At 39.2% G+C, this 111614-nt stretch overlaps 2 protein-coding genes across 5 annotated transcripts; one reads left to right on the forward strand and one right to left on the reverse strand.

Moving 5' to 3' along the window:
* Positions 1-8772: 8772 nt before the first annotated feature.
* On the reverse strand, positions 8773-98300 carry Map3k7cl (MAP3K7 C-terminal like). 4 transcript variants are annotated; one of them, XM_048345937.1, is made up of 6 exons: positions 98227-98284; positions 79403-79623; positions 46628-46736; positions 32238-32299; positions 20487-20602; positions 8773-9837 (listed from the first exon to the last, which is right to left on the reverse strand). In XM_048345937.1, the coding sequence occupies exons 3-6, from the start codon at positions 46695-46697 to the stop codon at positions 9657-9659; spliced, it is 429 nt and encodes a 142-aa protein (XP_048201894.1). In that variant the 5' UTR covers positions 46698-46736; positions 79403-79623; positions 98227-98284; the 3' UTR covers positions 8773-9656. The 4 variants fall into 4 exon arrangements, with proteins under 4 accessions (XP_048201894.1, XP_048201893.1, XP_048201892.1 ...); XM_048345936.1 differs by lacking the exon at positions 98227-98284 and adding an exon at positions 87998-88070; XM_048345935.1 differs by lacking the exon at positions 79403-79623 and having other exon boundaries at positions 98227-98300.
* Positions 98301-98500: 200 nt separating this feature from the next.
* Positions 98501-110213, forward strand: Cct8 (chaperonin containing TCP1 subunit 8). The gene is made up of 15 exons (XM_048346350.1): positions 98501-98635; positions 99345-99435; positions 100138-100217; positions 101981-102130; positions 102547-102727; positions 102820-102881; positions 103747-103884; positions 104829-105007; positions 105556-105622; positions 105695-105782; positions 105867-105982; positions 106714-106785; positions 106864-107028; positions 108108-108227; positions 110005-110213. The coding sequence occupies exons 1-15, from the start codon at positions 98576-98578 to the stop codon at positions 110080-110082; spliced, it is 1647 nt and encodes a 548-aa protein (XP_048202307.1). The 5' UTR covers positions 98501-98575; the 3' UTR covers positions 110083-110213.
* Positions 110214-111614: the final 1401 nt, after the last annotated feature.

Genomic DNA, 111614 nt, shown 5'->3' on the forward strand with positions numbered 1-111614 from the left:
TCTTGGGGCAGTTTGCAAGGCATCCAGTGTACTTTTTGCTTCTTTGGTGATGCTTCCTTCTCTACCTGCTTAAAAATCTAGATGCTGCCATTTTGAACTCTGAGAGTGAGAGCCAGATGTCAATAATGACAGAGAAATTTCAGTCTCTGAAGATATTCTGTGACAAAACCTTCCTAGCCCAGAACCAGAACCACACCTCCCCATCTCTTACCTGAGAACAAAAGTAACCTTCCAACTCTTGTTTGTTTGTTTCTTGCCAGTCCTGGGGCTTGAACTCAGGGCCTGAGCACTGTCCCTATCTTCGTTTTGCTCAAGGCTAGCACTCTACCACTTGAGCCACAGCGCCACTTCTGGCTTTTTCTATATATGTGGTGCTGAGGAATCAAACAGAGGGCTTCATGTATACGAGGCGAGCACTTACCACTAGGCCATATCCCCAGCCAACCTTCCACCTCTTTAAAGCCACTGGACATTGATAATTGTAATCCTAATTATTGTAATTCCAATAATTTTAATAATTGTAATCATACCACTTTTAACTCCCCTTGCTCACAAAAGGGAATTACAGATTAGCAAACAAATGTGAAAAGAATACTATGGCTGAACAGAGAGAAAAAGTAAGAATTTGTACAACCCAACAAACTACAGTGAGAGGCAATCAAACTTTACATAGCAAAGACATGTCACTTCAAAAATAACTGTGAGAGTAAAGATGGAGGCCTTTAGGGGTTTTTTTCCCCTCTTTGAATAATCTTCAATTGTCCCTGCGTAGATGATAATTTATTTTTAATTGATTTTATATAATAAGCGAAGCAAAACTATTCAGAAAAACTGGAACCCTGTTACTAAATAGAATGTTATAATTCTGCAAATATTTATGGAGAGCTTTAAAACATGCTTACCGATGTAAATGTAGTCTTAAGGCAATATTACGAGATAATGATAAAAACTCATCTTGAGCTTGTTGACTGGAGGTAAATTTAACCTCGTTTCAATGGCGATCTATAGACAGAGTAGAACAAAGAGATATTGGGCTTATTTGTTGCTTGTGATGTTGTTTTTTAGAAGTGTGTGTGTATGTGTGTGTGTGTGTGTGTGCGTGTATAGTGTGTACATATGTGCTTGCTGGGTGCCAGTGGCTTTGTGCCTCTAGTCCTGGCTATGCAGGAGGCTGAGAACTGAGGATTGAGGTTCAAAGCCAGCCTGAGAATGCTAACTGGAAATAGACATGCTGCCATCTTCAACTCTGAGAATGAGAAGCAGATCTCGATAATTACAATCCATGAGATTCTTATCTCCTATTAACCAGCAAAAAGCCAGAACTGGCCAGGCACTGGTGGCTTATGCCTGCAATCCTAGCTATGCAGGCGGCTGAGATCTGAGGATTGGAGTTCAAACAAAGGCAGCCCAGCTAGAAAAGTCCCCGTGAGACTTTTATCTCTAATTAACCACTCAAAACCAGAAGTGGTGCTGTGGCTCAAGTAGTAGAGCACTAGCCTTGAGCACAAAGAGGTTCAGGGACAGCACCCAAGCCCTGAGTTTGAGCCCTACAACTGACAAACAAACAAACAAAAAAGAGCCAGAAATGGAAGCATGACTCAAATGGTAGCAGTCTAGTTGAGAGTGAAAAAGCCAAGTCAGCAAAGTTGTTGAGAATCAAACCCAGGGCACTGTACATGCTAGGCAAGCACTCCAGCCCAAACAACTGGTTTTTAAATAAAGCAACAAAAGATACTGGTATTGGCATTGGTAATGGTACAAGGCAGTATGAAATGCCAAGGGAAGACTTTCTTCATCTTTTCCCCTTTCTCATCTTTGTTTCTTTTTCTTTCTCTTTTTTTAGAAACACTTATTAACATTGTATTTATTTTTCTTGGCAGTACTGGAGGTGGAACTCAGGGCCCTGCACTTGCTAAGGAAGCTCTTTATCACTTGAGCCAGTAACATTTTAAACACCAGTGTTGATAAAAACGTGGTTTCAGAAATGCTTTACTATATGCTACCGCCAGATCACATAAGAAAGTGGAGAATGGGATGTCTTTACATGGATAAACTTGAAGAACGTTCTCTACATAGCCTCTGGCTAAGGTTACACACACATAAACACACACACACACACACACATTTTGAACCTTATAAAGACTGAGATGCATTTGTGGTAAATAGCACTTCACTCTCCAAACCTTCCCCCTAAATCTCAAACTCACACTCAGTCTTGCCAAGAAGTCCTACAGTGGGGCTTTTAGCACTTGCTAAAAATAAAGAGATCCTTTGTTTCCCGTTTCTGAGTCAGCTAGACATCAAGAACTACCAGCTAATAGTTTTAATATAAACTAACATTGTTCCTGTTATCATTAGTATCCTAAATTTCTGTATTTACATCAAAATTATGGGGACACAGTTTAGTGGTAAGGGCTAGCAAGCACTGTCAACATCCATCTCTCTCTAAAGAAAAGATGAGCACTTGATAAAATTCAGCAGTGATTTTTCCCACAGTGCTTAGGGACTTGCTGGTGCGTCTTGCTTCTTGCCTGGGATATGACCATCATGTTTGTGTGCTTTGTAAAGATTCCAATGATATCAAAGTATAAGAGTCAGCTTCAGAGCTGGGTGTGATGGTCCAAACCTACTATCCCAGCTACTCAGGAGGTGGAGGTCGGAGGACCCTTGTAGTACTCTACAAAGTCAAGTCCAAAAGGCACCTTTCCATTTTCCCATGCTTCGAGTCCACACACACCAAAGACAGAGACTTCACCAGAAATGACAAACCCTGAGCAGCTATGGAAAGCTAGCTGTTGTCAGAGTACTTAGACACAATCCCACTGACATGAGTAGCCAAACAAAAACAAAGGAAAAGAAACCACTTGAAATTACACATGATCGATCTCTCCTCTTTTTCTTTCCCATTGATCTTTAATCAATAAATGACAGTGTCTGCTGTGGAGATCACAGGGTCTGAGTCATATCCTTATTTACAGGAACGATGGGGGAGGGGTGGGGCTTGTCTGGGTCAGCATTGACTCCAGTTATGAGAAGTGAGCGGACAATGTAGGAGCTGGAGAGAAGAGTACTGTGCTACATAGAATTTTACCTCATCGGGCAATCGCTTTATCTTTTCCCTCAGGAGCACTCTGAGCAGAGAGAACAGCCACTGCCCAGACTTGTTCTGTGCCAGATAAAATAGGCTGCAATCCTTTGTAACTGTCTATTCTTCCTTTGGCTGTAGACAAACTTAATTCCTCATTTATATGCATGAACTCACTCTATTACCCTCACAAGGCTACTCTAAAACTCCATAACCAGCCAGGAAAAAAAAAAAAAGTTGCTTTTTGTTTTTGTTTTCAGAAAGCCCAACTCCTTAGGGAAAAATCCAGCTTGTGAAACTCAAGATGTCACCTTCTGGTCATTACCATTTCACTGGCAATCTACCTTCATAATAGTCACTCTTCCATCTGTCTGGCTTCAGAGCTACCTAAGAAGCGTATGTGTGAGCCGGGCACCAGGGGCTCACGCCTGTAATCCTAGCTACTTAGGAGGCTGAGATCTGGGGATTATAGTTCAAAAGTCAGCTAGGGCAGGAAAGTCTATAGACACTTTTGTCCAATAAACTACCAAAAAGCGAAAAAATGGAGCTGTGGCTCAAGTGATAGAGTGCCAGTCTTGAGCAAAAGAAGCTCAGAGACACTGCCCAAGCCCTGAGTTCAAGCCTCAAGACTGGCATTAAAGAAAAAAAAGAGGATGGGGCTCGGAATATGGCCTAGTGGCAAGAGTGCTTGCCTCCTACACATGAAGCTTTCGGTTCGATTCCACAGCACCACATATATGGAAAACGGCCAGAAGGGGAGCTGTGGCTCAGGTGGCAGAGTGCTAGCCTTGAGCAGGAAGAAGCCAGGGACAGTGCTCAGGCCCTGAGTCCAAGGCCCAGGACTGGCCAAAAAAAAAAAAGAAAAAAAGAGGAGCTGGGAATATGGCCTAGTGGCAAGAGTGCTTGCCTCGTATACCCGAAGCCCTGGGTTTGATTCCTCAGCATCAATATATAGATAAGGCCAGAAGTGGCGCTGTGGCTCAAGTGGCAGTGCTAGCCTTGAGGGAAAAAAAAAAAAGAAAGAAAGCAGCAGCAGCAGCAGCAGCAGCAGCAAGATTATTGGTCTCAATAAATTAATAGTGACAGCAAAGACAAGCTCAGTCAGTGTCTTTTTTGTTCTAGCAAGCTACTTCCTGCTACTGAGACTTTGTTCTTTCTGTAGGTAGACATATATACATCAAAAAGACTTTACAAGCCAGGGTCAAGCTTGTATTTTTAGCTACTTGAGAGGTAGAGATTGGGTGATCATAGTTTTGTTTTCTTAGTTTAATTTTTTATTTGTATAGTAATACAGTTTTAAATTTCTTTTTTGTCAAAATGGAGATGATTGTAGTTTAAGACCAAGCCAGGTGAAACAAACATTTTGGAGACTCCATCTTGGCCAATGACTGGACGTGACGATGTGTATCTATTATCCCAGCACATGGCTGGGTGTGCAAATAACTGTCCACCCAGCCACACTGAGAAACACAAATAGGAGGATCCCAGTGCAGACCAGTCCAGGCCAGCCCGGGCATACAACCCCATCCCGAATGCAACCAATGCAAAACAAGTGGCAAAACAGTTCAAATGACAGATAGCCTATCTGGCTGATGGGAAACCATAAATTCCTATTGAAGTATCACCATAAAATAAGCATAACAACCCAGTCATCTATTTATCTTCTTACCACCCACCTAAATATGTATTAGAAGCCTTTATGCCACTCTTAAGAACAACTTCCAGTGAGGCATCTTACAAAAGCTACCTCTGAAGACATGTCATCCTAGCAGCAAATATGTCATACCTGTAAAATGTGTGAAATCCTTTAACAGGGTCTCACTGCTTTTAGGATGAAGGCTACAATTCCTGAGGTAACAACACTCAAGTTGCTGCCTGATTCCTACAACGTCAAGTACCATCTTCTTCCTGCTCAGCCACACTAGCCTGCCGTCAAGCCTGGACTGCAGACTTTGCCCATCTTTTCACTCAATCGAGATCCCTCTCCTCTGCTGCCCTTCCTGGGTAACTCTTACTCATCACGTCTTATCTCATCAGTCACTATGGAGCCATGAGAGACTCCTCATCTCAGTCCGATTCATTTTTACTATGCATTCACAAATGAGCTATCGTTTTTTTTCCCTGTCGGCACACATCCCATGTATTTGTCATGTTTGTTATTTCTGCTCAATTAGCAATTCACCTCAAAACTAAGTGGCTTCACACAAGCAGCAGGTTGTGTCAAAGTCCCTGAGAATTGAGAGCCTGGAGGAGATTAAGAGAGGTGATTCTGGCTCAGTTTCCTGAGATTTCTCCCTAGATGTCAGCCATCCATCCCTCACCCTTCTGTAGTAGCCTTTGGGCTATGGTCAAGGCCTCAGATCCTTCCCTAAATGCCTCTCCCTTGCCCTGCTTCAGTCCTTCCCCAACATGGCTGCTGGATAACTCCATGGCAACCAATCCAAGAGAAAGCCAGTACTAAGGAAGCTTGAATGTCTCCTGCGTCCTAGCCCTATCAGTTCCATGTTTCTCTTCTCCTTGACTCAGAAACACATCTTTAACTCACACTTGAATGAAAGCAGGGAGGAGTTAGAGTCTACCTTTTGTAAGAATCTTTGCTTATATTTTGGAAATACTACTGTGGTTATGTAGGTAAATCTATCACCCTTCGTTGACTACAAGTTGCTTGGAAACAGGACTCCCGTTTCTACTGTGGCCCTGCCCTCTTTCAGGAACTCTATCAGTACATCACATTGAATTTGGATGGATAAATGAGTGAATGAATGAAAGTTTGAATCCCAGATAAAATAGAGAATGTTGTACAAATTATGTAACCTTGATTTCTGGTTTGGAGGAGTGAGGATAATTACAGCCACCCAGCAGGTTGGTATAAGAATTAAACAATATGCCCTAGGCATAGCACCTAGAATAATGTTACACAGAGGGGACCCATTAAATGTAAGTTTTCTTCATCTTCTGTGTTTAAATCACATATGCAATCCATGGCTGTAGGTCCTGGGTCTCCTAGGTATTTGCCAACCTTTCTGCCTGTGAGTCCATCTCAGTTGCCACCACTCCAAGACTTATGCTTTCCTTTCCATGAGCCTCTACCAATTCTGTGGGCCTCCATTTTCTATTCAGTATAATCGGTTCCATGCACTGCAACTAGATTAATCATCTTTACAGCTCTATGTCTTCTATTTTTGCACCCTTTGTTGCTGCTGCCCTGTCTGTGCTTGGCAAGACAAGACTTTTGAGCCTTGGGTTTGATTTCCAGGACCCTCTCAGTTCCTTACTTTGAAACCCAGGATGACTTAGAGAAATGTCTTCTGCCAATAGCAAGCCAGAGAGATGGCCGTGAGCCACAATCTCATCATTACACACAGTAAGTGACTACTCACAAGAAGACATGCTCCAGAGCATGGATGTAACCTTAGCTACATTTGCTTGTTTCCTAGCTCTAAAGCAAACTCCTTCACATTAATCCCAGCAGGATGTGTGTGGTTTTCTGTTCCATAGCCTTATAATTGTTGCTAATCGTGGGAATTTTATAACTATATTTAAAGATAGAAAATTTGTATGTGTGTGTGTGTGTGTGTGTGTGTGTGTGTGTGTGTGTGTGTGCGTGTGTGTGTGTCCCACTGGGGATCAAACTCAGTGTCTCATGCAGGTGAGGCAAGTACTCCACCACTGAGCTATACCCTTGACCCTGAAGACAATAAATTCTTAATGATCTGTTATATAGGCATTGTGCAGTGGTAAATAAAATTAGAGAATATTTTATGAGATGAGACTAATGAGGTAAAAAAAATCTACTCATATTTTTCTCTGACTTACCATAAATCAAATGTTATTTGTATGTCCTGATAGATAAAATTCTGCTTAAAAAATACTTGTATTCAGGGGAACGTTTGCTTTTGAGTGAGGAATGTGAATATTTTAGAAACAGAAATTCAGGCTAGGATGAGTAAAGATATGAAAAATATTCACTCAATATTATTCACTCAGCATAATACCATGCTATTCAAATATTTTCATCTGTTATTCTCATTTTGTCCAAACAAAGATTTCAGAGCTCTGCTCCTGTTCCCGAGTTTTATAAAGGGCCATAATTACTTAAATCCGAGAAATACAAGCAACCCTCTTTGAAGGTGCAGTAACCAAAGCTGAATCCTAGAGTTAGTAAGTTATTCTTTTCCCTGTCATTCCATTAACCATGGAATTGTACATATTACTGAGCAACATCTCCTTTATATTTATACCTCAGAGTGACTGAAAAAAAAAAGAAGCAGAATCTGGGTACTGGTAGCTCATGCCTATAATCCTAGCTACTCAGCAGGCCGAGATTTGAGGATTCACAGATCAAAGCCAACCTGAGCAGGAAAGTCCATGAGACTCATGTCTCCAAGAAAACCAGCTGTGGCTCAATGTGGTAGAGCACTAGCCTTGAGCTGAAGACAGGGACAGTGCCCAGGCCCAACAAAATAATAATAATAAGGTTTGGTCAACCTCCCAGGGATGTTTAACCTTTGGCCAAACATGAAACCTGGATAATAGGTTTTTACAACACTGAAATTTGAGGATTTGCAGAAAAGCTTCATTTTTACAGAGCCTCAAAATGTTTAAAGACCTCATAGACTATACCACATCAAGAAGGCCATGGTCCTACACTATGTTTCCATGGCAAGGCTTCACTGTCCCATGATTTGGTCTACCCCAGGGAGCATCAAACTACAAACTATTGATCTGCTGGGCAGGCTACTGGTGTGTTAGGAGAGACTGTCCTCTCTCCTGTAGGATGTGAACTGCATCCTTGGTGTGTACCCTCCAGATGCCAATGGCATCCCTCATCCTGGCCTGGTGACAAAAGAAAATGTGTCCAGATATTGTCCCCCCAGGGACAAAATCACTCCCAGTTGAGACTGACTACTCTCTTTTAAATCATCTTGTCATCATCATCATCATCATCATCATCACCAACATTTTGCTGGTCCTGAAGCTTGAACTCAGGACCTGGGCATTGTCCCTGGCTTCTTTTGCTCAAGGCTAGCACACTACCACCTGAGCCACAGCGCCACTTCTGGTTTCTTCTGGGTAGTTTATTGGAGATAAGAGTATCATGGGGACTTTCCTGCCAGGGCAGGCTTTGGGAACTGTGATCCTGAGATCTCAGCTTTCTGAGGAGCTAGGATTACAGACATGAGCTACCAGTACCTAGTCATCTTATTATTTAATGTATGCTTTGTGGGCAAGCAGCTCAATGCACAAATATATTATAATCAGTATTATAGTGGTATATGAGAAACCATACTGTGTGTGTGTGTGTGTGTGTGTGTGTGTGTGTGTGTGTGTGTGTGTCCACCCGTTCTGGGGCTTGAACTCATGGCCTGGGCTTTTTTTGCTCAAAACTAGCCCTTTATCATTTGAGTCATAGCTCCACTTCCAGCTTTTTGGTGGTTAACTGGAGATAAGAGTTACATGAGCTTTCCTGCCCATGCTGGCTCAGAACTGTGATCCTCAGATCTCAGCCTCCTTAGAAGCTAGGATGACAGGCATGAGCCACCGCACCCATCTCATATTCTTGCCAAGAACAGGAGCTTTGCTTTTTTTTTTTTTTAAACACCCACAGCAAACAAATTGTAAACAAAACTAGGCAGTCCCAACTTCCACCATCATAATGGTTAAAAAGGAGCAAGTTACAAACAAGGCAATTTTGATCCATGTTTAATGAAAAAGAAGTTACATGAATAGAAATGGACATAATATAACAAAGAGACCAATGTGGGTGAGAGACCAAAATGCTGAGTAACTAGAATGAGGGGAATATATATATATATGTATATATATATGTTCATTCAGAATTTACTATTAGTTATTCCTGATCTAAACCACATCAAAGTAATCTTCTAATTTCACTGCTGTTTACATGGGAACTCACCAAATAATGGTAGACACCATACCTTTCCATTTTACCTGTACCCCAAGAGTACACACACGACAAAGTAGAGATGTTTACCATGTGTTAACAGGGAGTAAAGAAACTACAGAATTTCCTGTGTTTTTATTGTGACAGAAAGTCAGCACAGGTGAATGAACTCTTGGCACAGCATGATTTCCACTAATATTTTCATGAGAGAGCTTTTATAGTATGCAACCATTTATTCTTAGGACAATCGATCATGGAAGGCTTACATGTGACTCTAGTGAACATAAATATATGCAGAGAAATAGCGATGGTTTGTATCTGAGAAGAACTGAAATGTCAAAGGCATGAAATTTATGCATGCACAGATGTGCAGCTACAGTGAGAATCTTACTGGTTTGTTTCATGGCTCATGATTCTTAGCGGGGGTTAGTCAATACTCTATTTTCTTTTTATCATTTTCTACCCTTAATGTATATTGTGATCACATCTTCCTAAAGAATATTATATATAATTATATGTTAATTCTTATTACATATAACTATATATGATCTTCTTCTAAACATTTTCTATGTGGGTAATACAGAGAAACAATAGGTTTACTGGCCATCCTTCCGGCCAGCACAGAGTAGGCACCACTGTCTTATGCTTACATTTAATCATTTCAAGTTAGGATGAGCCCTGCCTCTTCTGATATTGTATTCTAAGTTTTTCCAGTTGTTCCACACATTGGGACTGGGCCAACTTCAGTGTCCGGTTCTCCTCCGTCAGAGCCTCAAATTCCTGAACCAGCTGGGCAGCGTCCACCTTCTCTCTTTCTGCCTGGTCCAGCTTGGCGATGAGCTCCTTTCTGGAGGTACAGAAAGAGGCACAGAATTCAATGCAAATGAATCCGAGGATTCCGTTAACAGCACAATAGAAATGGAATATTTCATTTGGCTTTTTTTTAAAGCTTTAATCCATCTCCATGTGCTACCTACCAGTTCTATGCTTTTATTTCCTCAAATTTACAAGTTTTAGGTCCCTTTATTTTTTTCTAGCACATCTCCTACACACCCCAAATACTAAACATACATAAAATGCTCTATAAGTCCCAAACAGGATGTCTTAAGAGTATAGCAAGTACTTAAAGTTGGAAATCATTTAGAAAACAAGAAAATGCAGCCTATAAGGGTATATAAATTATGCTACTAGACTGTATTGTAGGGAAAATAACTAGTTCCCCCTTACTAAATCTTTGTCCTCCAGACTCAATGGTTACTAACTTCCTTTGATTCCTCTGAGTCTGATACAACTCAGCCCAGAGAAGTTCATTTGCACTTAAAAAAGAAACCTCTCTTTCTATATTCTTTCCCTCATATATGGTGTATACGTGTGCACATGTGAGGGAAGATGGGAAGGAAGCACAGAATGAGTGAAAAGCTGGTGAAAAAAAATACCATAGAGGGGCCCTACAGCTGCAATAGACACTGATGAAAGTGAACTAGGCAACTCAAGTGTGGTGGGGGAGTGAAGAAGTGAGAGAACAAGAGGGAACAGATGGTACTAAGCAAAAGGAAAGAATATACCTGATCTGGAAGAGATTGTTTTATTGTTAATGTTCATAGAATTCATATGCTTTGTAGATTAGGATGATGATGACCATCACTGGGAAGGTAAAACAGAGTACTGTGAAAAATATGTAATTACTTAATCTTAATAAAGGAAAATAAAACACTCTCTTGAAGATATTATTTATCTTATCCTACCTGTATATAATCGTCCTTGATAGCCATCAGGGATTTGTTGTAGAATCTCCACATGCAGCCCCCAAGAACCAAATCTGCTGATGCCCAAGTCCCTTACATAAAATCACATTGGATCTGCATATACCCACACACGTCTTCTTGCCTACATTAAGTCATCTCTAAATCACTTCTGATGCCGAATGCAAAGTATATGCTTGATAAATAGCTGCTATACTGTATAGTTTCGGAAATGATCAAAAACTGAAAGCACACCCTAACTGTACAGCATAGGGCCCGTGGTTGGTTGAATGCAGGGATATGAGCTCATGGAAGGGGAAGGGCTACTGTCAGGCAGCCCTAGATAGCAAGGCAGACTGAGGGGACTTAAACTCAGTTCTCAGCCATCGCTGTGAATGATTCACTGATGCAGACTTCCGTAAGCCTAACAAGGAGTGAACATGGTCCATGATTAGGTCTCATGAACCTAATAGCCCAAAGGATACCTGGTTATTCTAGGTGAACATTAACCTAAGTGAATTCTTTATTTCATATTTCTTTCTCCTCTGCAAGGTAAAGAACCATTCATTGGTAATTGTGCTTAGATATATAGTTTTCTGCATGAATTTCTTTAAGTTTTTGAAATTGGGGCTTGAACTCAAGGCAGGCTTCAGACTTGCTAGGCAAGTGCTCTACCACTTGAGCCACACTTCCCTCCACATTAACTTTTAGTTTTAGTTATGTTTCAGATATGTTCTCTCATACTTTTGCTTGATCTGACCATGGATGACAACCTTCCTACTTATGCCTCCTGTATAGCAAGGATTACAGGAGTGAGTCACTAGACGCAGCTTATTTGTTGAAGGTGCCCAGTCTTCCACATGAGTGTCCTAAAGGAAAAGTTCTCTCATGCTGGTGTTCACATTGGAAAATTATACTCCTACATAAGCAAAGATTCATTTGAGACTTCTGGAGTGAGTTAATATGTATTTAAAAGTTTATACCAATGTATCAAATCCATGATTTCAAAATCTTGTGCCATGGTAGATGTTAATTTTTCTATTGTCTTTAAGTAGTTGTACAAGTGAATTAACATTCAATCTATTAGTGTGGGAACTGGCACTGTGGCTCAAGTGGTTGAGCATTAGCCTTGAGCTGAAGAGCTCAAGGACAGCACCCAGGCCCAGAGTTCAAGCCCCAGGACCGACCAGAAAAAAGGGAGAAGTAGAAGAAAAATAAAAATCTCTCAGTGTGTAAGTACAATGTACCTCAATCGATCAATATCACCCCTTTCATCATTCTCCCCCATCCATCCTAACAGAAGATGCCAATTTTTAAAGAATATGTCTATGCATAGCTAACAGTGAAAAGTATTGAATAAACAGTAGTGCAGATACAGCATGTTGTATGGAAGTTCTACTCAAAGCTTGGGGCACAGTAATTCCAGTTTCAGACTCAAGACTCAGTCTGCTTGACTCCTCTGTTCGATCCTCAAAAGTTTCTGAGATTCTGTGAGTATATTCTCAGGGAATAGGGGATAAAGACTTGGTTAAAGCACTACAAACCCAACATTACTTGAAAGACATACAAGATGATTACCTTCATTATAATCATTCATCACTACTGTTGACCTCATGTCTAAATGCTTTTCTTCTTCCATCTTGTATTAATTAGACACTGACCTGATATTACTTAAGATAAAGAAAAAAAAACTACCCAGGTGCCATTGGGTAATGCCTGTAATCCTAGTTACTCGGCAGGCTGAGATCTGAGGATTGCGGTTCAAAGCCAGCCTGGGCAGGAAAGTCCGTGAGACCCTTAGCTCTGATTAACCACCAGAAAACCAGAAGTGGTGCTGTGGCTCAAAGTGGTAGAGTACTAGCTTTGAGTAAAAAAGCTCAGGGACAGCCCCCAGGCCCTAAGTTCAAGCCACATGACAGACCAAAAAGAAAAGAAAAGAATATATTCCTGACCTAGGTTGTACTGGAATATGTCCAAGGCTTCTAGGAACAAGGGAGAGTCTTAAATACAAACGCAACTGAAATATGCCATATGGATCAGTGTTGAACAGAAAAAGATTATTCATTTAAAAAAACTTTGAACCCAAACCATTTCTATATATACATACTCATTTGTAAATAACATAGGTGTTATATACACTGTAAGACACACATAAGGATAGAAAAATAAGAGTGGAGACCAAATTCTCAACCTAATGAGAAGTTAAGTGTATTCTCACAAATTTCTCACTGATTGCAAAAAATGTACAAGTGTGAACAAGGCTGGGTGCAGTAGTTAATGCCTATAATCCCATATGCTTAGAAGACAGATAAAGAAAAAATCCCATTTTAAGGACAGCCTGGGAAAAAAAGAGATAGATACAAGTCTCAACGAATGAGCTGCAGCACAATAGTGCGTACTGATATCCCAGCTACACAGGAGGCCATAGGCCAAAATCCTAGACCCTACCTGACTAAAGACAAAAAAGAAGAGGGGATGGAAGCATGATGCAAGTGGTAGAGCACTTGCCTAGTAAGTATATGACTCTAAGGTCAACCCCCAGTACTAGCAAAGAAGAGAACCTAGAAGGTCTCTTCCACCTAGTGACTGTCTCTACTGTTGCAACAAACAGACATTGTGTGCACTACAAAGGACTCAGTATTGTTTCTGTATAGCCTGCATCTAAGTAATGACCAGCACCATACCATCAAAACTGAGGGAGTTTCCACGTCCTCTGTCTTCACAAGTGTTAGGAAATGTTCCATGCATAAAGAAACGAACGAGAAATGACAACTAGGTGCAATGTGCAAATCTGGACTGGAAAAAATACCTTTGAAAGACATTAGTGGAAAACTGATACAATTTAAATATGAACTGTGAACTAGATAATAATAGAATCAGACCTAACATCCTTGATTTTAATTTGTTGTTTACCTTCTGGATCTTAATGATAGAACATCCCTGTTCTTCACAAGTACTCACTAAAGAATTTAGGAAATGAGAATAAAAATATTTTAAAATATAACATAGGGCAGTAGGTCATGATGGTGTGTGAATATTCGTATGTATATCTGTATCTTGATATTATCTGTCTACATATGTGTGTGTGTTTGTGTGTGTGGTGTGTCTGTGTGTGCTAAAGAAAGTAAACCCCAGCAAATTGCATGAAGGAGCTATGAGATTATAATGCTACTTTGATAACTTTTCTGTAAGCTTGAAACCATTAGGATACAGATCTCAGAGAGAGGATTAAAAAAACTAAGTCAAATAGTAATTTTAATGTTGACTTCCTATACCCAACAGATTGTTTTGTGCACCCAACATGATGTTCACTGGAGAAAACCAGGCCTTGGAAAGAAAGTGGCCCTTCAGGGACAGCTAAAAGGATAATCTAGTCATGGACCAACAAACACACAGTGCTCTTTGGTCTCTGATCTTAAGTCTTCTGTAATGTTGAGAATAGAATATTTTCCCCTTAAACATATGCCCAATGAAGAATGGAAGGGAAAGGTACTTTAGAAAAAGCTTACATTTTAAAGGAGAGGAAATAAAACTCAAAGTGCTCCACTAAATGAAAAACGTTTCACAGGGAATAAGAAAAGGGTAGCTATCAAAGCCTATCCTTCTGAATAAAAGTTTAGAGTTCTATGCCCTTAAGCATAGTTTAAAGCAGAAAACATTGATAATTAAATATTAATAGACTGGGCCCTGAAGGTTCATTCACACTTGTAATCCTAGCTACTCCAGAGGGTGAGATCTGGGCAAGAAAGTCCTAGAGACTCTTACTTCCAATTAATCACCAGAAAACCAGAAACGGAGCTGTTGTTGAAAGTGGTAGAACACTAGCCTTGAGTGAAAAAGCTTAGGGACAGTGCCCAGGCCCTGGGTTCAAGCCCTATGACAAAACAAATAAATAAATAAATAAGTTGCAAATCATCAATTTTGTAATTACAAGGAATGGTTCAGGTTGTCAATAATAATTTCTTTTTTACTAGACTCATGAAGACGCAACTGATGGGTTTCTAAATTAGTTTGATGTAATTGATAACAATTATACTGATAATCAATAAAAACTGCGATATGTCTGTTGTCTCCTATCTAGGACCTATTTATATAGACATATTTATGTTCATTCATTAGTGATTTATAATTAAACTGTGGCACGTCAAGCTTTAGAAACTATCTCACAGAAAGATGATGTAGAGACCAAATCAATACTTATAATTAGGACATAGACTTATCTTTGATTTCCTGGTTATCATTTCTGTTACTCCCTGCAATGTCATGTAATATAGGGAAAGAGAATGAGAATTACAGGAATCCTGGTGAAGTTGAGAATCTGCAAAATAGCTTTCTGAATAATATAGCTCATCAAGCCAGGTGCTGGTGGCTCAAGCTTATAACCTAGCTACTCAGGATGCTGAGATCTAAAGACTGCAGTTCAAAGCCAGCCCAGGCAGGAAAGTCTCGGAGATTCTATGTCCAGTTAACTGCCTAAAATAAGAAGCCAAAAATGGAGCTGTAGCTCAAGTGATAGAGTGCTATCCTTGAGCACAAAAGCTTAGTGACAGAGACCAGGCCCAAAGTTCAAACCCTTAAACTGGCCGAGCGCGCGCGCGCGCACACACACACACACACACACACACACACACACACACACACACACACACAAAGAACACATTGGCATTTCATATTGTCTAACATTTCTACTTATAGGTACAGACTGCAAGGACTTGAGAACATGTCCACACAAGTATTTTATAGGCACATTATTCAAAATAGCCCAGTGGCTCTTAAAAGGTTCCATCAAATGCATATCTATGCAAAGGGACAATTTTCATCAGTAAAGGGGAATGAAGTGCGGATGCGTGGGAAGTAATGAATGAATTTTGAGAACATTATGCTAAGTGAAGAAGCCAATCACAAAAGGTTACCTATTACATTATTCTATTCATGATAAAATCAGAAGCAAATCCATAAAGACAGAAAATAGATGGATATTTACTAATAGCCAGAAGTAGGAAACAATAGATAGGGACTACACAAGGGTTCATGTTTCTTTTAGGGGTGGTAAAAATGGTTTAAATTTGTGGTGATAGTTGCACAACTTGATGGACTATTGAAAAACAATGAATTGTCAAATCTTCCACCCCCAAATATATAACATTCTTTAATCTAACTTTTTTTTTTTTTTTTGGCCAGTCCTGGGCTTTGGACTCAGGGCCTGAGCACTGTCCCTGGCTTCTTCCTGCTCAAGGCTAGCACTCCGCCACTTGAGCCACAGCGCCGCTTCTGGCCGTTTTCTGTATATGTGGTGCTGGGGAATCGAACCTAGAGCCTCGTGTATCCGAGGCAGGAACTCTTGCCACCAGGCTATATCCCCAGCCCCTAATCTAACTTTTTTTTTTTTTTTTTTGGCCAGTCCTGGGCCTTGGACTCAGGGCCTAAGCACTGTCCCTGGCTTCTTCCCGCTCAAGGCTAGCACTCTGCCACTTGAGCCACAGCGCCGCTTCTGGCCGTTTTTCTGTATATGTGGTGCTGGGGAATCGAACCTAGGGCCTCGTGTATCCGAGGCAGGAACTCTTGCCACTAGGCTATATCCCCAGCCCCTAATCTAACTTTTTAAACGTCTCTTTGACTTATAATTTAAGTTCACCGTGTGAGCACCAGAGCACATAGGAAGCTTTAATAAGTAGATTCCACGAGCAGGTTGCCCCCTACTGGATGAGACAAAATATCTGCAACAAAGGAAACTACAGCTGGTTGTAATTTAATTGCATACTTTTAAGTTTTTTTCTGTCAAGCACATTAAGAGATTTTAAATTCTGTAAGATATCTCTATATCATTTCCATGAATTTCTATTATATACACAAAAAGCTGTATAAAGGCTTATAATATTTATTGTAAAAAGCACACTACAAAGGGATGACACTGTCCCAGAAATGTACTCATTACTTGACTTAAGTAACTGTAACCCCTCTGTACATCGCCTTTATAGTAGCAATTTAAAAGAATTTTAAAGCATGCTGCAATATATTCAGTTATGTGGAAATACATTCTTACATGCAAAAAGACCTAGAAAAAAAGAGAGTGGGTAAAAATGATAACGAAAGTTTGTTTTGTTGTACCGTGTTTTTGCAGTATTGGAATTTGAATTCAGGGTCTCATGCTTCTCAGCCCAGGAGTTCTTTAAAGATATCAGAATCCTTGGTAACGTTTAAAATCTTTTTCTATCACACACACACACACACACACACACACACACACACACACACACACCTTTCCTCCCACCTTACCCCTCCTTCTCCCCTTCATCTTTCGATAATCTCTTTCCCCTCTCGCTTTCTTTCTTTCCCCCCTTCTCCTTCTTCCTCTCTTCCCCTCTCTCTCACACTAAAAAGACAACAAATGTTTTAATAAAAGTAGGAACAAAACTTCTCTGCATCATTGGTCAAAAACCAGAAATGAATCTTTACATTGCATTTGCCCAATAGTGAGCTAATAATTTAGAAAACGTCTATCACTTTATCCAATCGACATGATTGCAAACAATAGTTAAACCAACTCTTCTCATCTCACTTCCGCAAATTCTCGCAAAGTTGATCCACAGAGACCTCCTCTGGAGATGAAAGAGAAGTTCAGTCTGGAGTTTGAATTTTAAGCTATGCTTGGACAACTCCAATTTAAAAAAAAAAGTCTCTTTTAAAACACTTTACTTAGCATCTTTCTTCGAATGTAGCATAATTATGCTAGCCAACCACCAGAGGCAACATAATCAGCCACACTTTTTGAAATGATGGGAACAAATTTTCCCCAGAATCATCAAAAAATGGAGAGCTAATTACTTGGGTCAAATCCATCTGGCCCAATTCATTTTGCTTGAAAACAAAGGCTGTTCAAGAAAAGTTCTGTTGCAAAATTAATTTCGGTTTCAGCAAAGTGTTAGTGTGGCTATTAACTCTCATGAGTTAAAATTTTATCGTTCAAGAGCATCCCTTTATTACAAATACTGACTATATACCAATTACAAATAAAATATGCACATACAAGATATTACTATAACCTACAACCGTCTAATCACCTCATTCATATTTGACCCTATCTAGAGCTTCACAATAGACGATCAGGATCTAAAGATAGGCTAAAAGATGTCTGTATCTGCAGGAACAATACAGTCATAAAGACAGGAAATAAACAGATAACTATTGACAATACGAACATACAAAATGTACCCTCAAAAATCTTTTGTTCAAGAAAAGTACCGAGGGGCTGGGAATGTGGCCTCTAGTGGTAGAGTGCTTTCCTAGCATGCATGAAGCCCTGGGTTCGACTCCTCAGTACCACATAAACAGAAAAAGCCGGAAGTGGCACTGTGGTTCAAGCTCGGGGACCGGGCTCAGGCCCTGAGCTCAAGCCCCAGACCTGGAAAAAAAAAAAAGGAAAAGTATTGAACCCTTGAGATCATGGTTATGGACTAAGCCTTCCTCAAGGAAGACTGCATGTTGGCAGGCATAAAGGAGACAAGCATATTTGTAGTGGACTATGTTATGAGCAAGAGCTCAGATGCAGGAGAATATTCCACCTGCCTTGAGAAAGCAGAATAGGCTAGAACATCTGCAGGTTGTGATGAGATTACAAGTTTGGGTTGTTTTTGGGTTTGTTTGTTTTTTTGCCAGTCTTGGGGCTTGAACTCAGGGCCTGAGCACTGTCCCTGGCTTCTTTTTGCTCAAGGCTAGCACTCTACCACTTGAGCCCCAGTGCTACTTCTGGCTTTTTCTACATATGTGGTGCTGAGGAATCGAACCCAGGGCTTCATGTATACGAGGCAAGCACTCTACCACTAGGCCATATTCCCAGCCACAAGATTAGGAGTTTTGTGGAGCTGCACAGGCATTCTCTATGGTAGATCTCGAAAGCCATGCCAAGATAAAGAAGCTCGACAGAGGGCTGGGGACATGGATCACTTGTCTGTCATGTATGTGGGAGCTATTCCTAGAATTTCACAAACCAAGACTTAAAGCGTATGTCCCAAATGGAAGAGCTGAGAAATGGACAAAAAGGAAGTTGGAAAATCCTTATGTAAAAGAAAGAATAAACAATCATAAAAGAGTTTGGCCCTCCATGCATGGTGACACACTTCTATAAGCCCAGTATAAGGATGAAAGAGTCAGACAAATCAAGAACTCAAGACAAGCAGGGGCTACATAATGAGTTCCAGGTCATCATAAGCTACAAAGCCAGACCTTGTCTCAAAACAAAACAAAAATCAGAATTTACCCTTTGTCCGTATCTAGCCAAGTGTTTAGAGAAAGAGTTCCGATAAATTTGGAGAGGAAATAGCTGAGTTCTGCAGGAACGCGCATGAGTATATGAGTACCTAGGTAGGGGCTAGACCAGTTCTCCATGGATCCGGAAGGCTGTATAAAGCTCTGCTAGTCTGCTATCTACTTCTTCCCAGAGGCTGATTTTGTTTTCTCTCATTTTAATAGTGTAGTAGTACCCATAAGTTATCACTGTTCTTAACATAAGCAAAAAAGACATGTTTCAAATACCACATAACAGGTGCTGGTTGCTCATGTCTGTAGTCCCAGCTACTCAGGAGGCTAAGATCTGAGAATCACAGAAGCCAGCCTGAGCAGGAAAATCTATGAGACTCATCTCCAATTAACCAGCAGAAAGCAAAAAGCAGAGGTATAACTCAAGCGGTACAGTGTTAGCTTTAAGCAAAAAAGCTAAGGTCCTGAATTCAAGCCCAAGTACTAGCGCACGCGCGTGCATGCACACACACGCTCTACCTAATGGACAAGACCTCGGGAATTGGATTGGGGGAGGGGACACACCTGCTCCAGCATGCTTTTAATGGTGATTGCTACTTACCAAGAGGTATAAACATTAATCAACAGATTTCCCTAGTAAATATGTAAGTAAAAACTGGCAAGTACTACGAAGGCAAGGTGTCTATCTGATGTTTCAGAAAAATAAAAAAAATTAAGGAGTGACTAGAGTAGATGTTAGCAGAATCTAGTACAATTAAAAAATGAGGATTCTTGGGGGCTGGGAATATGGCCTAGTGGCAAGAGTGCTTGCCTTGTATACATGAAGCCCTGGGTTCCATTCCCCAGCACCATACATATAGAAAATGGCCAGAAGTGGAGCTATGGCTCAAGTGGCAGAGTGCTAGACTTGAGCAAAAAGAAGCCAGGGACAGTGCTCAGGCCCTGAGTCCAAGCCCAGAACTGGCAAAAAATAAAATAAAATGAAAATGGGGATTCTGAAATGGAAAGTTATGAGTGACTAAAATTAGATCACTCTAATTAATAGAAGTATATAATTCTCCACAGCAAAACTAAACAATATAAAAGCTTTCAAGATAAGAACTCAAGACTATAAAATGTAGTTAGTCAGCCAATGCATTTACTTATTTCCAAAAATCTATCCCAGTGGCTCTTCGTGTAATGTGGGAACTTTACCATTTAAGCATTCATTAAAATCCACCCCAAGCCCTAAATGGCCTGACGCCTCTGGGTACATTCATAGGGAGCACAGCACAGCTCTGGTGGAACTGTGGCAATTTTTAATTTCTCTAACTAAAACCTCTTGTTCTTTTTTTTTAAAAAAACATTTTGAGTAGAAATCACAACTGCTGTTCTTGTTTATCTTTGAAAGAAGTAAAACAATCTCTAGCAGAGCCATTTGGATTGTTCCCATAATTCTCTCTCCTCCTGCCTACTCCAGATTTTGCCAGGAGAAGGGGCTCAGAGGGAACGCACTTACTTCCTCTCCTCCAGCAGGGCAATTTCTTTCTTGACTTCATGGTACTCCTCTGCGATCTGGCAGTGTTGCTTGAACACCTGCATGGATTCCACGGAGTCATGACAAGGTGGCAGCGGCTTCACAGACAACAGAAAGAAGGAATCAGTTGATTTCCTTGTATCAGGATTCATTACCAACATAGCACTCTGCCAGTATTCTTTAGGGGAAGATAACTCATTTTGTACAGCATGGTCATTCAGCATTTGTAGACTTTGGCTGATTCCATTGACAGGTGGACTGATGGCCCCTACATTCATCTAGTGACATCCATGGGTGTCTCAGAATGGAGCCAGAACCATTGCACATGAAACCGTTACCCATCAGTTACCTCTCATTTGTCAAAAGGATGATGAGTGTCCCAATGACACTACCATTCTCAGAAATGTCACCCTGCCCAGGGGAAGGGCAGTAGTGGGGAAGGATTTTAACTGCTACTTTCAATTACTCCTTGCTTTCAAGTCCACTGGCCCAGAGGTAAAATCTCAGAAGGAACCATGTGAGAAAGGCTCTCTTCTGAGACCTAAATCCAACCTGCCAAGACTTATGAAAGGACAGACCCAGGACAAAACTCTGCCTGTAACCATGAGGCTGAAGAGAGAGCAGGTCTATGTTTCTCCTTTAGCTGGAATACAACATGGCAAAAGTTTCGCCTCTAGAAATTAGTTTTTGATAACTCATTTTTAAAAAAAAATTAGTAGTGGGCTGGGGATATAGCCTAGTGGCAAGAGTGCCTGCCTCGGATACACGAGGCCCTAGGTTCGATTCCCCAGCACCACATATACAGAAAACGGCCAGAAGCGGCGCTGTGGCTCAAGTGGCAGAGTGCTAGCCTTGAGCGGGAAGAAATCAGGGACAGTGCTCAGGCCCTGAGTCCAAGGCCCAGGACTGGCCAAAAAAAAAAAAAATTAGTGCTATATATAGATCTATCTATCTATATAGTTGCATGATTTTGGTAATTCTTTGTCACCTTTTAATAGTTGTACAAAACAGTTTCAATTCAACACAGTCAATGTGTGGGCACACTGTATCTTGATTAGTGTCACCCATTGTGTCATTCTTCTCCTGTCCCATGCGTCCTGAGTTCACCATGCTCCCCTCGAGTTTCCTAGTTGCATTTCATGCATGTATTTTCTATATTATGACTATATTCTCGCCATGATTCTCTATTCATTCATCCCCTCCACCTCCTTAAAACCACCTGTTGAAAAAAATCAGTCAAACAGGGCATGTGTTCTCTCATTTGAGAAAGCTGGATCTAAAAAACACTGGGACATGAGAAATTATACAAGACTGTAGGCATTCTCACACAGTGAGGCCGAAGGAGGACTCTCTTAGGGGAGGAGCACAAAGGCGTACGTAATGCCTATGCGCTTCAGATCATATAAAACAATATTTATCAAAACGAACTCCAGGAAATGGGAAAAAAAGGGGGGGTTTCTTTCTTGGTTGCTCCTTTTGTTTTCATTTCATCTTGTTTGTCTATCTGTCTTTGGGAGGATAATGCCGGGGACACAGAAACGGAGGGACAAAGGGCGAACAAATGCAGTCTTGGTAATCGCTAGATACTATGTTGAAAACACAACTTGTGTGGGGGGATTGGGAGTGAGGGAAGGGGTGACACTGCCCCAAAATAAATGGACTCTGTAACCCCTCTGTAATCACCTTTATAATAACATTTCAAAAAGTATGTTCAAAATTCAAAAAAAAGGGGGCTGGGAATATGGCCTAGTGGCAAGAGTGCTTGCCTCGTATACATGAGGCCCTGGGTTTGATTCCCCAGCACCACATATACAGAAAATGGTCAGAAGTGGCGCTGTGGCTCAAGTGGCAGAGTACTAGCCTTGAGCTAAAAGAAACCAGAGACAGTACTCAGGCCCTGAGTTCAAGGCCCCAGGACTGGCAAAAAAAATAATAAAAAAATAAAAACAAAATTTAAAAAAATTAAATTAAATTCTCCCTGCGTTTAGAATTTTAATTTCTACATTAGCAATATGCAACTAAAAAGCCCTATTCTATGAACATTCTTTCCTTCCTTCCTTCCTTCATTCCTTCCTTCCTTCCCTTCTTTCTTTCCCTTTCTTTCTCATCTTTCTTTTTTTCTTGTTTTTGTCTTTTGGCCAGACCTGGAGCTTGAACTCAGGACCTGGGCACTGTCCCCAAACTTCTTTTGCTCAAGGCTAGCACTCTACCACTTGAGCCTCAGTACTACTTCCAGCATTTTCTGTCTATGTGGTACTGAGGAATCAAATCCAGGGCTTCATGCATGCTAGGCTAGCACTCTACTGCTAAGCCACCTTCCCAGCCCCTCTTTCTTTTCTTTTTTCTTTCTTTTTTGATACAGTCTCACTAAGTAGTCCAAATTAGCTTAAAACTTATGATATTTCTGCCTCCGCCTCTGTGTGCTATTACTGTAGTCAGGTGCCATCTGAGCAGTTAATTGCCTTTTAAGTGGTTTTTCAGCCACCTTTTTCAATTAGTTATGGAAAACTATGCATAATCTGAGAAACATGAATTCAGTCTTAAATAGATTCTCAGTCCACTCCTTCATTAATAGTCTGTATGCATAAGTGATGTATCTCACCAAGTCTTACTGTCACTAATTTTGTTCTAGCCAATTGAAAACTAATGAAGTTCTTACTATTTGTACCTCTTATATTCTTCAAGGACACAGATTTCTTTGGGTGTCATATTTAGCAATAGCACCCAAGATGTAATGGAAAGTCAGTATGTTTCACCATCTGAGTGATCAAATACATGACATTTTGCATTTATCATGCGTCATCTATGTAGAGATCTTCTAAAGGATATAAAACTCTGAATACCTGTGTGCAATTATTGAAATATTACTCTGGAACCCATTAGTATATACAATGAATGTATATTAATGAAAAACAAAATTTTAGTCAATAAAAAATCCTGAATAGATTAGGATTGAATTTGCCTTTTCGTGAAATGTCTGTAATGACCGAATTCATGTAAAAATCTAATAATAATCATATAATGTAACATCTTTTCCTACTATACATAAGCATATTCACAGTATAAACTCAGCAGATGGAGACCATTACCCCTTTTTATACAGAAACAACTTGAAAAGTAGTATACAGCTGTACTGCAATATAACTCATCCTAAGAGATGAAGCTGTTCTCAAAGGAATTCAGACTTCTGGGTCCTGTTGTCTGTGTCCCAGAAATCACCACCCATTCACCCATTTTCACCTGTTACACTGGCAAATTGCCAGGTATCACAGTCAGGGGAATGAAAACAATGTGCCCTGGGCTTCCCAGCCACACTGTTAAATCATCTGTGCCATGTTAAAGGATTTGCCTACTGGCAGCCATAAGCCTACACATCCTAGCCTGTCCTTTTGAATGCCACAGAGGCCATACTAAGTCCAAAACAAGAGTTCAGTATTGAACTTGCCACCTGAGTGTCTGAGCCACACATTCAGCACAGTTATGCCATTGCCCAAAGAATCTGAAACTCAATACCAAGAACTGGCATGCTAGAAAGGATATAGATGAGAAATGTCATGTAAAAGGCAGAAATGTCCTTTGGTGCTCCATTCAATTTCTTTAATTTTTAAAATTTTTATTTTATTTGCAAGGTGATGTACAGAGTGGTTATGGTTACATACATAAGGTAGTGAGTAGATTTCTTGTCAGACTTGTTACCACCTCCCTCATTTTTCTCCTACCTTCTGCCATTTAATTTTAAAAAGGGAAAATTAACAAAAATTTTAAGGACAATATTTTTCTCCTCCTCATTCTCACTTTTCAGTCCTTTTTCTTTTATGCCAATACTGGAGGCTTGAACTCAGGACCTCTGCATTTCACTAGCTTAGTTTCTTATTATCTTCTTCATACCACTATCAGATTTGTCTGCCCAGACTCACTTCGGATTTTGATCCTCAGATCTTGGCCTTTTCAGTAGCTAGGATTATAGGTGTCAGCAACTAAGACACAATTCTGTCCTTTTTATTAAGTGTGAATTTTCTCATGTGTTCCTTTTTTAATTGAATTGTCTTAGTTGAAGGGAACTTAGGCTATTATATGTAAGTAGTGTGCTCATTCTGTTAAGGATGAATGACAATATACTGGTAGTTTTTCAGGATGCTTTTATCAAGCTGATTGTGAAATCTATACATAGTAATATTTCCAAGATTTCCCACAAATAAGGAAGTAGGAGTTTAAAAAGAACAAGCCAAAAAAATACCCATTCTCAATGTTTCAGAGCGACAAGATGCTAGGTGTCATGTTAGCCTTTGGCTCCTAGGAGCTTTGTCTTTGAACTTGACATACAACTCAGTTCAGGGCCTCCCAATTTGCATGAGAACATGAAAGAAAAATATAGATTTCTCTTCTTTTAAGCAAAGAAAAGAGCTCCCATTGCACTACCCACTGTAATATTGTAAAATTATCTCACAGGCTGACAGAGACTGCAGGGTAGGAGACTGATAAGTTGTTTTCTGCAGAATGTTTCAATTTAGTAAGAGTATGAAATTCTAGGAACTGAACATGATATAATTAATGTGATACAATATGCTTAATGTGAATATATGTACTTAGTATGTGTATATGATATATTTAATGTGAATATACTGGACTATGTACACTTAGAAATGCTTAAGTTGGTAAATTTTACCTTGTATGCTTTGGGCTACAATAAAGGGTATTAATGTGTAAATAATTTTCTTATCAAACATTTCTATATAGCCGACCCCATCTTTGAGGCATTGCTACCAAGGCTCCCAATCTGAGGTTTGCCCCATTTCTACCCAACTTTTTTCTCTCCTAAATTTTTTCTCTTCTTTCTAATCTTTCACCTCTTTTTAATCCCAATCTTTTCACTGCTAATCCCCGATGTTGCTGGGGAAATCAAACTTTCCACAGGCCAGTGGGATTATGTCCTTAGAAGAAAGAGGATATCAAAGGGCCTAAGCCCAGGAAACTTGTCAAGTAAATTGTGTAAACATAAGGTTCTCATCCCAATAGGTACACCAGAGAACAAAAATATGAGGAAATTTAGGTTTTATACCTATTATAAAAAAAAAGTGCATAGCAATGAGCTATGTTGTATAAATATCTAAATAGTCTCATTGCTGTATAACATAGTGTGTGTGTGTGTGTGTGTGTGTGTGTGTGTGTTAGCTATAACATTTGGTCCTTGTTGACTTATTGATGGTGGTTCTCTTTTACATTCCTATGATCTCACCAAAAGAAAGAGCATCTGTGGCTAGCATGTTCACTGAATAAGGTAGTTCAAGTACTCTAAGTAGTTCACTCTCTATTATAGAGTGATAAGATTAAGTAATGTGACATTGACAACATTGCCACTTGTAAATTCATTGGTTGAGTGTGGACTTAGACCCTGTGCAACATATGTTCTGATTAAAACTTAAAAAGAAAAAAACATCCTTAAAAGAATGCTTGCACTGAGCAGATGGAAAACATCTATTAACTTTTTAATTTTCCTTTGGTGGCGGGGACCTATTAAGCTGTGTATAGGAAGTGTTTTCATCGTGGTATTTGCATACATGGACATAGTATACTGTGATCATATCACTCTTTCTGGATGTATTATACTGACATCATATCCACCCACTCTATTATTCTTTCTGGAATGAAAGTGACACTATTTCATTTTCCATTGCTTGATTTTTTATGATCTTTGTCAGAGAGATGTTCAGTTAGCAATGGCATAAAGGGTATGGGTAAGTGATGAATTAAGTGTTTATTTGTATTGCTTCTTTTTATATCAGGAGGAGAAAATTTGCTTCTTACTCTCTGTACAACCGAGCTATGTTTCCCACTCGAGGTGCCTACTCACACTACTCCCTTAAAGAAGGAAATACAGTATACCAAAGAGAGAAATCCATGGATGAACATCATAGAGCCGAAGATACTCCTAAGAATGGAGTACATACTTCCCTGGGATCCTAGAAACCGCTTGGCAGAGACGACTTTTTGTAATGACATCGGGTCTGTCCTACAACCCAATCTAACGAAGTTAAATTAAGACATTCTCCTAACAGCACCTCAGTCACTCCAACTTGATTTTTTCAGGACACCGATTGGGGTTTGGATGAGGACTGAGCCTTGGGTGGGGGTGGGGGGGGTCACTTCCCCTTCACCTCCTTTCCTCCACCCCAGCTGCTTCCCACGGCTGCCTGAGGATGGAACCCCAAAGGCTTTAAATTACACGGCAGTGCCAGGGAGCTGCCACTACCGCTGGTATCCAGCCCAAATCACGAGGACAGATTTAACTCGATGAAGTAAGAGCGAAACCGCAGGGTCCTCTTCCAAGAATGCAGCCCGAGCCACACCACACAACTGAGCCACCGGTTCACAGAGGACTTTGGAAAAGGCCTGGTGGGAAGGGAGGCTGCCAAGTAGCTCCCAGTACGGGGCAAAGCCGGCTTAAGCATTTCCGTTTTCTACTTGGCTCCTTCCAATACTACTGGCCTCATCCACTTAAAAAAAAAAAAAAAAAAGTAAGAATTTAATTTTCCTATCCCAGCTTCCCACACAGATGATATATTTAGGAAGCTGCACATTCTACAGTGGCTGAGCAGCCTGGGTATTTATTCCTTGATTCTCAGGGTGATCTGTTGGGTTGAGGAGAAGGGAGTGATATTCCATTTCAAGGCCTCTCAAAATGAACACACATAAGTCTCTTGAAACTTAGCAGGAAAAAAAAAAAACATAGTCCAGGCTACTTCTCACCATTAAAAACGTGATGATCTTAGAATTTTAAGTATTTTGGGAACTGACATTTCCAGAGTGTACTACACTGTAGTACTAGTAATTACTATTACTTACATTGCATAACTTACACATTATATTATCTTGAAGTGAAACAGATTTAAGTCCTTTCTGTTTGATGTAAGCAACATAAAAGAGTAAGATAATTCAAAACAAAAAAGTCTCACACTTTTACAACAATGTATACTCTAATGACCCCTGACTGGACTTCTCAAAAATAAAATAAAATAAAATAAAATGAAGATACTATTTCAAAGCCCCAATCTTTTCTGAGCAGTCACAGGAACAGTGACAGTTACGATAAATGTAAGATACTTTTCAACATGTGCATCAGAGGGAAAATGCCAGCCATTTCCTGTCCTGCCTATGAGCCTTTTCTAGTCATGGCTCTGAATGGCTAGTAAAGACTGTTGCAGCAGAACCACAGAAGGCTGGGGTTTCTTCCTCCTCCACCATTTGACTTAACAGAAACAAAGTAATATGCGGATGCAGGTCCCAAGAGAAGTTTCTGAAGAGACTGCTTGGATAACCAGATATTTAAGTGAAGCTCTGAAATTGTTTATTCATGGAGGTGACATCAGTCTCTGTCTTTGAAAAGGAAGTTCAGTGTGTACCATAGAGACATCTGCCACGGTCATCCCTGACCAGATGGAAGGACTTTAAGAGGGTGTGGAGCTATTGCTCAATTTAGTTTTTTAAAAAAAATTATGCTGATCTCCAAATATCTTGGCCTGATAAAAAGAATAGGGCATCAGAAGCTCAGTATCCCTAACTCAAAACTTGAAAATACTTCTTTTACTTCATGTCACACATACAAATGACTCCTTCTTAAATATTTCATTCAATCAACAAGTTCACCAAGGAAAAAAATGTACACGAACAATTGTTTACATTAGCAATTGTATGCCAAGCACTCTACCAGACCTGTACTCAATTAATTTCACAATGCGAGACAGAGATTGTTACCTCCACTCTGCAATTGAGAAAAGTAAGGATTAGAGTGAATAAAGAACATGCCTCAATTCCCAAAAGCCCTGGAGAACTGAGATCCAGATCCAGGCCAGTCTGTGCCAATGCCTGTGCTTCAGAACTGGGATTCCTATGAAGAGCTTTATCATGAATCACTTAGCATCTGGTTTCTGTAGTGTACCAGTTTTCAAGTTCAACTCACAACTTACTTGTTATCATGTCCTCTGCCTGATTTTAAAACCATGTTCCTCATTTCCAAACAATGAAGAGTGCATTATAGCATCACTTGAGTCAGAAACAGGTCAAACCACAGTTGCCAACGGATAGCAATAGCGTGAAGCTGTAAGCAGGTCCTAACCCAAACCCTGGAACTAGGAAAACTTTTCACCATCCTTCAGAACAGACAAAGAAAGGACAGTCGTTGCCTCTTTTGCAAACGGCAGGGAAGTGAGAGCTAAAGAAACACAAATAATTTTTCATTCATCCTTGCAGTAGGCCTCCTTTCTTTTCCTTATATCTTCTAAACGAGTTTTACACAAATGCTTCCCCTGATGGACACGGGGAGTTTAGAAACCTAGTCCTACAAAGGGAATCTGTGCAGAATAGCATCCATGTTCTGCCTGCCCTTGGCCAGGGGCAATGATAAGAAATGGTCACAGTAAAACACCTTCCTTGTCGTGAGGTCTCTTACCAAACATTTTGCACTGATAGAGACATCAAGAGAAATGTCTGTCACTGCTATTCTTGCCCAAGGCTTTTTATGGCTTCTGTTAAAATAGAAGCACCACAAATTACATGCTCAAACATGTTCACATTCTTGGCAAAGCAACTGAAAAATCTTGGGGGTCAAATTGGTGATAGAGTATCCACCAAATAGATATTTTATACCTTCACTTTATAAATTACCAAAGAATGTGTAATGAAGATCAGAAAGTCAGAGCACGTTTGGCAAGATGGTTTTGAACATTTGCACATCAGAAACAAACAAACAACCCAAATACTTATCAAAGGAACTTAAGCAGCCCATATATTCTACCAAAAAAAAAGAGCTATGAGAAGTAGGGGAAGAAAGAAAATTTATGGAACGAGGTAACAAACAGTACAAGAAATCTATCCAATGCCTAAGGTATGAAACTGTAACCTCCCTGTAATTCAGTTTGATAATAAAAAAAATAAAGAACGAAAGAAGGAAAGAAAATTTATGGAGACTAAATTCTGACTTCAAGTTTCTCATCTGGAAAGGAGAGAGCGAATACTTAACTTATGTGGTTACTGTAAAGAACAAATAAAATTATATTTAGGAAATCACCTCTTGCCTAAGAGGTATTCAGTAAGCCTTGGTGGAGTTTAAGCCTGAAAGTTTGCAGAGGACTAAGAGTAACCACTGGGTACCAGTGTTTTCCCTAAGCCAGTTTTTATTGCTGCAATAGAGGTAATCAAGAAACCAGTCGTCCTCAAATAGTGACAGCTACGGACACTTCAAATGTTTTGCAGACCACTGTTATTCTCCTGTAGTGGATTGAGATAGTTCGTTAAAACCTTCTAAGAACCAGTATGTGCAATGAAGGCCCCTGAGTCTGCCTATTAGGAAAGTGGGTTCCAAAATGGATGGTTCACATAAAGCATTTTCAATGCCTTTGAGACATTCTTCGTGTTGCAGAATGTGTTAAAACCTAGCCTGCGCTAAGCACAGAAGCAAGGATCTGCTTTCAGACACTGTCCTCCTTGGTCTTACTATCCTGTCTTTGATCAGTCCTTTGTACCCTGGAGTATACACTAAAGCTTACAGGCACCAACTAGAGACAAGGCAGCCCTCAGTATGTGCCTTGATAATCAATACATGTTCATAGCAAACTCAACCATGTTCTTCATATAGCAAACAAGTACTTGTTTAAATGTGTTCAACTGCAACTCTGATAACATTCTCTATGTTGGAAAGAGGTAAAGTAATATATTTGAAGAGGAGAAAAATTAAAACCCCTGAGCCAGAAACGCCTCTCTCAAATGCCTACCTCATTAAAAAATCAATGAAGATGGACTGGTCTCACAGGAGTAAAATAATTAAATAGATCTAATTCCTAATATATATCCAGTAGAATTAAAGCTGTAAAATTTAAATGGACCTAGCAATGTTTTCACTGAAAAATTATCTGGGCAATTGTCAGGGGTGCTGTGAATTTTGTGCCGAATGCTCCACAGGCCAGGGAAGACCAGTAAAGCTCCTAATTTTACGTGATTTTTTTTCCAATACAAAAAAGAAAGAGTAAAAAATATTATTCATAATTAGGGTAACAAGGACCTGCATATATTTTCTGTTTTGTTTTCGAACAGGCTTATTCCTTGTTTTTATCTGACTATGAGAGTAAAATTGCTTTGAGGGGCAACAACACAAAAAAGAGGAAAATGGTTACGGTGTGTATGTGTGTGTGTGTGTGTGTGTGTGTGTGTGTGTGTGTGTGTGTGTGTGTGTATGTGTGTGTGCTATTCCTGGGTCTTGATCTCAAGGCCTTTGTGCCATCCCTAAGCTTCTTGTGCTCAAGGCTAGTGCTCTACCAATTTGAGCCATAACACCAGCAGCTTTTTCTAAGTAGTTTATTGGAGATAGGAGTCTCTCACAGATTTTCGTGCCTGGGCTGGCTTTGAACCACAATCCTCAGATCTCAGCCTCCTGAGGAGCTAGATGACAGGTGTGAGCCACCAGGACGTGCCTTGGCTATTATTTTATAATCCCAGTCACACCAGCAACAGGTCATGGCATCCTCCCCCCACCCCCGCCCTCAAGCTGTAAGGACAGAACCAAAGCAAGCAATGTGGCAAATAGTGAGGGCAGCAAAAGAAAAGGCAGAGAAAGGGCCAGCTTGTTCAGGCAGGAAGGGGAACATGTTCAGATGTCAGCAATCAGGAGAGGTGAGTGGAAGACGCTGCCTCGAGAATGCGGGAAGGGGGAAATATAATGACTTCCTGTTGGAAGTTTGTGACAAAGCTCACAACTACCCCAGAAATGGGAGCACCTCCAAGATTCCAGGTCACACTTGGGTTGCTGTGGGTTGGTTTTAAGAGGTCACTCCATCAGTGAGACACCAGCTCTTCCAACTTTTCCCTCATTGCTTCCAGGTTATCACATTTCATTTTATTTTACTGGCAGCACTGGGCTTTGAACTCAGAGACTCACGTTTCCTAGACAGGCACTCTACCACTTGAGTCATGCCCTAAGTCCTTTTTTGTTTTGGTTATTTTTCAGGGCCAGATGATCTGGCCCTAATTGTAGAAGAAACCAGAAAAGAGCATACTCAAAACCAGAAAAGGCTACTGGGTATAAGACACAGTGTGAACATGCCTAACCTGAAAACCCAAACTCCAAAATGTTCCAAAAATCCAAAACTGAGTGTTGATGTGATATCACAATGAAAGATTCTCCACCTAGCCCTAGGATGGGTTCCAGTCAAAACACAGGTGCAATAAAATTTTTTACCTTCAGGTTATGTGATTAGGAGTATGTAAAACATACTCAACAGTTTTCCCAACAGTCAACCCAACCGTTTTCAGAAAGTTGAATGCACAGTAATTATCTGTCATTAGAATCTGTTAGAAGACAAAGGGCAGGCAAGCAGTGGAGGATGGAGGATGATTCCCAAGTCTTAGGAAAAAACACAAGAGCTTCTCTCTGTGGAATTAAATCATTATCCTAACCAAAGCCAAAATCACAAAAGGCTTGGAGACATCCAAAGCCAAGAAGAGCAGGGAGCAGTCTGTTTCCCAGACTCTAGAACTCATTCAAAGCGGGAACTATGTTACACCACAAGGCTGGAAGTCCTGGCGACACAGCCAGCTAACCAGAGGAAGCCAGGAGGACTTCAGCCTGACTTAGAAGTTGGAAATAGACAAAGTGCCCCCTCTTGGTGCCCATCTCAGTCTCCCCTGTTCAGCAACTCCCTGTGGTACTATAGAGAAATCAAAAGACTTTCGAGACCTCCTTACCTGCAGCTGCTGGTCTAATTCTGGAAAGACCAAAGGAATGGAGTCTTCAGGAGGTGGATCATCTAAAACAAGAAAATAATATAATAAATTAAAATATAATAACAAAAGGGTTTTGTTTGTCTCTTAAGAGCCTCTTTGCAGGGACCAGATTTGTACTCAGATGGTTAAGCTACCAGTGTATAGTAACTCATCCCTTCAGGTGGGGAAAGAAGGAATGTAGAAAAAGTTTAACTTATTTTCTATATACAAAAAGATGTGGCGTGCTTACATGGCCTGACCAAACTTATGGCAAAATATATACATATATAATTTATATCTACTAGATCTCTGACTAAGGGCTACTAAATATTTTCACATTGGCCAAAACCAAAAATTATGACATGCAGTAAAGTAGCAAGGTGTTAAGAAGGTAGTCATAATAAGCTCAATGGGGTAGAAGAACACACTAGTGGGGGGGGGGGGACAATATTAGTTCCTCTCTGAATGACTGCAAGTGTTGAGGCTTTGATGGTCTTACCTCCTGCTCTTACCAAAAACAACCACTAACGGGGAGTGTACCTCATTCCGAGTTCCATTGGGTAACAGGCAACAACCCAAACAGGATATTTCTTCCTGGTTTGCCAGGCAGCAGTCCCAACCTGAGGCAGAACCCACGCCTCTGTCGAAAGAGAGCCTGATACCCAAAAGCTGAATAGCAACCTTGTCCTCAGGGCCTGAATGTGGTTCTCAACAAGCACTTAGCTCTTGCTAAATCAAAAGATGAATTCTTGGAAGCAGAGGCATAACTCAAGTGGTAGAGCACTGGCCATGAGTGGAAAAAGCCAAACAAGAATGTGAGGCTTGAATTCAAGCCCCAGTACCAACACACACACACACACACACACACACACACACACACACACACACACACACGATGCATTCTCAGAAGCATCTGAGGAAACTTGACCAAAATTTGGGTGAGGATATCCAAGCCATCCCCATATCTCTTCAATGTAGGTGTTTGACATATAGATTGTTGACTAAGCCAAAGAGCAGTCCTTTTGAGGGTATCTCTCCAGGATGACTGGCTCAGAGGGACCTTTGTCTATTCATTTCCAACTTCTTCCTTAGTATGTAACTAGGAGAATACAACAAAACACACACTCTGAGAATAATTTAAAAGCAAAAGCCATTTTAAATTATAATAAAGCAAGGAGAGCTAATTGCTTTTATATTATCATGAACATAATTAAATTCACTGATAAAATGGTCCCATGGTATACACAGTCATCTTTCCTATCTGAGGGTGCTTGGTTCCAGGACCTCCTCCATGGATACCAAAATCTGAAGATACTCCAGTTCCTTATGTAAAATGGAGTATTTACATATAATGTAATCACAGTGCCCCCACCCCAGCTTTAAATCACCCCCAGGGGGCTTCCAATACCTACACAATGAAATTGCTAATGTAAGCTGTTGCACTGTATAGTTTATGGGGAAAATGAAAAGGAAATCTGCACAAGTTCAATATGGACAGTTTTTTTTAATGTTTTTCATATGGTTGAATCTGAAGATGCAGAACTCACAAATACGGAGGGCCAACTGTATCCTCTCCTATCCCACTGACAGCATAGTCGAAAATAAAATGTGGTACCCAAGGCATGCTGGGTTTCTAAGGATTTACATCTCTTTGAAGATAATCACCAGAGTGATTTAAACAAGGATGGTATTAACCTCTGCCAAACACCTCAAGGGGATTGTCACTTAATAACATTCACTATATTTTAGTCCAGAGTGTATAATAATACTCTCATCTAAAAGTGGCTTAAAATAATGGCAATAGGTCACCAAATTTGAATCCATTCTGGACCTGCACCTGTGCTTCCCAATGGATGCCTATAGGCTTGCTGACATTGCTTAATTGAACTTCACAGAAGGTTCATTTCAGGTCCTTTGAATGCTCTTTTCTGAGATAAAAGCAAAGAAAAAAATCCAGCCAGTGACTGTGACTTTTTAAAAACTATGCCATCACTTGCAAAGAACTGAACAAAAGGCAGAAATATCCACTGTCAGTATCAGGCCCATTACACAGTATGCCTTCATTGTAAGACTTATTACTGTATTTTGTTTTTTTTGTTTTTTGGGTTTTTTTTTTTTACCAGTCCTGGGCCTTGGACTCAGGGCCTGTGCACTGTGCCACTTCTGGACATTTTTTATATATGTGGTGCCGGGGAATCGAACCCAGGGCTTCATGTATACGAGGCAAGCACTCTTGCCACTAGGCCATATTCCCAGCCCCTATTACTGTATTTTGTAAAACTGGTGCATTTAGTTTACTTCAGTACAATTTCAAAAACCTAGACACCATGATTATTTTAGGCTCTTAGGGCCAAGGCCAGAAGAATTTGGCACAGGTAAACAGGAACATATTATAGTTTGGCAGCCCAACCCTAGTAATCATAGACGGGTAAGCACTTGTTGGAAGGAAAAACCACTTCCGTCAAGTGCCACACAGACAGGGCATTCTACAAGATACGAAGGGATGGAACTCAGTGCTTCCTGACACTTAATCCACCTGACCCTCTGTGGAGTCATTTGCCCACTGGTTTCCTATAGTAATGTAAATAGCAAACCCCTAGTATGACCCAGAATTAACAGGTTTAGATAGAAATCTCAGTCATTACTTATAGTCACAACATGTTGAGGAATATATATGGGATCATAATGATACTTTTCCAGATAAATGAAGGCTTAATTAGATTGGACTACTAGAAATAAAAGTTGACTGTAAGAGTTGAAATAAAAGTTGAATTGCTTGACATAAAAATAAACACATAATGAATCTTTTCTAGACAAGCAAAATGAAAATAAGACTGTTAACAAATGGATTAAACTGGATTAACCAAAACAGGAAATAGTGGTGGAAACCAGAAAACTAAAGACAGATGTAAGGAGACGAACCGAGTCTGAAAGCCAGTCCTGCAATGCCCTGCTTGCTGCCATCTGGTTTAGCTGGCAAACCTGCCTGCCAGAAATTTCAAGGCTTGCAAAGCTGCTCACAAATCTGCCTCATACTGACGTGTGGGGTGTTTGCTTTTAAATAGAGCTGCCTTCTTTGACTGATTTTAAAAATAGGCAAATATTCTAAAAGCAGAATGATGAATCACAGGATTGGGCTACAAGGAAAGAAGGAAAATGACTCAGGCAGACAAGTCGCACAGCTGTTCCAACAACATTTGGCCAAAATGTAAAACAGTTTGATGGTGGACTCTCTGAGACCAGTTTGGTTTGTGTTGACAATTGCAGAAGCATAAAGTAGACTGTATAGTGTCTAGGCCAAAGGCCCCTGGGCATATTTAGCTTTCTTATCTTACAAGAAAAAAGAGAACAGGGCTGAAAATATGGCCTAGTGGCAAGAGTGCTCGCCTCGTATACATGAAGCCCTGGGTTCGATTCCCCAGCACCACATATACAGAAAACGGCCAGAAGTGGTGCTGTGGCTCAAGTGGCAGAGTGCTAGCCTTGAGCAAAAAGCCAAGGACAGTGCTCAGGCCCTGAGTCCACACCCCAGGACTGGCAACAAAAACAAAACAAAACAAAACAAAAAAGAGAACAGTTTCTAAATACATATATAAGGAGAAAAATTCCAGTGCAAGTATATTTTTAGCAAAATTTATCGACTGCGTATTTTTATGTGTATGTGTGCTGGTGCGGGGTTTGACCTCAGGGCTTAAGCAATTGTCTCAGGTTTTTCACTCAAGGCTATCACTCTACCACTCGAGCTACAGCCCCTGTCTGGCTTTTTGTTTGTAAGTGGGAGATAAGAATCTCACAGATTTTCCAGCCTTAGCTGCCTTTGAACTATAGTACAATTCTCAGAACTTGGCCTCTGATTAGCTAGGATTACAGGCATGAGTACCTAGCTCCTGTTACATACTTTGCCATATACAAAAGAGAAACTCAGGGCTGTATGCTAAATTGGAAAAAAAATTATCATAATATAATGTATTAAGGCACTAATTTGTAAGACCTTCTCCCTTCCAAACTGGCACTATGGAATTAATGGGCTAAACAAGATACAAATCAAAGAAATTTCTTAAGGGATAACACATAAAGGAAACATTAAAGAGGACTTTTTTTTTTTTTTGGAGTAAGCAGATGTTCACTGCCTGTTTGGCAAACACAATATGAGTAAGCCAATGGTCCTTAAGATAGAACTCTGTTGTTGGTATCCCAACCATTATGACATACCATAGTACATTCTCTCATGGGCTCATCTTAGCATCTACTGAGCAGCTGTTGGATCACTTTTGTGACTATTCTGTGTTCAGATTCCCTTAAACTGTGTTTTCTGGTTCTCCACGAAGTAGATAAATGTGACACATTGGTCTGTAATCCAGAGCCTCTCTCTTATGTGCCAATGAGGTTTACAATATGTTATTTGAAAAGCTCAAATTATTAGCTGACGATATAAGGGGCTGAGTGGATATTTACTCCCCTCGAAGAACAAGACCCCAAGAAAAGGAGCCTCCCAACACTTCAAGGGTGTCCACGTGAAACTAAAGTATGTGACCATTCCCAGGACTCCTTCCCTTGTGCCACCCTAAGCTTCTTTACCTCCTGGCCCTTGGGCTCTACCATGGGTTTTTTGAACCTAGGTAAGTTTTCCCAAAATATTAGGAAGTATGTCTTAGAGCACCCAACTTTTTAATTTAGTTTATGAAGATGATTCAAAAACATTATGCGGGGGGCTGGGGATATGGCCTAGTGGCAAGAGTGCCTGCCTCATATACATGAGGCCCTGGGTTCGATTCCCCAGCACCACATATACAGAAAATAGCCAGAAGTGGCGCTGTGGCTCAGTGGCTGAGTGCTGGCCTTGAGCAAAAAGAAGCCAGGGACAGTGCTCAGGCCCAGAGTCCAAGCCCCAGGACTGGCCAAAAAAAAAAAAAAAACATTATGCGGGCTGGGAATATGGCCTAGTGGTAGAGTGCTTGCCTCACATACATGAAGCCCTGGCTCAATTCCTTAGCACCACATATATAGAAAAAGCCAGAAGTGGCGCTGTGGCTCAAGTGGCAGAGTACTAGCCTTGAGCAAAAAGAAGCCAAGGACAGTGCGCAGGCCCTGAGTTTAAGCTCCAGGACTGGCAAAATAATAATAATAATAATAAAATAAAAACATTATGCACCTTTAGCATGTCTTTATAACAGAGAGGACATTTTCACACCAAAACCATAGAAAAGTTAGAACAAAGGACTGTTGGTTAGATATGGTTGTGCCTACTTGTAATCCCAATGGTAAGGAGGCTGAAACAGGAAGATAGAGAGCTTGAGGCCAATCTGGGCTATAATAGTATGACTATGAGGCCAGCCTCAGTCTAAAAAAAAGGACTAAGTCTAACAAAAGGTAAAGTTTATTACATTAGATAAATTTACATTTATAGACTAAAGCAAACACATTCCTAAACAACTTTATTGACATATCTTTACTTTCTTTTTTCTAATATTGAGGCATACACTCAGAACCTAATGCTTTTGCTTAGCTTTTCCCCTCAAGGGTGGTATTCTACCACTTACTTCTGTTTTGGTTTGGTTTGGTTTGTGCTTGCTGGTTGATCAGTAAGAGTCTCTCGGGTTCTCTGACTGGGCTGACTTGAAACCTAGATCCTTAGATCTTAGCCTCTTGAGTACCTAGAAACACAGGCATGAGCTAGTAGCACCTGGTTCTTATTTTTTTTCTTTTTATAGAAGAAAAGTGAAAACTTTATCAAAGCTAGACTGGTTTACAGCCCAGCTCTTGAGAACCACTAAACACTATCTTGATAGGACTAGGGAATTATCTCCTGCTCACATTAGGCTCGCCATCACTGGGAAATTCTTATGAGAACAGCTTTAGTTCTTCCCACAGAGGAGCAGACCTCAGAAGGAGAGGTCACACTCTAACTTCCCAAGGCAATTCACACCCAGGCAGGAAGCAAGTTACTGGATCCTCTGAGTACACCTCTATCTCCTGCAACTGGAGCTGGCTGCGTGCACATGTGACCTACACCACCGTGCAGTCCTCTGCCAAGCTGAGCTCCAGGCTTGCTTTTAATGCTTCTGTCATGCCTTGAATAGTCTTAACGTTTGAATAAGGAGCTCTGCGTGATCATCTTTTGCCGTGTCCCAGAATGTATGCAGCAGGTCTTGCTACTGTATGTATCCTCTGGGTGCTACTAGGCTGGAAGCTGTCCAGAGGACCGCCAAGGACAAACTGACTCCAGAGGGAAGGAAGTTTGGTCAGTGATTTCATTGAAGCCCCTATAAAACCTTTCTTGGGAATCATTTTCCTATGCCTAATCATTTAAGGTACACCCCACAGAAAGAAAGCCCAGCAGGCCAGACCTGTAAGTGAATTTTAGTTTGACCATTTTTTAAAAACTGGTGAATGTGAACAACCACCATAATTTTTTGAGACTCAATTTTATCCTTTGCAAAATGGGTAGAGAGTTCAATTAGCCTTGGATATTTATTAATGATAAAGGCATACATATGTCAATCACGGAGCCTGAAGTGTAGTACCAGTAATAACAATAAATGTTTAATATAATTGAGCTTACTTTCCATTCACTATGAACCCACCCAAAGGTCTATGTACATACAAAATGTGTATGTATGTATATTGGTCGGGGTATTATTCTTCATTATCTTAATAATAAAAAAAAGAACGCATAGGCCAGCATCACTGACTACTTACCTCTACTACTAACAGTTAAGTTAGACTTCTGGATTTCTCTGATACAGTCATAACTTCAGGTTTTATGGATTTACTTTCTTCATCAAAATCTAAATTTGAATTTTTCCTTTATATCTTCATCAAGGCATTTTATGAAATGGTATTTTTTTAGAACATAAATATAGCAAATTTAACATAAAAGGTGTATATGTGGTTTCATTTCAGAGCTACATGAGCTATACTTTTATTTTGAGATATTCAGTAAGTGATAGAAAGCTGCCAGCATACATTCCTAATACATAAAAATAATTTTAATAAATTATTTCCAGAAACTTACATCCTGTTAGAGAATCACATGATTTTGAGTCATATTAAAACCTTTTTCAAACTTTGCTACCTGTTATTAAATATTAAAGATGTAGATTCATATAAAATACACTGGACTTTTTGGAGCCACAACCTTAAAGTGAAGGTACAAGGATGGATATGGAAGTGAATACAGATGGAGATGATGATAAAGATTTGTGATGATGTTTAACACATCATTAATCCTTTGTAGTTGACTAAATATTACGTAGCCTTGAACAGCACCTAAAATTACCAGGCAAACAATATCATACATCAGTACACTGATTAATGTTTTTCTACAAAGAGACAATTGGTTTAAGGGGAGATTTTTATGTGTCTTAGAAGCATTCACCTATTTATTATCATTGTAGTTAACATTTTGTGAATCCCACCTGTTTATCTTATGGTCATAATATTTTTACTTACTTGGTTTATTAACATATATATACATATATATAGTCCTCTAAAACATCTGCTTCAATCATACAGTTAAACCCTTTATTTTCATATATTCCACATCCATTCAACCAATCACTGATCTAAAATATTGAAGAAGGGGCTGGGAATATGCTCTAGTGGTAGAGTGCTTGCCTCGTACACATGAAGTCCTGGGTTTGATTCTTCAGCATCACATGTGTAGGAAAAGCCAGAAGTGGCATGGTGGCTCAAGTGGTAGAGTGCTACCCTTGAGCAAAGAGAAGACAGGGACAGTGCACGAGGCCTGAGTTCAAGCCCTAGGATTGGCAAAATATATATGAAAAAAATTGTGCCTGTACTAAACATGTAAAAGGCTATTTTCTTCATCATCCCTTAATATATAGCATGGTAATACTTAGATTGCATTAACATAATAACTCTGGAGCTGGCTCTAAAATTCTCCCATTATTTATTTATTACTGCTGGATACGAGGAAGGTTACTTAATCTCTCTTAGCCAATATTTGCCTATTTGTAAAAGTGGGTGTGATGCCATCCTCCTGTGGTGTTATTGTAGGTATTAAATTGAAGGGGTGGTAAAAGTACTTACCTGTCCAATAAGCATTTACTTCCTCTGTGGTTGTAGACAATAGTGTCCATCCAGAAAATTCCTACTGCATCTCAAAGAACCTTCATTGATAATAATGAACTCCAAGTGGCTAAAGGTATTGTATGTATTCTTATAGTTATTTAGCACAGAAGGTAACTTGAGCGAGTTCAAAATTACTGCCATCAACTCTAGTGCTTTACACTTTACCAAACTGTCTAATAAAAATTCTGGTGGGAACTTTATCTTTTGACTTTCTAGTGAATTAATACATCAAATATTTAAGCAACCAGCATAGCAAAATAAACAGATTAAAAAGGTAAACTTCAATGTTCATTTAGAGTTCAGGTGTGGATAAGGTTTTCTTTCTAGTCTTTCCAAAGAATAAGAATCTGGAGAGTCAGAAGAGGAGGAGACAGACAATACCAAAAGCAGGAAAGTTGAAGGAAGGGGAGAATGACAAGAGATAGTACACTGTATCATCATTTTGTCAAGAGCCAGTTTTACAGGTGAACACAATGACATGCACAGCATAACTAGCTTGTTAAATGAGACTCAAGGGTGGCTATTTCATATATTCCACAGAATTTTCACCATCACACAAAACACCATATTATTTGCAGAGCAAATAAAAAAGAAATCTATGGAATAGGTCCTAACTTAAAAAAAAAACAACTAAATATCATATGATTAACTTGCACCTAGATAAAAAAGTTTTGAATAGCTTGAAATAATTTTTTAATAGCAAAATGTTAAAAATCCAACAGCCTAGGCTGACACATGACTCTAAATTAAAACTGAAAGCTTGAAAGAAAGGAAAAGGCCAAAGAAGATATGGGGAAGGGAAAGTGGTTGAAAAGGAGGAAGGGAAGGAGAGAAGGAGGGAGGGAGCGAGGGAGGGGAAAGGTAGGGAAAGGAAGGGAAAGAGGGAGGGAGGGAGGGAGGAAGGGAGTGAAGGAAAGGACCAAACCCTAAATTTACATGAGAATGCTAAATTTTCATTTAGCTGAAGTTTTTTTTTTTTAATTCAAGCAATTAATAATGAAAGCTTGCTGGGTCCCAGTGGCTCATGCCTATAATCCTGGCTACTCTGAGGATTGCAGTTCAAAGTCAGCCCAGGCAGAAAAGTACATGAGACTCTTGTCTCCAATAACCACTCAGAAAAAGCTGGACATGGTTCTGTGGCTCAAGTGGTAGAGTACTAGCCTTCAGCACAAAGAGGCTCAGGGACAGTGCCAAGTCCCTGAGTTCAAGCCCCAGGACTGGCAAAATACTGATACTAATACTAATAATGAAATCTTAATGTGCACTAGAGAAGAAGGGCCAATGATTCCCATATTTGTTTTGTGTTCTGCCTATTTGTTATTGGGAAGCTAACTCAAAGAAGGACCACGTTTAGGATGCTAATTCTTTGGAATTCCAGTCTGGAAGTAATACTGATCATATTGAGCTAAAGCATAGCTGCCTCTAGGCAATATAAGTAGCTAAATATATGAAGTATATAAAGCTTCTTATGATAAGATAGGAAAGAAATTTGTATCTTAAATAATTATGCATATTTTTCTCCAAATCTGCTTCCTTTATTTGAGCCCAATGGAATCCATAGTCTATCTGAAGTCTTGCTCTTTGTTTTTCAGTGCACAATGACTAACACATTTTTTAGCAAAGCCAGACTATTTCTTTCAAATATCCCTTCTGTATTTGTATTCTGGAAGTCAGGTATGGTAGCATATCCCTATAATTTTTTTAAAAATGGAGGCTAGACGATGATTAGTATAAAGTATCACTACTCAGTATTCTCTATTCAGTCATTCCAGTCTTTGGGGAAGTTACAGAAACTCTGCTCCAGCTTCTATTTTCTCAATGCTAGCATTACAGATATGTACTATCATGTCTGGCTCATTCCATTCTCAAATCTAGGCTCCTTATCACTTTGTTTCTGCACCATTATAAAAAGTCTCCCCCACCAAGTATGGTGGCACAGACCCATAATCACCGAGTATGGTGGCACAGACCCGTCATCGCAGCACTCAGGAGGCAAATGGAGGAGAATGGAAAGGTTGAGGCCATCCTGGGCTACTTAATGAGACCCTAACTTAAAGATTTTCAAAGCTCTATTACTTCTGATTAAGTGTAAATTCTTTTGATTGACTTTTAGATTGGGTGAGTAAAACAGGAAGAAAAATAATGAAAAGATGTGTATCCCTTTCTTTTGTAACTAGTATTCCAAAATAACACCTTTCTGTAACCTTATTACATTTAAACCTATTTGATTATCACCTCTTCCAAGAAGCTGTTGCCAATTGCTCCTCTTGTGACACAGATATAAACTTTTAGCCAACTCTTTTATAAAGCTTGTGGGAGTGATCATGTTGTACCTTCTTTTGCACAGCCTATCGCCTTTAGAAAAGTGATGGACACATAGGAACTAAATAATAATAATGAAGGCAGACACTGGTGGCTCACTTCTGTAACCCTACCTACTCAGGAGGCTGAGATCTGAAGGTCATGGCTCAAAGCCTTCCCTAGCAGGAAAGTTCACAAGACTCGTATCTCCAATTAGCCACCAGAAAACTGGAAGTGGTGCTGTGGTTGAAAGTGGTAGAGCTCTCTAGTTGAAAAAAAACAAAAAACAAAAAACAAAAAACTAAGGGACAGAGCCCATGCTTTGAGTTCAAACCACAACTGACAAAAACAGCCAAGCAAACAAACAATAATGGTCAATTAATGATTAGAAAAGGAGTAAGACATCTAAAGTCTATAACTGCATACCTAACACCTAAATAATTAGTTATACTATAAAATCCACCTTTGCACCAAAGTGTGAAATGTAAGTAGGCACACAACTGGCTCAGCAGCTTACTTTGCCTTAATGCTCCCTAATCAGTTATCATTACAAGGAGAAGCTAAATACTGTTTGTGTCCAAGCACTTTGTTAAATGTTTCCCCTTTAAGGTGGTGTTTCATTCTTATGAGAACTCGACAAATTAGTATTGTTTACATTTTGTGTTGAACTGAATTCCAGTAAGGTTAAATAACTTGTTCAAGATCATACCTAATGATGGAGATGAGTGTAAAAATCATGTTTCTGTGACTCAAAGCCCTGTATCCTAAATTATTTCAAGAATATATACCCTCACCTCCAAATAGTCCTAAAATTTCTGGAGACAATAAGTACTCTATTAGGTTCCTAAGAAACGAAAGGGGTAACATTGTCCAAAAGGAAATGTACACTTTACCTGACTTATGTAACTATAACCCCTTTGTACATCACCTTTATAACAATAAAAAATTTTAAAGTCAGGCAATGCAGGTTCCTGCCTATAATCCTAGCTACTCAGGAGTCTGAGATTGCAGTTCAAAGCCAGATTTTATCTCCAATTAACTACCAGAAAACTGGAAGTGGAGCTGTGGCTTCATGTGATAGAATGTTATCCTTGAGGAAAAAAAGCTCAGGGAGAGTGCCAAGGCCCTGAGTTCAAACCCCACAACTGGCTAAGTAAATAAATAAATATTCACAAGCAGATATGTCTTCTTTTCTCTTGGATATATATATATATATATATATATATATATATATATATATATATATATCAACACTAAGTCCAACAACATGGAATTACTTCCCAGAGTCCATCTTAAGTTTTGCCATTTTCTGTGGAAGTCTAGGATGTTTTGCTTTATTTTTCCCCTGAATATGTGACCTGCAGGCCACATGCACTGGAATTCAAAAGGCATGCATGGCTCGTGGGATGGCAAATGTTACTCTGTGTGACACTCCACATGCTCCTTATTCAAGAATTCAATGGGAGTGTCCCCACATATCTGCAAAGCATCTTTTTGTGAAGTAGAAATGTCATATGAACAATAATGTTCAGAATCCAAGGCCATGACTTGCTCTTGAAACATTGCATTTCTGATATGCATAAACAAACAAGGAGTAACAGGCCTCCCATGTCATACATAAAGAATGGAACCTTGGAACACATGTTCTGGATGGGTGTTCTCTGTGGTTATTTTAATCAAGCAGGATTGATAAACAGAAATCTAGCTTTTGCTTTAGGTTCTCTAGATAAGGGGGTCAGTTCTAGAAAACTGGAGACACTGATTACAAGATTTAAAAAATTAATGTTGATAGATTTTTTTATGTGTGTATAGCTTCATAAGAATTATTCGAGGGTCCTGAGGATAAGAATTGTTAAAATCAAATTATAGCCTATTTTTGAAGGTATCTATTAAGAAAGATGAATTTCAAAGTAAGCATTCTGAAGACATTTGAAAGAAAAAGGAAAAACTGAAGCAAGTCAGTCTAAATTCACTGATAAGACATACAAGAGTTTTGATGTCAGGAACCAAGAAAGTTCAAGGATGGCAGCTAATTCCAAGTTATCAAACTTATATTATTCATGAAGCCCAAACATAAAAGTACACTACTCTATGGCTCTTAAGTACTTTATCTGGCCCCAAATTATGCCATAATATTGCTTGCTTTATATAATAAATTTTTATTCATAAGCTAGTTGATTATATGATCAGGGGAAAGAAAGCCTATACTTTATTCCTTAGTTTACATGTGACTTGAGAGCTAGTCACTTGTTTACTGAATATTCCTTAAATTCTTAGATTCATGAAAAGCATTAAAAACTGGAAAGGGTTTTCTTCCTTGGGAGTATCTGAGAGAGTTGGATTTCAAACCTAAAGACTGGGATTTAGAGCAAATTCCCACTACTTACTAACAATATGGTCTCTCAGCTTCCGCCTTTATATAAATACGGGATTCTCAATACATGGTGGATTCAATAGTCAGAAGTAATAGTGGTGAATTCCTAATGTAAAAGATGAGAGGAAATAATGGTATCTGTCATTTCTATGTTGGGGTGAATTGATTTGCCTATTGGGAGGATTTCTCCTCACTACTGTTTTACAGAGTGACCCCTAAGTGGGGTGGAAAAATAGATCATATAGTTGATCAAAAATAGATCATAAATAGTACCGGTGGCTCAGACTTGTAATGCTAGCTACTCAGGAGGCTAAGAGCTCTGACTCAAGTTGTAGAGTGCTACTTGTGAGCAAAAAAGCTCAGGGACAGTGCCCTGAGTTCAAATTCAGGACTGGAACAAAAATTAAAAATCATAGTTTGGGAAAAATGGATCATAAAAAATTAAGATTCTACCTATTCCTATGCTGGAATATATTCTCCATGGTCCAGGAAACCACAGGGTAGCTATGTCACCAACTAATTACTTCACATAAACTCGAAGCTTGCATTGGCTGTACCACATCAGAATTCATAGAGCCCAGCTTTTCAATTCACGTGATTATTTAGAAAAGAAAAAAAAAAGTCCTGCCCATTTTTAATAAACATCTGTGTATGTGCCAATTCCAGCCTTTAACTCAGGGCCTGGGAACTCTTCCTGAGCTTTTTTGCTCACTACTAGCACTCTACAAATTGCGTCACAGCTTTCAGCTTCCTGAGTAGCCACAGACACCCAGCTTAATCATTTATTTTTAAAGCATCACTCCTAAGTGGACACTGTAGGTGGAAAGAGAGAAAAAAGAGAGAGAGAAGGAGACAGAACTAGACAAAGAGAATGAAAATTAGTCCTCAGAAGACCTGAGGTTAAATAGTAATGTTTGAATATGAGATTTTAACAGATGACCTTAAACTAAGCAATGGCCAGTGGAAGAGAGCCAGGGCTTCCTCTCCTAGCCAGCGTGACCTCCCACCACATGAGGTCCCTTGTTCAAAGGTGGTGCAATCCAATATGTGTGTTAAGAGGTCATTGAGGGGAGCCATGACCAAGGGCTCTAAGTATGGCAGCCTCACCTCAGATCTTACTATTTTCAGAGGCCCCGCCTCACCTGCCCCATTCATCACTCTGGCTGAAGTCTGTTTATTTAGCCGGAAGAGAGGGAGTACTGGTGAGAAGTCGGCATCATGAACTGAGGCTTTAACAAATGTGGCTGGAACTGGGACAGTGATATTTTTATATCACCTAACCATCTGCCAGCTCTTCATAAACATTTCCTCGTGTAGTTTTAACAATGACACACTTTGCTATCCTTAGAAATTGCTATAGCTCTATGAATCTTATCCTAAAAGAAACCTAAACTGAGAAAAGAAAAAGGAAGAAGTAAACTAACCAAATCAAGGTGGGGGAAGGCATTGTCAGAGGCATTTCTGGAAGCCACAATCTAACAACACACAAGGAACTATCATACACTTTACCATCAGGCCTATGCAATTTTAAATCTTTATGAGACTAGAGAGTACAGTGAAGAGGAACAGAAAGGAGGTGGCCTAGTCCCCCATCAGACTGTACCTGAGGAGTCATTGAGGCTGAAGGCGATGCGTACTGGCTTATCTGCAGGTACCCTGGCTGTGCTAATCATGTGGGCACCTGAGGCCCGGTTTTCTCCTGGGTCTTCCAGCTACAAGGAGAAGAGAAGGCATTGTCACTTAACCTAATATAATGGCTCCAAATACTCAGAGGCTCTTAGAAATTAGAAAGGAAAGCTAGAAATCTTCCTTTTTCTACCTCAAGACTATCCACCTGCCCATTTTCTTTCTGGATTACATAAAATACTTTAGCAATGTACATCTAGAATGTGACAAGTCTCTACCTATATCTCTGTTACAGTGTCTCTTCACACCAATTCATTCATGGCTTTCAAGGTCATATAGAGTGTTTTATTTTTATTTGAGGAGAGGGGGGATAAAGAAAAGATAGTCCAAATAGCTTATCAGGTGGCTTCTAATAAGATACTTTTTCATGGGCTGGGGGTATAGCCTAGTGGCAAGAGTGCCTGCCTCGTATACACGAGGCCCTAGGTTCGATTCCCCAGCACCACATATACAGAAAACGGCCAGAAGCGGCGCTGTGGCTCAAGTGGCAGAGTGCTAGCCTTGAGCGGGAAGAAGCCAAGGACAGTGCTCAGGCCCTGAGTCCAAGGCCCAGGACTGGCCAAAAAAAAAAAAAAAAAAAAAAAAAAAAAAAAAAAAAAAAAAAGATACTTTTTCATACTCAAAGCCTAAATCAAATCTGAAGTTTGGGTCCAGAAGTGGTAAAGAGTGAATATAATGGAATTAATTTTAAAGGCTATCCAAAACCATGTAAAATAACACAGGGTTGTATTATGAATATTATATACTTCAAAGACCAGACTGGCTACCTATAAATCTATCAAAGATTTCTAACCTAAAGTTTCACCTCTAATTAGCATATGATACAAGCAAAAGACAAAACTTAAAACAATTTTGGGTATTCTACTTCACCTATTAAATTTCCCTATTAAATTAATTAAGTTTGGTGGGGCTGGGGATATGGCCTAGTGGCAAGAGAGCTTGCCTCGTATACATGAGGCCCTGGGTTCGATTCCCCAGCACCACATATACAGAAAACGGCCAGAAGTGGCGCTGTGGCTCAAGTGGCAGAGTGCTAGCCTTGAGCAAAAAGAAGCCAGGGACAGTGCTCAGGCCCTGAGTCCAAGCCCCAGGACTGGCAAAAAAAAAAAAAAAAATTAATTAAGTTTGGAATGAATGGGAAAACAACTTACATACAAAATGGAAAGAGGAAAGTACATGAATATTTCTGTGTCATGAGAGGATTTAGCCCAAACATACTTCAATCAACATATTTGTTAACTTACTGTCCATTGGGACTAGAAGCAGATATTATTATGATATTTTTGTTATTTCATACATATATTTAACTTTTCTATTTTGATCCTACTTCCCCTAAACCATCTACACGCTGTTTCATGTTGACAGCAGACCAAAAAACCTGAGTGATATTTTTAAGAAAAATGTCTCTAAAAATGGCAAAATCTAATCTCTTCAGCCATCCTTAGCAAGATTCTGTGGATGGCTATAGTAGGACATTTTCTCATAGCAAGGTTTCTGACTCTTTCCCATGACTTTTCTGGCTCTAAAAATAGTTTCCAGGACACTGAATTTTGTTTTTAATCTTTCTTTATACAGCCAAAGTCATTGTGTACATACATACATATGTATTTAGACATCCATACATTTAGAATCACCTTATTCCATATGTAAAAGGAAAATGCATTCATATTAAACATTTAATGCAACTGTAAGAAGGAAAAACAGCAACTGTTTACAACCCAGTTAGGATCATATGAAATCCATTCATCCAACACTACTGATAGTAAGGAAGTATTAAGCACTTACTCTCCCATGCCCTGTACTCCTAAGTTACAAAGAAATGGTAACTGGAAACAGTTAAGGAAAAAGAACCATATAAACTTGCAAATACTTAGCACAGCATGTTTTTAGCTAACCCTGACATACTTTGGTGTGTTTCTTCTGCTTGGAATTGAGCATTTATTAGGCAGTTGTTCCTGGAGAAACAGCATAAACACTCTCAAATTTAACAAAACAAATAAAATGTCCAATTTCTGGCTGGAAGGAAAAGACATAGAGGTAGGCATTATATCCTCTACAATCTTACTACAACATCTACATATGAGAAGTTCACTTTTCTTTGGTGAAATCTCCCAACATATCTCTGCACCAAGAAAGAAAACACAAGGGGTAGAAATGTGCCTCCAGGATTTTGTAAATGTCTCTGTAATTTCCAGCCACTGGAGACAGAACTTGACAACCAAGAGCAAATTACCACCCCTCTTCTCAACACCACTGAAAACATCTGTCTCCCTCAGAAAGGACAGTGTTGAGGTTGGGTTAATTTTGAGTTCCACACAGCATGGACCACAAAATCCCCTGAACCAACTTGCCTTTTCATCAGACCGCCTCGGAAACGGGCCACTGATTCCTTCTCGCTCCTGGCTGGAAGCTGTAACAGAGCTTTGGTTAGGTTGCAGGAACTCTGAGCGTTTTCGCACCTGCTGCCTTACCTCACTTAGTTGAGTGTCTGCACTGGTGTAATCCAGGGCCAGCCACTGCCTTGGCTAGTTGTTGCCTTTGTGGAGTAAAGACTCAGTGAGAGACCAGGCTGCACCTGCTGCATAGCAGCCCCTGACACTGAGGGGCAGAGACAGCTGTCAGAGCTACACACTGCTACCTGCTCTGCCCCCAGACCTCCGTGTCCCGCGGGACCTGAGTTCCACTTCCCTCCACAACCCCCTCTCTCCTTTCCTTGCCTCTCCAACAGCCAGGATGTTGTCATGTTTCTAGAAAAAGCAAGAGCAAAAGAAAACCCTCCTCCTGTCAGGGGCATTGATAAACAGCAAGTTATGGAGAGTCCAAATGTTTTAATTCATTAGTCCTGGCAAACTTAAAATACAAACAGACTTGCTTCACAAGACAGGAATGTCTTCAGCGTGACCCAATCCGTGTCTGTGTCTATTCCAGCAAACTGGCAAAGATAGCATGACTCTAGTCAGCAAAAATGTCGGCCACTCCGATCAACTCAGGCAGACCCAGCCAACTTGGACTGAACACAAACCAACCCTCGGATGATAGCAGTGATGATCCCAGTTAAGGAGGAAAGGTTTGAGGTTGAGCCTTTGTCGGGTTGGAGGACTTGATCCCTTCTACAAATACAGTCTCAAAAGGAGTCAAAGGGCAAATAGGAATGGACTGTTCGGATTTTTCAACCCCTTTAGCAACTGTAAACTTGGATGTAATGAGTACTTAAAAATAGTTGGAACACAGTGTTAAGGTGAGTGAAAAATAAACAATATTAACAGAATGTAAAGGCAAGCCACAGACTAGGAGAAAATCACTACAAAACATATATCAGGTAAAGGACTTGAATCTAAAATATACAAAGAAACCTAAAACTCAACAATAGAAAACAACATTAAAAATGGGCAAAAGATCTGAACACACACTTCACCAAAGATTAGAGAAATACAAATCTATAAAAAATGATGATCGATTTCACATGCATAAGGAAATTGTACATTAAAACAACAATGGCAAATTATATATTAAAGTGACCAACATCCAAAATACAATGTTAAATGTTGGAAAGGATATAGAAAAACAGAATTCTTATTTATTGTGAATAGGAATGCAAACATTGTACAACTACTCTAGAATACAATTTGATAGTTGTTTTGTTTTGTTTTTTACAAAACTAACTATACACTTACCATTTGATCCAGCAATTACATTCCAAAGTACTTACCCAAGTAAAATGAAAATTTAGGTCCAATAAAAATCTGAAGACATTTATTGCAACTTTACTCATAATTGCTCAAACTTGGAAGTGATTAATATGCCCTTCATTTACTGAATAAGTATACAAACTGTAGTATGTTCAGATAAATCTTACTCAGGGATTAAGAAAAAAGGTATCAAGCTCCAAGACATGGAGGAATCACAGTACAATCTGTAAGGTCAGATGCTGTAATTGTGGCTATATATCATCACCCGTTTGTCAAAACACATAGAATGTACAACACAGAGTAAACCTTGACACAAACTATGTCATTTAGCTAATAATAATGTACCAACATTTGTTCATCTAGTACAAAAGGTTAATAGTAGGATAAAAGAGGAGTGAGAATGAGGAAATAAATGAGAACCCTGAATTTTTCATTCTTTTTTTACTGTAAATCTAATATTCGACATTGAATAAGTAAAATAACAGCAATTTCCTGACCAAATGAATGGAAATCTAATTCAGCAAGGAGGTTGTAAATATTTAATTACAAGGTTCATATCAAAAGTTAATCCTTCTAGGAATATCTCTAATTATTTTAACGCTGCTTTGTCATTAACATCATCTTACATAATGCATTATAATTTATCTGATACATTTCTTGCCAACTATCTCATTTCCATCTTCTAGAGAGTCCCATAGAACAGTCATCTCTGATAAATATTTGTGCTGAGACAAAATTTAAGTAATAGGCTCAAAGGAAATGGTCATTATGGAATAAAAGATTTAGATCGAATCCAGTTTCTTCAACTTTTGTTTCATACTATTTCTTCTATGTCAGGATACTCTATTAAAAGAGTCAACTGAAATTTTAAATTACGGGTAAGTTCCAGAATGTAGCTGGATGTAACCAAAGATGCAACTTTCTTCAGTAGCCCAGCATCCAGGATCATCTGTGATCCGCCATCTTTATGACACCTAAGTTAATTCCATGGATGTCAAAGTTGTATATATTACATGTACAGTATAAGGAAGTGCCTACCTGCTGTGTTTTTATTTTAAATTCAAAGGCCCATGTGTTGAAGGCTCAGTCCCAACCATGGCATTGCTGTGAGGTGGGAGAACCGTTATCAGATGAGGCCTAATGAGAGTAAGTAAAAACACTGGGAACATATCCTTGAAGGAGATAGTGGGATCTTGGCGGCTCCTCTTCTCTCTTTGCTTCCTGACAGACATGAGGAGAACCGTTTCCCATATCACTCATGATGCACTGCTTCACCAGTCCTAAAAACAATAGGGCCAATTGACCATGACCTGAGACCTCTGAAACTACGAGCCAAAATAAAACTTCCTGCCTACTTGACTTCTTTGGTGTTTTGTCACAGTAGTAGAAAACTAGCACGATACCATGTCTTCACACACTCCCACAGAAACCGCCTGGGGCTGCCTTCAGAAAATCTGATGGTGACACTGATGTTGTCAAGGCCGCTGTCAATATACAGAAGCATCTGGATTCCAGTGAAATGGAAAGACCCAAAATGAGCTAAAAAAAAATCTTCTTCTATAATTGTTTATCAAAGCTCTCAAGGAGCCATTTGGATCATGAATGAAAATCCAGAGACAAAGATAGTTGCACATTAAACGTAAGGGAAATATTATTACGTATGATTTTTTTTATCCCAAAGAAATGTCCAGAATCCTCAAAGTGACCCTAAGAACTTCTACTGAGGAAGGCTATATTATTCTTGTCTGAATAAACATGATATCAAGAGAAGAATAATGAGTATGACAAAGAAAAAGATTGGCCAGTCCTGGGCCGTGAACTCAGGGCCTGAGCACTGTCCCTGGCTTCTTTTTGCTCAAGGCTAGCACTCTGCCACTTGAGCCACAGCACCACTTCTGGCCATTTTCTGTATATGTGGTGCTGAGGAATAGAACCCAGGGCCTCATGTGTACGAGGCAAGCACTCTTGCCACCTAGGCCATATTCCCAGCCCCAAAGAAAAAGATTATAAAAGAGGTCATTTGATAATAAGAACAAAAAAGAAAAGACCTAGAGAATTGATGGTGTCACCTGGCACTGCTAGCTCACACTTGTAATCCTAGCAACTAAGGAGGCTGAAGTCTGAGGATCAAGGTTCACTGCAAGCCAGGGCAGGAAAGTTTGCAAGACTCTTCAATAAATCAGCAAAAACCTGGAAGCAGAACTGTGGCTCAAATGGTAGAGCACTAGCCTTGAGTGAAAACACTCAGGAATAGCACCTGGGCTCTGGCCCTAGGACTGGCACAAAAGAAAAAAAAAAAAAGCTGATATTGTGTGTCACAACCAACTCTTTTGTTCCCTCAAGAGCAATGGTACATTCCTTGATTCTTTTCCAAATACTTTCAAGACAGCAACAAATACAATACCCAAGTGAAATCTTTTCCCGCAACCAAAACCCCAGAAACTACCTAGTATTTAAAGAATGCAATAGAATTATACTAATTCAATCCAGAAGAGACGTGTATGCATCAAAACATTAACAGATTTATAGTACGTTTCTGGATGTTACCTGTATGCTTAGTTTTTATCTTATTCTTTCCAGTAGTAAGAAGTTCTACTGAACGTGTTAGTTTTCATATCTGTAACAATATATTTGAGATAAATCAGTTTAAAGGAGGAAGAGTTGAGAGATTTCAGTCCTTGGTAACTTAGCTCTGTTGCTCTTGGCTTGTGGTAGCATAATACATTCCAGTAGGAATATGTGGTATAGAAGGCTGCTCATATCCTAGTAGCCAGGAAGCAAAGACAGAAAGCGGAAGGGGCTACGGTCCCAATATCTTCCAGGCCATATTCCCAATGACTTGACTTCCATCCAGTAGGCCCCACCTAATAAAGGATCCCTCACCGCACAAGAGTGCCACAAGTTTGACATCAAGCCTTCAACCTACGGTCCTCTGGGGAACATTCTAGATCTAAACTATATCACTGTTACATGGAAAATTAATTTTAGTACTATAGTAAGGAATTTTCATACAACGCAATACAATTTTCATACAAATGAGCAAATATTCATTGTGTGAAAATACTCCTGAATTATAATAATAAGCATCACAATTTTGAAAAGTAAATTCCTCAGCCCAATTCAATATGCATTATGTTAAGATGTGGTATTTTTCAGTTTACTATTTCCAGAATTTTTTTTTTTTTTTTTTTTTTTTTGGCCAGTCCTGGGCCTTGGACTCAGGGCCTGAGCACTGTCCCTGGCTTCTTCCCGCTCAAGGCTAGCACTCTGCCACTTGAGCCACAGCGCCGCTTCTGGCCGTTTTCTGTATATGTGGTGCTGGGGAATCGAACCTAGGGCCTCGTGTATCCGAGGCAGGCATGTGTATCCGAGGCAGGCACTCTTGCCACTAGGCTATATCCCCAGCCCCAGAATTTTCTTGATGACTAGGTTCATGTCCTGAAAGAATTTTACTGGAGTTCATTCATCCATTTTATATGTTGTCTGTGGCTGCTTTCAACACAGCAGAAAAACTGGGTAATTAATTACTTCTGAGATTGTATGGCTAGCATATCCTAATTTCTTTATTGATGTTTTTAAAAACTTGCTTTTAGGCAAGTCCACAAGGATAAAGAGAATGGGAAAAGAAACAATAGAAATAACATTTTGCAAGCAGGAAAATTAAGTGAAGAGTAATAGGATGTGATTTAGGGGAGAGGGGGGGAGAGAGAGAGAGAGAGAGAGAGAGAGAGAGAGAGAGAGAAAGAGGGAGGGAGGGAGGGAGGGAGGGAGGGAGGGAAGAAGGAAGGAAGGAAGGAAGGAAGGAAGGAAGGAAGGAAGGAAGGAAGGAAGGAAGGAAGGAAGGGAAGAAAGACACCTTACCTCTGTGGCTTACCTCTGTAATCTTAGCTACTCAAGAGGCTGAGAGATGAAGATCACAGTTTAAAGCCAGCCCAGGCCAGAAAGTCTAAGAAGTAGAGCTGTGGCTCAAGTGGTTTCCAGCCTTGAGCAAAAGAAACTCAGGAACAGCATGCAGGCCCTGAGTTTAACCCCTATCAAATTGGAGCCATGTGCTCTGATAATTATAACAATGTTAACATTTATGACTATATAAGAAAATCATATTTGTCTAATACTTGCACATTTACATGTTTCCCAAGATGATAATTTGGAAAAACAAGAACCAAGTTTTTAAACAATAGTTATTATATTGCCAGGCACCAGTGGCTCACACCTGCAATCCTATATATCTACACTGGAGGCTTGAGATCTGAAGGTCACCATTTGAAGCCAGCCAAGGCAGGAAAGTCTGTGAGACTCTTGTCTCCAATTATGTACCAAGAAACTGTAAGTGGTAGAATGCTAGCCTTGAGCACAAAAGTTCAGGGATAGAGCCCAGGCCCTGAGTGTAAGCCCCAGGAAGGAAGGGAGGGAGGGAGGGAGGGAGGGAGGGAGGGAGGGAGGGAGAGAGGGAGGAAGGGAGGGAGAGAGAAAGAAAGGGAGAGAGAGAAAGGAGAGAGAGAAAGAGAAAGAAAGAAAAAAAGAAAGAAAGAAAGAAAGAAAGAGAAAGAAAGAAAGAGAGAGAGAAAGAAAGAGAGAGAACGAAAGAAAGAAAGAAAGAAAAGAAAGAAAGAAAGAAAGAAAGAAAGAAAGAAAGAAAGAAGAAAGAAAGAAAGAAAGAAAGAAAGAAAGAGAAGAAAGAGAGGAAAGGAAGGAAGGAAGGAAGGAGGAAGGAAGGAAGGAAGGAAGGAAGGAAGGAAGGAAGGAAGGAAGGAAGGAAGGAAGGAAGGAAGGAAGGAAGGAGAAAGAGGAGAAGGAAGGAAGGAAAAGTAAAGCAAGAGGAGAAAAGGAAAAAAGAAAGACTCGAAATTTATGCTTTTATCTTCATGAGCAGAATATGTCAGAGTCTTGTGAAAATTCTGGTTTCAAGGAGAGTGAGAAGTAACCTGTATGACACAAATATTATGTCTCAGCTACTTGGCTAAGCTCTAGTAATATGATACTTAATGTGCAACCATTCCCCCATTTAATATAGCTACTTTCGTTCTTGTTTTACTGAGGAACAGAGAATGAGAAAGTTTCAATGGCGTGCCCAACTCCCAAAGCTCATTAATTAGATTCAATGTGTTGCCAAAGATAAATCTCTTCTATAGCACACCAAAATTGTGTTTTAAAGCTAAATATGCCTTTGAAGGAGATGCTTTCTCCTGCCATCAAGGCAGAAGTCCCAAAAGATATTTCTTCATGATGGAAAAATGCAAAATACCAGCAGCCTAATGACAATAGACAAAAATCTGATTGCTTCAGTGAGTAAAATCATGAGTTATTCCTCACGCATAGACTTACTATAGAGTACATTAAAGTATCAGTCAGAGAAATACAGACTTCTATAATAAATAGAATTTTAATCTAAAAACTTCTTGAAGAAGCAGAAGTCCTAGAAACATTATACCCTGGGAAACAAAAAGGGATAGAATTAGCACTGGATGTCCATACTGTGAAATTACTTCAGCAGCATCAGCTCCTTCACTAACTTTAATGTACTTAGATGTACAGCTACATCAGCCAAATTCTACTTATTTGTTTTGTTTTACTGGTCCTGGGGCTTGAACTCAGGGTCTGGGTACTGTCTCTGAGCCTCTATGTGCTCAAGGCTAGCACTCTAGAACTTGAACCACAGCTCCACTTCTGGCCTTTTCTTCTTTCTTTCTTTCTTTCTTTCTTTCTTTTTTTTTTTTTTTTTTTTTTTTGAGTACTATATTGGAGGTAAGAGTCTCATGGGGACTTTTATGCCCAGGCTGGCTTTCAAATGTGATCCTTAGATCTCAGCCTCCTGAGTAGCTAGGATTATAGACATGAGCCACCAGTACCCAGCAAAACACTACTTTTTTAAAACAGAAAGATTCTGAGAAGGTAAGTTGTAGCATTTAAATGAGTTTCTAATTCCATTGACCATTTTCACATAGAACTTGTTCTTCTTACCTCTCAATGCAGAATTGCCAACCAAATCCTATGAGTACTTCCTCCAAAAGCCTTCAGTATGCCCCATGCAATGATAATGTTTCATCAATCAGTCACCTACTTGGACTGTCTTTGCTTCCCCTTGTGTTGGGAGATGGGATAGCTAAGGGAATTTCTACAGTTTGCCTACAGGGAAGCTGAGTTGTAGATATCTCTATTATCCATATATTGAGGTAACTGTCTCAGTACAGAATACAGAGTATGTTGCTGGCTCTTTCTGTAGAAATAGTTTCCAGGATTATCCCCCACTGCCCATTTACCCAACTCACTAGCATAAAGATTCAATTATCTTGTAAAATTAGTGTGTCATGACAGTATTCATAATATTGTAGTTTTTATCTCAAACAGTATTTTATAAGCTTCAGGCTTTATAAACTAAGATCCATACACCTATCCCTAAAGTGATTTCCAAGTGAATGTAGAAACTTAAACACTTTCTAAAATAAAGTAATAAAATTTTTGTTGTTTTGTTTTACTTATGTGGTCTTTATTGATTATTTTTTCTTTTTTGGCCAGTCCTGGGCCTTGGACTCAGGGCCTGAGCACTGTTCTTGGCTTTTTTTTGCTCAAGGATAGCACTCTGCCACTTGAGCCACAGCGCCACTTCTGGCCGTTTTCTCTATATGTGTTGCTGAGGAATCGAACCCAGGGCTTCATGTATATGCATTCTTGCCACTGGGCCATATTCACAGCCTCTTTATTGATGTTTTTAAAAACTTGCTTTTAGGCAAGTCCACAAGGATAAAGAGACAATAAGAATAACATTTTGCAAGCAGGAAATTAAGTGAAGAGTGATAGGATGTGATTTAGTAGACCAGAGAGAGCTGAATCAAATGTAAAACAGGTTAAAGCTGGGAATCAATCAAAATAGAATACACATAAAACTCTCCAAAGCTCAGGAATTGACAGCTTCAAGTGACTCTAAAAGTCAAGGTAAAGGAAGTAAAATTAGAAAAGAAGTAAAATTGAAAGTTTGTTCATGAAGCAATCAAATGCAAATGAAGATCATATAGGATACTAGCACACATACTCCAGAATACAAACAATGAAAAAGACTGGCCTTCCTCAGTATTGTGTCAGGAATGTTGAAGACCTGAAACTTGAAATCACTGAGGAGATTATGTAACAGTTACAACTACTTTGGAAAAATACCTTGACAGATTCTTATGAAGTGAAATATATGCCCATCTAATAGAGTAACTTGGCAATTCTACTCTTAAGTTTTTATCCAAGGATACAAAGCATGTCATAAAAACGACAAAGAGAGAACTAAGGGTGCTCAGAATGTTCATGGTAGGTTTATTTGTAATAATTCCAAAATGAAAACATCTCAAGTAAGAAAATTGCAGTATAGTCAACAAGAAGGAATCTACTCTTGACACATGTAAACGATGGGTGAATCTTTTGTGAAACTTCACAAAAAACACACCCCATATCATTTCATTTATACAAAATTCCAAAACTAATTAATGGTGGAGGAAGATCAAACACAGATGCCTTTGGAGTAGAGTGAGGATTGACTGAGAAAAATGATTAGGGTGCTTTTTCATGTGATGGCAAAGTACTGCATCATGACAAATGCTTGACAGATGTATGTCAAAAATCACAGAATTTATACAGCAGTTATATCAGCACACTGAAATACATATAAATTTTATATCAAAAGGAAAAAATCTTAACTGGGTGCCGGTGACTCACACTCACAATTGTAGCTATTAAGGAGGCTGAGATCTGAGGACTGAGGTTTGAAGCCAGCCCAGGCAGGAAAGCCTATAAACTCTTAAATTCAATTAACCACAAAAAAAGACAGAAGTATAACTGTGGCTAAAGTGGTAGAATGCCAGCCTTGAACAAAAAAGCTCAGGGACAGCATGCTGGTCCCAAATTCAAGCCTCTGTCCTGATATAAAAATATAAATAAATAATCTAAGGTATCTAGATAAAGCATGCAGAGACGGAGAGCTATATAATAAAGTATGGATAAGAAAATATGAATGGTAGAGGAAATGTCATTGTGGCTCAAAGTGGTAGAGCACTAACCTTGAGCAAAAGCGCTCTGGAACAATGCCCAGGCTCTGAGTACAAGCCCCACAATGGACAAAAAAAAAGGGCTGGAGGCATGGCTCATCAGTAGAACATTTGCCTCCTAAGCTCAAAATACTGAGATCAAACCCAGGATCACCAAACAAAATATGAACAGTAGAATTTAGGTAGTGATTACACTGGGATTTGTTATAAAACTTTCAACTCTATCTATATTTGAAAATGTTGCTAGTCAAGCTCCTTAGAAAAGATTCTTATAATCTCCTGCCTAGAATTTGAAGGTCTGGTTGCCAGCATTTTGGAAGCCAAGCGTGGAAAGAGATAGAGGAAAACAAAACTAATTTTCAACGCTCTAAAAGAAAAAGAAAACTGGAAGAGAGTGAAGGAAGGAGGGGGGCATTGTCCAAAAGGAAATATACTCATTACCTGACTTATATAACGATAACTCCTTTGTACATCACCTTCATAATAATTTTAATAAGTACAAAGACAAAACATAAAAAAACAAAAAGGAAATTATTTCCAACCTAAAGTAACATAATTGACCAAATGATGAATTAAGTTTAAGTTCAAGATAATAAACAATGAAACAATCTACACTCCATGTGGTGTTTTTTTTCTTTATTTCTTTCTTCTTTTTGAAAGCCACTGGAGAAAACTAGAGACGATGAAGCCTGGAAACCACAAAGAGCTCCTATATAGAAGGTAAAATGACTCATGAGAATGACAGTGAATGAGACCAGAGCTGGTCTAACAGCCATAAGAATGGCTCCATTAGGAAGAGGAAATGGCTAGCCCTCTTGACAGGTACTATTTTGAGAAAACATTTTTTAAATTGGCAAGGATTTTTATGGTTGAATCATTGACTGATACACGGAATAAGGAAGCAAATGAACAACAACAACAAGAAAAGTAGACTCTAGGGACTGGTTTGACAGTGTATAAAGTTATAATGCAAAAGTAACTGTAGTTAACTTTGTCTTAGCTCTAAGTAGCATTTGCATAAATAATCATATATATTAAATATTTACCTAACAAAAAACATATTACTGTATTAAAAGGACAAAACATAAGAAATTTGCTTATGCATATGATAGCTCTTGAGTATAGGGAAAAGAGGCAAATCTTCATCCTTTGTTATGGAAAGACAGCAGACAATGGCCCAGCTTGAACAAGGCCAAAAACAGTCATGTAAGGACATCTTATAGAAGGTTAGAAGTGAAGTCAAGAAGACAACAGAGATGCAGTGAAAGAATAATTTGACTAAGTAATTTTCATTCTGTTGCTTGATAAAATGGAATAAAATAAAACAAAGAGGGAGGAGGAGAAGGAAGAGGAAGACAAGGAGAAAGACCAACATGATTGCCTAAGTAGTGGTTACCTCTGTAATTCAGGAAATGGAATGGAGGAGAGGTGAGACCTACTGGATTTTGGTAGCAAATCTTTTTTTTTTTTTTTTTTTTTTGCCAGTCCTGGGCCTTGGACTCAGGGCCTGAGCACTGTCCCTGGCTTCTTCCCGCTCAAGGCTAGCACTCTGCCACTTGAGCCACAGCGCCGCTTCTGGCCGTTTTCTGTATATGTGGTGCTGGGGAATCGAACCTAGGGCCTAGGTGTATCCGAGGCAGGCACTCTTGCCACTAGGCCATATCCCCAGCCCATTGGTAGCAAATCTTGATGAACTGTTTTACTCTTTAACATATGTGCATCAAAAATTTCAGACAAAAAAATAATATGGTCAAAGATCCATTAGTTGATTCACTGTTTCCTATAGGATAATGGAATGATCATTTTTGGTTCTGCATCAAAAGCCCTTCAAAATGTGCTTCCTTCCCGTCCATGCTCATCTCCTGTCCCTAGATAAGGACATATTTTAACAGAATAAGGATATACTGCGCTTCTCTCAGTCTCCTCAAATATAAAAGCATTGGCATCGACTCTGCCTATATAGATAAAGTCTCTCCTCCTATCATCTTCATGTGTCCATTCCAAAGCCTGTCCTCCTAAAGCTGTGGGTTTATTCTCATGCTAAAACATGTAGTTTAATGGCATACGTGTGGCTCCCATCTCCTGAAGATTTTGTACCACACGTTAAACGGCAGCAAAACTACTAAAGATAGATATGCCATGTCTGGTCCAAAGCAAAGGTTCAACAGATATATTTCAGAAACTACTTTGAGCCTGGAATCCAAGTACCTTATAGAGAAGACAGCATTGAATCCAGATACACAAGGAAAAAAGCTAAGATGTAGCAGTTCACTAATAATTTTGTCCCTGAATCCCAATTTACCTTTTGACTTAGATCTGATTTTGTGAAGAATCAGCTGCCCCCAAACAACATATTTGAACAAATAAATTGAGATACTCCTGGCCCAAAAAAAATTACATTCATTTGACTTTGTTTTGTAAAGGGTCCTGTGTTGTTTGGGCCGAAATTGACTACAGAAAAAAAGAAAAGAAAGAAAGGAGGGAAGTATTTTACAACCTGTGTGGGATAAACAAAAGAAAGGGGATCAAGGAAAGAGAGTTATTATATGCCCCAATAAAGGTGACCAAAAGGACTAAGTATTCTTACACTCTGTCCCTGTAATTCAACCAATAAAATACGCATTATTCACCAAGGTTTCTATAAAGAAGTAGTGAGTCTAAATTCAAAGTTGGTTGTCAGGTGACAATAAAGTCAATATCGTAATCACTTTTGTGAATGACAGCATGACTGAATTGAGTGGCAAAGATCAATGACAGAGTTAAAGAAAACAATCAAATGAGAAGCTGCTGGTAGAAAAACATTTTGTTTTTGAAAGTAGTGGTCATTTCTCTTTCTTAAAATAATTTTATTATTACTTTTTGTTTATGTGGTACTGAAGAATCAACTCAGACCTCATGCATGCTAGGCAAGCAGCCTACCTCTAGCCACATCCCCAGCCCAGTACTGGTAATTACTTAATGAAGTCAATGTCAACTTTTTCAGTTTGATTACCAATTTAAATATATGCTATGTTTTCAGAAATAAGATCAAAAGAAAATTACATAGAAGTATAATGGGGAATTGGGAACATTTTAAGAATTTACTGTTGAACACAAGTCTTGAACACAAAGATTAAAGAAAGCAGCTGGGTGCTACTTGCTCATACCTGTAATCCTCATTACTCAGGAGGCTGAGATCTGAGGATCATGGTTCAAAGCCAGCTCAGGAAGGAAAGGCAGTAAGACTCTGATCTCCAATTAACTACCAGAAAGAGCTGTAAGGCACACTGTGGCTCAAGTGGTAGAGTGCTGGCTTTGAGCACAAGGAGCTCAGACACAGCACCTAGACCCAGAGTTCAAGCCTCAAGATTGGCAAGGAAGGAAGGAAGGAGGAAGGGAAGGAGGGAGGGAGGCAAGCTCTCAGTTCATGAGTGGCACTAAAGTGTTCTAGTATCCTTCCACCTTTGTTGTCTTTCCAACTCATTTAGCTGTTCTGAGATTGTCACCTCATCTCTGTGGGCAACGATGTCCTCTGAAAGAGAGTTTTTAAACCGATACTTTCTGCAGTTGCTTGTCATTCCAAAGTCTTTAATTTTAGGAGGAGAAGCCAACCCCTGAATGGAAAAAAAAATCATAGAATTCTTTCCCTGGTTTTAATTCATTAAAGAGTTGACAAGCCAAAAAAAAAAATTAACAGGCCTGTAATAAACCAAAAATACATTTTATAGCAATCATCAAGAAAAGAACAGAATGAAGATAATCCCTCTTCTTTTTTCCTACTGAAGGCAGTTACCAACACAACCTTCAATTTTACTGCCAAGCCCAGTTAGTCATCAGATATTTGGTACCCAAGCAAAATCCATTCAGTCCTTGATTATACTGTGAAACCTGAGGACGCCCAGAAAAGTGACAAGGAAGAGATCATGTTTTGTTCATCAAAACACTTTCAAATTAAGCCATCACATCCTAAAATAGTGGATTAGAATCACCCATCAGGATTCCTTCATCGCCTACAAATGTCCAATCCTTGTTTAGAAGTGGGGTGTGCAATTACTGTGTAGATACAAAAATGATGAATAGCTAAAGGCTAATAAGACACCTGTCAATTGCACTTTTTTTAAAAAAAGAAATCTTAGCTACTTTCAATTTATAGTTGTCTGACAAAAACAACATTTTGCTCACAATTCCTGTGTGCTTGAGCAGCATCAAACCAAAACGGAGTTTCAGATATTTCTATCAAGAGAAGTTGTACTGTGGCTCAAAGTGATAGAGTACTAGCTTTGAGCAAAAGAACTCAGAGAGAGCTCCCAGGCCCTGATTTTAAGTTCCATGACTGGAAAAGAAGAAGAAGAATATACAGGTATTTCTACCCAATTCTTAAAAAAACTTTTTGAGAATTACAGTATTAACCACAAATGAATGGCTGTCCCACCTCTCAAATAAGCTACAGAAATAGTATTGTTAAGCCCATCAAGAGGGAACAGATTCTCATTCCTGTTCCAGCTAAATGAAAATGAAGATTTCCTAGAAGAGTCTATAAATAGAAAATGACACACTCCTAAAATAGAAAAATTCTGCTGAAGGACTGACTAGAGATGATTGTTTGAGATTTTAGACCTTCAAACCTTAATTATGCCGTATTAAATAGAAAAACAGATCAATAGCCAGGGCAGTTTGCATTGCTTTTGTGTTTAAGCCCAAAAGGGCCATACTCAAAGTGGCCATCTCCATAATAAGAATCAAAGTGATATTTCACAGGCTGCCAAATTCATCTAATTTAAATCTAATTAATTTAAAGAAATCTATACTCTAACATCTCAGTTCCATGGAAAAGGAAGTTATTTATATATCAGGAAATCATTCCTGAACAGACCAAAAATGTATTCCTTTAAAAAGCCTTTTAAACTAACTATAGCTAATTCATAACCTACATGGAAAATTTAAATGTTCAAAATTTGTAAAGAGCTCTCTGCACAGCCCAATTAGTATGTATTTAGAAACCTCTTTCCAAATTTAGGTTCTGAAATTCATGATGAACAAGAATGACATTCCCTTTTTAACAAGGAAATGTAAATGAAGATGTATCAAAATACAGACAGAATGGTAATTTTGTAATCCCTTTGTGCTTCCTGAAATGCAGATTGTACGAAAATTTTCTCAGCCATCGATCCAAGATATTTTTAATAATTTCCTTTAAAGGCACAATAAGAACAAAAAACAGGGCTGGGAATGTGGTACAGCAATAGAGTGCTTGCCTAGCAGGCACAAAGCCCTGAGTTCCATTCCTTAACACCAAATAAACAGAAATAGCTGGAAGTAGCCTATGGCTCAAAAGGTACAGTGCTAGCCTTGAGCAAGAAGAATCTAGGAACGGTGCTCAGGCCTTGAGTCCAAGCCTCAGGAGTGGCAAAGAAAGAGAAAGAGAGAAGGAGAAAGAAAGAAAGGAAGAAAGGAAGAAAGGAAGGAAGGAAGGAAGAAAGAAAGAAAGAAAGAAAGAAAGAAAGAAAGAAAGAAAGAAAGAAAGAAAGAAAGAAAGAAAGAAAGAAAGAAAGAAAGAAAGAGAGAGAAAGAGAGAGAGAGGGCGGGAGGGAGGGAGGGAAGGAGGGAGGGAGGAAGGAAGGAAGGAAGGAAGGAAGGAAGGAAGGAAGGAAGGAAGGAAGGAAGGAAGGAAGGAAAGGAAAGGAAGAAGGGAGGGAAAAAGAACAAAAAACAGCCATTCCTAATTAGATCTGCCACTGATATTTGCCTGGGTAGTAGGAAAGAATTGAGGTATATGTGACTATACCACTAATGCTGAAGCTAGAAGACTTCATTTAAATTATCTAAATCATGCCTGGTTTAACATATAAGAAAACTAATATGCCATTTATGTTATTAGTTACATTGATCTTTTAAAAATATTTATGCTTGTAATTTTTTTCAATCTTTGATGCCAATGTTGACTCTTCTAAAGTCATGTACTTTAATAGATCAGGAATGCTATAAAAAATTAAAAATACTGAGTACATTTCTTGTAAACCTTGCTGCCTCCTCCATTTTTCTTCCACTTTCCTTCCTCCCCAATCCTCCACCCAAGTTACACAGTTAATTTCCAACATATTGTCTTGTGAGTATTGCTATTGCATTGGTTCACCTTTCATTCTTTGTATGTAACTGTAAGCCCTCTGTATATCACCTTGACAATAAAATTCAATTAAAAAAAAACCAAGGAAGTGAACTAAAGAACAAAACAATTAAAAATAAAGAAAATGAAAATCACCAAATACATATAAAACACTACTGTTGTACGTGGCATACAAAAAATTTTTTCAGAAATGATGATTGACTATAGCAAAGTTAAAACAATGGAAGAATAGGCTGGCCACTGGTGGCTCATGCCTGTAATCTTAGCCGCTGAGATATCTCAGTTTGAAGTCAGCCCAGCAAGGAAAATCCATGAGACTTTTATATCCAATTACCACTGAGCTGTGGCTCAGAGTGGTAGAGTGCTAGCCTTGAGCAAAAAAATCTCAGAGACAGTGCCCACGCCCCTAGTTCAAGTCCCAGCACTGGCATAAAAGAAAAAAAAGTAAGAGCTTGAAGGAGAGGGATGAGAAGGCAATTTTCTTTTCAATTTGATTAATATTTGCATAGACTTTAATTGTACCAACCACTACTTTAAGGCTTTAAATACACTTACTCAGTTCTCACAACAATCCTATGAATGATCCAGCTTTCTGGGTAATATCATGAGAGCTCCTTCTTAGAAGGATTCCATGTTGGTCAAATACTATATTGCTGCCATCTTGAAATTTTAGCAAGGGACACCAAATTTTCATTTCACTGAAGTATGAATGGAAAACACTGCAAATTAGGTAGCCAATTCTGTTAATAACATAATAATCATTAACATTCCTATCTTACAGATGGACAAAATATGGCAAAGAGAAGTTAAATTACTTGTCCAAAAGCTGTCCATTATTTGAATCCCAGGATGCACACAGGCCACAATGGAGACTTTTGCATTTGGGAGAGACATTAGAAGTCATTAATGCTAAATGCCCTAGCAGTCCTGCAATTCTAAGGTCTTTTACTCAAGGGAATGTTGATTTCACTCTTTCCTCCTTCCACCAATGCTTTTTTATAGGTGCTGTATTTCAGAGGATAAAGAAAAAGAGAGAGTCAAACAAGCCAAATTTGAAAAAAGAACTGCTTAGCTAAATGAAAGGTGAGAGGACTTTAAACAGTCATGGAAGAGGTTTAGCTATTTAAATGACAAGCTAAGCAGGATACTTTGGGGACTATTTCAGACTCAGATACCCAAATTAGAGCTTTTAGGAGAGGGATCCAGATCCCTACATGGGACGACCAAGATAGCCAGGAATGGGAGGCCACAGCAGAGGCGGAGTACATCAAAGGAGCACTCTACACTGCCTTTTATAGATATGAAAACAACCCAACTGTTCTGTTGTCCAATGGACAAACACAAATAAAAGACTTGCATCAGCTGAGGATCAAATACTAAAAAGAGGATTCTAAGTAAAAGATCAAGACCCCTGTAGAGAGAAACATCTGGCCTCCTGCAGCTCTGTGACTGGTCTAAAACTTTCCTGTCTAAAACCTTCTACTTAAGGTAACCTTGGATGTTTAGCTTTGAGGAAAATCTATCAGGAATATGGACCTTCCATTAATTCAAAACCCAATCTATACCATGTAGATTATGAAAGTTTTTATTACCATTAGTATTATTATTTTCTATCATTTAGGTTTATATCTTCACTGTGATTATTATTAAATATCAAACAAATCTCTTATTAACTGCTAAGTTGACTTCCAAATACAGGCCAGTGAAAAAGTCTAGATCTGATGTAAAAGCATGCCTCCAAAGCAAACCAAGCACACTCTTCATTGCTAAATGTCCTTGTTCATGGCAGACCAGAATGACATGAATAACAGTCAACAGACTCAATCATTGATAGTGTAGTAAACAGTATTTGAAAATGAATCATTTTAGAGAAACGTAAGAGTGCCTGATAAAAATGGGTTCTCTGATTGAATTAAGTAAAGATCATAGGATCCCATAGAATTTTGGCTATTGTTAGGTCCACCCGGGAAAAATAGGCCCTTCTCTTTGTTTTCTCTCCATAGAAACCGAATGTAGAGCCCCCACCCACTTTGTTCTAAGTTCCTGCAGCGCACCTGTAACCAAGGTAACTGGAACATCTTGGAAGTGAGCAGTTCGGGGACTCTGAGGTCACTTCTTCATCCATACCAGCCATACCTCCTTCAGACAGTGAGTGGGTTCCTCAGGCTCTGAAGTCACTTCCTCATGTTCTCCAGTTACACTGCCTCCTCACTACTCTATATAATCTCTCTCCACCATAAATTCTCTCTATATATACTTCCATAGGGTGCTGACAGGTGGTTTGGTTCTCCTGATAAACCCTCTTCTGCCTGAACAGCATGAAGGTTTCCTTTCTCCAACACTTACAGCTATTATGATTTTCTGATTGGTCAGTAAGGGCCTCTGTGTCCTTCCAATCTGGCCTGGAATTCCTTTCAATGACATCATTATTCCTTATGGAACCAGAAGTCAGTAAACACTAACCCTTAAGGAACAAAGTAGGAAATGATGATTTGGAGATCACAGTTGATGTAAAGGAGATTAGAAAAATGTCACCTCACTGGTCTTCTCTGAACCCAGAAGCCATCTGCAGCCTCACAGTTCACTGTACATATTAGTATCACTTAACTATTCTAGGATGCTCTTGTTCAGAAAGACATATGTGCAAATAGCTTGAGTGCTTCAAGAAATTTTTATAATACACGTATCCAAACACAGACTACTGACTACTAATTAGAATTCTTAATAAAGGCCCAGAAATGCAACGAATCAAAGAAAGGTTGCACAAATGGGATTGCATCAAACTACAGAGCTTCTGCGGGGCAAAGGAGATAGCTTGCAAGATAAACAGAAAGCCCACAGATTGGGAGAAGATCTTTACTGACCATAAAACAGACAAAGGCCTCATATCTAAAATATACCTGGAACTCAAAAAGTTAAATTCCTCCAAAACAAATCCTCAAAGAACCAACAGCCCCCTCAACAAATGGGCTAAAGACCTAAAAAGTGGCTTCTCTGAAGAGGAAACAAGAACAAGAATGGCCACGAGACACATGAAGAAGTGCTCTACATCACTGGCCATAAAAGAAATGCAAATCAAAACACTGAGATTCCACCTCACCCCAGTAAGAATTCCCATTATTAGGAAAACTAATAACAAATGCTGGAGGGGATATGGCCAAAAGGGAACCCTATTACATTGTTGGTAGGCATGTAAACTTGTTCAACCACTCTGGAAAGCTGTATGGAGGGCTGGGGATATAGCCTAGTGGCAAGAGTGCCTGCCTCGGACCCCAGCACCACATATACAGAAAACGGCCAGAAGCGGTGCTGTGGCTCAAGTGGCAGAGTGCTAGCCTTGAGCAAAAAAGAAGCCAGGGACAGTGCTCAGGCCCTGAGTCCAAGGCCCAGGACTGGCCAAAAAAAAAAAAAAAAAAAAAAAAAAAGCTGTATGGAGGTTCCTCAGAAGGCTAAATATAGAGCTCCCCTACAACCCAGCAGCCCCACTTTTAGGCATCTACCCAAAAGATTACAAGCAAGACCACACTAAAGCCACCAGCACAACTATGTTCATCGCAGCACTATGTTCATTGCTAACATATGGAAACAACCCAAATGCCCCTCAGTAGATGAAAGGATCAAGAAAATGTGGTACATATACACAATGGATTTCTATGTCTCTACCAGGAACAATGACACTGCCCCATTCATTAGGAAACGGAAGGACTTAGAAAAAAATCATACTAAGTGAAGTGAGCCAGACCCAAAGAACATAGACTCTATGGTTTCCCTCGCTGGGAATAATTGGTATACATCTAGGACAGTCCTAGCAGAAGATCATAATAGCTCAAGAGCCTATGGCCGTATGAACACATGCTAAGTGAAATGAACTTCAAGTTATGGAAACAAGTGGTATTATCACTGTTGTAGTTATTTTCAACATGCCATGTGAAACCATGCCCTTATTTTTTTAATTCATTTTACCCCTGATATCACTGTAACTGATTTTAGTACCCTGGATACTGTATATATGTGTATTGGAACTAGGGAAGGGAAAGGGAACACCAAAATTGAGAGACAAAGGATAAAAAGACAAACCAATGCAACAGCAATATTTACAAAGCTATATGGTGTAAATCAACTGTACATCTCATGGGAGGGAGAGGGAAATGGGGAGGGGGAGGACGGGGGGAAAAATAAGGGAGGAGATAACAAGTTGGATAAGAAGTGTACTCACTTCATTCCCTTACATATGAAACTGTAAACTCTCTGTTCTTCACTTTGACAATAATTTTTTTAAATTTAACTGATAGCTGAAGGAGGTTTATCAAATAATTGTGCATAGTTTCATGACTGGTTTCACAAATTTCACTATATCCTCAATTGTACTCTATCAAATAACAGACTTTTCCCAACCCATCCAGCGCTAATCACAATGAAAGGTATGCTTTAAACCCATAAGTATGATACCTTTATTCTCCAGACTCTGAGTTCCATAAGACACTACCTTATCAATATTTTTTAAATTTAAGGCATCATTTCAGGGAATCAGCAGTGAAGACTGCCTCGCCTTCCACTCCCCATTCCAAACTGTCTCCTCCAGTCAATTACCCGTAGCCATAAGCAAGGATGCAAGGCTGGAGCAGTTGGAGTGGTTGGGCAGTGGGCCGCTTTGGGCGCGCGCACACACACACACACACACACACACACACACACACACACACACACACACACTGTGTTGTACATGCTGAGTGGGAAGAAGAGGAGGAGGAAGAGGGAGGAGGAGAAAAAGAAGCCCCATACTGAGAGGACAAGCCAATGGACACAGGATGGAAGTTGGGAAGGTTTGGCCTAGATTTAAGTAAATGTGAGGTTGAGGGCTGCTGGGTTGGGTTTATAGTGCAGGCAGCAAGGTAGGGTAGTTACGTTCCCATTTCTTCTTTCCTTTTTAAATTAGCGAGTATTGATTGCACAATAGAACCTCACTGTAGTACTTCTGAGTGTATACATGTGCCCCCTGCACCCTCCCCTTTTGTCCTCCCCTCTCATGGTGTCCAGTGCTCAAAAGAATCCATTAGCCATTCTGTCATTCCAGTTTTAGCATTTTTTGTAAAAAGGGATTTCACCATGTATTTCACACATGAAAATGTTGTGCTTGAGTTAGAAAGAAGCTCGCCCCCTTGGAGGTTGCAGCTGCTCTTGGTTCCAAGGTAACCCAGGACAAGACAGTCACAGACTGACTCATAAAACTCCTTTGTCACCCTTGACCATGCCTCCGTGGTCTTGCCTCCAAGGTCATTTCAGGATCTCCAGAGAAAAAAAAACAGCAGGCTTTCTCCTCAATACATTTCATGATAACCAACTCTCTTGAGAGAGTTTAAAAAGAACTCAACTCTGTTGAAAGAATCTTGAAACTGTGTGAATGACTGAAAGTCCTCTCCTGAAAGGCACACTTGGGAAGAGGTTCTGCAGTTGGTGGGGAGGGAACAATTAGATGGTTGAACATATTCCAACAGAAATAAAGATGGAGGAGAATGCCTAAGGGAAAAATAACAAAGTTCAAATTCAAGTCCAAAAATATAATTTTCCAAATAACTGCATAAAATGAATTGGGGGGGGGGAAGAAAGACCATATTGAGAGCCAAAATACTAGTGGAAAAAATACCTTCAAGCACAAAACAAAAAGGAATCAAACCATAGACACAAGATTAGGGAGTGGTAGATTGAGGATTGAAACACAGGCAAAGTTTTAAAGTAAAATATTCCCAGGATATGCCTCCAAAGAGATTCTCAAAAAATTAAACATACAGTAAGGAGAAATTTGAAAAGAAATACAGAAATCAAAAGAGTCAACTACTTCACCCAGGTGTTGGAACTGAGATACGAAATTGGGGGATTGGAAGGATGAAGAGTGAAGGTTCCTAAGGTCTCATTTGCTGGGAAAAAGAGCAAGAGGAATAAATGCCCTCTGTAAGAGTAAGCTGATCAAAACAGGAGAGAAGCATGCTGAAGCAGTAAAGGCACTTGGATTAGGAAATTTATTGGTATCATCTCTGCAAAAAGTAGTGTGCTAATACATATATAATCACAATGACAAAAAGGAAAGATAGAAGGGAAATGCATAATTATCAAGATAAAAGGAATGAACCACATGTCATCAAACTTACCAAAGGAAAATGAATGAATAAATAAATAATACACATAAAACTAGATATAAGGAATGAAGTCTGATAAATGAATTAAATTACACAATAAAAGAGATTTCTAACTAAAAGTCACTAGCTATATGTAGCACCCCTTCCCCACTTTCTGTGAGGGACATAATCCAAGACTGACAGTTGTGAAGCCAAGATTTCTAGGTAGTAGTGAACCTTGTACATACTAGCTTCCTTTTATACAGAGATACCTATTATAACAGGTACTTAGAAACTACTTTCTCTAAAAAAACACTGGCTCTTTACGTGGGCCCATAAATTAAATAAAAGCAAATAGAGGCTTAGCATTTCTGTCTCCATTTTGTTTCTGTCCTTACTCTGAGCCATTAGGCTTGCAACCCCCTTGGAATCCAAGAAGGACAGGCCTAACTGATATAACAGCTTTACAGTAAGGGAAGGAGAAAACTGTCCTCAAGAAAAGGAATGAAAAAGCCTCCACAAAACAGACCACCATCAGGAAATAATGACTTGCTTTTCCTGACCACATTGCTCTTCTCAAGTGATGATAGCAGTAAATTCTCCAGAATCTCAGATAATGGTCAACTAGGCCATGCTCTGACAAGAGCTATTTAATAATTGTGCATATATTTCCAACCTCTGCCTCAAAGTCTTTCTCCATTTATGCCTAAACTTCATGTGTGTATCCAGAAGATGAGCTGAAGTACTTCCTTTTCCTCTTCCCTTATTGTTGTGTCAATGCCACATAATGAACCTTCTTTTCTCTGTCCTGCATTGTAACTCGTCTCTTCATTTGGGATGTTAGGGTGAGTACCTGGACCTGACAAGTGGAACCCCTAGAGTTGGGCCCAAACCCTAAAACTCTGGTTTCACTATGTTACTATTTAATTTAAAAATTAGGTACAAATAGATTAACAACAACAATAGAATAGTGAGGTCAGATGCCAGTGGCTTACATTCGTTATCCCAGCTGTTCAGGAAGGTAAGATCTGGAGGATCAAAGTTCAAAGCCAACCTAGGCAGAAAAGTCTGAGACTCCATCTCCCATTGGCCAGCAAAAAGCCCAGCTGGAGATGTGGCTCAAATGATAGAGTGCTACCTCATCAAATACAGGGTCCTAAGTTCAAACTCTGGTACCAACAATCAGTAAGTCAACCAATAGGAAAATAGTTATAAGAATATCATAAAGTAAAAGTTATGTAAATGTACTTCCTATCCCTCTCAGAATATTTTATACTATATTCAGGCTCATTCTTGTACTGATGTGAAATTCTAAAATGAAATGAAATGAATAACATACAGAGAATTGTGTGCCTTTTAAATTTTATTTTTTCTGTATATCACCTGTACAATAACAATAAAAATAAATTAAATTAAATGAATTTTTAAAGTTTGTTTAGAGGAAATCCAATTAAAATTTTAACTTGTTAATTTTGGAATTTCCATCTAGTATTTTCAGTCTGTGGTAAGCTGTGGATAATCTAAATTAAAACAGTCTACACAATTATTATCTTACTAAAAGTAAATGGCAAGAAACACATACAAAACAAATTGAGAGTGAAATTTGTGTGACTATATGTACACACTGATATATTTAATTTCAATACTTACAAAAGCTACAATATAAGGTTTTGTAATTAAAGACACAGAGCCTTGAAAACATGGACAATTGGAGAGAAGGTAATACAGAGTTGGGGTTGGAAAGCAGATGTAAAAACAACAGATGGCTTAGCATATTGGAGGGTTTAAACTTACAGTAGGTAAGGCCAAGAGCCAACTTGACTTGCAGTGCAGAATCCTGCAAAAAGTTCAGCAATTTAAGCTACCAGGTAACACTGGAGGAATATCAATAATAAACTTCAAACTCTATTACAAATCCATAGTAATAAAGACAGCTTGGTACTGGCACAAGAATAGGCCCAAGGACCAGTGGAAGAGAACTGAAGACCCAGAACTGTACCCACACACTTATGGCCACTTAATGTTTGACAAAGGAGCCAAAAAAAAATAAGTTGAAAGAAAGACTTGTCAAAAAATAGTGCAGGCATAATTGGCTAACCACATGTTGAAAACTAAAGTTAGATCTTTATATATCACCCTGCTCCAAAATCAACTCCAAATGGATCAAAGACCTCAAGATAATAAAAGCAGATACCCTGAAAATATTACAGGAAGGAATAAGAGAAACACTAGGGCTCCTTGGCACAAGTCAAAACTTTCTTAATAAAGACCCAGAAACATAACAAATCAAAGAATGATTGGATAAATGGGATTGAATTAAACTGCAGAGATTCTGCACAGCAAAGGACATAGCTAGCAAGATATGTAGAAAGAAAGAAAAAAAGAAAGAAGAAAAAAAAAGATATGTAGAAAGTCCATAGACTGGGAGACCATTTTCATTAGCCACACAACAGACAAGGGCCTCATATCTAAAATATACCTACAGCTCAAGTGATACTCTTAACAGGGGATCCCAATAGCCCAACTGCTAAGCGCATAAAACCATATATAATGAAGCATATCAACATGAAATCCAGTATATGGAAATAAGAGGTTCTTATTATATCCAGTATGTAGTTTTTTTTTCATTTCTCTTAGTTTCTGTACCTTGTGTCTTGTATATAAGATTATTAGATTAGTGGAGGAAAGGGAATCACAGAAAAAATAAGACACTGAAACTCATTTGACTCTATGTGGATATGAACCTTACCACTTGGGGGGCAATAGGGAGAGGTAAGCAGGAGAAAATGAGGGATGGGGTAACAGTATTTAAAAACAAATGTATTCATTACCTAATTTATGTAACTGTAACTCCCCTGCTCATCACCTTTCTAATAATGATTTTTTAAAGGCAAAAAAGAGCTCAGTGGACAGTGTCTAGGTCTTGAGTTCAAGCTTCATGACCAATAAGAAAGGGAGGAAGGGAGGTAAGGAGGGAAGGAGGGGTGGAGGGAGGAAGGGAGGGAGGGAACAAAGAGAGAAAGAATCAGAGAGGAAGAGAGGGAGAGAGGGAGGAAGAAAGGGAGGAAGGAAGGGAGGAAGGAAGGAAGGAAGGAAGGAAGGAAGGAAGGAAGGAAGGAAGGAAGGAAGGAAGGAAGGAAGGAAGGAAGGAAAGAAGGGAGGGAGGGAGGGAGGGAGGGAGGAAGGAAAGAAGGAAGGAAGGAAGGAAGGAAGGAAGGAAGGAAGGAAGGAAGGAAGGAAGGAAGGAAAGAAGGAAGGAAGGAAGGAAGGAAGGAAGGAAGGAAGGAAGGAAGGAAGGAAGGAAGGAAGGAAAGAATTTTATGTACTTTTGACTCCGAAATTGCATTCGTGAGAAGTCTGCATTATAAAAAATTAAAATATGAGCTGGGAATGTGGCTTAGGGGTAGTGCTTGCCTAGAATTCATGAAGCCTTGGGTTTGATTTCTCAGTAACATAGAAACAGAAAAAACTGGAGTGGTGTTGTGGTTCAAGTGGTGAAGTGCTAGCCTTGAGCAAAAGAAGCTCCGAAAGCAATACTTACAAAATCATTTGGTGTAAATTAACTGCACAACTCTTGTGGGGAGAGGGAAGGGTGGAGGGGCAAGGGAATGAGGGAGGAGGTAACAAGTCGAACAAGAAATGTACTCACTGTCTTGCACATGAATCTGTAACCCCTCTGTACCACACTTTAACAATAAAGAAAAAAGTTTAATTAAAAAAAAAAAAGCTTAGGAACAGTGCCTATGCTCTGAGTTCATGCCCCCGGACTGGCTGGCAAAAATAAAATAAAATAAAATAGTGGCATATAGGCTATATGTATAAAAATGGTTTACTGTTGATAATAAAATTTTGAAAAAAAATGGTTTACTGAACTTTTATCACTTTGCCTAGGACCAGTTTGATGCCCTAATATTAATGTGGTTTGCAATTTATCCCCAAAGAGGGAGAAATTATCACTTACAGGCATAGATCATTATTATACAACTCTGTCAGGGAGAAATTATTATATTTAACTTAAATATGTGGTTTATAAGATAAAAAATGAAAAAATAAGTCAAAAAATGGACTTCAGTAGAATAAAATACTTATATGAGTCAAAATCCAGTTGCGTGTGTGTGTGTGTGTGTGAATAAATATTGTTGAAGAGAACAATTAAACGGCGAGGTTGGGTTTTCCTGGATATTCATTTACAAAATTCTTAAAACCTCCTCAGCAAGCATTTTTTAAGCTTTCCTTGATTTCAAGTGAAAATAGACCTATTACAAATGGAAAATAAATTAATTCTATGGATAATAGTAATAATGGTGTAGAATGATCATAAAATAAGCACTACACCAATTAATTCTGCCTAATTGTCCACAAGGGGATTCTGTCTTCCTTAAAACTCTCAGTATTAATACTTATCCCCATCACATTTCTATGTCCATAGCTAGAAGCTTTTACTAGGTAAAGACAAGAGGGATGGGGGAATTAGAGGAGAAAAGGAAATAAACATACTCACAAAGGTTCAGGTATCATCATATAGACATGAGATGATGAATGTCGTTTCTTTTATCGGACCCATGAAGGTAAAGCATGTGATCTCTGTAAAAAAAAAAAATACAGAGTAGCTTCATAGGGACATAATTCTTCTATAAAGGGAAGTCCATGGAATGTTTCGAGCCACTGCCCCAGAATTGTCTGGGCCTGGCCTGAACTGAGTTTGGGCTCAAGTTGAACTTTTGGGGCCTTTACCAAAGCATTTAAACTTTTTCTTCATGTTGACTAACTTTCCCACCACTTGAGTTGAATGAAGACTGTCAGATTATTTCTGACTGCTTCTTTTAAGCTCTTAAACATTCTGTAACTGTTCTACTGAAGCAACAGGATGTATAACACTAGCACTCACATTTATTGTACAGTTTACAAGATGTTTTCTTAAATTTTTAGTACCACTCATCTGTATGAGAAGAATCATTTGACAGCTGAATACTGAGACTCAGGAGGCAGGAATGTATGTCTAAGTATACCTTGATGCTGAAAAGTAGACAAGTTCATTGCTTCTAAGATCAACATTCAATACTGGTATAAGTACAGGGAAAGATAGGGATTTTTATTTGCTATTGGTGAGAATGACAGCTGGTAAGTTTTCGTCAGTATCAAAAAAAAACTTAAAATAAATGTTTTAGTCATCACAGGCTGCTATTGTAGAATGAGATGCTTAAATGACTAGGTTTTATCTCTCATGGTTCTGGACTGGGAAGTCCAAGGTCAAGGAACTGGCTGTTCCTTGAAGGCACCTTCCTGCTGCATTCTCTCCCACAAGGATAGATAGATTCTCATTCAAGTCTCTTCTGATAAGGCACTAATCCTGTCAAGACAAGTCCTCCTTTAAGCCTCATTTAATTACTTCCTTAAAGGTTCTATCTCCAAACACAGTCACATTGAGGAATTTTAGACTATAGTCAGACTATAACTATATGCATCTCATTTGAGCTAGGATTTCCTCTATTAGCAAATTAAGAAAGTAATTAAAACCCACTTACCAAAATATGTACACAAGGATGTTTCTTCCATTGCTGTTGGGGAAAACACTTCTATTTCTGAACTTCATTTCAGTTTACTAATATGCAAAAAGAGAGATAATAACAATACACATAGGGCATGAAGTTATGAACATTATGAAAATATGGCAGAGTGTCTGATAAAATATTTTCATTAAACAGGAACAAAGTACTTTCACAGAAAACAAATATTTGTCTTTTCTTATAACAAGAAAGCCATCACTATTGCTTTCATAACTTTATTTCCTCCTGGTCTCAAAATGACTACAAGCTGACTTTCCACAATTTCCAAAGACAGTTCACGATGATGTGGAAAGTTTTTCCAAAGGACTTCCGCAGACTTCCCCACAGTGGATCACATGCTTACATGTGATCAGTACAAAGCACTACAAACAGTGTCAGGGTTATCATGATTAATTTAGACTACTTCTCTACCGGAACAAAGTAGGAATGCTAGAGGATTTCACTTTAGAGTAGGCACTAGCAGTTTTTATGCTGTTTGCTTCTATTCCTGAGATCCCACTCTCCATTCAAGACTTTGCTAGAGTTAAACTACATGACACATCTGCAATTCAGAGGTAACCTATTTTACCTCTAGAGATTTTGGAACTGAGTGAAAAGTTCCCCTATCTATTATGACACCAAGATAGTGGTAAGGACAGATGGTGTTACTTAGATCCAGTATCCAAATTTCAGTATGAAAGAGGAACATTTGTTAGGAGAAATATTAGAGGTAAGGATGTTCTTTTTCCTGTGTTAGAACTTCAAAAAGTGAAACAATCAGGACTGTCCCAGAGACTGCCCAGGTATTGAATCCCAAGGGAGTTGGACAGATCAGTGGAAATCAAATGCTGGAACAAAAGATGTATTCGATATCACATTTCCTTCTTATTAAAAAGCATGGACATCTCTATGGGAGGGAGTCCTGGGGCTTGAACACAAGGCCTATGTGCTGTCTCTGAGCTTCTTTGGTAAGATGGACATTTTGCACAATGGTTAGGTATGGCTCCTCAACCTCTTGTGCAGGGTACCTCAATGGTATCCAAAGTTTCAAGGAGAAGAGCTATTAAAGTTACTAGTAAATGTATTTAGACAAAAGCTGTGTGAGGAGATAACCTAAATCCCCCTCCCTCAGAGTGAGTTGCTAAGGCATGCAAAGACTACAGGAAGGATGCTATTTAGAAAAAAAAAAAAGTCACATTCAGAATTCTCTTGTGGTTAAGGAGGATTAGTTGGAGCATGCTCTGTGAGTCAGAGCAATGGCACCCAAGAGTGATGCTTCCTAGGATGCTGTAATTAGAAATCCTTTGCACACATTCTGCCCTTAAGCAGACCAACAAATACTCAGACCATTCCTATATATGACTCCAGATGCTCTGAGCATAAGACAGTATCAAGTTTCTACACGGGACTTTTCTAATCCAAACAACTTTTCTCTGCTCTTGGCAAAGGAGATTCTCAAATTCACAGTGGGAGGTTAGGTTGCTGGAAAAAGCAAAGCTGGAGGATTCATTATTTTGCCTACTGTAAAGCTGGAAATTAAAGAACTGATGATTATTGCTCGTCACCAATAAAGACCACCTATCATGAGATGGAAAGCAGTCATCACATCTAGAACTGTGGAATGAGGTTCTTCTGCTGTGATTAAAACATTTTGTGTAAATCGTAGCTCTTTTTTCAAAAAATGTTAAGCTTTATTGTAAAAGGGATGTACAGAGAGGTTACGAACACGCCAGCTGATGAATACATTTCCTTATGAACAGTGTTACTCTCTCCCTCTTTCTCTCCCAGTTTTTCCCTTCCTGGTTACCCCCTCCCCCCCCACACCAAGTTGATTCATTCATTTCCAAAATAATGTCTGGTGAGTACCACTGCTAAAATGGATCACCCTTTGTTCCACCATTTCAAACCACAGCTTTTGCTAAGAAGAGAAACGGGGATATTTCTGAAAGAACAGAAAGAATCTCAAGGGGAAAAAAATCTGCTTTCTTTAAAAGGTCTTCTGGAGTGTTGATTCTGTAGCCTAAGGACCACTATTTGAGTTAGTGGGAACTTGAAGGACACGTGCCTGGGACTGATTTTCAGGAACATGTGGATCAGAAAAAAGAAGAACAAATGTTAAGTATCATGACAAGTTCTTGTTGACAAACGCTACCAACATGAAATAAAACTACAATCAGAGTTGGAAAGCTACAAAGATTGAAAAAGGGAGGCTCTTCAGAAATAGGTAGCTAATATGGTGAATTTGACGAAGGTTGCCAAGATATATAGAACCTCTTTATCTTGGTTTTGCTCTACTTACCTATAACCGCTAGATCTCAGGGTCAGTTACCAAGAAGGAAATCAAGGTATTCCTCACGCAAGAGAAGAATCACTTGGTTGGTGTAAAAAACTGACCCACATAACAAAGAGAGGTAAGTACACATTACAATGTCCATACCTTTCCTAGGCAGGAAGGAAGGAAGGAAGGAAGGAAAGAAGGGAGGGAGGGAAGGAGGGAGGAAGGAAGGAAGGAAGGAAGGAAGGAAGGAAGGAAGGAAGGAAGGAAGGAAGGAAGGAAGGAAGGAAGGAAGGAAGGAAAGGAAGGAAGGGAAGTCAAAAGGAGGAAGGCTTTTTAGAGCGTCAGCTGAACAAGCACACGACCCTGAGTTCAAACCTTGGTATCAGGGGAAATTTTTTTATATGTGTGTCAGGAGGTTTATACTCAAATCAGAAAAGGTATGTGTGTGTGTGTGTGTGTGCGCGCACGCGTGCACGCGCGTGTGTGTTTGTGTGTGTAGCATAATTAATGAATAGTCTTTCTCCTTCACACCACATCCCCTGACAGAGAAAGTGAAATCAGAATCCTAAGACATTAGCAGAAAAGGAAAAGAGGAGAAAGAGAAGGAGGTACCCAGAGCCACTGCCCTGCTCTGACCCAGGCCCCTGCAAAATGAAGTGCTACCCAACTATGCTCCAAAAGAACAGGATGTAAAAAGCCTTCAAAGTCCATGACTTTCAGAAAGCAACTGGGGCCCCATTTGGAGGTGAGCTGGGGATTTCCACAGGCACAGTAATAGACTTTGGCCTCTGAGTATCCAATCACCAGTAGCCAACTCACTGACCTTTGGACGGTCCTCCAACATGGCCAAACTTGTTGCAGAACATAAAACTGAAATGCTAAATAAAGATCAAGGCCAAATCAAAGTCATGATGAGACAAATGACCCCACACAAACCTTTTGATGTCAGGTCTTTTTTGCTCACAGAAGAATTTGAAGCCTGTTTCTTTCTCTTTAGAGAGGGTTGTTAATGGTCCTACATATTGGAGTTTAAATCTGGAAACAGTTCTAAAAAAAAAAAATCATTAGTCTTTGAGTCAGAAGCTTGGGTTCCAGTGCTGGATATTAAACAGAGAAACCATAGATCTTCCCTTGGCCTCAGGCATGGATCTGCTTTCCTGAAAAAAAAAATAGAGAGATAAGATTACAGGATTGAAGGAGTACAATGATTACTATAACTCATGCAATTCTAAGCTTTATTAATGTCTTTAAGCTTTGACTATATGATACACACTACTTGAAAGATGCTGTGCACAGCATTACAGAAGCTGCGATTCAAACCCAGCTTGAAATCTTAGCTCTGCAATATTCTAGATGGGTTATGTAAGACGGGCTTCTATTCTTCCTCATCTATTTCCTCATCTTCAAAATAAATACAGGAGATAGTGACAGTACCCTTCTCAAAGTGATGTGTTATGAGTGCTGGATAAAATTATGTGCATCAATTATTAATCAGACACATCCTCTGGCATATCAGAAATACTCAACAGGGCTGGGAATATGGCCTAGTGGCAAGAGTGCTTGCCTTGTATACATGAAGCCCTGAGTTCGATTCCCTAGAACCACATATATAGAAAGCAGCCAGAAGTGGCATGGTGGCTCAAGTGGCAGAGTGCTATCCTTGAGCAAAAAGAAGCCAGGAGCAGTGCTCAGGCCCTAAGTTGAAGGCCCAGGACTGGCCAAAAAAAAAGAAAAAAGAAAAAAGAAAAAGAAATACTCAACAGACAATAATTATTATTATACACTTGCAAATGTACACTCAGGAGAATACAAGTAAAGGGGTTTTATTAATATATACACCTTCAATGTGACAGAGAAAAATAGAGTCACTGAGAAACTGACTACCTAGAAAATCATACATATACTTTTTGAAAGATATCTTGGGCCTGGTAGATGACAGGTACAAAAGGAATATAGACCACTGGTCATGTTTTTCATGTGATCCAAAATGATAGATAGATACACCTAATGGTTTCTACATACACAGCAGCACTTTATAATATTCTGATTTCTGCTAGGTTGGTTAGGAGTGGGCAATTGTGAATGAAAGGATAGAATAGAAATCAACTATCCCATACAGTAGCCACTGGTATGATGGGACTATGGAGCAATTGAAACATTACCAATTTGATGTGCTATGGTGTGGTACATTTATCAGCTATCAAAAACATAAAACCTAAAACATAAATTTTATTAATATTTTATGGATTATATGTTAAAATGATAAAAATTGAATAAATTGGAATGTGTTGAATATATATGGCATATGTTTCTCTTTTATTCTTAAATGTGGCAATTAAAATGCTTTTATTTAAATATGTAACTTGCAGTTTGTTTCAATTGGACAGTGCCAGTATAGAAAGTGGCACAAGAATCTAAACAGAGAGAGACAGAGACAGAGACAGAGAGACAGAGAGAAACAAGGTAAAAGGAAATCCCAGTGATATAGTAGGTTAAAACAACAACAAAAGAATATCAGATCATATGAAGATACAATCTGGATCCAATATCAAGATGAGAAGAATTCTCTAAGATTGAAAGAAAGAAAATGCATTCGATATGCCTTTTGCATATGTCATGTTGCAACATTTAACAGAAGAAAGAGAAGCTCGATGCTTTTCACTCTTCATCGGACAATGGACAATGGTTTTTTTTTTGTCAGTTGTGTGGCTTGAACTCAAGGCCTAGGTGCTATCCCTGAGCTGTTTTGCTCAAGGGCACCTCTCTCCCACTTTGAGCCACAGCACCACTTCCAGTTTTCTGGTGATTAACTGGAGATAAGAGTCTCACAAGGACTTGCCTGCCAGGGCTGGCTTCGAACCGTGATGCTCAAATCTCAGCCTTCTGAGTAGCTAGGATGACAGGCATGAGCCACTGGTATTTTATAAAATATCTCTTCCACTTTGTGATTAGGATGATGGAAAAATAAATAAAGTGTGCCCTCTGCAGGCTACTTAGTAAGATTTCAAAAAATCAAAAAAAAGGCAAGCGGTTTTTGTTGTTTTGTGAATCTTATTGTTATTATAAAGGTGATATACAGAGTGATTACAGTTATCTAAGTCAGGTAAAGAGGACATTTCTTTTTGGATAATGTCACCCCTTCCTTGGCTCTGTTAGGTTTTCCCCTCCCATTTTACCTGCAAGTTGTATAGTTCATTTTTGACATACCATTGCTGCATTTGTTTACCCTTTGTCCCTCCATTTCTGTGCACTCCCAAAGACATACAAAAGAACAAACAAAACAGAAAACAAAAGCATAACAAAGAAAAAAATTCTTGTTTCCATCTTCTGGAGTTCACTTCAATAAATAATATTTTCTATGATCAGATGCACACAGGCATTTTGTCTTTCTGTTCTTCTCCTGAGAGTATCCCCCTTTAGTCTCACTGTGTATGAATTCCTAGAGATCTACATAATTTTATTAGGTCCTAGTATTTTAGATCTAGTTTCTACATGTGAGAAACAACATGTGCCATTTATCTCTCTGAACTTGGCTTATCACATTTAACATGATTGGTTCCAGATCCAGCCATTTTCCTGAAAATGGCATGATATTCATTCTACTGGCTGTGTAAAATTCCATGTGTATAGGTGCCACACATTTTGGAACAACTCACTTATTATAGGGCACCTGGGCTGTTTCTACAGTCTGCCTATTGTGAATAGTGCAGCAATGAACATGGATGTGCAAGTGTCTGTATCCTGGCTTGTAATGTTCTGATAGGCAAGGTTCTTCAAATATAATGTTCATGGCAGGTGCCAGTGGCTCATGCTTATAATCCTAGCTACTCAGGAGGCTGATATCTGAGGATTGCAGTTCAAAGTCGGCCTAGGCAAGAAAGGCCATGAGACTCTTATCTCCAATAAGCAACCAGAAAACCGAAAGTGGCATTGTAGCGCAAAGTGGTAGAGCACTAGCCCTTGAGCTGAAGAACTCAGGGACAGCACCCAGGCACAGAGTTCAAGCCCCATGACAGACAATATAATAACAACAACAATAATAATAATAATTTTCAGGGGCTGGGAATGTGGCTTAGTGGTAGAGTGCTTGCCTAGCATGCATGAAGCCCTGGGTTTAATTCCTCAGCACCACATAAACACAAAAAGCGGAAGATGGCACTGTGGCTCAAGTGGTAGAGTGCTAGCTAGCCTTGAGGAAAGAAGCTCAGGGACAGTGCTCAGGCCCTGAGTTCAAGCCCTATGACTGGCAAAATAATTATACTAATAATGTTCAGTGCAAAAATAAGTTACATTTCACATTACTGTATATACTTTTCTTACCGTTGACTTGGTAATGATGTAAATAAAGGCAAGAAACAGGCTCAACAGCATGGAAATTGTTATTGGATCTTTTGTAAAGTTACTAAAGATATTTTTATTTGATCACTTTGTTTTTTTAATTAAATTGACAAGGTGATGTACAGAGGGGGTATAGTTACATAATAAGGTAGTGAGTACATTTTTTGTTACAACCTCCCTCATTTTTCTTTCCCTTCCCTAGTTCAGATAAGCATATATACAACAGTTATTGGATCTTTTTTAATCCTGTCTTTTTCCCTCCCCTTTCCCTTCCTCCATTCTTTTTCTTTCACTCTTCAAATATCTCTGGGCTGGGAATATGGCCTAGTGGCAAAAGTGCTTGCTTTGTATACATGAAGCCCCGGGTTCGATTCCCCAGCATCACATATATAGAAAACAGCCAGAGGTGGTGCTGTGGCTCAAGAGGTAGAGTGCTAGCCTTGAGCAAAATAAAAGAAGCCAGGGACAGTGCTCAGTCCCTGAGTCCAAGGTCCAGGACTGGCAAAAAAAAAAAAAAGAAAAAAATCTCAGACATCATTTGGTAAACTCCCTGTAAAGTCAGAAGATGAACCCTGGGTCCACTATTTTTATGTTGCTTACTTCTACAGTTTCTTTATATATTTCAATTATATTTCTATGCCTGAACTGGATAACATGCTAAAAAGATAAAATAAAATTACGTAAGAAGGCCACAAACATTGCCCAATCTCAAACTCAATGGTGTCAAATGTGCTTAGAAGCAGGTTATCTTTCCAAAGGTATTTTATCTGGCTGTTATTTAGAATTGGAGATATTTATTCTCAATTTTACTGGGCCAGTTTACAACTATACAAGTACATATTATTCTACAATGAATCTGAGATAGACTATGCTTTATTTCTAACCTATTAAATAGCAACATTTTATGGGAAAATACAAATGTAAGGGATACTGTGGATTCTCAGGAGCCCATCCTTATGTCTCCAGGTAGGATTAGCCACTTTTCTGTCCCTACCTTTTTTATTTAGATGAGCAGCACCTCTGGCAGAAGCACGAAGGGGTTCAGTGTTTCATTCCTCTCTGTATAGCAGTAAAGGATAAGGACTTGCTGTAGTAGTTGTGCTCATCTGGAAACTGGGGAGCAAAGGACACTTCATTTCATTTTGGGATTAGAGAAAAGTAGGACCATAAAATGTGGCCTCTCCCTTCCTTCGATTTATTTCATAAATTGGTCAATTGTAGGCTAGGACTGCCTGTAATGATAATAATTGGGCTTAAGTAGCTTCAAAAACTACAGCAATGGTGGTATTGAATTTATTTCCTATTAGCATTTACATTATTCACAGCATAATTTGTTTTTAAAACCAAAATAACCCCTTAATTTGTTAAATAAAACTATACCACAGCTGAATTAAACTTCACAATATATAAAAATCTTGCTAGAGGCATGGCTCAAGTAGCAATAAATAAATCAAACCAATACAAGGCCCCTAGTACTAAACAAATAAAAGCTGCAGGCCATTGACTAACACCAATAATCCAAGCTACTCAGGCAGATAAGATCTGAATGATGATAGTTCAAAGATAGCCTGGGTAGAAGAGTCTGTGAGATTCCATCTCCAAAACAGCCAGCAAAAGGCACGGTTGGTAATGTGACTAAAGTCTAAAGATCTCCAGTGGAGAAACAGGCCCAGAACTATAAAGCCAGAAACTATAAAGCCATGAGTTCAAATCCCAGATCACAAAAAAAAAAAAAAATCCTAAAAGAAGTTTCTATCAGACAAAATGTTTGGAATAACCCAGGAACTGTATTTATTCCTTACATACAATTTAAAATATGGTAACAGTATAATGCCAGCCTGTAAGTAAATGTATGATAATTATGCTTTACACACTGAAGTAAATACTTGAAGGAAATGACACCAAAAATAGGGTACTTGGGCTGGGAATGTGGCTTAGTGGTAGTGTGCTTGCCTAGCATGCACGAAGCTCTGGGTTCAATTCCTCAGCACCACACCAACAGAAAAAGCCAGAAGTGGCACTGTGGCTCAAGAGGTAGAGTGTTAGACTTAAACAAAAAGAAGCAGGGACAGTGCTCAGGCCCTGAGTTCAAGTCCCAGGACTGGCAAAAAGAGTGTGTGTGGGGGATATGTGTGTGTGTGTGTGTGTGTGTGTGTGTGTGTGTGTGTGTGTGTGTGGTGTATGTGGCTCATGCCTATAATCCTAGCTACTCAGGAGGCTGAGATCTAAGGATTGTGGTTAAAAACTAGCCCAGGCAGAACTCCTATCACCAATTAACTACCAGAAAACTGAAAGTGGTGCTCCATAGAGGAGCATTTAGACTGATTCCATATCTTGGCTATGGTAAATAACTGCAATGAGCTTGGCTTGGCTGGTATGATAGCTTTGGTATGGCTTTGCTTGTGCTCTACTCATAGAGAAGTTCTTAGGTTTTTGAGGAACCTCCATACTGCTCTCCAGAGAGACTGAACAGCTTAACCTCCATACTTTCCAGAGTGGTTGAGCAAGCTTACATTCCTACCATCAGAGTAAAGGCATTCTCTTTTGGACACATCCATGCCCACATTTGGTAAAAATTGTTAGTTTTCTTGATATTGGCCTTCTAATTGGGGTGAGGTAGAACTCAATGTTGTTTTGATTTGCATTTCTTTTATGGACAAAGAAAACTTAAAAACAAACAAACAAACAAAAAATATATGTATATATAGCCTTGCACCAGAATCAATCCAAAATGGATCAAAGACCTCAATGGAATACAAGTCCATGAAAATATTACATGAAGGTGTAGGGGAAAGCTCAGGGTCCTATGTACAGGTCAAAACTTTCTAAATAAAGATCCAGAATTACAACAAATCAAAGCAAGACTGGACCAATGTCATTGCATCAGATTTAACAGTTTTTGCATGGCAGAGGACATAGCTAACAGGCTAAAGAGAATGTCTACAGTGTAGGAGAAGATTTTTACCAGCTCTCCATCAGACAAGAAACTAATATCCAAAATACACTTAGAGCTCAAAATAATTAAACACCCAAATAAACATTCAAAGAAACAACACCCCAATTAATAAATGGGCTAATGACTTAGACACTCCTCAGAAGAAGTAGTAAAAACAGTCGTTAGACACAAAATATTTATTCTTATAAAACTCATAGCAGCAAGTTATTGCAAGGTTAATGATGTAAAAACAGAGCCAGAACAGAGCCAAGTGCTGATCTCCGTAAGGCCAAATCCTCATTACTGTGAGTATACTTCATTATGATTCTTACCATCATGATCATTTTCAATGTCAAATCAAGGAATTGAAGGCATGGCTTAAGTGGCAGAGTCAGTCTTGAGTGAAAAAGCCAAGTGAGAGTGTGAGACCCTGAGTTCCAGCCCCAGAATTGACAAAAAAAAGAAAAAGGAAAGAAAAGAAAAAGATGGAGAAGAGGAAAGTGGAGGGAGAAGGGAGGGAGGGGGAGGAACTGAACCCAAATCCTAGGCCAGCCTAAGGTTCATCATTTAAGTGAAATGGTAACCTGCCTATGGCGAAATGAACCTGAATGAACAACCCTAAAGGATATGTGCATTCCCCTAGCATCATCATTGATAAGTGGACTATTTTCCAAGCATGACAGAGATCCAGCCATTTATGTCCCAGAGCTGGTGGGCAGCAACCACTTACTGGGCTGTGAATATCAAGAAGTCCATTTAAAGCTAAACTTATATGGGTGTGCCAAGGATTTTTCCTGGCTATACTTTATCTTCTGTGCTTTCCTCTGTGTAAGAACACCATATAAAGCTGTCCTTACCCCATGGATTATTTAGTTTACTAAATCATGGTTTATTTTTTCCTCAGGATATCACATGCTATTTTAAAGTCAGTTCTCAAAAGGTCTTAAATGACTTGGCTCAAAATTGGTTTTGTATTAAGGGAAAGAACCGGTGTCCTAGAGTTTCAATCAACACCTTAACAAATAGGCTATGACCTCCCACGATCACCCAGAGATTGCCAACAATGGTTAGCTGAAACATTTCTATGGTTCATTTCTTCCTGCTTCTTTTCTATGCTATTCCTACCCTGTTCACTGAAAACAAGATTTGAGTTGACGGTCTTATAGGAAGGGGTTGAAAGAGGGCAGATGCTTTGATGGAAGCACCAAATTATCTTTCAAAGGTAGAATGGAGATCTATACTTCTGTATTAAAGTCACTTTGAGATTCAAATATGTTATTGGCCTTCCATTTATCATTAGTATTGTCATATTTCATTCATATATACTATCCAGGGGAATAAAATTTCTACATATTGAATTTTCCATATAAACAAAGATCACCACAACAGAACTCAAGAATGTTTTAAAGTGTTGAATCATTTTAATAGGATTTAAAGATATTTTACATGTTCAATTACTGCTTAAGCAAAGTATTTTGTTTATTTATAGCCAATGATTACCTTAAATGCAATGTCCTGAGAAATACAATGGATTCACTTAAATGGCCTCAAATAAGTTTCTCTACTTCTTCAACTTTTCTTCATGGACCTAACAGGCTTTGGCTGGCTGGCTGTTAATACCTATTTTTTGACATTATCAATAAGTCAAACTTCTCTTAGATCCTATTCTCGTAGCTGTTCCCCACCTGTTCTTATTTCTTCTTCCATGCGAAACAAGACCAAAAGACGTGTAGAAATTAAGGCATTAGTTTAAAACAGTTCTCGGTTCAGAGAAGTGTGGAGGAATGCAGTCATACTACTCAATGTACACATGTGAAAATGGAACCAGGTAAAGTGAGGGGATGGCTATGTTTAGGAGAGATGGGAGAAAAGATGGAAGGGTGACAATGGTCAAGATGCTTTGGACTAACAAACTGACATATTGAATTGAAATCCCTTTGTACAACTACTTCCATATCTCAAATAGGAAATTATAGATGCTTAGAAAAGACATTTTCCTTACCAAAATTTTTTTCTTGTGATTTTTATTTTACAAAGTTTTGAGAGTCCCTTCGAGATAAGTAACTGTGAATTAGAACATTTTTTGAATCACATTCCTTTGTACCTCTCATTTCTCACTTCCATTTCTGAAATAACTATTACTCACCTCAGAAAGTTAATTTCTAGTTGTTGTTCCATTTCATTTCATTTGAAAAGTAACTGTATGTTGATAAAAGAAGATGAAAGCTTTTTGGACAGGATTTTTGGATAATCATTACCTTCCTTCTGCATGTGACTTAACCTTCACCTCAGTGGTGTAGTTGGATATGGAATCAGAAGAGTAAACATCTGTTAAGAAACAGGAAATGAGGGCTGGGGATATGGCCTAGTGGCAAGAGCACTTGCCTCGTATACAAGAAGCCCTCGGTTTGATTCCCTAGCCACCACATATACAGAAAATGGCCAGAAGTGGCACTGCGCTCAAGTGGCAGAGTGCTAGCCTTGAACAAAAAGAAGCCAGGGACAGTGCCCAGGACCTGAGTAGAAGGCCCAGGACTGGCAAAAAAAAAAAAAAAGAAAGAAACAGGAAATGGTCCACCAAATAGCAATGAGAAAATGTAATTGCTCTAGCAGACTATTATATAAATAGACCAATGGATCCTTTCCTAATTTTACTTCCTTGAGACTAATGACCCTAATGAAAACTCTAGCAGAAATCATTGTAATAAAAATAGCCAAAACATTAAGAATAAGACAAGTGAGAATGACGATGGCTAATAAGCATTTGAACCACCAAGCATCCTTACTAATCCAACACAAAAATAAGTACTTGCTCATTGACTAAGAACTGAAAAGACACCATGGACCATGTAATATGAATCAATTGGTGGGTGGGTCATAGAGAAAAAAAATTCTGCAATTATCCTCAAGTTTTCTTACTGTTTTAATGGAATCAGTAATATAAAACTTCTAAATCTTATTTTAAGCTTTGATACTGTTTTACTTACAGTGAGTTTGTTTAAGAAACAAGTTGTGAATTCTTTCCCCTAAATTATTATATATTAAATAATCATCTTGTTTAATCAAGTCCAAATCATCTCTAAATTCATACACTCGCAATTAAAATATACTAATATACCATTTGATTCTGTAAAGGATTTGATATAAATTATTTTTAAAAAGCAAATAAAATATACCATGTGGTGGGTCAATGGGTTGGAAGGGAAAAACTGGGAGAAAATGAGTGAGGGGTAACACAGTTACTTATGTAACTATAACCCCTCTATACATCACCTTCAAAATAATTTTTTTAAAAACAAATAAAACCAATAAGGATTTAAAAAAATAGTCTGGGAAAAAGAGATAACAAGCAGGATATATAACATGTAAGAGCAGTATGCAGAAATGTTGCACCAAAGCTCAATAAAATTAGCAAAATTTGGTCATACTTTTAGCTCTAAAAATTGCAAGATTCATAGAAATAGTACAATAAAAACAAAGGTTGAATGAAGAAGTGCATTTTTCCCTTCATAGTATAAAAATGATACCATATAATAAAATGTAAAGACAACCAGTCCTTCATGTTTCTTTTATTCCTGCTAGTTTTCCCTGTGATAAGACAATGTCATGATATCAAGATACAATTACATCCATATCACAGATAGGAAAAAATGTCTAGTTCTTTGGAGAACTAAGGATTGTGGTTGAAAGCTAGACCAAGCAGAAAAGTTTCTATGACTCTTTATCTCCAATTAGCCACTGAAAAACCAGAAGTGGAACTGTGGCTCAAGTAGTAGAAGACTAGCCTTTCACAAACAAGCTCAGGAACAACACCTAGGCCCTAAATGCAAGCCATAGGACCAGCACACACACACACACACACACACACACACACACACACACACACACACACACACAATAGACCTCCAGGAAAAAAAACCTCAGATATTATGGAACTGGTCAACTTTACAAGCTACATTTTGTGAGTGATCACAAAAGTAGGGAATGTGGAATCAGCACAGTATTGGGAGCAGAGCAGCAGCCAGGAGTGAGACAGAGGCAAAAAGATCATGGGTTCAAGATAAGTCTGGGCAAAGTTAGTGAGGCTCTGTCTCAAAAACAAAATGGATGGGGTATTGCTCACATGATAGAGCACTTCCGTACTAGCAATTCAATCCCTAGTATTTAAAACAAGTTACTACCCAAATCACCATCTCTTTCACCCGGAGGTCAAGAAAAAAGGATGAAGAGGTTGTTAATACCTGAAAGGTTGGAGTTTAAGTAGGACAGTGATTCCAAAAAAACAGCATCCACAATTCTATTTGCTTACAGAAAAGCAAAAGGGTCATGAAAGTAGATTTTGTTTCTGCCCTTTCTTTCCATTCCCCCCTCCCCCACCACCCCGCCATTAGATAGCTAATTGACGGACACAAATTTTTATCCAGACCATTACTATATGGGTTTCTGAGAAAGTTTCGGCTTTCAGATATCACAGAGTACAGGATTATATACATGTCCACCTATCATGTCCATGTAATTCCAACATTCACTAACTTTTTCATTGGTTTGTTTTTTCACAATTCCATTCAGAACAGCTCAAGGGTAACTTTTCTCTTCAGTGATCTGACAGAGAGATTTCCTCCATCTCCAGATAGCTAAAATATCACTAATAGAAATCCAATGTGCTCACTCTACCTAGAATTAAGAGGTTATATTCAAATGAAACAATTTAGTCACTTACAGTTTTTTGTGTCCCTATAGTACACACAGAAAAAATTCATGATATTTGCACCAGTCCTTTCTCCTACAGAGTTCCTAGAATAAATAAAGACCAAAGACATCAGAAATGTGGCATCCAAGCAGTGAAGGTAATATGGAACCAAGGAAAATCTTATCTAATTATCAGAGGAATTAGTTAAGACGAAAAAAAATTTTTAAATCTTATGAAAACAACAAAAAAATCCCTTTGAAGGTCTAATCCACAGCAAAACCACATTTGGTGGTTAATGCTTACAAGAAGGAAATTAGGCTAAATGAACTTGATAAGAGAGGGGTCCTGATACCATAGGATTAGTGTCCTTACAAAAAAGGCTGCTGAGAGCTTGCTTGGTATCTCTCCCTATGCACAAAGAAGAAGGCAAGTTAGTATACAGGAGATGGTGACTATAAGTTAAAAGAAGGTGGCTCAGTCAAACACCTTGATTTTGAGTGTCCTAACCTGTTAAAAAAAACTGATCTAAATGTGAGAAAATAAATTTCACTGGCTTAAGCCAGTCTAGTTATTGTGTTTTGGCAATCAGAGCTAACAATACGTTTGATAGGCATCATCTTCCTTCCTCAACAAAATGTGTGTGTGTGTGTGTGTGTGTGTGTGTGTGTGTGTGTGTGTGTGTGTGTGTGTGTTTGTGCCAGATCTGAGGCTTGAACTCAGGGCCTAGAAACTATCCTTGATTTTTTTTTTCTCAAGTCTAGAGATCTACCACTTGAGCTACAACTCCAAGTCCAGCTTTTTTGGCAGTTAATTAGAGATCAGCTGCCCGAGTAGTGAGGATCTTATAGGCATGAGCCATAGGTGTCTGGTTCCTGCACAAATTTGGGGGGGAGGGGATGAGTATAATTAGACCGTTCTTATCCTTATAAAAGATTTCCCCTATATCTATGAAAAGGATTTAAACCCTTAGATTTAAGGGCTCCTGCTTTTAAGTGATAAATCCAGCCAAAGTATATCTAATAATTTTCCTTCTGTTTTTAAGTATGGTAGCATAGGAATTTTATCTGAGCGACCCACCTATGCCACAATCTAGTAGAGGAATCTTATTCATTGGAAGAGAAATAACCTCCAGCCAGAAAACCAGAACTAACAAAGAACAAGCATATTAGTCACAGCATAGAGACTGATATCAGCAAATGCTGTATCTTTCCTTATAAGCTCAATATCAACTTAGATCTTCCTTCTGAATAGAAACATGCTCTCCTTTTCTACCAGTATTTGGGGCAAAGGAAATATACAGGCTGTGAACCAAGACACAAGCCCTGTTGCTGAGCTCATAGACAATTATATCATCTGAATAGGATTCTCTGACAGTCACAGAAATGTGACAGATTAACAACTAGAAGATTCTATCAGCCCCCAGCTTGCTCCCACACTATCATTACTCGCTATTCTAATGTCTTCAAAAACATAAAATGATCCTTTACTCCCAGAAATATTGGCCTAAGAAGTTAAAATCATTTTGTACATTCTAAAAACTTCTTAAAGATCCATCAATTCCTCAATAGAAGGATTGAATGATAAAGAAAGTGATCCTTTATTCCCAGAAACACTGGTCCAGGAAGATAAAAGTTGAAAATAACTGTTCACTCTACAAACTTTCTTAAAGATCTACCAACTTCTCAACGAAGGATGAACGATGGTGAAATGAACCCTTTCTCAAAACCTTTACTCTCTCCTCTCCCTCTCTTTCTCATATCTTCCTCTCTCTTTCCTTGTCTCTCTCTCCATCTTTTTGTCTTTCTCACTCATGCCAGTACTAGGGCTTGAACTCAAGGCCTGGGCACTGTCTCTTAGCTTTTTCACTCAAAGGTAGTGTTTTACCTCCTGAGCCACAGCTCTACTTCCAGATTTTTGGTGGTTAATTGGAGATAAGAGCCTCATGATTTTTCCTGCCTAAGCTGGCTTTGAACCATGATCCTCAGATCTCAGCCTCTTGAGTAGCTAGGATTGTAGGTATGAGTCGCCAGTGCCTGGCCTATGAATTCATTCCTACTCAAGCAGCTATGTTGAAAAAAAAAACAAAAAAACTCTGCCTTAACAAGACTTTTTTTTTTGGCCAGTCCTGGGGCTTGGACTCAGGGCCTGAGCACTGTCCCTGGCTTCTTTTTGCTCAAGGCTAGCACTCTGCCACTTGAGCCACAGCGCCACTTCTGGCCGTTTTCTGTATATGTGGTGCTGGGGAATTGAACCCAGGGCCTCATGTATAGGAGGCAAGCACTGTTGCCACTAGACCATATCCCCAGCCCTAGACTTTTTTTTATTAATTAAATTTTGTTGACAAGGTGTTGTGCTAAAGGGGTACAGGTACATTATAGGGCAGTGAGTACATTTCTTGTGTTATCTTATACCTTCGTTTTTCTTTCCCTTCCCTAGATCAGGTAGGCATATATGCAATACCCAGTGTACCAAAATCATATACAGTAGCCATGTGGCATACGCCAAATGAAATTCACCTAGAACTTTAAATATAACGTCAACAATAGAGTTTGCTTATATGATCATATATACATAGCTGTTGAGCTATTGTGATCCACTGAGAGGTCTATTTTAGACCTTTTTACGTTTAGTAGTTGCCTTAACTAGACTTTTAAGGCTACCACACCACCACTATCAACATACCCAGGGAGACAGATGCTCCTACAACTCCACTTTTATAGATTGGGTCTTAAATACACTCCAAAGTCCCATATACAAATAGTTTGGTCACCAGCTGGTGGCCCTAAGAGGGAAACTGTATAACCTTCAGGCGGTGGAAGATCATTGTGGGCTGGAGGTGTGGCTTAAGTGGTAACAGTGCCAGCTGTACTAGCAAGTGAAACAAGGAAGCTGAGAAAACACAGTGCCCTGAGCTCAAACTCTGGTACTGTCAAAAAAATATATATTTTTAAATTTGTGGGAGGCTTCTTTTTAGGATGAGACACTTTCTATTTGAACATAGTAGAAATTTTCTCCTTGACATTTTGACTCTGGTATTGGGAATACATTTTAACACAAATTACACAAAATTTATGAATTTTCATCTAAAACTTATTATTCTTACTAATTAAAGCAATTTAGTACCTTGATAAATTACCACATAAAAGATTTAAACTGATATTAATTCTCTTCATGGCTTATTAATTGAAATTAATGTAAGATCAATTTTTATTACTATCAGGGAAAATTAATTTAAATTGTCTTGTCTTTAACCCTAATTTTCCAGTATCTAGTTATAATCTAGTTATACCCAGTTTCTTCATGATCGTTTTTAATTAATCAGATTTCTTCAAGTGTCAGTTTTAGGCTTTCAGTTTCTTGTCAGTTGCTTTTATAAGTAATATTCCTTTTTGAGTTAGATTTTTACTTTTTTTTTTTTACTAATTTGTGAGAAAATCTTATAAAGTGTTATTGTCCAGGATGCATCTACAGGGTGGTTGTCTAACTTTGCAGTATCAGAATGTCTATATACTCTTATAAATATTGAGTTTCTCAAAGATTTTTTAATATGGATTCTATCAATAGTTGTCATAACATAAATCTGAAGTGTGTGTGTGTGTGTGTGTGTGTGTGTGTGTGTGCGCGTGCGCATGCGCACGCACATATGAGTACAGGTCCTGGGGCTTGAAGTCAGGGCTAGGGCATTGTCCTTAAGCTTTTTTGCTCAAGGCTAGCACTCTACCACTTGTGCTACCATTCACTTCTGACTTTGGAAGTGCACTGGAGAAGAGTTTCATGGATTTTCCTGCCCAGGCTGGATTCAATCTACATAGAATTATAGGTTTGTCTCTGCTGTAAACATTAACTTTAAAAATATTATAAAAAGGGCTGGGAATATGGCCTAGTGGCAAGAGTGCTTGCCTCATTTACATGAAACCCTGGATTCAATTATTCAGCACCACATATATAGAAAACGGCCAGAAGGGGCACCATGATTCAAGTGGCAGAGTGCTAGCCTTGAGCAAAAAGAAGCCAGGGACAGAGCTCAGGCCCTGAGTCCCAGCTCCAGGACTGACCAAAAAAAAAAAAAAAAGGGCTGGGAATGTGGCTTAGTGGTGGAGTGTTTGGCTAGCGTGCATGAAGCCCTGGGATCAATTCCTCAGTACCAAATAAACAGAAAAAGTGGGAACTGGTGCTGTGGCACAAGTGGTAGAGTACTAACATAGAGCAAAAAAAAGCTCAGGCCCTGAGTTCAAGCCCCAGGACTGGCAAAAAAAAAAGTAAAAGTAAACATCACATATAGCTAACATACTTTTATTTATAAAATAGCTATCTTTTTAAATGAGAAGGGTAACATTCACACATTCACATTTTTTGTTTTGGAGGCTTGAATTCAGTGCCTAGGTACGTGGTCTACCACTTTGAACCTCAGTGATACTTCTGGCTTTTTGGTAGTTAATTGGAGATAAGAGTCTCATGGACTTTCCCTGCCTAGTTGTTGAGTCACAAGCCTTACATCTTTGCTTCCTGAGTAGCTAGGCGTACAGGCATGATCCAGGCACAAATCTTTTCATTGCAGCTTAGAAGAATACAGCATGCTTTGTAAGCTTTCCACATTTTAATTATTTTTATTACTATTATAAAGGTGATCACATTCTAATAATTGTAATATCACATACCATACAGGCCTCCGGAAGTCTCCATTAAGAGATCTGGAGGAGGGCTAGGAGTTGGCTCAAGTGGTAAGAGTACCTACCTACCAAGTATGAGGTCCTGAGTTCAACTCTAGCACAACCAGAAAAGAAGAAAAGACCAAAATCACCTTCTAAAAAAATGAGAGAGAGGGCTAGAGGTATAGCTCATGTAGTTGAGCACCAGCCTTTGTGTGAAAGGGTCAGACACTGAATTCAAGTCTCAGTCTTGGAAAAAAATACAATAAATCCCCTTTGTGCAATTAATACACACTAACAAAAAAAATGAATGGCAGAAAAGAAAAAAAAAACAGGCTTCCTTGAGGTGGGAACCAGTGGGAGAGGAGAGGTATAAAAGGAAGATGAATGAAGAGGAATACATTCAAATTCAAAGCAATCTGTTTATATGTATGAAATTAGAACAATTAAATCTTCTGAAATTATTAAGTAGAAGAGTACGGGAGTCATAGAAGGGATGAGGCTGATCAGGACATATTGTATACATATGTGGAAATGTCATAGTGAAATCCCCCTTTGTACAACTATTGTATGCTATAAAAAAGTAACATACAAGCTGGAGGCTAGTGGCTCACACCTGTATTTCTACCTACTCAGGAGGCTGAGATCTGAGGATCATGGTTTGAAGCCTACCCAGGCAGAAAAGTCCCCATGAGACTTTTATCTTCAATTAACCACTCAAAAAATCAGAAGTGGAGCTGTGATTCAACTGGTAGAGTGCTAGCCTTGAGCCCAAAGAGGCTCAGGGACAGCATCCAGGCCCTGAGTTCAAGCTCCACATGTGTATGTATGTAGCATACACACATTTATGTATTTATGTTACCTGGTTCTGTGGCTTGAACTTCCTGAACTTTTTGTGCTCTACCATTTGAGCCATAGCTTTACTGCCATCATTATTTGGTAGTTAATTGGAGCTAAAAATCTCACAGACTTTCCTGATGGCTTCCAACCACAATCCTCAGATCTCAGCCTCCTGAATAGCCAGGATTTGAGCCATCAGATGTGAGCCATCAGGGCCTGACAAAAGAAAAAGAAAGTGGAAAAAAATTAAATGAAAGAAGCTTCTTGGGGCTGGGAATATGGCCTAGTGGCAAGAGTGCTTGCCTCCTATACATGAAGCCCTGGGTTCAATTCCCCTGCACCACGTATACAGAAAACGGCCAGAAGTGGCCCTGTGGCTCAAGTGGCAGAGTGCTAGCCTTGAGCAAAAGGAAGCCAGGGACAGTGCTCAGGCCCTGAGTCCAAGCCCTAGGACAGGCAAAAAAAAAAAAAGTTTTTTGTGTTACGATGAAAACACTATTATCCAGATGGCTCCTGGGAAAATCTGTGGTCCCTAGACCATATAATGAGAACTGTTACAAGTGGTTGGCAGATTCTTTGGGCTCTTGGGGACAGTGCCTAAAGTTAAGACATTGCCCCACGTGCAGCCAAAGAGCCAGAAGAATAGGAAGATAAGAGTAATTTATTAGGAAATTGGAATTATACCTCCAGGATTGAGGTGGGTAGTGTAGATAGAGAGCTGCAGGGACTGGGGGTCTTATCTAATTGAATGGAGATATTAGGTCTCATGAACTTGAGGGCTGTCCTGGTTGCCACTGTGTAGTCTGCCTGGTTAATGAAGGCATATACCTGCATTAGATTCTCTGCCTATCCTGGTTTAACTTTGATATGGGAAGTAGATTCCAGCTATTTTAGTCATTTTCCCAGGGTATGGGCCATCTGGGGTGGGGGTGGGGGCGTAGAATGGCATCTCAGGGTTGGGGATTTAGCTCAGTGAAAGAGCACTTGCCTGGCAGTCCTCAGCTGGGGGGAGGGGGAGGGACTAAAAAGCCCACAAAATAAAAATAAGACAACTGACAGAGTCAATTAGCTAGGGACTTCCCTCCTTTCTTATCAGCCTATCTGCCCCACTGCTTAAACCTACTTATCTGCATTATACCAAAGAACCACTGATCTCCTACAAGACTTTTCCCTAGCCTGGTTCACAAACCATTTGATTTGATGTGCAAAAAAAAAAAAAAGTTATGATAATTACTTCAAATGCTTATTGGAAAAAAAGTGTATCTGGTGATTTACTTGACACATAATTATTTTATTAAAAATTTGCTATGAGGTTTGAACTCAAAACCTGCATCTATACCATTTGAGTCAAACCTCCAAGCTTTTTTGCTTTAACACATGTAGCTTGTTAACTTTTTGCAAGCTTGATCTCAAATGATGACCCTCAAGATAACCTTCTTTTATGTAGCTGGGGTTACAGGTGTGTATCACCACTTCACAGACTTATGCTTGTGATTGTGATTTTTCTTTTCCTCTTTCCGTTTCCCTTCTTTCCTATCTTCCCTCAAACTAGAGACTTTGGCACTGTCACTGAGCTTTTTCATCTCAGGGCTAATGCTGTACCTGGAGCCACAGCGTCACATTCAGCTTCTAAGCGGTTAAAAGGAGATAATACGCTCGCTGATTTTCCTGCTGGGGTTTGCTTTGAACCTCAGCCTCTGGAGTAACTAGGATTACAGGTGTGATCCACCGGCGCCTGGCTGGTGATTATTTCTTAAGGCACACTAAATCTATCTCAATGTAAAGAACCTACCCAAAACATTTTCTTTGTTTTTTTTTTGTACAAGACGTGTAGATTACTTTCACCGTGAAAACTATTCTTTTAAGAAGTAGGTTATGTGTTCATACACATACACAGCAGTCAGGTTTGAATAAGATTCTCGGGGAGTTAAGGGACATTTATCCCAGGAAGTGTAAGAGAGGAATACAGATGCACTCCGCAATCGGTCTGATCTGGGTAGAAACTCGACCGACTTTGGCCTTTACAGTCTCGGTGCTCTTGGGTGTGCTATTTACCGTTTGTGCATTCAGGTTCCCTTTCACAAAGTAAAGGTAAATAGTATTTATTCACTTGTCAGTTGACCAAGAGATTCTGCACAGCCAACCCACACAGTACCTGACCCAGATAGCGGGCATTATGTAGCAGTTGCCGCTAATGACTTTAAGGATCACCTTCACGCCCCCCATTTGCCAAAAGCTGGGCCCCAAAGGCGGTCTGTGGGGGGGGGGGGTGATGGTGGATGTACCGCCTTGGAAAGGAAAGGCGTACCTGCCCTGGTGCTGGCAGCAGCGTCTGGAAAGTTAAATAGAAAATAAGTGTAGAGAGTGTTTCCAGGTTCAGAAAAGGCACCAGGAAAACGGCCTCGTAACCCAGTCGGGAAACCTCCACAAACAAGAGGGATTCCCGCGCGCGCGTTCGGCGCTCAGCCCGCGTGTTCGATCTGTTCGGAGATCCGTCTCGCCGGTTCTCGCGATACTTCGGACCTGATGGGCGGCGGCTTGCGGGGGGAGGGGGAAGGAAGGGCGTGCGGCGACGACGTTCCCAGAAGGCTGTGCGCGCCCCTCGCTTCCGGCGGGTCTTCTTTGCGAGCGCGTGCGCTACTCCCCGCTGTCTAACCATGGCGCTTCACGTCCCCAAGGCCCCGGGCTTTGCCCAGATGCTCAAGGAGGGAGCAAAAGTAAGGGACGGGGCAAGAGGACGGGGTGCGAGAGCCGGCATGGGGTTGGCGGCAGCCGGAGGGCCGAATGGCCTACGAATTGGTCGTGCGGCCCTGGCTCAAACAGTCAGGGACCGGGAAGATTCTAGAAAGGGAGGGGTGGCCCCGGCGGGCCGACTGTGGAGAAACCGCGCGTGTTTCTGTTCTTCCCTGGTCCCGGGGAGCCCTGAGGGGGCCGGGGTGACCTGGCAGGGGCCGGCCTGCGACAGTCGTATTTCTGGCTGGGCCAAACCGCAATTGTCTTCATGGGGGGGACCCGGAGTGGCGAGGGCGGAGAGAGGAAGCCGCTTTGGGAATTGTGGGGCCGGCGGGAAGGGACACGGAGCCTGCGATCCGAGACATGATCCAGTTCTCGGTTGCTTTCCTTCCCAGCGAGAAAAGGGTGCTCCCGGGTTAGCTCGCTGTAATCAGGACGATCTGTGTGAGGTTTGGTCCCAGCTCCCCTTCGCCAGCTGGATCTGCAGTGTAATCCCGCTGGGCCTTGTTTGTGTCTTTTCATCCGAGTTTTCCAACCTTCCTCCCCTCTGCGCTGAATTTAGAGGTCGAACCCCAGGGTTTGCATCTGTGCCAGGCTGGGCACTCTACGGATGGCGTCCCGCCCCACCCCGCCCATCTTTTCCTTTTAGGTCGAGACGAATAAAAATTCTTGTTTCCTTGCCCTGTTTTGCAGCATTTTTCGGGATTAGAAGAGGCTGTGTATAGAAATATTCAAGCTTGCAAGGAGCTTTCCCAAACTACTCGTACAGCCTATGGACCCAATGGTAATTGGCCAATTCATTATTTTAAAACCTGGAGTAAAATTTGTATATTGGCTCTTTCTTTTTTCCTGTACTGATTTTGAGGGTATTTCCAATATGATTTTTAAAAGTTGATTCGTGGTATACCAGTATGTTCTGCTTTTTAAATCAGCCACTCATCTCTTAGAGAAATAGTCAAAATATTTTTTAGCCTATTGAGAAGACAAAAAAACTACTATTGATGTATTTAATATCCATTGTGACAAAGACTAAACAGTTTGTTTTTTAAAAAAAAACAAAGACATCGAAAAGAGACACTTTTCATAAACTACTCAACCACCAGTTGATTTTAAGAAAGTACAGATTTGTAGAATAAAATTTTTAGTAGATTATTTTGGGTTTTGTATGTGTATAAGTACTGTATTTTAAATATTTCTATTATTACTGAATAGTTGCAAACAGCATAGAAACCAGAAGAACTGTTAAAGGATCTGGCATTATATGTCCCTAGTAGACATAGGAGATTAGAATGGAAAGAAGTAAGGTGGATATGTGGACAAGAGAAGCCCATGCATGGGCTGTGAAAAAGACCTGAAAAATAAGTAATTATAGGTTAAGTATTAATAATACTATTGTAAGAAATAAATATAGATGTATGCTTTTATTAGGTTTTCTTGGGTATTTGGGGAACAATTTGAATAATGGATCTTTTTCTCCTTTTCTAAGGAATGAACAAAATGGTTATAAATCACTTGGAGAAGTTGTTTGTGACAAATGATGCAGCAACTATTTTACGAGAGCTAGAAGTAAGTTATTTCTTTTCAAAGCTAAGAAATGTTCTAGTTGAGAATTTAAATAGAAAACAGTTCAAGTTAACTAGCAAAGGACTTTTTCCCCCATCCTGAAAATTTATGTACATTTGCAAAGTGACTTTAGGTTTAATGTTTTAGCTACTCAAATCTCTTTTAGGTTCTTTATGGAAGAGTTGATTGTAATAAACTATCTTTGCTAATAACATCAAGCTGATTTATTTTGTTTTGTGCCAGTCCTGGAGCTTGAACTCAGGCCATGAGTACTGTCTCTTTAGTGGTAAGCTAGTACTCTATCACGTCAGTACCACTTTCATCTATTTGATGATTGATTGGAAATAAGAGTCTCACAGACTTTCTTGTACAGGTTGGTTTTGAATCGTCAGATCTCAGCCTTTTAAGCAGCTAGGAGTAGCTAGGATTATAGGTGTGAGCCATAAGTGTTTGGCTTTAAATAGCTGTTTGTCTCATTTTGTATAGTGACACTGATTATTCTATAATGCAGAAATAGTTAATTTAAAAATTGCGGGTTTTGTCTGGCACAGATTACTCACACCTGTAATCCTAGCTACTCAGGAGGCCCAGCTCTGAGGATTGCAGTTCAAAGCTAGCTTGTGTATGAAAGGCCAAGAGACTCTGTCTCCAGTAAACTACCAAAAAAAAAAAAGCCAAAGTGGAGATGTGGCTCAAATGGTAGAGCTCTATCCTTGAACAAAGAAGCGGAAGGACAGTACCAGGCCCTGAGTTCAATTCCCTTCTTCCCCCACAAAGAAAAGGTGGGTTTTGTTTACTTTGGTAGAATTTTGCTTTGTTCAGCTTCAGGTTTTTTTGTTTTTGTTTGTTTGTTTTGTTTTTGGCCAGTCCTGGGGCTTGGACTTTGGGGCCTGAGCACTTGCCTGTCTTCTTTTTGCTCAAGGTTAGCACTCTACCACTTGAGCCACAGGACCACTTCTGGCCATTTCTATATATGTTGATGCTGAGGAATCGAACCAGGGCTTCATGTATGCGAGGCAAGCACTCTTGCCACTAGGCTGTATTTCCAAACCTCAGCTTTAGTTTTGATGTTAGAGTTTATAAAATGGATGGTGCCAGGTAGGTTAAGAGGTCTGGTACCTAAGAATACATAACCATTTCTTCCCTAGTTTTCTTGTAATAGAAGGATGTGTTCAGCCTCAGGAAATTTTCCTGTAGCTTAATCCTTAGGAACACTACAATTTTACATTGTAGCTGGGTAGGGTGGCATACACCTGTAAACCTAGCACTTAGGATGTAGAGTCAGGAAGATAGCCTGAACTATATAATGAGTAAAAAACTAGCAAAGTTGATACTGAGACTCTTAGTTAAGTAATGTCTGTTTTAAATGTGTGGGTTTAGTGGTTTGGATTAAATTTTTAAATTTAGGGATCCTGGGCTGGGAATATGGCCTAGTGGCAAGATTGCTTGTCTCATATACATGAAGCCCTGGGTTCGATTCCCCAGCACCACATATATAGAAAATGGTCAGAAAATGGTCAGAAGTGGCTCAAGTGGTAGAGTGCTAGCCTTGAGCAAAAAGAAGCCAGGAACAGTGCTCAGGCCCTAAGTCCAAGGCCCAGGACTGCCAAAAAAAAATAAAAATTAGGGATCCTACAATGATGGGCTGAACCTTATTAGGGTACTATGTATAATGATGACAGTCAGTAAAGGTGTGCCTGGAAGAAGTGAATATGAAGGACTTTATGTTACTTTGTGAGTAGCAGGTTTTTTTCCTTTTATGACAGGTTCAGCATCCTGCTGCAAAAATGATTGTAATGGCTTCTCATATGCAAGAGCAAGAGGTTGGAGATGGTACAAACTTTGTTCTGGTATTTGCTGGAGCTCTTCTGGAATTAGCTGAAGAACTTCTGAGGATTGGCTTGTCAGTTTCAGAAGTAAGTGGTAACTTTATAATTTTTCTTAGTTGTCTGCATATACACTGCTGCTTTTAAAACTTAGAATCATTGTATTAGACAACTTACTCTGTGCCCATGCATTGTAGTATGTGTACTTCATGTGTGGTATTATCTTGAGAAATCCTGTTAGTGAGGTCTGTTATTTCAAGTAAGAAAGAACAGTTAGAGAAATCTTGCCCAAGATCTTACAGCTAATAAGTGGTGGTGTCAGGATTCAAATTTAACTTGTCAGAATTCTATACTCATAACCACTAGGCTCTGCCTAGTGTTGTGCTCTGCAATTGTACTTTCACTATTCTTAAAGTGAAAATAAATAAATGTCCACATTCACTGGGTTACTGAAGTAAGCTATTCTTACTCATTTAAAGAAAAATATTTGGCTCTTGATATTTTAGGTCATAGAAGGTTATGAAATAGCCTGCAGAAAAGCCCATGAAATTCTTCCCGATTTAGTATGTTGTTCTGCAAAAAACCTTCGGGATGTTGATGAAGTGTCATCTCTACTTCGTACCTCCATAATGAGTAAGCAGTATGGCAATGAAGCATTTTTGGCCAAGCTTATTGCTCAGGCATGTGGTAAGTAAATATCACTAAATGAAAGGATCTGAAATTAAAATGCCTTTAGTTTGTTTCAAAATATATATTGATATGTTTCACTTCCTCAACAGTATCTATTTTTCCTGATTCCGGCAATTTCAATGTTGATAACATCAGAGTGTGTAAAATTCTGGTAAGTAGGTTTCTTTTGGTGGTCCTGAAAGTTGAATCCATCCCGGTCCAAGATCCATTGGGGGGTTGGGAGGGTGTGTGTGTGTGTGTGTGTGTGTGTGTGTGTGTGTGTGTGTTTAACTTTTTTTTTTTAAACCAGTCGTGGGCCTTGTACTCAGGGCTTGGGCCCTGTCTCTGAGCTTCTTTGCTCAAGGCTAGCACTTACCACTTGAGCCACAGTCCCACTTCTGGCTTTTGTTTTTTGTTGTTTTTTTTTCTGTGTATGTGGTACTGAGGAATCGAGCCCAGGGCTTCATGCACAGTAGGAAACCACACTACCACTAAGCCATATTCCCAGCCCTGCACTGTATTTTGTGAAAAGGAAATGTTGGTCAAAACCTAAATTTTGCCTTATGACCTAAGTACTTTCGCATTTTTTGTATATGGGATGGAAGTTGACTTCTTGGTCTGTAATAACAAATACTAAAGTGTTTGCAGAGTAAAATTAATTGAGGTGGTATAGTTGAATCTGTTTCGCATAAGTATGTATATATAAAAACATGGTGTATATATACATAGCTGTATGCGTGTTGTATATACTTCTGTGTACATTTATTGCTCACCTTTCCCCTCTAAATTTCATACTTGTAAGAGCAAAATATTTGCTTTTGTAATTGCCCCAAATACTTGATTATTGAATGAACAAATGGCTGTGTTTCTCAGTGGTTCGTTTCCACTATGATTCTTGCCTTGAACAGGATGGTTTACTGTGTGCTCATCATCCTACCTTACATACCCAGGCCTTGGTGTATTTATTTTGGAAATTTTTTTTTTTAATATAAAGAAGTACCAACTTATCCCTAATGATTTTTGTGTTACTTCTGTAGGGCTCTGGTATCTACTCCTCTTCAGTATTGCATGGCATGGTTTTTAAGAAGGAAACCGAAGGTGATGTAACATCTGTCAAAGATGCGAAAATAGCAGTGTACTCTTGTCCTTTTGATGGTATGATAACAGAAACTAAGGTATGTAGACTTTAAACCTTAGAGGTAAGCCTTAGAGTTGGCTTTTTCAGGTTTATGTTCCATTTCTATATATCATTTGCTCTTAAATCAGTAATTACTTCATAATTACCAAAAGCTGTACTATCCTATGTATTTTTAAATCTTATTTCTGGTGCCAGTCCTGGGGCTTGAACTCAGAGCAACTGAGAGAAAATATACATTGTGTGTTCTTCAAGTCTGTATAGACTTGAACTCAAACTCGGTAGTATCTGATGCTTTTCTCATTGGCTGGTGCTCTGCCAATAGAGTTATACCTCCCACCCCTGGTTAGCATAATTCCTGAAGTCCAAATTGCTAGGGGTGCGGGTGTGTACATACACATATGTGTACATGTGTACCAGACTAGGGCTCGAGGAGCCTTGTACTTTAGAGAACTGCAATGTAGCTGTTTTGATGATGCTACCTGTTTTTTTGGTTTCTTGTTTTTTGCCAGTCCTAGGGGACATGGACTTGGGCATGAGCACTGTCCCTGTCCTTGGCTTCTTTTTGCTCAAGGCTAGCACACTCTACCACTTGAGCCACAGTGCTACTTTCTGGCTTTTTTCTGTTTATGTGGTGGTGAGGAATCGAACCCAGAGCTTCGTGCATGCTAGGCAAGCACTCTACTGCTAAGCCACATTCCCAGCCTTGCTGCCTGGTTTTTGTAAAAAACAAACTACATAGATCTTTGCCTAAAATGCCTAAAATAAGTTTTCTGACTTTTCCTAGTTTCTGTCAGAGTTCAAATTTTCTGTTAAGAGGATGAGATGCTGTAGCAGCAAAGAGTGTAATTGATGCCAGTTTTATATTCTACTTCGTAATAGATGCATACTTTCATGTTTTCCCAGATCCTTGATTTCATCAATACAATTACAACTTCAAATATCAAACTAGTTCTAAAGAAAGTGCTTACTTGTTTTTACCAGGGAACGGTATTGATAAAGACTGCTGAAGAATTGATGAATTTTAGTAAAGGGGAAGAAAATCTCATGGATGCACAAGTCAAAGCTATTGCCGATACTGGTGCAAATGTCATAGTAACAGGTGGCAAAGTGGCCGACATGGCTCTTCATTATGCAAACAAATACAATATCATGCTGGTGAGGTAAGTGATTCATTGTACTGATATTGTAAGTGATTTTGAAGTATTGAAGCACTAAATAAATTCATCAAACTGACAGAACAACAGTAGAAGGGTTGTGTATATAGATCAGACAGCAAAAGGACTTAGCCTAGAGTGATAGGGAAATACAATCTGTGTCTACCTCACTCCCATCTGTTACCTTTTCTAGTTTCAGATCGAATGTGCCCAGTAAATCAGTACTCTCAGAACATACAATTACACAAAGTAAAGCAAAGATGTTCTGTAAATACACCAGTTCCCTAGCACTGTAGAACTAGACTTTTACTTTTGTAGAATAATGCCATAACAGACTTAAGATGTGGCAGCGCTGGCTAGATGGATTCATTCACACACCCAGAAAATGTCTTCATAGCCTCAGAATTCAGTGCAATTCAGGTATATTTTAAACTAGAGTTCAGAGTTGAGGGAATGTTGAATGCTGTGTTGTTTTCTGTTAATCTCTTTATGGTGCTATATGGTACAATTAAAACTAATATTGAGGTGTTAGGGTTTTTTTATTTTTTTTTAAGGCTTAACTCAAAGTGGGATCTCCGAAGACTGTGTAAAACTGTTGGTGCAACAGCTCTTCCTAGATTGGTGCGTATTGGAAAACATTGTAAGACAGCTGAGCCTCTATGAATTTTTATTACAATAGTCACTTTCTTACAGACCCCTCCTGTCCTTGAAGAAATGGGACATTGTGACAGTGTTTACCTTTCAGAAGTTGGAGATACACAGGTGGTGGTTTTTAAACATGGTATGTATTATTGGTAAAATGTTCTTGTTATACTTGGGAAATGTCTGTTTTCTTTATTTAATCTGCAAATATATTTACTCACAGAAAAAGAAGATGGTGCTATTTCTACCTTAGTTCTTCGAGGTTCTACCGACAACTTGATGGATGATATTGAAAGGGCAGTAGATGATGGTGTAAATACTTTCAAAGTTCTCACAAGGGTCTGTATTAGCAACTATCTTTTTAGTAAACTTGTATTGTCTTACACTGTTTGTTGGCAGCTTCCTAAATGGGAATTCAAAATGAGTAGCATTATAAAGCAGACCAACTTTTTCATCTAATGTTTACATGTAAGTTGCTAGTGAATCAGATAGCTTCCTGAAATGATTGTACAAAGGAATAAATAGCAAAGATAGGCTTTTGCTGTTTTTGTTGCCAGTCCTGGGGCGTGGACTCAGGGCCTGAGCACTGTCCCTGGCTTCTATTTGCTCAAGGCTAGCACTCTTGAGCCACAGTGCCACTTCCAAGAAAGGCTTTTTCTGTTTTAAAGCAGGAGTGGGGAACTGTTTCCTGCTAAGGGTCCTTTTGTGTGTTTATAACAATTGACAGGTATCCAAAATTATCAATACAGGTAGATTACAAAAAGCATATGAGCAGCATATCTGTCCCTTTGTATATCAGGTGATGTTGCATACTCAAGCCAGTTGTTCCCCATCCGTTTCGAAGGAAACTTTATTGTTTTAATTATATCACCTAGTTACTCCTAAAGCACTGCACTGTTCTTTATCCGTTAATGTTTTTTTTCACACCAGACACCCAAGTTTATAATGAGAGTTTGAGTAATAACACCTGATTAAAATAAAAACTCCAGTCTGTATATAGGAATCTGAATAGACTTGCACACTGTCTCTTAATGAACTTTTATTATTGTTTCTCTTTAACAACTTAATAGGATAAACGTCTTGTACCTGGAGGGGGAGCAACAGAAATTGAATTGGCCAAACAAATAACATCATATGGAGAGGTATAGCTTTTTCTGAATAAATTACCTTTATTTTGAAACATTTCTTGAATAAAATACAGTAATTCCACTTTGTTTTAGACATGTCCTGGACTTGAACAATATGCTATTAAGAAGTTTGCTGAAGCATTTGAAGTTATTCCACGGGCACTGGCAGAAAATTCTGGAGTTAAAGCGAATGAAGTCATCTCTAAACTTTATGCAGTACACCAAGAAGGAAATAAAAATGTTGGAATAGATATTGAGGTACTTGAAAAAATACTGAACTTAAATTGCTTTATTTTGTGAATTCATAATCTAAAACTAGAAGGTAACATATCTTAAAGTCAAGAGGTAGATTTGGCCAGGAGCCTGTGGGTAACACCTGTCATCCCAGCTACTCAGGAGGCTAAGATCTGAGAATCACTGTTTGAAGCCAGCCCAGGGAGGAAAGTACATGAGCCTCTCCAATTAACCACCAAAAGGTGTGTGGAAGTATATGTTGCTGTGGCTCAAATTAATGCCTGAGACCAAAAAGTAGATTGATTTAGAAACAATTGATTTACTTAACAGTTCTTAATTTATCTGATGTTAAATTTGGTTTTCCTGCTTTGATTGAAAGCCTATTATAATGATTCTTTGTTTGTTTTAGGAACCATTTAAATATTTTGTTTGCATTTATTTTTTTCACATAATTTTTTTTTAAAGTAAGTCCAGTCAGGTACTTCATACTTCCCTTCCTAGCACAGTTCAAGAGGGTTGTGGTCAACCTGGGCAAAAAGTAATGGCTTCATCTCAACCAATAAAAAGCTGGGTCTGGTGGTGTACATTTGTCATCTCAGCAATGTAGAGAGCATAAATAGGGAGATCTTAGTCTTGGTTATCCCAGGCATAAGACAAGAGCCTATCTCAAAAATAACCAGAGCAAAAAGTGCTGGAGATGATTCAAATGGTAAAGTCTACATAGCAAGCACAAGACTTGAGTTCAAAACCACAGTAAGTGTCCCCCCCCCCCCCCAATTGGTGTTTATGGTTTGTATTATGCTTGGGCGGGGGTACATTTTTTGTGTTCATGTGTGTGCCAGTATAGGGCCTTGAACTCAGCCTGGAATTCTCCCTTGGCTGTTCCTTTGAAGACTGGCACTCTCTCCATGCACAATTCCATTTCAAGCTTATTGCTGGTAAATTGAAAATAAGTCTCATGGACTTTTTTGCTTGGGCTGGCTTCAAATCTGGATTTCCAGATTTCACTTTAGTACTTAGCCCTTAGTACTTTGTGAGCAGCCACTGATGCCTGGCTAAGATTTTGTTTGTAACGAAGGAATGGAATTGTTTTGTGTTGACAGGCTGAAGTTCCTGCTGTAAAAGACATGTTGGAAGCTAGTATCTTAGATACTTACCTGGGAAAATACTGGGCTATTAAATTGGCCACTAATGCTGCAGTCACTGTACTTAGAGTGGATCAGGTGAGTGAAAAGTTAAATTCTGAACTTTAAAAATAGTAATTATCTATGGCTTAATAGTGTACTCAGAAGTAGAATGTAATAATTCTGATTATGTTGTAGGGAATATTTAACATCTAGATATGTTAAAATGGCCCTCTACTTAAAAAAGAAATTTGTTATACTTTTAAATTATATTACATGTATTGCACCTGGTTTAAAATGAAGGTCTTTCCAAAAAGAAAAACATTTGCTAATTTTCACTTGGCACAGTGCAGGTAGAAGAAGTTTTACTTAGGTTGAATTCTCTTAATTAGTTTTGGAACCCCTATATACAAATAATTACGTAGATAGCTATCATATGTGATATTAATATGAAAAAACATGGAAGGATCTACTAACTAGATATTGTAGGTACAAACCTTAAGGAAATGAAATCTCTTGTGGAGGTGTGGAGGACATGAGCATTTAATTTTTCTTTGCTATGATGAATTAATGCTCTTGTTACTGAAAAATACTCAAATGTTTATGATCACCATATTCCAATCTTTTTGCATCATTTATAGTAAAGACTGTTGGTACAGTGTTAAGCAGAACTTATTTTTAGTAAACAATCTGTTCACAAAACTAGATAGAATTATTACCATTAAAGTATTTATAAATGCTTAATTGCTTGGGGCACAGTGTATAGAGACAAAATGAAAATTTTGCCAAATTAAATTTTCAAGAAATTCTACATGAAATCAGTAGACTCATTTCTAAGCACTGACTGTAAGTTTTATAGTAAAACAAACTGTGGAAAAGGGGGCACTTGGACAGGAAATGGAATTGATGTTCTGTATTAGAAAAAAGCAGTGGGATAAAGTCTAGGACACCTTGCGTAGCACGTGCAAAGTCTTAGTTTGGATCCCAAGTACCACCAGTATGTCAGAAAGGAAAGAACTGGAGGTTTATGCACCAGATTTATTAGGAGAGGTTCCTGTGATTAACAATGTGTTAGCCACATGCCAGTGGCTCATGCCTGTAATCCTAGCTACACAAGAGGCAGAGATCTGAGAATCATGGTTTGAAGCCAGCCTGGGCAGAAAAGTCCCTGTGAGCCTCTTATCTCCAGTTAAGTGGGAGAGTCTGCTAGCCTTGAGCAGAAAAGCTCAGGGACATACTTAGGCCCTGAATTGAAGCCCATGCCTGGGGAGGTGGAAGTGCTATATACTATGCCAAGTAAACACTTGTTAGATAAACTAAGAGTTTCAAGTTACTAAGGGATAAGGGATTGGGTACTGTAGTTTCATAATCCAGCACTTCCTGCTGTTTAGTTTTACCAGAGGAACTAGAAACTGTAGTACTTTATATTTACCACCTACCTACTTTATATAGATAATAATGGCAAAACTGGCAGGTGGACCTAAACCTCCTAAGCCACAAGGAAACTGGGATAAAGATGGTTGGCAAGATGAACTTCATGTTTAAGTAGAAAATCAGGTGCCACATTGACTTATACCAGAAATGCATGCAAATATTTCACATTCCACTTACTGAGTTACCAATGTGCATGTTTTTCACTAATCTGTGTGGGTTTTGGTGCTGCTTTTCACAAAAAGTAGGGAACCTTCCCATTCTTTGGAAGTTTGGTTTAATTTCTAATAAGAAATCTAGCAAACGTTGTGCTCTATTGTTTTGTATGCAGTATATAATAGCTTATATTGAGATGATCTTTGAGCTTAAACCAGGCTAATAAAAAATGTTCATTTTAAAGATTGAGTTTCTAAGCATACTTTTGTGGTTTTCTATTGTCACGCAGATCATCATGGCAAAACCAGCTGGTGGTCCCAAGCCTCCAAGTGGGAAGAAAGATTGGGATGATGACCAAAACGATTGAATGGCTTCATTTTTACTGTAGGTGAAAGTTATATTCATAGTGTAGGAATTGCCTAAGTTTTCTTATCTCCTTAAATTAAGAAGTGTTGTGTTTATATCCTCAACTGAATAAACGTTACTCTAAAAGCTTTACTGAGTGACCTGCTTCAATTAATTCATCACATTAGCTATGGAACTTAAGTTACTTGTTAATTAGAGGCCTGTTTTCCCATGTGTAGGTTTTGTCTGCTTTAGTAAATACGTTACTGGAACACAACGTTCACATAACCATATACAGCGACCTTGTCAGTGGCTGCTTTCTATGAGGGAATGTCTGGCTTAAGTGGCTGTGAAAGCAAGCAGAATGAACCCAGAAAGGCAAAAATATTTCCTGTCTTGGCAGGAAAAGTGCCAGCACCCAGACCTGATTACCAGTGTTTTCCCACAGCTCTGGAAACCTTTGAGACGGGATGACCATATCTAATGGGAACTATCCATGGAGAGTCATTGTTGTGGCAGAGTAGACGAGATAGAAATGGACCTCTTACATGTACACATTGTTTTCATAAAGTAGGTCTTAAGATCAGAAAGTTGCTACTGTGTATTTGTTATGTAAGGCCATGTCTAATACTGTTAAATATTTGATTTCAAAGAATTTAGAAATAGTTTAGTTTGGGGATTTTTTTTTTAAACCATAACTATAAAGCTGATACACAAGCTGGGTGCCTGTGTCTCAGGCCTATATGTATATCTTGACTACTGAGGAGACTGAGGATCATAGTTTGAAGCCAGCCTGGGTAGTAGAGTCCTCCATGAGACTGTTATCTCCAATTAACTTCTCAAAATATGGAAGCAGCACTGTGGCTCAAAGTGGTAGAGTACTAACCTTGAGCAAGAGTTCAGGGGCAGTGCCCAAGCCCCATGATCAAAAAGAAAAAGATATATACAAAGGGGTTACTGTTTTTCTAAGTCAGGTAATGAGTTCACTGCTTCTTAGACAATGGATGTCATCCTTCCCTCTCCCCCACCCCCTTTTTTTTTAAGAATGCTGTTTTAGGGTGGCAATAAAATTTTTAACTTAAATTGCTTTCTAGGCAGGTGCTGTTGAGATGTGCATTGTTTTTGAGATAGGATCTTGCTTTTTCCTGGGCACATGCCTCAATTGAAATCCACTTGCTTTTCTGGTCATTGCTAGGAAAACACTCATTAGCGTCTAGCTTCTACCAACACTGGTGAGCTTTGCTGCCTTGGACCTGCCAGTGTGAGCATTCCAGTCTTTTGTTTCCAACAAAGCTACAATGGTAGTTGCATATCCCTGTACCCAGCTAGGGACTGAGTAAAGGATCTCTAGAATTTTACTCAGGCTGGCCTTGTGCCAAATCCTCCATGAATTAATTCTTAAGTAGAATTGTTAGAGCCAGTCATAGTAGCTCCAGATTGTAATCTTAGTGATTTAGGAGGCAGAGGGGCTTATAATCCAGGTCCTTGGAGGAATGAAAAACAGAGCCTTGTGAAAATAATACTCAAAAGTGGCTGGAGTGGCTCAGCGGGTAG

The sequence above is a fragment of the Perognathus longimembris genome, chromosome 5, assembly GCF_023159225.1.
Source record: "Perognathus longimembris pacificus isolate PPM17 chromosome 5, ASM2315922v1, whole genome shotgun sequence".
Lineage (NCBI taxonomy): Eukaryota > Metazoa > Chordata > Mammalia > Rodentia > Heteromyidae > Perognathus > Perognathus longimembris.

What these genes read in the sequence shown, in the direction of transcription:
- Map3k7cl (XM_048345935.1), bottom strand. Translation starts at nt 46,697, where the DNA reads ATGATTAGCACAGCCAGGGTACCTGCAGATAAGCCAGTACGCATCGCC. An exon ending in CAGCCTCAATGACTCCTCAG is followed by an intron (nt 32,300 to 46,627) that starts GTACAGTCTGAT and finishes TTCTTGTTTTAG; the next exon opens with ATGATCCACCTCCTGAAGAC. An exon ending in GCCCTGCTGGAGGAGAGGAA is followed by an intron (nt 9,838 to 20,486) that starts GTAAGTGCGTTC and finishes CTGTACCTCCAG; the next exon opens with AAAGGAGCTCATCGCCAAGC.
- Cct8 (XM_048346350.1), top strand. Translation starts at nt 98,576, where the DNA reads ATGGCGCTTCACGTCCCCAAGGCCCCGGGCTTTGCCCAGATGCTCAAG. An exon ending in TCAGAGTGTGTAAAATTCTG is followed by an intron (nt 102,882 to 103,746) that starts GTAAGTAGGTTT and finishes TTACTTCTGTAG; the next exon opens with GGCTCTGGTATCTACTCCTC. An exon ending in TACAATATCATGCTGGTGAG is followed by an intron (nt 105,008 to 105,555) that starts GTAAGTGATTCA and finishes TTTTTTTTTAAG; the next exon opens with GCTTAACTCAAAGTGGGATC.